Source organism: Oncorhynchus nerka, linkage group LG23, assembly GCF_034236695.1.
Source record: "Oncorhynchus nerka isolate Pitt River linkage group LG23, Oner_Uvic_2.0, whole genome shotgun sequence".
Classification (NCBI taxonomy): domain Eukaryota; kingdom Metazoa; phylum Chordata; class Actinopteri; order Salmoniformes; family Salmonidae; genus Oncorhynchus; species Oncorhynchus nerka.
The window spans coordinates 28,586,707-28,714,988 of NC_088418.1; the positions used below are offsets into that span (position 1 = coordinate 28,586,707).

General features: G+C 41.8%; 7 protein-coding genes and 1 long non-coding RNA gene across 11 annotated transcripts; 5 read left to right on the forward strand and 3 right to left on the reverse strand.

Annotated features, from left to right (window-relative positions):
- Positions 1–2,308: 2,308 nt before the first annotated feature.
- On the forward strand, positions 2,309–11,399 carry pus3 (pseudouridylate synthase 3). Its single transcript, XM_029628775.2, has 7 exons — positions 2,309–2,448; positions 4,490–4,932; positions 5,199–5,476; positions 5,804–5,996; positions 6,162–6,271; positions 6,549–6,721; positions 7,557–11,399. Exons 1-7 carry the CDS (start codon positions 2,409–2,411, stop codon positions 7,799–7,801), a joined length of 1,482 nt encoding a protein of 493 aa, XP_029484635.1. The 5' UTR covers positions 2,309–2,408; the 3' UTR covers positions 7,802–11,399.
- A 4,249-nt stretch (positions 11,400–15,648) lies between these two features.
- dcakd (dephospho-CoA kinase domain containing) lies at positions 15,649–33,380 on the forward strand. Its single transcript, XM_029629600.2, has 5 exons — positions 15,649–15,994; positions 16,668–16,780; positions 23,097–23,300; positions 23,609–23,696; positions 29,819–33,380. Exons 2-5 carry the CDS (start codon positions 16,669–16,671, stop codon positions 30,102–30,104), a joined length of 690 nt encoding a protein of 229 aa, XP_029485460.1. The 5' UTR covers positions 15,649–15,994; position 16,668; the 3' UTR covers positions 30,105–33,380.
- Positions 33,381–40,331: 6,951 nt separating this feature from the next.
- LOC115106659 (C1q-related factor-like) lies at positions 40,332–60,736 on the reverse strand. The gene is made up of 3 exons (XM_029629602.2): positions 59,863–60,736; positions 50,589–51,616; positions 40,332–44,579 (listed from the first exon to the last, which is right to left on the reverse strand). Exons 2-3 carry the CDS (start codon positions 51,207–51,209, stop codon positions 44,400–44,402), a joined length of 801 nt encoding a protein of 266 aa, XP_029485462.1. The 5' UTR covers positions 51,210–51,616; positions 59,863–60,736; the 3' UTR covers positions 40,332–44,399.
- A 4,054-nt stretch (positions 60,737–64,790) lies between these two features.
- On the reverse strand, positions 64,791–67,586 carry LOC115106660 (endonuclease domain-containing 1 protein-like). The gene is made up of 2 exons (XM_029629603.2): positions 67,025–67,586; positions 64,791–65,802 (listed from the first exon to the last, which is right to left on the reverse strand). Exons 1-2 carry the CDS (start codon positions 67,316–67,318, stop codon positions 65,176–65,178), a joined length of 921 nt encoding a protein of 306 aa, XP_029485463.1. The 5' UTR covers positions 67,319–67,586; the 3' UTR covers positions 64,791–65,175.
- Positions 67,587–74,925: 7,339 nt separating this feature from the next.
- On the forward strand, positions 74,926–78,530 carry LOC115106661 (UDP-glucuronosyltransferase 2A2-like). 4 transcript variants are annotated; one of them, XM_065008030.1, is made up of 2 exons: positions 74,926–75,117; positions 76,612–78,530. In XM_065008030.1, the coding sequence occupies exon 2, from the start codon at positions 76,616–76,618 to the stop codon at positions 78,221–78,223; it is 1,608 nt and encodes a 535-aa protein (XP_064864102.1). In that variant the 5' UTR covers positions 74,926–75,117; positions 76,612–76,615; the 3' UTR covers positions 78,224–78,530. The 4 variants fall into 4 exon arrangements, with proteins under 4 accessions (XP_064864102.1, XP_064864103.1, XP_064864104.1 ...); XM_065008031.1 differs by having other exon boundaries at positions 74,926–75,112; positions 76,607–78,530; XM_065008032.1 differs by having other exon boundaries at positions 74,926–75,112.
- A 12,941-nt stretch (positions 78,531–91,471) lies between these two features.
- Positions 91,472–102,675, forward strand: LOC115106663 (uncharacterized). Its single transcript, XR_003860065.2, has 2 exons — positions 91,472–91,894; positions 101,998–102,675. It is a non-coding gene; the product is annotated as an uncharacterized LOC115106663 (long non-coding RNA).
- A 1,041-nt stretch (positions 102,676–103,716) lies between these two features.
- LOC115106662 (receptor activity-modifying protein 1-like) lies at positions 103,717–106,465 on the reverse strand. The gene is made up of 4 exons (XM_029629605.2): positions 106,254–106,465; positions 105,721–105,774; positions 105,162–105,315; positions 103,717–104,256 (listed from the first exon to the last, which is right to left on the reverse strand). The coding sequence occupies exons 1-4, from the start codon at positions 106,288–106,290 to the stop codon at positions 104,010–104,012; spliced, it is 492 nt and encodes a 163-aa protein (XP_029485465.2). The 5' UTR covers positions 106,291–106,465; the 3' UTR covers positions 103,717–104,009.
- Positions 106,466–114,152: 7,687 nt separating this feature from the next.
- On the forward strand, positions 114,153–117,860 carry ccr10 (chemokine (C-C motif) receptor 10). Its single transcript, XM_029628776.2, has 2 exons — positions 114,153–114,274; positions 116,369–117,860. The coding sequence occupies exons 1-2, from the start codon at positions 114,178–114,180 to the stop codon at positions 117,640–117,642; spliced, it is 1,371 nt and encodes a 456-aa protein (XP_029484636.2). The 5' UTR covers positions 114,153–114,177; the 3' UTR covers positions 117,643–117,860.
- The last annotated feature ends 10,422 nt before the right edge of the window (positions 117,861–128,282 follow it).

A 128,282-nucleotide genomic window follows, 5' to 3' on the forward strand; every position in this document is an offset into this window, starting at 1 on the left:
CCAGAATTAAAGAAAGCTCTATGAGCTTGCAATACTCAGCAGCATACACACTGCATACCACTGCTGGCTTGCTTCTGAAGCTAAGCAGTGTTGGTCCTGGTCAGTTCCTGGATGGGAGACCAGATGCTGCTGGAAGTGGTGTTGGAGGGCCAGTAGGAGGCACTCTTTCCTCTGGTCTAAAATAATATCCCAATGCCCCAGGGCAGTGACACTGCCCTGTGTAGGGTGCTGTCTTTCGGATGGGTGTCCTGACTCTCTGAAGTCATTAAAGATCCCATGGCTGGAAAATAATAAACATATTATAAAAAATCAATTTAAAAAAGATCCCATGGCACTTATTGTAAGAGTAGGGGTGTTAACCCCGGTGTCCTGGCTAAATTCCCAATCTGGCCCTCAAACTATCATGGTCACCTAATAATCCCCAGTTTACAATTGGCTCATTCATCCCTCTCCCCTGTAACTATTCCCTAGGTCGTTGCTGCAAATGGGGAATGTGTTCTCAGTCAACTTACCTGGTAAAATAATGAATAAATAAATAAAATAATTTGCAATAACACATTTTCTTTGCTCTGCCATTTAATAATGCTGAGATCCTTGTCATGATCCTGACTATGGAGATTGTAGCAGGGATTTCCCTGTAATGTCCTTCAAAGTAAGGTGATATATGTCAATTGTGTGTTGCATTTTGCAAATGCTTTTCAGTATTGAAGATAAATATTTCACAATAAACAGCAGTGCTTCTCGAGTTCCCATGCATTTTGTTGAGCAGAAAGCTACGCCCCTCTGCCTAGCTCTGATGCCCCCTACTTCAAAGCCCACAATAGTTTCAATAGGAAAGGTTTGTGGTTGCTGCTGCAATTGTTACATCTAAAGCCTCTGTGCGGCGCCTTGGACGAAATAGTGGGGAACCGATGAGCTGTTTTGGTGAATGTGCTGTATAATTGCAAATGTAATTCATTATGTCCTATACTGCCCTCTGCAGGTGGATGAGACAATCAAAAAGAAAGCCCGCTCCGTGATCTCAGCGTGAAGAACAGACCTGTCATAGATGATGTTCAGGATGAGGTGACACAGTTACCACAGCTTTATTCAACCATTGGCCTTTCACTATTGACGAGAACAATGATCACCTGTTGTATCCGTCAGTAACTGCTGTGATGCATTATGAAAAAGGAAATCAATCCATTGGAAGTTGTATATTACACGCAACTGTAATATAGTGTAATATAGTCTGACATTGGTTGGACCTGTGTGTGTGTGTGTGTGTGTGTGTGTGTGTGTGTGTGTGTGTGTGTGTGTGTGTGTGTGTGTGTGTGTGTGTGTGTGTGTGTGTGTGTGTGTGTGTGTGTGTGTGCTTCATATGTTGCCCTGTATGTTGCTGTGTTGCAGTACCACTGCTGTGGTGCAGAGAACTACACCGACTGGTTCCGCAGTAAGGGCTGGGGCAACAGAAGCTCAGTCCCAGCCTCATGCTGCCTGGTAGAGTATGATTTCTGTGGCGTCATTAGTAAAACCACTGTATAACTGAAGGTCAGCAAATACACACACACACACACACACCCACACACACACACACACACACACAAATGCATGTCCCTTTACAAATAGACAGACAACACACACACACACACACACACACAGAACGAGAGAGCCATCATAGTGTCATCATATTGATTGATGATAGTGACTGTATGATCCTTAGGGTTGTGTCCAAACCATCAGACAATGCCCGGGGAAGAACCTGGAATGGGTGGCTGCTGCCTGTATTGGTCTGGGGGTTGTGGAGGTAAACAAATGTCAATCTGTCCATCATGTTCTATTTTGACAGCATAAGACATGCGTTATTGTGTCACATTCACACAAACAAGAGGCATATGTAGAACATGTGTGTCAACACATTCACAGCTAACTGACTAATTTGTTGTGTCCTCTAGGTCTTTGGAGCCTTACTCGGAATGTGTCTATTTCAAGACTTGAGACGAAGAAGCTACGAAAAAATGTACTTAAAAATGATACTATCATGACAAATTCCACACATCTGCTACTGTTAGTAAGATGCTGATATTGTGTTTGCTTGGCGTGCTTTCTGTCCACATATATTTTACCCTGTCATTGGAAACTTTTTTAGCTTGAAATGTATTCTTTGTTGGGAATAAAGTTTATTTGATGATGTCATGCTTTATATTTGTTTATTTATAGCCAACAACATAAACATAAAAATATAAGATATAGCTGCCTAAAATACCAATGAGTGTCAACAATGAACTGCAACTCCCAGAAACCCTTACAGGAAATAAGTCCGTCTAGAATTTGCGTCTGATTCAGAACGAACTGAAGCGTTAATTCCGAGGTAGAGGCACGAGTTGAAGCATGCATTGTCACGTTTTACCAAAGTATCTTGATAGGCAATGATAACCTTACTCATCAAAGCTACACGTCAAAGTAAAGGTAAAATATGTTGATATTATTGTGCTGTTGCAAGCTGAAACTATTTTCACTGGTGCCTCGTTCTCAGAATAAAGCTAGCTAGCTAACTAGCTACCACTCGAAAACACGTTTTATTCACGTGTAGCGCAGAAGGTTGGTGGCACCTTAATTGGGGAGACCGGGCTCGAGGTAATGGCTGATGCCATTCCATTTGCGACATTCCAGCCATTATTATGGGCCGTCCTCTCCTCAACAGTTTCCACTGAGAAGCTAGGGTTTTCAGCCGTTACATTCGCCTGCATTTGGCTCAACATAAACTACCATTCCGACGCTGTGTTTTTACGTTTAGAAAAGTAAACCTTCGCTTTCAAACCGGTTCTCGGTTTGAACATATGCTGTTATGGCCCATATCAGCGAGAGAATATTTCAAATAAAAATAGTTGTATCAGTTTTGAACAGATACTCAAGCCTTGTGTTCCTCCAGTTGACGGACTACATTACCTCCCCAGTTATGCTTACACACAGGTGTTCAGATCAGTTATATAACTAATTAGCATATGTGGCTGCCTATGTCTTCAGTAAACAAGCAATGTAACATGGAGATATGGCAGTGTGGGAACAGTAAACCTAACCAATATAAAGCTGTGTAGTGATTTAACCGTTTTTACATTTATTTTATCATTTCTTGCTGATATGAAAGATGCGTTCCTTATGTTTCCAAAAATGTGTGTCGTGGAAATTCTAATTCAATAATGAGAGAGGAGGTCAATCACCAATCGGGATATGACTTTATGCTCTCCTTATTAATACGTTTTGAATAGAGTAATTAATTGCTTCTATAATAACGAGGCTGGTCGTCTCAACACTCCCGTGTTGTGGCAATTAAATTTGACGTACAAAGAATACAAATATATTTTACAGCAAAGTTATGCCCTTTTAGTCTCAACGAAAAACAATAGATGTATGGAATGGATCACAGGGTGAAACTTGATATATAAGAAAGGAGTATCCCGGAGCCAGATAGTATTTGCTATGAAGGCTGTTCTTATTGTTCAGAGTTTGGCCCCTAAGACGAGGCTCTGATCTCATCCCTGTTACTTCATAACACAAACACCAACTCATTCTATGGCATACATACAATTGTGAACTCCAGACACTCCTATATCAAGTAAAACCCCTTCTTGACCACACGCCTGGACAAGCTCACTGAGGGGAGTGAGCATCTAGGTCATACATTATCCCAGGATAGGTGGAACATCCGAGATGACATACAAATGGTTCGAGACACTACCCCACACATCTTGTCTCAGACCTCATCTCCCCCAAGGCCAAAGGAGGGAGTGACTGGTGCACAGACATTGTGGAGACAAGTAATTGGTTCCCCATTAATCACACCATCCCTTCACGTGGTTTAAAAATAGTTAGACACATTCACATATGAAGACGATGTTCCCTCCTGTCCTTCTCTTTCTGATATTCTGCATAGCACCAGGGACATGTGATAGACAAGCTTGACTTCTCCCCTCTCTGGGCCCCAGGTGACTGAGCCCCAACTGAGGGAGGAAGTGCAACTGCCAACACCAGAGTCCAAAGGGAAACATTCTAATAATGAGTTCAACCGTTCAATTATATAAGCATATTATGCAGTTAAGACATCTTAATTATCTATGTTACCTAACTAATTCTGACTCTTCCGCCACATGTACTGCAAGTAATCCGTATTAATGTTTAGAGCAAGCATCAGGGCTCTTAATAAAACTCTGGTCAGAAGATACTATCGCCAATAGGCGCTAAAGCATTTACCATCAGTGAATGGGGTAGCTAGCTAGCTGACATGCTAACTACATCTGAATCACATACTAGACTAATTAAATGTATATATCTTTACACAGCTAGCAAGCTGACCTTCTGCAGCAGACAATTGTGTAGGTTAAGTTCGTATGTTAGATTTGTCACTGTCTGGTGACTTAACTAAATCAGAAATACTCTAAAAAGGAATGTCTTAGTTAATAGCTACATTCAAACACAGTCCAACTCTTTGTCATTCTAACTTACTTTCCAGATAAGTTATTTTGTCGTTTGCAAAGCAACATGTCTGAGGAATTACTACAGCGAGTGAGAGACCTGGAAGGAGAGGTGGGGAGACTGAAAGCACAGCTGAGAGAGAAGGTCAAGGAAGGAACTGAGGGTGAGTTGGCGGTGTCAACCAACTCTGATGGAAAGAAGGATACCAGCAAGCCTGATGCTGGTGGCAGGAAAAAGGGCAAAAGAGGGAGTCGGGACCGACCGTTTGATTTCTCTGCCCATCCTCGGCGCCATGTTGCGCTCCGCTTAGCCTACCTGGGCTGGGCCTATCAGGGCTTTGCTGTCCAGGAGAACACAGACAGCACTGTGGAAGCCCGGCTCTTCGAGGCTCTTCTGAAGACTCGACTGATCCAGGATCGGCAGAGTTCTAACTATCACCGTTGTGGCCGCACTGACAAAGGAGTCAGTGCCTTTTCCCAGGTCAGATAACTTGGCCTACTACACCTCCAACAATAATAGTTCTTGAAAACATTGGCACAATAGCGGGCAACCTCTCCCAACCCAACTATGTTACTTCAAATCATATGGACAAGTTTGTTATGCCTTAGATTAAGCTAGCAAGGCTATATGGTTGCTAGCTGTCCATGCATAGACATAAACATGTATATTGTAACAAATTCCCAACTCCCATTTGTTTTTTTGCCCTCATGTAGCCTTAACAGTATATATATGTTTTTTCTTGACAGGTCATGTCCATAGACTTGCGCTCCACTCAGTTTTGTGGAGGCCTAGGAGTGACTCTCCCGTCCAATGTCGACGCTGGTGTCAAGAACGAAGTGGACGTGGCGGAGCTACCTTATGTGAAGATGCTGAACAGAGTCCTGCCCCAGGACATCAGGATTCTCGACTGGTCACCTGCTCCGCAGGGCTTCAGTGCGCGCTTCGACTGTCAGTCTAGAACCTACCGGTACTACTTCCCACGCGGGGCTCTGGATGTAACGTTGATGGCAGAGGCTGCCAAACGGTGGGTGGTGCCAAATTATCCTGCATGTAATTTGAAGACGGGTCAAATAAACAATGAGCCCTATTGTCTTGTTTACCCTAGATTCTTTCTAGGGCAGGTTGCAAAGCTTAGGTCTTCTAAACAATATTTGCTATTGAATCTAAAAATGTCAAATGATGCTGACTGAAGCTAAATTATTTAGTCAGGTTGGCAGCAGTATGGGTAGGCTGGGACAACCCGCCCTGCTAGATTAAAAAGCAGGCGAAACGCCACCACAGTTTGAAACAATAGTCATTTTAGAAGCTGAACTGAAAGCCCTGCATCTTCTCCTTACTCATTGGTCTACAGCTACGAAGGCACTCACGACTTCCGCAACCTCTGCAAGATGGACGTGGGCAACGGAGTGCTGCAGTTCCAGAGGACCATCCTGTCTGCCACGGTCCAGCCTGTCCATCAAACTCCCCCTTCTGCGCCCACTACCGCAGACCCATACGACCTCTTCATATTTGAGATCAAAGGACTGGCCTTCCTCTATCACCAGGTCAGAGAATGCTCCCTGACTCATTGGACATACATGTTTTCATCTGTGGCTTATTGCATATGTTTTAGCACTTTGGGTTTTTGAACAGCTCGTTACAAATAAAATGTATTATTATATCACCCAGTACTAACTCCATGCTATGTTGTCTGTTGTTCTTTCCACCAGGTGCGGTGCATAATGGCAGTGCTGCTGCTGATTGGCCAGAAGCTGGAGCCCCCAGAGATAGTGGATCAACTCCTGGATGTGAAGACGAATCCCAGGAAACCCCAATACAGGTGAGTTGGTCTAGGCATTGCTATCCAGAGACTCTTCCAAACACTTATTAGAAAAGCAAATAACATCTATTTTGGACAACAAGACAAGTCATTAGAAAACATGTCCACCATAGTGCTTTGTCGTGTTCACCAAACGAAAGAAAACACTCAAACAGGGAGGTAATATCAGAACATGTCCAAAACTTGTCATTTATCCATTGTAAAATATTTTGACTTAGTGTGCCCTAATGAACACAACCCAGTACAAAAGCGAGTGGTCTTTCTATTTTTCATTCAGCATGGCGGTGGACTTTCCCCTGGTGCTGTTCGACTGCCATTTTGAGGGGTTGAGTTGGCGCAGGGAGGCTGAGGAGGTGGAACATGCCCTGGCCACGCTGCAGCACCACTGGACACAGACAGCAGTCAAGACCCAGGTCATTCACGGCATGATCCAAGGCCTAGACAGCACAGGTCTGTCAATCCTTCATTGAAATCAAATCCAACTTTATTTATCCCTATCCTATTGTCTAGCACTGCATAGGAGACTTTGGTCAAGAAGTATAAAGGCTACAGGTAACTGACAAAATAAAGGAAACGCCAACATAGTGTCTTTAATAGGGCGTTGGGCCACCACGAGCCAGAACGGCTTCAATGCATCTTGTCATAGATTCTACAAGTGTCTGGAACTCTATTGGAGGGATGCTTAACCATTCTTCAACGGGAAATTCCAGTGGCGGAGAACGCTGGCTCAGGCGCCGCTTCTAAATCCTCCGTAAGTCTTCAATTGGATTGAGATCTGGTGAACGAGACTCCCATGGCATATGGTTTGCATCGTTTTCATGCTCATCAAACCATTCCGGGACCATTCATGCCCTGTGGATGGAGGCATAGCCATGGTTTCGAAAATAATGGCCTGCCCAGCACAGTGGAGCCTCATAATAATGGCCGGAACGGAGCAAATGGAATGGCATCAAACCCCTGGAACACGTGTGTTCTGATGTATTTGATACCATTCCACTGATTCCGCTCCAGTCAATACCACGAGCCCGTTCTCCCCAATTAAGGTGCCACCAAACCTGTGCTTTTTATACATGACCCTAAGCATGAGGGAATGTTAATTAACTCAGGAACCATACCTGTGTGAAAGCGCCCGCTTTCAGTGTACTTTGTATCTCTCATTTACTCAAGACTTACCATTATTTTGGCAGTTGCCTGTATGAGCAAGTGCTAGTTGTCTTATACTCAGGTTACATTGGGATTTTGTATGGGGGTGTGTAATGGAACAACCCATTTTCTCCATCAACAGGTGGGACCTCCTCTCCCCATTGCTGGCTGATGGAAGGTACCAAACAGCGGACCTATCGGCCCTTGCTTGAGCGTCCACGCTGCGAGAGCCTGGAGTCCAGGATAGAACACTTTGTTAAAAGAGGCAGGCTTGAACGAGAAGAAGGGGAAAATGGTGGCGAAACGGTACACAAGGGCAAAAGGCCAAAGCACTCGCACAAAACCTCCATTTCGTCTGTCCTCCCCGACGTGTCGCCGTCCTTCTGACCCCAGGGACAATCAGAAACCATAAGATTGACACCTGCTAGAGAAATTGGACTTATCATATAATATTGTCTGAATTCTTAATGCTGTTATTTTACTTTTAGATGATTTTTTTATGTAATGGAGAAACAATTGTAGGTTTTTGTTATTCTCTGGAATAAATCAATTTGAGATTAATCCAAAAGGGTTTAATGTCTAATGGAGAACTTGGATAGGGGATTAAAATAACTTGACAAATCTTCAATGATGAAAGGTTATGTGGCCCACCCATAGAATTAGAATTAATTATAGTAATTTAATAGGATCTCTGTTCCCACCAAGGAAGCTCAAGTCGAAACATTTGTCACAATCAGGCAGAACCTTTCGTAGAATTCGAGTGAATACCGGGAGCTTATTATCGATGCACTGAGCTAAACTAGCTAGTAAGCTAAAGAAAGTTGACTAGCTAACTTAGATGTTTCTTACCTAACCACAGATGGAACAATGAACCAGATGTATAAATCTGAAGCATCCGGTAGGCATTTCCAATCACCACCAAATATGTTGATGAGAGGAAGCCCAGTGGCCGGCATTGGGAGAAGATGGCGCGAGATGGATTTTGGCCAACATTCTGCAAATGTTCTCATCTATTAAACACTTGATCGCAGTAGCTCTGCCTCCTTTCAACGTAGATGCGGAAGTGCGACATCGGCGGATGCAGTGGATTGAGAGGCACCCAGATATCTCTAGCTTAAACTGACAGATTTTGATGATGATTTTTTTCAAAATTATGTTATATAGATTGACATACTTGTAACATTCTCAGAACACCACCAATTGTGTGCTATTCTAGGTACCCAAGGCAGAGCATCTATCCTCTCAGAACAGAGATTGTCATTGTTGGCTTGCAAAAGAATCGGCACATCAACACAAAGTGATCCTCGAAAGGAGATTTTACAAGTTCAAGGTAAACATTAATTATGTTATCACTGAACCAATTTCCATTGCTTATTGTATCAATATTCTCAGCTGTGAATGAAGACAGTTTCCTCTGAGTTGGCTTAGTCGACTAACCTGTACCCCAGCACATTGACTCTGTATTTATTTTGATTTATCCTTTATTTAACCAGGTAGGGTAGTTGAGAACAAGTTCTCATTTACAACTGCGACCTGGCCAAGATAAAGCAAAGCAGTGCGACACAACAACACAGAGTTATACGTGGAATAAACAGCGTACAGTCAATAACACAATAGTAAAAATAAATTTTAAAAAGTCTATATACAGTGTTTACAAATGCCGTGAGGAGGTAAGGCAATAAATAGGCCATAGTAGCGAAGTAATTACAATTTAGCAAATTAACACTGGAGTGATAGATGAGCAGATGATGATGTGCAAGTATAAATACTGGTGTACAAAAGAGCAGAACATTTTTAAAAAACAATATGGGGATGAGGTAGGTAGATTGGATGGTCTATTTACAGATGAGCTATGTACAGCTGTAGCGATCGGTTAGCTGCCCTGATAGCTGATGTTTAAAGTTAGTGAGGGAAATATAAGTCTCCAGCTTCAGAGTTTAAAAAATAAAAATAATATTGCAATTCGTTCCAGTCATTGGAAGCAGAAAACTGGAAGGAAAGGCTTTGTGGATGACCAGTGAGATATACCTTCTGGAGCGTGTGCTACGGGTGGGTGGTGTTATCGTGACCAGTGAGCTGAGATAAGGCGGAGCTTTACCTAGCATAGACTTATAGATGACCTGGAGCCAGTGGGTTTGGCGACAAATATGTAGCGAGGGCCAGCCAACTACAGCATACAGGTCGCAGTGGTGGGTGGTATATGGGTATCTGTTCCCCCTGTATATAGCCTTGTTATTTTAATGTTACATTTTTTTTTAAATGTAGTAAATATTTCCTTAACTCTTGAACTGCATTGTGAGGTTAAGGGCTTGTAATTAAGCAATTCACGTTAAGGTAACCTGTTGTATTCGGCGCATGTGACTTGAATGCCTTTTATGTTAAAGAATCACATTCCTTGCAGTTGACAGTGCATAAGTGAATGACTTCTTTCAGACCAAAGTGGAGAACCTCCACTACTTATGTGGTCCCTTGTGGCTCAGTTTGTAGAGCATGGCATTTGCAATGCCAGGGTTGTGGGTTTGAATCCCATGGGGGACCAGTACAAAGGAAAATATGCACTCACTACTCTAAGTTGCTCTGGTTAAGAGCGTCTGCTACATTATTAAAATGTCAATTGCAGCTAGACAACGTGTCTTTGTGCAGCTATTTGTTGAGTGATTCAAATCTATAGCCCACTGATGACTCATGTCTCAGTACAGTTTACGTGCCAAAGATGGTTGTGACATGTATACAATTTCACAAATGGGTATTCGTCTGAAAATGTGACTACTGGACAAATTCTATGTATGTTTGATAAATATGCAAGGTAGAGGAAAGCTACTAGGTAATTTGATCCTAGCCATGTCCATTTTTACAAGCAAAGTCTGTGGGGCTTGGGTTACATGAAAGCTTGATCGTTGAGAGCCTTTTGAGTTCTTAGATATATTGCGCACACTTCTCTGTCGATTCGAACCAACAAGGTATTTCTTGCTGCAGAAATGTCCCTGGGTTCTATCAGTTTTGTAGTATGGCCATACACTGCCTGGGTATCACACTGACTGGAAATGTTTAGACTGTGAATTTAGAGAATATCATTTGAGGGTGGAATTTCCTGAACACTAATGTTCAACTATGTCCTTTACACCACTGTAATGCAGTTCTTGAACCGTGGGTTGTGAAAATGTCACTGAATTCAATGCTTCAAACTGGGAAATTAGACTTTTTGAAGTGAGGAGACTGTTTCCATTGGTTAGCTCTAAGTAATCTATTATGGCAGCCAGAGAGTTCTGATGCGGTATTGAGAAAGATGTAAATGGGTAACATTTTATCTACTGTGTGACTGGAAAGTATTCATACTGTGGAATTACAGAAATGATATCATTTTGAATCAAGTTTTGTTTGTGTCTGAGGCTCATTTAACTACTTCATAGAAATATAAACCCCCTTCTGTCCAATCCCTTCCCTAGTCGTGCCAACTGAAATGTGTAAGTCATTTGCCTGTATCTTAAGTGTTCAAATCTAGCTCTGACCAGAAATGCCCCCTTGTTGATTTTGTGCCTGAGTGAAATATTACAGAACTCAATCTGTACATCTGTTTCTTGTTGCCAACAACTGGGATTTCAATTGTACTGGATGGAAAAATGGGGTCTCTTAACTGTAACATTTTCTGCTACACGGGTACAACAAGAACAATTAGTATCTGGTGTGGTGGTCCACTACACTGTAAATTCTGATCATTGTTCATCCTTGTCTTTTTATTAAGACTGAACGATTTAGAATGTATAGCTGGAGGAATTTGAAAAGACCTTCAGAGATACTTTGGTTCTTTATTTTCCTTTTTCGCAGCTTTCCTCAGATTGGCAGCTTTGTGTTTTTTGGGATTGCGAAGTTTGATTTCCTCACGTCTCTCTGGCCAGCTTTATGCAGAGTATACAATTTGACATTACAATAGTCAAATCTATGTTTTGTTTCATCAAGAAATAAAAAAAGAAAAGACGTTACCTCACTAATTGCTGTACTTATTCTGTCTTGGGTTTGACGTGTATAAGGCTGAAAACATCTGTAAATCTTCTGCCAAAAAGGTCAGATCAAATTGGTATTACAAGGAGAATGTTTTTGAAAAGTGTGTCCAACATCCCTTAAAGGTTTTAATCTGTGCATTGGACACTACTACTATTGTCTTTGATGCTCAATGATGATTTTAGTTTCTTTCAGAACTTTGCCCAGCTGCTCAGATAATCTGCACCGCAGTTCATCCATTGCATTGTGTGGTTCACTTAAGTAACTTTCACTGGCTCGTATGATACAGGAGTCCAGATCTTTTGCCGTGACTTGTCCTGTGACTATTTTTCAGCAGCGCCGCAAGTACAGCAACATACTGTCACTATTGAACATTTTCATAGCTGTATTCAACAACACTTATGGACCTACCACCATTTGTACAGGTACCGTTTTACTGTCATGCACCAGCCTTTCTTTGTCCCTCATTGCATAAAAAAACTGCTCTATTACAATTTGTGTGTGATCCTCGCTTACCATAACTGCTACAGGGGCATAGTAGTTTGGTGCGGCAAGGCAAGCTACAACTATCAGAGCAAAATCCTTATTTTTATTGACTTTAGACTTGATCCCACCACCAGTGGTGTCCCAGAATACTGTACTGTGCTTCGTCATATCATACCCCCCCCCCCCCCCCCAGTAAAACAAATATAACCTTTTTAACAGGATATACTTGTAAAACATAAACCCCTTTATAGCTGTATTTTGGTCATCTTCAAGTTATTTCTTTCAGTAATTGCAGTGATTTGATTTCATCAGAATCCCAAAAGTTGTTTTTGTGCATTGTTCAGATGTTTGTCAACACTGATGTATCTAGTCCAATGCCACTTCTGTTCTGAGCGGCCAAACATCTGAAGTCGGCATTGGCTGTTAATATAGCCCCATATAAAGTTCACAGGAAATTATGTGATGACAATGCAAGTCGATCCCTCTCTGGAGCTCGGAATGGTCTTCATACCATCTTCATCTGAATGTGTGATATCGCCTGAACATAAAACAAGGACATCAAGTGCATTCAGTGTCCACAACACATTTAAGCTCACATGACAGAAAGGCCACAGTATCTGTTTATTTTTAAATGTTTTTTTTATATATCCTTATCTGAGCAACTGAAATTTGATATTGAAAATATACTACATAGTAAGGAGTTTAATATTTCCTGGAAATAGGCCTACCCATGATAACTTGAAGTTATTATAGTGTAACTATGAATAATTACAATTATTACAATACTTGTTACAAATGTTAATGATTCCGATAGCATCCCAATGCACCATAAACAGGTCAACATTCCCAAGGCTGCAGGGCCAGACGAATAACCAGGATGTGTACTCAGAGCATTCGCAGACCAACTGGCAAGTGTCTTCACTGACATTTTCAACCTGTCCCTGACCGAGTCTGTAATACCTGCATGTTTCAAGCAGACCAACATAGTCCCTGTGCCCAAGAACACCAAGGTAACCTGCCTGAATGACTACCGACCCTTCGCACTCATGTCTGCAGCCATGAAGTGCTTTAAGGCATCACGTCAAGATCTGCTCATCTGCACAACACGCTTGAAATAAAAATGACATCGAACGTGTAACACAGTGTTTTGGGTTTATTTGTTGTGTGACCTATTCTCAACATATTTATGTGTCACCTCATTTCTCCTTCCCATTCTGTTTGGTGTTTTTGTGCCAATTAGTGTACTGTCTTTAAACTATGTTGCACTGACTTGGGTTTTTATCTTCCATCTCCTTATATATGGGTGACAGGCTCAAAGGGTTGATGAACTTAATCTGATTAAGAAGACTTTGAATGTTACTTCTATTCTTGTTCCACAAAGGTTGTTCCTTTTGGCCATTGCAAAGATTTGGCAACTTTCTTCCAAAATTGGAAATCAAATATTTGATTATACTGCCATTGAAATGATAATCCAAACATTAATTTTTTCCCCTTTCTTGGGCAAGTCTTAACTTTCTGTTGCTCCTCAACATCACGACCACCCCATACAATGTATTTGTCAAATTTGGTTCAGCAGCGTTTATAATCTGTCAAATTATTCTGATCAATGGTCAAATGATCAGTACGGTCAACAACACAGTTAAGTCTATCACCACAGACAACAGCATCACTATCTGTACAGTCATCTCCTACCATAGGACTAGGTCCACCCTACTACTCCTTCCTGTGACTCAATTAATTCAAGCACTTGATTACACCAGTGTTTGGCCCAGACTCTTTACATAGTTATTGCCTCAGCACCTTACTCTGCTTAATCCTTCCTTTAGCTGCATAACACGAGTGCATGTATCACCATTCTCATCTTTCCACAGCCACTTAAGCTACCTGACACTAATCTTTTCTGTGTTTTTTTGTAGCAGTTGGCCATTGCAGAACTTCTTTCCAAAATGCATTATCAATGCTTTCATTGTGCTGCAGAACAGAATGAATTGCAAATGAAATAGCAGGATTATCCATAGGTCTCTGTCCTCTCTTTCAGTGTCTGAGCATGCACTGATCTGCTGCCTGCCCCCTTCTCCCCCTGACCACTCCCTGATCTTACCCTACTGCCTGCCCCCTTCTCCCCCTGACCACTCCTTGATCTTACCCTGCTGCCTGCCCCTTCTCCCCCTGACCACTCCCTGATCTTACCCTACTGCCTGCCCCCTTCTCCCCCTGACCACTCCCTGATCATACCCTGCTGCCTGCCCCTTCTCCCCCTGACCACTTCCTGACCTTACCCTACTGCCTGCCCCCTTCTCCCCCTGACCACTCCCTGACCTTACCCTGCTGCCTGCCCCTTCTCCCCCTGACCACTCCCTGATCTTACCCTACTGCCTGCCCCCTTCTCCCCCTGACCACTCCATGACCTTACCCTGCTGCCTGCCCCTTATCCCCCTGACCATTCCCTGGGTTGGGTCTCTCTCTCTAAGGTTCCTTTTGAACTCTGTAGGACTTTGTGAAGCACAGCATGTCCACCTTTGAGGGTCAGCATTTTTGCAATGGTTAGGTTTTGCAGTGATTATTATACTTTCTAAGACATGCACTTTAAAAGAAATGTGGATGAAATCTCAGCCAATAGCAACAGTAAATAACATACCCTATAGATGTCTTGAAAGTACTTATTTGCACGCCACTGTTGCACAAAAAAACATCTTGCATCCACATGGCTGAACTGATGGAGAAGCAACAGGAGTAGGAGCATGTGGGCCATCAGGTGAGGCTCTACGCAGGGGTCCTAATGGGTGTCCTCTAGAAGTGGGGGCCCTGGAGATCTGGACTACCTTGCCTCCACTCCATCGTGAAATCCTTAATTTTTATTTGATTGAACCTTTATTTAACTAGGCCAGTCAGTTAAGAACAAATTCTTATTTACAATGACGGTCTACCAAAAGGCAAAAGGCCTCCTGTGGGGACGGGGCCTGGGATTTAGATAAATAAATTCACATCACCACAGGACAAAACACACATCCCCACAACACTACATGAAGAGAGACCTAAGACGACAACATAGCAAGACAGCAACACATGACAACACATCATTGTAGCAACACAACATAACAACAACATGGTAGCAACACATGGTACAAACATTATTGGGCACAGTCAACAGCACAAAGGTCAAGAAGGTAGAGACAACAATGGGATCATTGTGTTGAATTTAAAAACGTAATTTGTGATCTAGATAGTGCTGAGAAAATAAGGAATCACTGTATTATTCAGAGGTCCTACTATAGGCCCTACTGCGTATTGCCTGCTAGAATGTTGGCTCTATAAGCCAATATGTATTCTATATACAGTGATTTGGATTGTGGCCAATGGAATGGGTGGAGTAAAAGGCCAGCAATACTACATATTATTCAGAGCCTCATGAAATGACACCATATACATCCTACTGAGTATTTCCTAAAATACTTTTACTGCGGCACCTAGAATAGTTTTTGCTCTATAAACCAATGTGTATTCCATATACAGTGATTTGCTTTGGGGGCATTTATTTGACCTTGGAACATGTTTAAAACCCCACATTTAATTCAAATGTCACTTAAATATGAAGAAATATGAATCATTGTTAATGTTTAGACAATTATTTTTCATATATCATGAATACATACAGGCTATTGACACTTTTCTACTATTACGTGGGGGACTTTTACTTTGAATATTTTCTCAATTCTGTGACCCGGACGTACTTTTTTTAGTGTTGCTGATGAGACAGCGATCTGGTGTGGTCTACGGTGGATTAGTTATAAAAATCGTTGACCTAACGTAACCGAACACTGTCAACTTTCGTCAAGCTGGGCTTGTAATTGCGCTGAAATCGTCGACAACGGTATGCGTAATGTCTGTGGCCGAAATGGCAGTGACTGTGCAGACTTATTGGAGCAAATAGGTATGGTTTTGAAAACGTGTTATCAAACAAGAACAAGACTTGTCAACAACTGACGTCAGCTAGCGAGCTAACGTTATAGCTGCAGTGCAGTCTCTTGGACCGGATTGCCCTAACGTTACCTCTGCAGACTTTTTAATTGAAAGAAAGGACTATTGAGGTCAAAAGTAAGTTCATAAAAAAGGTGTTTACTGATTTAATCAGGGTTATCACAAGTTGCCACAAAGCAATAAACCCCGCCTATTTCTACAATTGATCTGAAAGTGTGATTTTAAACCTAACCACACTGCAAACCCTAGGCCTAAATACTTGTATTTGTGAGAGTTGTTGACATGGTGAACGCACCGAGCTGTTTGTTTGAACTACTGCCACACAGCTCAGACACCCATGCATCCCCCACAAGACATGCCACCAGAGGTCTCTTCACAGTCCTCAAGTTCAGAACAGACTATGGGAGGTGTACAGTACTACATAGAGCCATGACTACATGGAACTCTATGCTGATCCAAGCAGTAGAATCATATTTATTTTTAACAGCTACAAAGGCACCTTCTAGAACAGCAGGGACTGTGAAGAGACACACACAGGCTCAGACACATGCATACATACGATAACATACATACCAAACAGACACGTACATATGGATTTTGTGTTGTAGATATGTGGTAGTAGAGTAGCGGCCTGACGGCACACAATGTGTCGCGAAATCTGTTTTGAATGTATTGTAAGGTTTTTAAAATTGTATAACTTTCCTCAACTTTACTGGACCCCAGGAAGAAGCTAATGTGGATCCATAATAAATACAAATACCTACTCTGACCTATCTTCGTGTTTCTGTAGGATGTTTTTGGTGGGGTTGACGGGAGGAATCGCCTCAGGGAAGAGCACTGTGTCCTCTCTGCTGCGAGAGCTTGGCTGCCCCATTATCGATGCCGATGTGGTGGCTAGAAAAGGTACAGGCTATGGGACTGAAAGGGATTTTTTCCCCCCTCTCTCTCGCACACACACACACGCACACAGTTGGGTCCATTTTGACATTCCACACTCCTGTATTTGCATTCATTTTAAAAACCATTGTGCAGTTTAAAGCCCTTGCAAAATTTACTTGAGCGTGCCCCAATTATTTGTATTGATCACTATGTCATGCAAAGGTTGGTGGGAGGAGATATGAGTATGAGCTCATTGTAAAGACTCGAATGGAATCGATAGAACAGTATCAAACATGGAAACCACATATTTGGCGCCATTCCATTAATTCCATTCCAGCCATTCTATCTATACAGTGGGTATGGAAAGTCATCACCCCCTTTCAAAATGTTCACCTTTTGTTGCCTTATAGCCTGAAATGAAAACACATATAAATCTGACTTTATTTACACACAGTAACCCCACAATATTCAAGTGAATTGTTTTAATACAAAAACATCTGAAAGGTAATACTTGGAACTGTTTGCTTGAATTACAGCCATGAGTCTCTTTGAATAAGTCTCTGCTAACTTTGTACATCTAGACTGTGCAATATTTGCCCGTTCTTCCTTGCAGAGTTGTTCAAGCTCAGTCAAATTGCACGGTGACCGCTCATGGACTGCACTCTTCAAGTCATTCCACAGGTTCTTGATGGGATTTAGGTCGGGGCTCTGACTAGGCCATCCTTGGACATTCACCTTCTTGTCCTTCAACCACTATACGGTTGCTTTGGCGGTGTGCTTTGGGTCATTGTCATGTTGAAACGTGAACCATTTTCAACTTCCTGGCAGAGGGCTGCAGGTTCTCAAGAATCTGTCAGTATTTTGCACTGTCCATTTTCCCTTCTTTCCTGACAAGTGCTCCTGTCTCTGCGGAAGAGAAACAACCCCACAACAGGATGCTGCCATGCCCATACTTTACTGTAGACATGGTGTTCTTTGGGTGGAAAGATGTATTGGGTTTTCGCCAGACCTTTTTACATTCAGCCCAAAAAGTTCAATTTTGGTTTCATCTGGCCGTAGCACCTTTTGCCACTTGGCCTCAATCTACAATGTGCTTTTTGGCAAAGCTCAAATGAGACTTGATGTGTTTTTTCTTCTTCTTGCCTCTCTGATCAGTCTCCTCCTTGCCCGGTCATCCAGTTCGGAGGGATGGCTTGATCTATGCATGGTCTGGGTGGTGCCATACGCCTTCCACTTCTTAATAATGGTCTTAACTGTGCTCCGAGGGATAGACAAAGCCTTTGAAATATTTTATATCCATCCCCTGACTTGTGCCTTTCCATAACTTTATCTCGTAGATCTTTTGAAAGTACCTTTCCGCCCATAGTGGATTCTTTGCTTTGAATTGCACTACTAAGCAGTGGAGTCCTCTATCAACAACTGCTTTTATTCTGAACTAATCAAAGTCACTACAATTGATCACAGATGGAAGCCAATTAGCTTGATTTGGGATCTGGAAGGTGGTTGGTTATACCTCAGCAAGTTTGCAATTGCAATTCTAAGGGGGGGGGTCAGTTATTACTGTTTTACTTTTAATTAGTTTCCAGAGTGTAAAAAATATGTTTTACTTGAATATTGTGGGTTACTGTGTGTAAATAAGGCTGGATGTTATGTTTTCATTTCAGGCTGTAAGGTAACAAAATGTGAATATTTTTGAAAGGGGTGGTGACTTTCTGTACCCAGTGTAGCTCCTCCCACCAGCCTTTTCTGATATGCCATCATGAATCCAGTCGTATTCAATCCAGACTCATTTTGAAAGAACTGTCCTGTTGACATATTTAAAGGGATTCCGTCTGTTTTGACAACACTAGGGTTGAATAGCGGGAACCGGGTTACCGAGAATTACTGAGATTTACGTCCCAAACCCACTCCCTTTTCCAAGGATAAGTAACTGAGAAACTGGTATATTACACTAAACAAACGCAACATATAAAGTGTTGATCCCATATTTCACGAGCTGAAATAAAATATCCCCAGAATTTTCCATATGCTCCAAAAGCTTATTTCTCTAAAATGTTGTCCACAAATTTGTTTACATTCCCGTTAGTTAGCATTTCTCCTTTGCCAAAATAATCCATCCATCTGACAGGTATCAGATTGCGCTAGGGACAATAAAAGGCCACTCTAAATGTGCAGTTTTGTCACACAATACAGTGCCACAGATATCCCATTGAATGTAATGTTCATTTCTCTACCATAAGCAGCCTCCAACGTTGTTTTAAAGAATTTGGCAGTATGTCCAACCGGCATCACAACATCAGACCATCTGTAACCATACCAGCCCAGGACCTCCACATCAGGGCTCTTCACCAGCGGAATCGTCTGAGACCTGCCACCTGGGCAGCTGATGAAACTGGGTTTGTACAACGGAACAATTTCTGCAGAAACAATCTCATGGAAGCTAACCTGCCTGCTCATTGACCTCACCAGGGTCTGGACCTGACTGTAGTTTGGCGTCGTAACTGACTTCATGGCCACTAGCACACTAGAGAAGTGTGCTCTTCATGGCTGAATCCCGGTTTCAACTGTACTGGACAGATGACGTTGTGTGTGCGAGTGGTTTGCTGACGTCAACATTGTGAACAGACTGGCCCGTGGTGGCGGTGGGGTTATGCTATAGGCAGGCATAAGCTACGGCCAATGAACACAATTGCATTTTAACAATGGCAATTTGAATGCACAGAGATACTGTGACGAGATCTTGAGGCCCATTGTTGTGCATTCATCTGCTGCCATCACCACATTTTTCAGCCTGATAATGCACGACCACATGTCACAAGGATATGTACAAAATTCCTGGAGGCTGAAAATGTCCCAGTTCTTTCATGGCCTGCATACACACCAGACATATCATGCATTGAGCATGTTTGGGATGCTCTGGATTGACGTGTACACAGAGTGTTCCAGTTCCCACCAATATCCAGCAACTTTGCACAGCCATTGAAGAAGCCACAATCAACAGCCTGATCAACTCTATGCAAAGGAGATGTCGCGCTGCATGAGGCAAATGGTGGTCACGCCAGATACTGACGGGTTTTCTGATTTACTGGTTTGTCTGTAGTTTATGCCTGCCATAGCATAACCCCACCTCCACCATAGGGCACTCTGTTCATAACGTTGACATAAGCAAACCGCTCACCCACACGAAGCCATACACGTGGTCTGTGGTTGTGAGGCCAGTTGGACGTACTGCCAAATTCTCTAAAAAGACTTTGGAGGCGGCTTAGGGTATAGAAATTAACATTAAATTCTCTGGCAACATTACTGGTGGACGTTCCCTGCAGTTAGCATTCAAATTGCACGCTCCCTCAACTTGAGACATCTGTGGTGTTGTGTGACAACTGTTCATTTTAGAGTGGCCTTTCAATGTCCACAGCACAAGGTGAACCTGTGTAATCATGCTGTTTAATCAGCTTCTTGATATACCACACCTGTCAGGTGGATGGATTATCTTGGCATCGGAGAAATGCTCACTAACTGGAATGTAAACAAATTTGTGCACCAAATTTGAGAGATAAGCATTTTGTGCATATTGAACATTTGTGGGATCTTATTTCAGCTCATGAAACATTGGACCAATACTTTACACTTGCGTTTATATTGTTGTTCAGTATATATAAAATCCTACCCTACCTCTTTCAGGTAATAAATTGAATGCAGTATTAGTGTTATTTATCTAATGAATGATGGGTGATGCATAAACTTCTAACTTATAGCCTCTGTCTCTTGCGCAATACGCACCTGCGCTACGCTGGCCTCTCTCCTTTAAACGCTTCTTCCCACTGGGCGCACACTGGTTGAACCAATGTGGAACAGACGTTGAATTGACATCTGTGCCAAGTGGGTTAGCTCTTGGAGTCCCAGGAAAAGCTAGACTAAAATCTCTTGCTGGACATTTTTGTTTCTTTTCCGTTTAATAATAGACTATTCGAAGTGGGATGCAAGCTCTTGTTTGCTGATTGTTAATTACAGCAGCCAATAGAACTCGCGGGGAGTTTTGAAAGAAGAGAGAACACACGCAATGGGGATAGGCTACAGAAGTTAGGCCTATTTATTCAGACCATAACCATTCAATCTTTGTGAAAATAATTGAAAGCTGTCTGCGTCTTATTCTAGTCCTATATTATTCATTATATGTCATTACAATTATGAAGATAAGTACAACATGTTTAATTTAGCTGTTGAAAGCGAGGAAGAAATGAAGCAACAATAGAGAGAGAAATGGGTAGGATTATTATGAAAGGTAGCCTACACAGTTGAAGTCGGAAGTTTAGTCATTAACTTGTTTTTCACTCCATAAATTTCTTGTTTACAAACTCTAGTTTTGGCAAGTCGGATAGGACATCTACTTTGTGGATGACACAAGTAATTTTTCCAAAAATGGTTTACAGACAGATTATTTCACTTACAATTCACTGTATCTCAATTCCAGTGGGTCAGAAGTTTACATACACTATGTTGACTGTGCCTTTAAACAGCTTTGAAAATTCCAGTAAATTCCATCATACAATAGTACGCAAGTATAAACACCATGGGATCACGCATCCGTCATACCGCTCAGGAAGGAGACGTGTTCTGTCTCCTAGAGATGAACGTACTTTGGTGCGAAAAGTGAAAATCAATCCCAGAACAACAGCAACGGACCTTGTGAAGATGCTGGAGGAAACGGGTACAAAAGTATCTATATCCACAGTCAAACGAGTCTTATATCGACATAACCTGAAAGGCCGCTCAGCAAGGAAGAAGCCACTGCTCCAAAACCGCCATTAAAAAAATCCAAACTACGGTTTGCAACTGCACATGGGGACAAAGATCGTACTTTTTGGAGAAATGTCCTCTGGTCTGATGAAACAAAAATAGAACTGTTTGGCCATAATGACCATCGTTATTTTTGGAGGAAAAAGGGGAGGCTTGCAAGCCGAAGATCACCATCCCAACCGTTAAGCACGGGGGTGGCAGCATCATGTTATGGGGGTGCTTTGCTGCAGGAGGGACTGGTGCACTTCACAAAATAGATAGAATCATGAGGACGGAAAATGATGTGGATGTATTGAAGCAACATCTCAAGACATCAGTCAGGAAGTTTAAGCTTGGTCGCAAATGGGTCTTCCAAATGCACCAGCTCTGTCAGGAGGAATGAGACAAAATTCACCCAACTTATTGTGGGACGCTTGTGGAAGGCTACATTTACATTTAAGTCATTTAGCAGACGCTCTTATCCAGAGCGACTTACAAATTGGTACCTGAAACATTTGACCCAAGTTAAACAATTTAAAGGCAATGCTACCAAATACAAATTGAGTGCATGTAAACTTCTGACCCACTGGGAATGTGATGAAAGAAATAAAAGCTGAAATAAATCATTCTCTCTACCATTATGCTGACATTTCACATTCTTAAAATAAAGTGGTGATCCTAACTGACCTAAGACAGGGAATTTTTACTAGGATTAAATGTCAGGAACTGTGAAAAGCTGAGTGTAAATGTATTTGGCTAAGGTGTATGTAAACTTCTGACTTCAACTGTATATGCTTAAAATAAGCTCTATTATATTTCACAATTTAAATCAAATTCGCTAAACTTTGTAGGCTGCATGTCCAGCACCAGCATCGCATGGTTTGAACGCGGTGTGTAATTCCAGTCCATGTAATGCAGCATAATACAGTCCACACTCAAAAAGATTAGCTTACTGGAGCTTGTTGCATTCATTTACCATTTAGCATAACTACATCTATGGGCTTTTATGTTCTTCTGTCGTGCATAATGTGTGGTAGTCTATCTATCATGTAAATCATTGGTTAATGGCAAAATCGTTTGGGAATTTTTAGACATGGGCTCATAAAATATCCTTAATGTAGGGTTCATCAGGCTCAGGTATCATCAGGCTTGAATTTTCAAGCCGTTAGAAGCTCTAATCAAATCCAGACATATTTATATGCTTTAGATTGAGACTACCTGTTTTGGCGGTTAAATACTGGGTTACCCGTTGAAAATTTGTTAAATCTTGGGATGGAACATTTTTGTAAAATACCGGGAAACTATTCAACCCTAGACAACACAGGCGTATTTATATTGGATGGCTGTGAGAAAGCCGTGGCAAGGGTTGTCGTATTCATTAGACACCAAATAGGGGGGAAAATGTGACTGAAACCGAGAGGTACTACATGGACTTGTCAATTAAGAAATGCTCATTTTTGTTTTCCGATGCAAATGTTTGAGAACACATTCTGTTGCGTGCCTTAATGAACATGACCCATGTCTTTAATCAGGTTAAGCTAACCGTGTCCTGTGTCTTTGCCAGTGGTGGAGCCCCACAGTCCGGCCTACTGCCGGATCGTGAAACACTTTGGCCCCGAGATCCTGCTGGAAAATGGAGAGATCGACCGGCAGAAGCTGGGTCAGCTCATCTTCGCCAGCGAGGACAAGCGGCGCCTGCTTAACTCCATCACCCACCCAGAGATCCACAAGGCCATGCTCAAACAGATCTTCTTTTTCTTCCTCCGAGGTTAGCTAACTAAGTGTAAAAAAGACAATTACAGCAGTACATTATAATTTTTTTTTTTTCCTGGGGTGGTCTTCCCGTCTACTGCAAATGTATCATATATTGTAAAGCCACTAAATTGCATATGTCATAACAATCATATGAAAATGTGTAAGGAATTCTTAATGGGACATATGGAGAATAAACCATGGAATACCTAACATTGTAACTTTCCATAGAGGGTGGATTGGTAGGAGCCACAGTACAGTACTGCAGTTCCACGGCTCTGGTGTGAGGGCTCTATTGTAGTGCTGCTGCTCTTTCCCCTCCAGGTTATCGCTACGTGGTGCTAGACGTGCCCCTGCTCTTCGAGACGAGGCGTCTCACCCGCTTCCTTAACCACACTGTGGTGGTGTACTGGTAAGACCAACTACGGCTCTCCGACCTTTCATTTCTAAAGGTTTGAACCTGCTTAAAGGTTTCAACATAAAATATGTGCTCTAGCTTGGAAAATAAATGTGACAATATCTGTTTGCTTCCTACCTTAGGACTGTTTTCCTCAAGAAATGTGTTCTGCTTCATGTTGACTTTCCTTCCCATGATACATTGAGTTTTGTGATACTGAGTATCATGACAACTATTGCAGCACGGCGCTTTGGGGTAGTGCGCTGCGCTCAGAATTCAGGTAAATTGAATGCTGACCTCGTGCTGCGCACGACCAAGCGGCACCTTTTTAGCTTTCCTAAACCTAGACCAGAGAGAAGTTCAACAAGGGCAAGTACTGTTTCCAAGAGACCATTTCCTTAATGTCAAACAGAACTTACCCAGAACGTGGTCACCATGACCTCAGAATATTCAATATTAATGTTCTAGACACGTTTCGTGAGAACGCTGCAAGAACATTTCTGTGTTCAGTTCTCAGAGGGTTATGGGAATATTCCTTCAAAGAATATTCCATGGATACAGTTCTTGCAGCGTTCCAATTAAACGTGTCTAGAACATTTAATATGGAATATTCTGAGGTCATGGTGACCACGTTCTGTTTAATATTTAGGGAATAATCTCCTAACTCTAATGCCAGAACCTGCTAAATAGGTTTCAGGAGGTTTTTGCTAACGTACATAGAATGTTCCCCTAACTAACTGAAAACTGGACACTCAAACATCTCAAATCAAATCAAATTTTATTTGTCACATACACATGGTTAGCAGATGTTAATGCGAGTGTAGCGAAATGCTTGTGCTTCTAGTTCCGACAATGCAGTGATAACCAACAAGTAATCTAACTAACAATTCTAAAACTACTGTCTTATACACAGTGTAAGGGGATAAAGAATATGTACATAAGGATATATGAGTGAGTGATGGTACAGAGCAGCATACAGTAGATGGTATCGAGTACAGTATATACATATGAGATGAGTATGTAGACAAAGTAAACAAAGTGGCATAGTTAAAGTGGCTAGTGATACATGTATTACATAAGGATGCAGTCGATGATGTAGAGTACAGTATATACGTATGCATATGAGATGAATAATGTAGGGTAAGTAACATTATATAAGGTAGCATTGTTTAAAGTGGCTAGTGATATATTTACATCATTTCCCATCAATTCCCATTATTAAAGTGGCTGGAGTTGGGTCAGTGTCAATGACAGTGTGTTGGCAGCAGCCACTCAATGGTGGCTGTTTAACAGTCTGATAGCCTTGAGATAGAAGCTGTTTTTCAGTCTCTCAGTCCCAGCTTTGATGCACCTGTACTGACCTCGCCTTCTGGATGATAGCGGGGTGAACAGGCAGTGGTTCGGGTGGTTGATGTCCTTGATGATCTTTATGGCCTAACATCGGGTGGTGTAGGTGTCCTGGAGGGCAGGTAGTTTGCCCCCGGTGATGCGTTGTGCAGACCTCACTACCCTCTGGAGAGCCTTACGGTTGAGGGCGGAGCAGTTGCCGTACCAGGCGGTGATACAGCCCGCCAGGATGCTCTCGATTGTGCATCTGTAGAAGTTTGTGAGTGCTTTTGGTGACAAGCCGAATTTCTTCAGCCTCCTGAGGTTGAAGAGGCGCTGCTGCGCCTTCTTCACGACGCTGTCAGTGTGAGTGGACCAATTCAGTTTGTCTGTGATGTGTATGCCGAGGAACTTAAAACTTGCTACCCTCTCCACTACTGTTCCATCGATGTGGATAGGGGGGGTGTTCCCTCTGCTGTTTCCTGAAGTCCACAATCATCTCCTTAGTTTTGTTGACGTTGAGTGTGAGGTTATTTTCCTGACACCACACTCCGAGGGCCCTCACCTCCTCCCTGTAGGCCGTCTCGTCGTTGTTGGTAATCAAGCCTACCACTGTTGTGTCGTCCACAAACTTGATGATTGAGTTGGAGGCGTGCGTGGCCACGCAGTCGTGGGTGAACAGGGAGTACAGGAGAGGGCTCAGAACGCACCCTTGTGGGGCCCCCGTGTTGAGGATCAGCGGGGAGGAGATGTTGTTGCCTACCCTCACCACCTGGGGGTGGCCCGTCAGGAAGTCCAGTACCCAGTTGCACAGGGCGGGGTCGAGACCCAGGGTCTCGAGCTTGATGACGAGCTTGGAGGGTACTATGGTGTTGAATGCCGAGCTGTAGTCGATGAACAGCATTCTCACATAGGTATTCCTCTTGTCCAGGTGGGTTAGGGCAGTGTGCAGTGTGGTTGAGATTGCATCGTCTGTGGACCTATTTGGGCGGTAAGCAAATTGGAGTGGGTCTAGGGTGTCAGGTAGGGTGGAGGTGATATGGTCCTTGACTAGTCTCTCAAAGCACTTCATGATGACGGAAGTGAGTGCTACGGGCGGTAGTCGTTTAGCTCAGTTACCTTAGCTTTCTTGGGAACAGGAACAATGGTGGCCCTCTTGAAGCATGTGGGAACAGCAGACTGGTATAGGGATTGATTGAATATGTCCGTAAACACACCGGCCAGCTGGTCTGCGCATGCTCTGAGGGCGCGGCTGGGGATGCCGTCTGGGCCTGCAGCCTTGCGAGGGTTAACACGTTTAAATGTCTTACTCACCTCGGCTGCAGTGAAGGAGAGACCGCATGTTTTCGTTGCAGGCCGTGTCAGTGGCACTGTATTGTCCTCAAAGCGGGCAAAAAAGTTATTTAGTCTGCCTGGGAGCAAGACATCCTGGTCCGTGACTGGGCTGGGTTTCTTCTTGTAGTCCGTGATTGACTGTAGACCCTGCCACATGCCTCTTGTGTCTGAGCCGTTGAATTGAGATTCTACTTTGTCTCTGTACTGACGCTTAGCTTGTTTAATAGCCTTGCAAAGGGAATAGCTGCACTGTTTGTATTCGGTCATGTTGCCAGACACCTTGCCCTGATTAAAAGCAGTGGTTCGCGCTTTCAGTTTCACGCGAATGCTGCCATCAATCCACGGTTTCTGGTTAGGGAATGTTTTTATCGTTGCTATGGGAACGACATCTTCAACGCACGTTCTAATGAACTCCCACACCGAATCAGCGTATTCGTCAATATTTTTATCTGACGCAATACGAAACATGTCCCAGTCCACGTGATGGAAGCAGTCTTGGAGTGTGGAGTCAGCTTGGTCTGACCAGCGTTGGACAGACCTCAGCGTGGGAGCCTCTTGTTTAAGTTTCTGCCTGTAGGCAGGGATCAACAAAATGGAGTCGTGGTCAGCTTTTCCGAAAGGGGGCGGGGCAGGGCCTTATATGCGTCGCGGAAGTTAGAGTAACAATGATCCAAGGTTTTACCACCCCCTGGTTGCGCAATCGATATGCTGATAAAATTTAGGGAGTCTTGTTTTCAGATTAGCTTTGTTAAAATCCCCAGCTACAATGAATGCAGCCTCCGGATAAATGGTTTCCAGTTTGCAAAGAGTTAAATAAAGTTCGTTCAGAGCCATCGATGTGTCTGCTTGGGGGGGATATATACGGCTGTGATTATAATCGAAGAGAATTCTTTTGGAAGATAATGCGGTCTACATTTGATTGTGAGGAATTCTAAATCAGGTGAACAGAAGGATTTGAGTTCCTGTATGTTTCCTTCATCACACCATGTCTCGTTAGTCATGAGGCATACGCCCCCGCCGCTCTTCTTACCAGAAAGATGTTTGTTTCTGTCGGCGCGATGCGTGGAGAAACCCGTTGGCTGCACCGCATCGGATAGCGTCTTCCCAGTAAGCCATGTTTCCGTGAAGCAGAGAACATTGCAGTCTCTGATGTCCCTCTGGAATGCTACCCTTGCTCGGATTTCATCAACCTTGTTGTCAAGAGACTGGACATTGGCAAGAAGAATGCTGGGGAGTGGTGCGCGATGTGCCCTTGTCCGGAGTCTGACCAGAAGACGTTTCCCTCTTTTTCGGAGTCGTTTTCTTGGGTCGCTGCATGCGATCCATTCCGTTGTCCTGTTTGTAAGGCAGAACACAGGATCCGCGTCGCGGAAAACATATTCTTGGTCGTACTGATGGTGAGTTGACGCTGATCTTATATTCAGTAGTTCTTCTCGACTGTATGTAATGAAACCTAAGATGACCTGGGGTACTAATGTAAGAAATAACACGTAAAAAAACAAAAAACTGCATAGTTTCCTAGGAACGCGAAGCGAGGCGGCCATCTCTGTCGGCGCCTCGCTTCGCCGACAGATGGGGAACATTATGGGTCAAATAAAATGTTATTTGTCACATCCGCCTAATACAACAGGTGTAGACCTTGAAATGCTTACTTACAAGCCCTTAACAAACAGTGCAGAGTGAGAAAGTATTTTCTAAATAAACTAAAGTAAAATAACAATAATGAGGCTATATACAGGGGGTACCAGTACCAAGTCAATGTACGGGTTACTGGGCCATACACACTACTCTTTGTAGCGCCTTGCGGTCGGATGCCGAGTAGTTTCCATACCAGGCGGTGATGCAGCATTAGAACTTTTTGAGGATCTGGGGACACTCTTTTCAGTCTCCTGAGGGGAATAGGCGTTCTCATGCCCTGTTCAAAACTGTCTTGGTGTGTTTGGACCATGATAGTTTTTGGTGATGTGGACACCAAGGAACTTGAAGCTTTGGCCCCGCTCCATTACAGACCTGTCAATTTGTGCTCGGCCCTCCTTTTCCTGTAATCCTCGATCAGCTCTTTGTCTTAATGTTGAGGGAGAGGTTGTTGTCCTGGTACCACACTGCCAGGTCTCTGACCTCCTCCCTATAGGCTGTCTCATCGTTGTCAGTGATCAGGCCTACCACCGTTGTGTCATCTGCAAACTTATTGATGGTGTTGGAGTCGTGCTTGGCCACACAGTCGTGGATGAACAGGGTGTACAGGAGGCGACTAAGCACAAACACTCCTGAGAAAGCCCCCTTGTTGAGGTTCAGCGTGTCAGATGTGATGTTACCTACCCTTACCACCTGTGGGCGGCCTTTCAGGAAGTCCAGGATCCTGTTGCAGAGGGAGGTGTTTAGTCCCAGGGTCCTGAGCTTAGTGATGAGCTTTCAGGGCACTATGGTGGGTAACATTACAAAAACGTTATCTCTGTCGCTAGAATTGTTAGTTGGGGAAACTAGAAATAATAATGTGGTGATACAACCCGACAGGATGCTCTCAATTGTGCATCTGTAAAAGTTTGAGGGTTTTAGCCAAATTTATTCAGCCTCCTAAAGTTGAAGAGGTACTGTTGCGCCTTCATCAACACACTGTCTGTGGGTGGATATTTTCAGATTGTCAGTGATATGTATGCCAAGAAACTTGAACCTCTCCTCCTTCTCCACTGCCGTCCCGTCTATGTGGATAGAGGCGTTCTCCCTCTACTGTCTCCTGTAGTCCATGATCAGCTCCTTGGTTTTGTTGACGTTGAGAGGGAGTTATTTTCCCTTTCACCACTCCGCCAGGGCCCTCACCACCTCCCTGTAGGCTGTCTCGTCATTGTTGATAATCAGGTCTACTACTGATGTGACATCTGCAACCTTGATGATTGAATTGGAGGCTTGCGTGGCCACGCAGTCATTGGTGAATAGGGAGTACAGGAGGGGTCTGAGCACACACCCTTGTGGGGCCCCTGTGTTGAAGATCAGCGAAGAGGAGGTGTTGTTTCCAACAACGGTCCATTATAAATCATATTCTAGGTCAGGTGGGCATACATATAAAGCTTGTTCTTTTTGCTAACATTACCAGCTAAATTATGAAATACTATATTAGTGTTAACCTTTCACAAGGCAATTCACAGAAGCACATCGTAATTTTGGTGGCCATAGAACAGAGTCATGAGTGCATTGTATGACATCAAATCAGTATTATATTCCTCAAGTCTCATTTTTGTCATTTACAGCATTTCCCTCACCCAGACAACAAAACAATTGCAAAAGTTGCCCAATTAGCTGGAGGGATGGCTGCGACTTATTCTCATGCAATGCTCAAGTTTAGAACGGCTGTCAGTCAAAACCCTCTGATGTCATGTATATCATGTTACTGTACAGCCACTGCATTCCAATTTAGGCGCTTATCATTGTCCAAATCTGCCAGTGTAAAGGGTTAAGCATGTTCTCTTTTCCTGATCCAGTGACCCGGCCACCCAGCTGTCACGCCTCATGAACCGGGACGGGCTGACCCAGGAGCAGGCGGAGCAGCGTGTGGCTGCCCAGATGCCCCTAAATGAGAAGCGGGGATTGGCCAGTCACGTGGTGGAAAACTCGGGCAGCCGCGAGGACACCCAGCGCCAGGTGCTGCGGCTACACACCAAGCTCGAGGACTCTATGGAGTTCCTGCTGGCCAGGGCCATCGCCATAGCGACCGCTGCCGGCCTGGGCGGACTACTTCTATACGCCGCCAAATTGCTGGCGTCTTAGCGAATGGAGTGAGAGTTATACGAGAGTCGCCCTCCTATGGCAATGCAGTGTTGAATTGTGATTGAGACTGTGGCACTTTGAACTTAAGCCATAGCACGTAACCGACCACTGGGCCCAGCACGTGTGGTGAGAGGTCCTATGGTCGGTTATGTGTTATGGCTTGAGTTGAAAGTTCGCAAGCAGTTTGTACTTAGAAAGTGGTCAAGTAACGTGAGATGTTTTCTTGTGTAAATTCCTTGTTGCTCTTTGAATGCTACAGGAAACAGTGAACACCTAGGTTTCCTTGGTTTGCATTTTAAAAGCCAAGAAGTTATTTGGGAAAATATTTTTGGAGTCACTAGACTGCTTTTTTTTAAAGCAAATATCTTTTCTGTATGAGATATCTGGACAGAATAGTTCAGCATGGGCTGAGAAGCAACGCTGGTGATGTAAGAATGTTTTTAGCTCATTGTGCCTATTTGTTTGACATTTTAAGGGGATAGTTCACTGAAATTGCATATTTACCTTTAGTGAGTGGTCTATGGACCTGGGAGAGTCAGCGACCGAAGATTTTGATTTCTTAAAATGAAATGTTATTGTTTGCGTACACAGTTTAACAAGTGCTATATAGTGGGTGCAGCGATATGCTTATGTTCCTATCGATCGGTGCAGTAAATTTCAACAAGCACACAATAATCGCAAATTTATTTTAAAAATGTTTTATGTAGTACAGCAATGGATGTATAAATAGTATGTCAATATTATTAAAGTGACCAGTGGTCATTGACTATGTAGTAGTCTCTAAGATGCAGGCTAGAGTACCTGGTGGTGGCCAGCTAGTGATAGTGACTGAGGGGCAGAGTAGGGTAGTGGGCAGATAACACAGTACTGGGTGGAGGCCATCTAGTGGTGGCTATTTAACACTCAGTCTCTCGGTCCCAGCTTTGATGTACTGTCTCTGTCTTCTAGATGGTAGCGGGGTGAACAGTCCGTGGCTCGGGTGGCTGAGGTCCTTGATGATGATCTTGGCCTTCCTGTGACACCGGGTGCTGTAGATATCCTGGAGGGCAGGCAGTGTGCCCCCGATGGTGCGTTGGGCTGACCGTACCACCCCTAGAGTGCCCTGCTGTTATCGACGGTACAATTGCCGTACCAGGCGGTTATACTGCCTGACAGGATGCTCTCAAGAGTGCATCTGTAGATGTTTGTGAGGACTTAGGGGTTGAAGAGGCATTGTTGCGCCTTCACCACATTGTTGGTGTGAAGGGATCATTTCAGGTCTCTGTCAATTTGGATGGGGGTGTGCTCTCTCTGCTGTCTCCTGTAGTTCACAATCAGCTCCTGTCCACGATCAGCTTTTGTTGACGTTGAGGAAGAGGTATGGTCAGATTTCCGAAGGGAGGTTAGGGCCTTGTAGCCATCCTGGAAGGGAGAGTAGCAATGAACAAGAATTTTCGCACCATGAGTAGCAAAGATGTTGATAGCATTTTGGTAGTGTTTTCCTCAGATTTCCTTTATTAAAGTCCCCAGTTACAATAAATATGCCTTCAGGTTATGCGGTTTCTTGAGTGCCGTCGCAGTGTCTGCTTGTGAGGAAATGTACATGGCAGTGACTATAACCGAAGACAATTGTCTTGGGAGGTAATGTGGTCGGCATTTGAAGGAGGTATTCCAGTTCGGGAGAACCAAAGGACTTGATTTCCTGTACGTTACCCAATAACACCATGAGTTGTTTGTCATGAAACATGCTCCTTACCTTTGTGTTTCCCAGATAGTTCTTTGTTCCTGACCACACAATGAACGTAGGACCACGCTGGTTCTCTGGACGGGGACAATGTGTCCAGAGAGGGCCACAATTCTGTAAAGCAGAATATGTCTCTGTCTGGATGATCCTTGCCCTGAGCTCATCTATTTGATTGTCCAGGGATTGACTGTTACAGAGTAATATACTCTGAAGCAGTGGGTGGTATGCCTGTTTCCTGAGTCTGACTAAGTCCCCACTTCTCCTCCTTCGGCAGTTGTTTTGGAGTGTCACCCGGGATGAATGGAGTTGCCTCAGCCAGTTTAAACAAAGGGTCCAGGAAGTTCAATTTATGGTGAGTGACCACCAATCTAATATCCAAAAGTGATTTTCGCCTGTAGGTAATAGAGAAAATAATGTAAGAAATAATACAAAAAAACTAAAATACTGCAAAGTTGTCTAGGAGCTAGAAGCAGGGCGACTATGTCTGTTGGCGCGATCTTTAAAGTTGTTTACTTCGTGTTAACGGTGTTGGATACTGTTAGATTCTGCGTTAAACTTGGAACATTGTTATATTCAAAAGTATAGTATCTAAGGAGTGAAAGAGACTGGTTTTTACATCAGAAGTGAATGGTTATCTATAGGAGCCAGATGGCTTTGGAATGTATTGGATGGACGGGAAGAAGTCACAGGAGTGCTACAGGGGATACGGATGGACTGTGGATTAGGCAAATGAGGGGTTGAGGTAAGGTCAGATCCCCTTAAGGCAGAAATTATGGTTTATTACCCTATTACTTAGTCTTCCTGTTGAACCATAGAATATGTAAGGATTTGAGAGAAGGAGGAGTGCCTAAATTGGAGTTTATATACTTGTGGTGGTGGAAACGTGTTTTGTCTGAATGCAGCTGTATTGACCCTCTGGGCTTTCATAATGTGTGTTTTTACTCTGAGAATTAGAACCTAACAACACAAAGCAATGGGAATGGTAGGGAATTGGAATGAAGTGACTGAGTTGATTTGGGAATGCTTCGATCATGCTACCATGGCTCCTATAAGTCTTATTATTTTGCACGCAACAATGCTAATGCTAATATGTGAGAAAGTAAACTCCCAGGTTCCATAGATGACTTCCTGTTTATCAATAAAATTAGGTACATTTGTGATTTAGGATAAATATAATTTTAAGGATGGGGTAACTATGTAATATGGATAAAGTAATCAGCTTTTAAAATATTCGATTGACTCTGTGATGACGCTAGAATGAAGACATAGGTGATGTATTCGACAATCCACTTTTCAAACTAAAGAGTTTTCTAAACGGTCGAAGGAATGAAGATGAAGACTTCCTTGATGCCACTGTCTTTTCTAACACTTGAAGCTACAGTATCTTCTGTACTTTTTCAGTCAACTCTAGTTTTTTTTTTTTTACATCCGCACACATGAGGAACTAAAAGATTTTATCTGTTTTATCAGCTGCTGTAAAAAAAAAGTAAAAGAAGAATGTCAATGATCTCTTATCCATGTCTGAAAATAAACAGAACTATATTACTACAATGTCCCATCCTACATTGTGCTTTTTGCATCCTTTCGTAATATTGCATTCTCATACTCTTAAGATACTTTTGTTTTATAGAGGCATACTACATTCTGTAATACTATAACAATAGTCCCATAAAGATAGTTATAATAAAGTTAATGTTGCAGTTATTGGGTGGGCCGAGTAAACACAAAATCTTTCTTTGACCGATTTACTTTCAAATGACTTTAAAAATTTAACGGCACCTCACAGACTTGAAGAACCTAATTATTTCATTTCGGGATGCAATGAGGATGACTAACTTGCCGACATTTATTGTTCACAGCCTTGAGAGGGGAGACCTCCATTGGTATGATCTTGCTTCCTGGCTGGGCCTTGTCTGTTTGTGTGTTGGCAGCAGTCAGGCTAGTGGGAGGGCGGCAGGGAATGACATCATCCACATGTGTCTGGTGCTGTGTGTCGTGGGTAATGTGTGTGGTGGGTACCAATTTTGTGTGTGTATACCAAGTACATGTGTGTGTAGTGCATAGCAATTGTGTGTCTGTGTGTCACCCTTGCACTGCACTGGGTCTCTCCTCTATCAGGGGACTTGGGGTGGCCTGAGTGTACTGGCTACTTGAATTCCTTCGTACATCGCTGCTGGCCGACGCTCCTCTTTTATCAAGTGACTGCAGATTAATGCAAAGTGAAGGGGCTAAAGGGCAGTGAGCCACCGGGGACCCACAGTCACACACAAACACACACACACAAAAACAAATTAAGTCAGACACGCACATATTTGCACGTGCAGATACACACACACACATGCAGACAAGCACACAGACACACTTGGTACTGACAATCAGACACACACTCACTCATACGCAGACACGCACGCACACACATACACACACAGGCTGTACCAGAAATCACCTCTGAGCTGTCCGGTCCATCGGCAACAGTAGAGGAATGAAGCACAGTCTATTTTGAATAGTGGTTTTCAGCTGTCAGTCCACAGGCCACTGTACTTACTGGTCTGGTCAGCCAGCTGTTTAGGGGAGATTCCAAGTGTCCCTTTGTCAGTCCTCTGAAAGACAGACAAGGACCTGATGTAGAACTGGTGGGGTTTTTGAGATGAGGTCTCTATATCGGGAATCTGGACGCCAAAGTATCAACTCCTCAGGCAGAGCAGGGTGGAATTGAGCTCCCTTTATAATTCAAATTCAGTAACTTTCCCACCAAGTGACAAGTTTATTTGACTAGAACCCATGCATAGTGCATATATGTGCAACTACACACAGTGCACACACACAAACAATGTATACATGTGCAGAACATGCACACGCACGCACACACAAATGCATGCATGTACACACACAATTCACACACACTTTTTTGTGTGATTTATAGAGGGGAAGATAGCAGATAATTGTTTCTTGGCAGGGGATAGAGAGTTTACGGTGTCTTGTTGTTTTCATTTAGAGATTAGCCTCAGGCTCCACCAAAGTGTGGCGACATTTTGGAATCTCTTGTCCGAGTGATTTCCTATCTGTCTCTGCCACCCACTGTTGTCAAAGAGAGAGAAATACAAACACTTTGAATGCAATATAGTACTTTGTTTTTTATTTGTTACAAATACGACCATCTCAAGCACCAACCATACTATGTTTCTTGTATTTCATATGGGGTATTTAGTATGCACTTATACGAACAAACTCAGAGTGTGGCGTCAGGAAAACAACCTCTCACTCAATGTCAACAAAACAAAGGAGATGATTGTGGACTTCAGGAAACAGCAGAGGGGGCACCCCCCTATCCACATCGACAGGACAGCAGTGGAGAAGGTGGAAAGTTTTAAGTTCCTCGGGCATAAACATCACAGACAATCTGAAATGGCCCACCCACCCAGACATTATGGTGAAGAAGGCGCACCAGTGCCTCTTCAACCTCAGGAGGCTGAAGAAATGTGTCTTGTCACCTAAAACCCTCACAAACTTTTACAGATGCACAATTGAGAGCATCCTGTCGGGTTGTATCACTGCCTGATCCAGCAACTGGACCACCCATAACCACAGGGCTTTCCAGAGGGTGGTGCGGGCTGTACAATGCATCACCGGGGACAAATTACCTGTCCTCCAGGACACCTACAGCACCCGATGTCACAGGAAGGCCAAAAAGATCATCAAGGACAACAACCACCCGAGCCACTGCCTGTCCACCCTGCTACCATCCAGGAGGCGAGGTCAGTACAGGTGCGTCAAAGCTGAGACCGAGAGTCAGAAGCTATTTTTCAGTCTCAAGGCCATCAGACTGTTAAACAGCCACCACTATCACAGTGAGGCTGCTGCCTTCATACAGACATGAAATTAATGGCCACTTTAATACATGGATCACTAGTCACTTTTAATAATGCCACTTTAATAATGTTTACAAATCTTGCATTACTCATCTCATATGTACAGTTGAAGTCGGAAGTTTACATACACCTTACACTCAGTTTTTCACAATTCCTGCCATTTAATCCTAGTAAAATTCCCTGTCTTAGGTCAGTTAGGATCACTACTTTATTTTAAGAATGTGAAATGTCAGAATAATAGTAGAGAGACGGATTTATTTCAGCTTTTATTTCTTTCATCACATTTCCAGTGGGTCAGAAGTTTAAGAAGTTCTGTCCTCATGATGCCATCTATTTTGTGAAGTGCACCAGTCCCTCCTGTAGAAAAGCACCCCCACAACATGATGCTGCCAAACCCGTGCTTCGGGGTTGGGATGGTGTTCTTCGGCTTGCAAGCGTCCTCCTTTTTCCTCCAAACATCATTATGGCCAAACAGTTCTATTTTTGTTTCATCAGACCAGAAGACATTTCTCCAAAAAGTACGATCTTTGTCCCCATGTGCAGTTGCAAACCTTAGTCTGGCTTTTTTTATGGCGGTTTTGGAGCAGTGGCTTCTTCCTTGCTGAGCAGCCTTTTAGGTTGATATAGGACTCGTTTGACTGTGGATATAGATACTTTTGTACCTGTTTCCTGCAGAATCTTCACAGGGTCCATTGCTGTGGTTCTGGGATTGATTTGCACTTTTCGCACCAAAGTACGTTCAACTCTAGGAGACAGAACGCGTCTCCTTCCTGAGCGGTATGATGACTGCGTGGTCCCATAGTGTTTATACTTGTGTACTATTGTTTTTACAGATGAACGTGGTACCTTCAGACGTTTGGAAATTGCTCCCAAGGATGAACCAGAATTGTGGAGGTCTACAATTTTTTTCTTGGCTTATTTCTTTTGATTTTCCCATGATTCCCAAGAAAAGAGGCACTGAGTTTGTAGGTAGGACTTAAAATATATCCACAGGTACACCTCCAAATGACTCAAATTATGTCAATTAGCCTATCAGAAGCTTCTAAAGCCATGACATAATTTTCTGGAATTTTCCAAGATGTTTAAAGGCACAGTTAACTTGGTGTATGTAAACTTCTGACCCACTGGAATTGTGATACAGTGAATTGTAAGTGAAATAATCTGTCTGTAAACAGTTGTTGGAAAAAATTACTTCTGTCATGCACGAAGTAGATTTCCTAACCGACTTGCCAAAACTATAGTTTGTTAACAAGAAATTTGTGGAGTGGTTGATGACTGCAACCTAAGTGTATGTAAACTTCTGACTTCAACTGTTTGTACACTCATTTTATACCATCTATTGCATCTTGCCTATGCCACTCGGTCATTACTCATCCATATATTTATATCTATATATGATTATTCCATTCTTTTACTTAGATTTGTGTGTATTAGGTAATTGTGTAATTGATAGATGACTTGTTAGATAGTTACAATGTCAGAACTAGCATTTAGCTACACTCACATTAACATCTGCTGAACATGTATATGTGACCAACACAATTTGATTTGATTTGATTTACTGTCTGATACCTAGAGGGTCACTTATAGGCGCTGATAATGGTCTGTTCATTGAACTATACCAACACATTCACTCCAAACCTCTTGAAATTCATAGAGATTTCAATTCCCAACCCATGCTCATTATACTACAATAATCCAGCGTACTAGTGTAAATAGTTTCTCTTTACTTCAGGTTTTTTTTGTACTCTTATTACAGATACTAAATTCACCATGGTAACAAATTAAACCCCATGTGCGTTCAAAAGTTCTAATGTCAGCCCGAGGACAGTGGGTTTGCAGGGGCGAAAGAATATTGCTCAGAAGTCCTTTGACAGCCCATAGACACAACACATGACTGTTGCGGGGGTGAGGAGACAGCCAACATGACAGCCTGTCCCACCCGATGACTCAAACTGTCCTTTGCTCATTAGCCCGGGATGGGTCAGGGCTGTGGGAAAAGCCTGTTAGGGTTGAGTCACTGACACACCGACCTCCCGGGGAAATCATGCATGTCGAAGGTATGTTATATTCACTGACTCAAAAACTAAATGAGCGCATTGATCAGGTGGAAAGACGGCTAGCGAGAGAGTGTGAGAGAAGAAAAAGGGATGGGGTATGCTGTATGTGTGTGTGACTAAGAGGGAGAGTGAGCATGTGATTTAAAAGTAAGAGACAGTCAAAACATGTAACCGTGATTTGTGATCTTTCTCTCTTGCCTGATGGGATGGATACGTTGCTGTATGCTGAAGATATGATGCTGCATGCTGAAGATAACATATAAAGGCGCCATTGACATAGCATCAGACCTTTGAGTAGAACAGCTCTCACTAAGCCTATACTGGGAAACTGAGCTCTACTTACACCTCACACACAGTGCTATCCTGATAAGACCCAAGCCTCACCAGTTGCCAAGCCTCAACATTTGGTAGCTGCAAATGTTAGCCCCATGCACTTCCACACACAGGCAAGGAGTGAGTGTGCAAATTATGATTTCCATTTATTTGCCTACAAGGGGATTTCCTATATTTAAATAGTTCAGGAGTTTGAGAATGGATCCCTTGAACATTTAGCCGAATATCTTCGTGCTGGGTAGGTTTAGCCACTGTCAAAACCCAGCTAAGAGGAAGCTGTTTTTCCCCTGTGCACTCAAACACAATCACCGGAGTCTGGAATTAAAGATGGTGCCCGACAAGAGAGATAACATTGTCTGCCTTTTCTTCATATGCCTCTAGACAACATTAGTCAGACTTGGGAAGGGGGGATGAACGTTCTAAGCCTAAGGCATGGTAGCGAGAAGATAGTAGTTAGCATTGCATTGCTAACTAGGGTTATTTGTGACCTTGCTAATGAGTTGGGATATACATTGCCACTGCAGTCTGATGGTTAAATGATTGACCATGGTGTGATCCTCGGGGGATATCGTTGTGCTATTGACTGCCTCCTAGTAAGCCACTGTACTGTATGGTCAGTATTTCAAGGAGTCCGGCTGTTGTCTATTAGCCATAGCAATAAAGCTATGTTCGCTGAGTCAATGTCTGCACAACATCATAAGGTAAAATGCGACATTGTACGAGCTTTGTTCTGCGGGCATTTTTACAGCGTAAAGACAACTCGATGTTAAATCTTGACAAGATTGGCTTCTAAGCCTAGCCGGACTTCCGACTTAGCTTCTTTCCAATCACGGCTCACAATTTAGCGCAGTGGAAGTTGTGAAAGTTAAAAGAGTTTTAGAAAGTACAGATGTTGCCACTTGCCGCTGATGTTCAGTTCAGCGTGTTTTTTTAGAACAGAAGCTAGTTCTCTCAGAAGACGGAGGGGCTTTTGCCTTTGACATGGTGACATGAAGTCACTAATTTGACGATGTGCTCACATGCCCTCGCCCCCCGGGATAAGTGACCTCTGCATTGGAAAAGGACCCTCAGTTCTAATTGTGTCCAGAGGATTTCTGCTGTCTCTGAGACTCTAAAGAGAAGCTGAAGCTTTGAACCTGGAGGCCTCGGAAGCTCTCGGAATTTCTGAGCGTACTGCAGTTGGGTAGACACAGAGAGAGCTGAAGCACGAGCATGGTATGCTAATAGGCCACCCGCTTTCCAAGAATAGTGAATAGTGATGTTGAATTTTAATGTAGATGTATGTGTGCTTTTCACAACAATTCTTGACCTTTCAAGAATAAAATTTTCAAGCCAACTATAATTTAATATTTATCACTTTCATGTCTATCATAAACCATGCTGCTTGAACAGTGTATTCAATTTTACATTTGAATTCTAAATCTTGATATAAAATTACAATTAGGTCAGTTATATTTAATTGACTGTCTTATGATTCATGCAGGATTAATGTTTTTCATTGTCGTGTTTTGGTAGCCACCAGCAAGATAATCATATTTCAAACATAAAAATATTACACCAAAGCAAACTCCTCACGCAAAGGATTTGTCCGGTTAACAGGTATGGTGTCTTAACAACATACAGTGTCGTCCTGTGTGGCTTAGTTGGTTGTACATGGCGCTTGCAACATCAGAGACCGGTTCGAATCCCGCTGGGGCCACGCAATGCGAAAATGTTTACACGCACTGCTGTAAGTCGTCTTTCATAAAAGCGTCCACTAAATGGCATATGAAAATAAGCCATTTGTATGCGCTTGGTTTTGTTATTGTGGAACCTAATTTCCCACTCCACCAGGCCTGATCTGATCTCTGCCGGGATTTTTGCTCAAACAACACCCGTCCCTCCCTCTTCTTCCCCACTGTGCCTCCCGGCAACTCAACACGTATCTTCCTCACCCATTAGGAAAGGAACGATAGCTTCCCTTTGATTGTGATAGGCAATTATGTCTTTAGTTGTTTGGCATTTAACACAGCTGTGAGCTCCCCTCGCTTTCTCTCTCACTTTATCTCTCTTTTGATCAGAGTCTCGCTGTGCTGTTTTGATATGACTCAATCTCATCCTTCACCTTCTAGAGTGTGAGAATGCCAACAGCCGAGGTCTGCATGGGTCCTTGGAAGTGCGAAGCTGATCGGACGGACCAATTTCTGATAGATAAAAAAGGAGGAGGAGCGTGAATAAAAGGAGTGACATTAACCAGGGGACGTGAGAGGAGAAGCAAAAAATCCCATTTATTACCAAAAGTCATGAACGATTAAAGCATGAAATAGAAAAAGCACACAAAAATCCCTTCCATTCCCTGCCATCAATTGCATCTTAGCTAACTTTCATTGGTTGAAACGGATAACATTGACTAGAAAACAAAATATGCATGCACTATCAGAATCAATGGCTTTTGGTAGATGGATGTGGTGAACATCAAAATGCAAGTACCACTCACTTGTGACATTTTACATCAATATCTTAAATGGCTGCATCATTTATTAGCCTGGGTACCAGTCTATTTGTACTATCATGCCTCTCCTTTTCACTCCTTTTCAACAAGGAGTTGGCATGATACCACAAACAGATCTGAGAACAGGTGAATCATGTAATAAGGATATTTATATACACTGAGTGTACAAAACATTACATTTCCATGACATAGACTAACCAGGTGAAAGCTATGTTCCCTTATTGATGTCACTTGTTAAATCTACTTCAATCATTGTAGATGAAGGGGAGGAGACAGTTTAAAGAATGATTTTTAAGCCTTGAGACAATTGAGAGATGGATTGTGTATGTATGCCATTCAGAGGATGAATGGGCAAGACAAAAGATTTAAGTGCCTATGGTAGTAGATGCCAGGTGCACCGCTTTGAGTGTGTCAAGAACTGCAACGCTGCTGGGTTTTTCACACTCAACAATTTGCTGTGTGTATCAAGAATGGTAGAATGTTCCACCACCCAAGGAACATCCAGCCAACTTGATACAACTGTGGGAAGCATTAGAGTCAACATGGGCCAGCATCCCTGTGGAACCCTTGACGCCATGTAAAGTCCACGCCCCGACAAATTGAAGCTGTTCTAAGAGGAAAGGGGGTTGTGACAAAATATTAGGAAGGTATTCCTAATGTTTTGAACACAGTGTATGTCAATTATAGTGGGGTCCATCGTTATTGACACCTTTGATAAAAATATGGGAAAGAACACAGGGTAAAGTGAATAATACAACTACTGAGCTATATTGTGTGCAAAAAAAGGACAATAATATTATTTCATACTAATACAATTGCTCAGAGATTTTGCTTAAAAATAGCTTTTTGGCCACGCACACAAGTGGTGGGTTTGGCGTCTACAAACAGAAGCATATGCAGAAAAGTACCTCATGCCTACAAAAAATAAAATATGGTGCTGGATCTTTGATTTTATGGGGATATTTAGCTGTTACTGTTCCTAAGGCCCTTGTTAAGGTCAAAGGCATCATGAACTTTACCAGAGAGGAAGAGGCGAAGGTCAATGCGAAGGTCAATTTCCTAAGTGAGGCTTATTTGAACAAGTAGAAATTAAGTAATGGTTAGGTTGTTTACGAATGCACAAAATATAAGTGGACGTGGCATTTCGGCAACTTACCCAAATACGACTTTAAAATCGAAGTTGTGCCTGTTGTCATATAGATAGATAGAGGACTCATCATGGATATAACCTGTTTTAGCATGAACATTGCCATTGAGGGCTTTCACCATTTTAAAGTAGTCAACTGGGTGGGGATTCCTATGAGTGAGCAAGCGGCCAATGAAGAAGAAAGCCTCTGCTGTCACAGATGCTATAATGGCACAGATACAAAGATGAGTCCTCTATCTATCTCAATGGCCTGGTATTCACACTCATATCTGCCCTGTCATTGGCTAGAATGGTCCCACCTGAGCACGCCTCCTACCGCCTGCCTTCCATCTTTGAGGACACGTATTTCCATTGTTTGAGTGGTCACTAGAATATTTTGTCAATGTAAAAGCAATCTTTGACTTTACCAAGTACCAGGACATTTTAGTCAAAACCCTGTTTGCATCTGCCAGGAGGCTGACACTAGGCCACAAGTGGATCATCCAGCAAGACAATAAACTGAAACACTAATCAAATTTCACAAATAAATCATTCAAATGTACACAAAATCAACATTTTACATTTGCCATCTCAGTCTCCAGACATTTCAGAAAAAGGCTCAGTGTCGTTATCCTCACAAGTCTATTGAGTTTTGAAGAGTATTGAAAACAGGGGAGTCAAAAAAATGTTACGCCTATCTTTTAGAGATTTTTTAAATATTACTTGTTAAACAAAGTCTCGTTCTCTGAGCAATTGTATAAAATAATATAATTGTCCACTTTTTTTGGCATACAATATAGCTCAGTATTTGTATGATTTATTTTAGTCTTTTTTGCTCATTTTTTTTATCAAGGGTGTCAATAATTATGGACCCCAGTGTATATTGCATACACTGAGTGTACAAACCATTAGGAACACCTTCCTAATATTGAGTTGCATCCCCTTTTGCCCTCAGAACAGCCTCAATTCGTTGGGGCAGTGGTGTCGAATGCATTCTACAGTGATGCTGGCCAATGTTGACTCCAATGCTTTCCACAGTTGTATCAAGTTGGCTGGATGTCCTTTGGGTGGTGGACCATTCTTGATACACATGAGAAACTGATGAGCGTGAAAAACCCAGCAGCGTTGCAGTTCTTGACACTCAAACCAGTGATTCTGGAAACTACTACCATACCCCGTTCAAAGGCACTTAAATATTTTGTCTTGCCCATTCACCCTCTGAATGGCACATATAGACAATCCATGTCTCAATGCTCTCGAGACGTAAACATCCTTCTTTAACCTGTCTCCTCTCTTTCATCTACATTGACTGAAGTGGATTTAACAGGTGACATCAATAAGGGATCAGAACTTTCACCTGGATTCGCCTGGTCAGTCTATGTACACTATAATTGTATTTATATACACACAGGGTTATAAGTGCAGTACAGGCACTGCTCCAATCAGTGTTGGAGTCAATTCGAATTGAAGGCACTCAATTCAGGAAGTGATTTGAATAAACAATTCTAAAACTTAACCACTTATGGAATAAATAGCTTCTACTTTTTAGTTTATTGAGAATTCAGTAAAAATAGAGGCCCTTTTTTCAATTATTGAATGGGAATTTCAGTTTAGTTTCTGTATTGAATGCCTTCAATTTGAATTGACCCGAACCCTGGCTCCAATGGTGTTTGCACATTGATATTTATTTACATAGAAATAAATGAATAATATTTAAAAATGTACTGGGTAATATTACAAGATCTCTTATTCATCAGACAACACTGGGTTAAAAAACTCGGTCGGTTTAATGACATGTGTCTTAATTCCAAAATCGCTCTAACATAAAGAGACCCAATGGACCTCAATTTTGACAACGTGAAAAAGCAATGCTAGTGTCAAAAAATACTATTTGTTTTTACCAATACTTGTAAGCTAGTAGCATAATTCAGCCAAAATATAAACGTGACTTCCTTACCCTGTAAACAGTCGTTGATTTGGGTATGAAGTGTAAAACATGCTAATTTGGCAGACATTGGAGTGACATTAATCTGAAATGGTTTTTGGACAAAAATACTAAAGGTAGCAATTGGTGACCGCAGCCTGGTAAACAAAACCAAAGCATGGATTGCTGTCTCCAAAGACTGCTTACAGGGAAAGGAAAAACATATCTATTTTGTAATTTGGTTGAACTATCCCTTTAATGTGGGTTTACCATGTAACAATACCAGACCAGGGGTTTAATTAATATTAGTATCTTTTGAAAAACTTTGAGCATTTGATTGAGACTGTCTTTAGTGACAGATGCACTTTTAAGATTCAATTCAAGATTCAATTCATTCCACTGTGCCAGGGGAGCTCAAGTTTTTGAAGGAAAACAGTACTATTTGAATCCAGGTCTGAACGATGGAGGTTATTGATACACAATACAGTCACGTAACCATTGAATTCCAGACGTACATTTGAAGTGATGCAGGTTTAGGTTGACAACAGCGCTGCTTTTCTGCACTGTCAAAATGTCACCCTTACATCAGCGTCATAACTGAAAGAACAACCATAAGTGAACCACTATTGTTGATAGACCTCCCTGCATCTTCACAATGATAATAGGCAACCCATTAAAAAAAATGGAGCTTAATATGGAGAATGAATGAGAACGAGGAGTGAAAGACAGGAAGTGAATGCCCTGTAAACCATGACCTACGACCCCCTAATCAGTCAGCATAGAGGATGAACCCTGAGAAGGTGCTGTATTTGTTGCTGTTGCCCCCGTGGGCCTTGCCCCCGTCCAGTTTGATGAAGACCGCATCCCCGGCATCCAAATGAAGGATGACACTGTTGCTGGCGTAGTCATAACTCTGGTCCTGGTCTTGGGCTATGGCACTGGCCCTGACCTGAAAAAGATACAGCACATGTGTAAGAGAGGGGGAAAGAAAGAGAGTGAGTGAAGGAAGGAGAGAGTAGGAGAGAGAGTGAGAGATTAGGAGAGAGAGAAAGCAAGATTTTAACAATGACATTAAAACAGATCACATTGAATTGCACAAAAGAAGTCCTGGGTGTATTTAGTTTTGCTGTACTTTACAGGAGTAAAAGGTATCCATTGCCAAAAACGAATAACAATGACGTGCATGTAATTCAAACACCATTTACCAACAACAAACAACTAATTAGAAACGGCAAAAACAATGGTGGCATTGGTTTTCCAGTGAAGCACATCCAGTGAAAAGTGGTTAACTGACTGAAGCACGTCGACCAACGCCACACCTATGAATGTCTTTCGCAAGGACTACTAGATAGTTTTGGGGAAGGGCTGGACTGATTGAATAAGAAGTCAAGTCATCAAGATGTCTGTGTAAAACCGTCCCCCACGGCAAATCCCTTGTTTTTATCCACCGCGAATAAGGCCTATGACTCAATTGGAAAAATGTGCCCTATTTTCTCTACTATTACCCCAGATTTACAGTCAGACCTCCGATATTTCAAGGTTGAACACAGAAAATCAGTGTCCGGTGCTTTCGAGAGAGTTTCAAAAGCAGCCTTGGAGATATTGCTCTTTGCTAAGAATATATTTTTTGGGGACCAATCACAAGGTACTTAATTGTTACCCAGAAATGACCTAATATTGAGATAGAAATGTCTGCATTGGACCTTTTAATTACAACTGCGCTAAATCTGGAGCAAAGTGTCTTGAACTGCTTTCACACATTCTGAGTCGACGTCGGAATAAAAGTGACACTTGTGTGACTTCAAGGCGCTTTTCCAACACTGAAGAACATACAAATAGTTTTAAAAAAACCTATTAGCTAAGAGTTGGTGTTGCCAGGTTGGAGTGCGCTAAGATCTGCCACACTGTAGCCTAGGCAAGCTAACTTCTCTGGACTGTTTTGCACTGTCTAATCTAACTAGCCCTCCGGGGGAGACTGTCTTGCTGCCTGTTTCAGAGCGAGGAACAAAACAAAAGCATGGGGTTGTAATTAGTGCTGGCTGAACGAGGATGTAAAAAGCAAAATATCATGAGCCCTGGAGGCTCCTGGGAGATGGCTTGGTCAGAGTGACAGGACGATGACGGATGTCAGTACATGGATGATTGGTGACATGACATGGCTGTACCCTTCCCTCCTTGTCATCAAGAATATAAACACTTGGCAAAATAATCTACTGCAAGGTTCCCCAACTGGCGGCCCACGAGCCGAATTTGTCCCGCGGGTGGTTTTATTTGGCCCCTCAAGTTTTCTGAGCAAACAATGATATATGGTTGGACATAAAATACTGTAAAAACACCAGGAAGTCAGCTCCAATTTCTTTTCATTTTGGAAATCTGTTCCCAGGTATTCACACACATAATAGAGACGTGAGGCTTGAAATGATTATAATTTAGTCAAATATTATATCTGTTTGGGCTTCTTGAGGTCAATTTGCAGTCTACAAATGATTTGTAATTATGCTCTGGCCCATCGACCACCGCTCAAGAAAAAATCAGCCCATGGCTGAATCTAGTTGATGAACCCTGTGATATATAGTACTGTATTACGATAAGGTTTGTGTAATATAAAAAACTCCTTAAAATATTTTCCAAAGGAAGTAAACCTATTGGAGTAGTGGTTAGCAAGTTTGCCTATGGGCTGGGAGACCAAGGTTTGTGATCTGCAAGGGGAATTGCACTGTCTCTGTCCACTACAATGTATTTATGTTCTTCACAATAATGAATAATAAGGACTCTGGCAACAGCAGTAACACATAATTATATAAATACACAATTAATGATACATTGTAAAAGTATGACAATTACATAAGAATTGGCCTAGCTATATTAAAAAATATAATAATAATATTGTAAATGGGCTCCAGAGTGGCGCAGCGGTCTAAGGCACTGCATCTCAGTGTAAGAGTACCTGGTTCGAATCCAGGCTGTATTACAGCCGGCTGTGATTGGGAGTCCCATAGGGCGGCGCACAATTGGCCCTGTGTCGTCTGGGCTTGGCTGGAGTAGGCCGTCATTGTAAATAAGAATTTGTTCTTAATTGACTTGCCTAGTTAAATAAAGGTTTAAATAAAAAAGTATGACAACTACATAAGAACTATTGGCCTAGCTATATATATGTGCCCTTGAGCAAGGCACTTAACCCTCATTTTCCCTGTAAATCGCTCTGGATATGAGCGTCCGCTAAATTACTCAAATGTAATGCTAATCTATAATATAAAGTGTGTCCTATAAAGCTTATGGTGGACTGCACCGTCAAGGTTTCCCTCTGTGTCAGTTACATTTACAATGTCTGTGATATGTCTGTGATATGTCTGCACTCAGAGCAATAAAACCAGAACATTATCGGGTAACTTATGCAAGCCGTAAAATCTGATTTTTAAAAAAAACTACACCATGTGGAACAGCGCGGACTGTGGAGAGACACACACACACACAGGCGCAGACACACACACACACAGGCGCAGACACACACATACACAAACACATGCTAACACGCGCACTACACACACGTACATATAGATTTTGCGTTGTAGATATGTTGCAATAGTGTGTAATAATGTGTTGTGAAGTGTAATATTTAATTGTATGCAAATTGCCTTAATATTGCTGAGCGCCAGGAAACGTCCATAATAAAATACAACTACAAAACACTAATCTAAAAGCCAATATTCAATATCTACTAGCCTACACATTGAACGGGTTGATATACAATTTAACAGTTATGCACACTGGCAATGTATCATTGATTATGGTCTGTTTTAATTGAACTATGTCCAGGGGCTGTATTAGAGTGTGTGTGTGTGTGTGTGTGTGTGTGTGTGTGTGTGTGTGTGTGTGTGTGTGTGTGTGTGTGTGTGTGTGTGTGTGTGTGTGTGTGTGTGTGTGTGTGTGTGTGTGTGTGTGTGTGTGTGGAACTGAGATATTTATATCCTGTTGACATGTCTCAGGAAGCATCATTCAACGATAATCATGTTCCTACAGCTCTGGGGTGAAGTTTAGGATCAGCTGATCTGGGATCAGCTTCCCCTCCCCTATCATTACTTTAACCATGAATGGGAGAAATGCAACTGACCCAGGATCAGCGTCTAGGGGCAACTTCACCCTCTAATCCATTTTTACAGTACATGAAGATACACACGCTCTCTTTCACAATTTCCCACCGCGATTTCCCACCGTCTTCTAGTGATTAACGGACCGTGCCACTGCCAGCCTATGATCACGACACTCATGTATCTCAATTCATCATATTAGGCACTGAGACCCCCATTAAATTGCAAGTAAATGCGAGGCCCATGTTCGGAATGTAATCTTATCATGGCTGTTCCGATAGGGATCATGAAAGGTGCGAGCAATTTTGTGAGCAATTTTGTAAGGCTACATTGTATCGTTGTTTCTTCTTCAGAGCTCACTGTTGAGCGAGTTGATAATATGGTATAATTTTCTCTTCACCTTGAGAACCACACGTTTTTAAGTTTAGCACTGTATCCACACATTGTTCGGGTGTTCCTACATTTTGTATGATACAATTGGAATCACCTTCACAATTATTTAAGAAATTAACTCGAGATTTGTATAAAACAAATGACGTGTAGGCTACATTAGATGTCATTGGAGCGTTATACATTTTTCTTACGTGAACTGTTTTGCATTTTCCTTCATCCCTTTGACCGTCATTATTCAAATACATTGATTCAAATACATTACATTCAATGCATCATCTTATTTTGGAAAGAACATGCTGATATTTTCTGCCATCTTTGGCGCAAGATTGCAATAACTATTTACCGATTGTGGACTAAACTGTTGGCATAAATTCTGCACAAGTTTGTTGCATATTGATGAGTGTGAATGGGCTAGTTGATATACAAGGCGCAGTGCACAGCTGGTGGTGCTGAAATAGCAAGGCTCCACTACGTTTTCTTTGCAATGACTCGCGTAACAGTTCGTGGTCCTGAAACTGTATGGGCTGGCACCGTTTTAAGGGTTACCACAGGTTAGTGAGAAGCATGAGCTGGCGCACACCCCAAAACGGTTAGTATCGGTGCTGGCTAACGGAGCGTAAACTGTACACTATACATTAATGGGCGCTTATATATGTTATAGATAGAGTGTAGGACTCGCTTTATTTTATATAGTATATGGTTACATCAGGCTAACATCAGTATTATGGGGCCTTCTACCTATTTTTTTTAGCTTACAATATGTCAAAGTTGAAGTGCATTGCGGTTGTATTCCCCATTATTGTAATCTTGCTGCTTCGGGAAACATTTGAGTGAGGAATAGCCCTATTATACAAGTTCAGCAAACCGAGAGTGACATTTTGACCAACTAACATGAACTTTAATTTGATCATGCTCTGTAGGTAATGTAACAGTTACATTCAAAATGTGTTTTGTGGATTTGGGCTAGCTAGCCTATGCGGCCTAACAATTGTCTTCTGGAAATGTGTATTTTAAACAATGTATGGCTACAGTGGCGTATGAACGCAATTATAACGGGTTATAGGCCTAGAGCAAACAAAGCCATCATCACAACATACAGTAGATTGTAATATGGCATTTTTCCTGGTTTGACTCCCCTAGTGATTTTACCCACGTACGCCACTGCCTTCAAAACGCAGGGCTCACGGTTATTCAAATGACATATTCACTGCAGTTTACAGACTAGAGTTTTGTACTCACTTGAAAACAAAAATACAATTCATCATTGCATTGTATTATTGGATAGGGCGAATACTTGGAGAGTCTGGAGAGCGCACAGAGTGCACCTGTCTTTTGATAATCAGATGTTGTTTTTTAAATTTGCGACTAGATTATCTGCAGTAGGCCTCGTCTACCGTATGTAGGCCCACTGTTTCTAAAAGATATAGCAAAATAGCCTATCTCAAATAACATGTAGCCTACCGGATCATGTGAAGACACAATGTGTGAAATTAACTGAAGAAGAAAGTCTGAAGTGATGATGAAGACGAACTTTAAGACAAAAATGATATGCCATCTGTCCTGTAGCCTATAAATAATGATCCGCCATTTATACATTTTTTTTAAAGCAGGTGGTTAAATGTTGACACTATTTGATTGCGATAGTATGCTCTGCCCTCGCACCTTTTTTTAAAACTTTTTTTTAAAAATATTTAATTTGTGGAACACTGAAGCAGAGTTTAAATAACGCGGGCATATTTTTAGGAGAAGGACTGATCATGTTTCCCACTGAATTTGGTCAGGCTGACCTGATTGCATTTACATGGAGCTGGAACACAATGCGAGCTAATCCCTCTCTGGAGGTGGTTAGGCAAATCTGTTTACATTTTGAACACGCGCATTGTGCGCATATAGACCTTGCATTAACATGTGTTTCTTGTTATGCGAATGCCAATGTGCATACAGCTCGCATTTTTTATGCAAGGTTTAAATGGGGTGTGAGTGTGCGCACACTTGTGATTATTTCATGTGCATGTCCACATGAATCATCATTTTAATCGTGCCTACTGTAACCAGCCCCTCGTGGAGTACAGCGAATGTCTAACACCCTCACACCTACCAGTCTGTTTGAGTTATACTTCCACTCCTTGTCACTCCTTGTCATGGTAAACACACATTGTCTACAGGGAATGGAATGTTACCAAAACAGGTTCTGGATTTCACACTACACCAGGGTTAGGGTCAATTTGAATAGAAGTCAGTCAATGAAGGAAGTTATTTGAATAAAACATTAAAAAGTGGAAAAACATATACTTAAATAAATAGCTTCCCCTTTTCAGTTTATTGAAAAGTCATTGAAAATGGATGCCCTTTTTAGCCTCTTTCATGGATGACTGACTTTCGTAATTGTTACAAGAATCATGTGTGCCACTGTATTTTCAGAGAGAAAAGAGGGAAAAGGCAAGTAGAAAGAGTTAAAGTGTGACAGTGTCACCCACCAGACCGTTCTTCATCAGGTCCGCCCACATGCTGGTGCCATCCCCTCCCCTCATCAGCACATTGTAGATGAAGAAGTAGGTGCCGGGGATCTTGCACGTGAACTTGCCAAGCGAGCTATCGTAGTTATCCCCCAGGTTGGTGACCACATCGTCAAACTTCAGGACCTCGTAACCCTCCTGGGGGTTCCGGAGTCCCGCAGAGAAAGCCACCCGTGGCGTGGTGCTGTAGGTGGCTGTGGCGATGGCTCCTTGGCCCCCCAGACCCAGTATCCCCGTCTTCAAAGCGTCTCCTCTGTCCCCTGGGGGTCCTTTGGGCCCAGGCGGACCGGGCTCTCCGGGTGGTCCTGGGGGTCCGGGTTTCCCAGGCCGTCCGGGCTTTCCCTGTGAACCATGGCCACCATAGGTGGGCATTGGCGGGCCGATGCTGTGGTCAATCAGCTCCTCAGCCTCTGCTTCCGCCTGGAGGCCCGTGGTGGAGGTAGCTTTCCCTGTGCCCCCTGAGTCCAGATAGGGATCGCACACCATGCGGCAGGTGCCTAGCATCTCAAAGTGGCTGGCGTCGTCTGTGCCCACTGAGCTGACCAGCACGGGGATGAGGACCACCAGCACCAGGACTAGCATGACCCCCACGGCGGCTGCCACCAGGGTCTTCCTCCCAATGCTGAGCCGCGGAAGGGGCTGCGCTGCCAGCGTGGAGCTCTCCGGGGCGGGAATGGTGGCTCCTGGGTAGTGGGCCGCTGTCCACCTGCGAGACCAGGGATGCGCTTAGGATTCCCGGTAGAGACGCAAGACAGCGCGTGAGTGAGGGAGCAGAGGGAGAAGAGGAAAAAATTTGTGGGAAGGGGTAGACAGAGATCAAAATCAGAGGGAGAAGAGAGAGAAGGATGGAGAAAGAGAGGCAGAGGAAGACAGATATAAAAAGAAGAGGAAGCAAGAGGAAGAGAAGGAGCAAAATGCACTCACACTCACCGCTGACTCAAATGTATATGACTCAGGGTTGGGGGAAAACAAGAGGTGGGGCCTCGTTCCTGGGAGAGAGAGAGAGAGAGAGAGATGAGAATCCTCTTTATGTTGCTGAACTGTCACTTTACTGAGAAGCTCTGCGGGTGAAAGACAGAGAGCGAGAGAGAGAGAGAATCTTATTTACTGAGCAGCTTTGGGGGCTTCCCTGAGGTGAGAGGATTGAAAAACACAGACACAAATTTTTCATCCAAACAAATAAAACACCTATTCGTCTGTACATATCTTGGGGTCACTGTGCTTCATTGAAATATAAACTATAACACACTATCACAGATTATTGTGAAATAGACACAAATTACTTATAAAATAATTTGTGACAGGCACACACACCTGTGTTACACGGTTTCTATCACAAAGCATTTCATGTGTATTAAACTATTTCCTTTCTTCATAACACATTTGTGTATATTACACAAATTCCAATTTGTTGTGGCTAACATTAGCTAGGCTAGCTAGGTGGCTAATACTAGGGTTAGGGGTTAAGGTTAGGGTTAGGTTTAGGGGTTAAGGTTGGGTAACATGCAAGTTAAGTAGTTAAAGGGTTGGGGTTAAGGTTATGCTAAAGAGTTAAGGTTAGGTTAGGGTTAAGAGAAGGGTTAGCTAACATGCGAAGTAGTTGCAAAGTAGTGAAAAGTAGTAAGTTGTTGCAAAGTTGCTAATTAGTTATAATGCTAAAGTTGTCCTTGATGAGATTGGAACACGCAACCTTTGGGTTACTAGACTTTCCGTTTTATGCCCACCCATCCTCTACGACCAACCACCATTCACCATTGTTTCTGTAACCTAATGTCTTTACCTGTGATTGAAATGCACTGTATACAAAATTGTGTACTGCACACAAGGAAATACACTTTTTTTGTGTGCCTGTCACGAATTTCCAAGAAGCAATTTGTGTCTATTTCACAATAACCTGTGATACTGGGTTGTAAAACTCATATAATCCGGGGCTGCAGGAAGTGCATCTGTGTAAATATTAAAGATGCACTATAAAGAAATCGCTCCACCATGTCTTGATCTGTGGTTAGGCTATTAGCTGGCCAAAATGAGGCTACATGAAAAGTGCAATACAATTAATAAAACCATGTGTTAGTGCAGGTTTTCAGTGAATTAATGTCAATCATGAAGCTCATTTGCATTTCCCTTCGGCGCAGGAAAAATTCTCAGCAACAACAGAGTGATCAAATTTAGATCAACATCTGTAGAACTTAACATAAGTTACTGTATCTTTAACTTTGACCTTAGTAGAGTATAGGGGTGCTATTGTGCCAAAAGGAGTAAATGGATAGAAATATTTTCCAGAAACAACTTTGTTGAACAGAAAGGGGTACACCTCCACACACACCCACGAGCAAAAGTATATTGTTTGACTAAAACAAAGGATTTGTGTGGTGTTCATTAAATAAGAAATTTAAAAAAGCCTAAATTGGATGTGAACAATTGACTTCCATACGGGATCTTAAAACAGCATGTCTAGCTTCTTGGCCATTTATTATTAACACTGTCCTTCATGTAAAATGTTTAGTCTAAAGTTTTTTTTAAACATGGGCATTTTTATTTAGTATTATCTTATTTCTCCCTATATAGGCTAATTAGACATTGAAGCAATTCCATCTGGAGGGTGTTTGAGATGTCAGACAGAGCAAAGCCAGCGGAGAGTTACTCAATAATGTTGTCATGGCCTCCGACGTATAGCCTCATAAATGTGGGGGCATAGGATTCCTGTTTTTCCTATTGGAACATGACATTATGACATGTTTGTAATGGTTGTAATGGTGTGTGTCTGTGAGTACGTGTGTGTGTGTGTGTGTTGTTATTAATGAATAAATTACAAAACATTTAGAGGAAACTGTGATGTGTTTTGTGTCGCAAAGATATTACATGTTCAAATGTATCTTATAAACAAAAGAGGTCAAGGAGGAAAAGGGCGGTGTTATGGCCTAGTTGACTAAATTCCTTTACAGTAACAATTTGGTTAAATTTATAGATGTTTAAATTCGGCAAAATGTGCTCTCAAACCAGTTGTTTATATTGCTACATTAGACAAGGACTCCCCCTAGTGGTCAAAAGTATACTAGATTAATGTGTGTTACTGCTTGGCTGGAGCAAAGGCCTGCACCCAAAGGGGCTCCCGTAAGGTGAAATGCCCAAACCTGACCTAGGTTCTTGGAAGAGAAACAAGCATCACTGCTCACAGACATGCATATAACTTAAGGACAAAAAGAGGACATCAATGTCTTAGGTTTGATATCTTGCCTCCTGATACGTTAGACCATTTATTTTGCCCCAAAATATTGGCATATCACCAAGCATATAAGGGCAAGGGGTCGATTTGGAATGGGCATTAGACAGAATTATTCCGTCTACCATTGGCAACATTGTCAGTTCTACTGTGATGAAATGTTTCTCACCCAACCACAGATGTATCTCATACGAGCACAGGGGATATGGAAATGTTTTTTTGTGGCTCAAGGAGCATTGTGTCATCAACCGGAGGGTGTTTGAGACACAACAGAGAGAGAGACAGTAAAGCCATGGGACGGTGACTCAATAATGCTGTCATGGCCCCCCGACAGTATAGCCTCAGAAATGTTGGGGAGTAGAGAGGAGGATTCTTCTTTCCCGTTGGCAAAGAACAACATAGTCCCTGAGCTAAGGACATCCCCTTAAAAGATGCCCTAGCTAAACATGATGAGCATGCAGTATAGCTTTGTCTATGGGACAAATTTAATGAGATGGTTTTTTTCCCTTCTTGCATAAAATGGTAACTGCTGGACTTATTCTGAGGCACCTTTTAGGTATGCAATTGATATTTTAATGGTAATAATGCATAATCATGTACAAAATTATGTATAATAATGTGATAACGCCTCAGACCTTGAATGGGCTCATTCTGTGTGGAAACAAAGCAAGCTGCTAATCCAGACTGAAGAGGTAAATAGAATTACTACGCACACATGAAATGTCTCCTTGTCAATCAATCTTTCCCCGGGTAAGAATGATATGTATTGCAAAATAAATAAAAATACTTCAGCCATTACTAAGAGTGCGAGGTAGGTGGATACCATAATGTGTCCCAAGAGATAATGCATGTCCAACACAGTTCATTTATGTGTCTTTTTTATAAATAAACAAATAAATACATGTCCTCTGTTTCACAGGCGCACAGAGTAGGCCTACAGGTTGACACCTGCGCAAGACAATGGATGCATTCTCCTTTCATAGGACCTGGTCCATGAAGTTGAATCCACCGACAGTGACTCAGGGTTAGAGGTCTAACAGCACAGCCCTAGAAGTACATGGTACTATCAACTCACACTTGCCAGATACCACATTCTAGTAAAGGTCCAATACGCAGAAATGGATACGCCATTTCCTGGTTGCTAAAATTCCAATAGCTTGTCTAATTTCAGTTTATGTGACAAAACAAGCAATGTATAGCGTAGAGAATCATTTTACATTCTAAACTGCTGTGAAATATCTTTTGAATAACCAAACATATTGTATTTGTAACTTTTTGAAGCTGGCATACAAAACCGAATGCAAAAGATTCAAAAATGAAACTTAGGAATGGGAGGCATGGAAATAGCACAACTAGAACAGCTCTACTGCTTCTTAGACTTTCTTTCAATGAGAATGATGGATCTATAACTCACATTTCTGTGTGAATTTAGTCAGGTTACCTAAAAAGTTACATAGTGCACCTTTAAACAACAGCCAGCGAAGTATGTGTTGCCTTTCTGGTTTCATACCTGGCAACCCAAAGCCACAGAACCTGTGCTATGCACAAACAGTACTGGTAGCCAAGTATGTCTGTAAAGGCTTTAGGTTTCTGACCAAACCTGGCAACCCTCAGCTACTGAACCTGCTTCATGCACTAACAGTGACTGGCTGTTTGGGATGTTTGTCTACTTACCTTAATTGTACTTTATGTACCCTGTGATGAACCTGACTTTTTGGCTGTAGAGTATTTTGCATTGTGGGTTTTCTGATACATAAAACAAGAGTAAAACAACATATACATTTAGAAATAGAAATGTAAAGGATTCTATCCAATCATTCTGAATAATTTTATTGATAAACAAGAGTTATTTAATACAGTTGTGTTATTTGAAGAATGTATTTCTATTTTACTATTAGTTCTGTGGTATATTATTTTTTAAATGTGTAGTAATGACAAAAAATCTAATTCACAATACAAATGTACCAATGTAAAAATTATTTTATGCAAAAAGCAGACTTTATCTGGAAAACACTAGTTCCCTCATTACTTCATTATTACTTCACTGCCTTGATTTACAACATTTGTGAGTGGAATTTGTGTGTTGAACTGGCAAAAAAATCCCTAGATTATAGCCAAAGTAATATAATTAAACAATAAGGCCAGAGGAGGTGTGGTATATGGCCAATATACCATGGGTAAGGAATATTCTTAAGCACGACGCAACGCAGAGTGCCTGGACACAGCCCTTAGCTGTGGTATATTGGCCATATATCACAAACTCAGAGGTGCCTTATTGCTATTATAAACTGGTTACAGTACCAACTGTAAAAATAAATGTTTTGTCATACCTGTGGTATATGGTCTGATATACCATGGCTGTCAGCCAATCAGCATTCAGTGCTCGAACCACCCAGTTTATAATAAAACTTAGAAAAATAAATATTAAAGAGCCAGTTGTAGACACACCCTATGTGCCATTTCCTCACCTGTACAGGTTGTCAGAGAACTTACTCCAGTCATCATTCACCATTCCGTTACTATTGGGAAAAACACAACCCAAACAAACTGGAAATGTATCCAATGAGTTTGTAGAGACACCCGCTTATGTAGTTATTGTGTGCTAGGAATATGGAACCAAATACTAAACTTTTGATTACTTGAATAAATTGTGGGCTAGAAACATTGTTGCTATTTTCACAACTGGGCACAGTAGCAGGCAGTGGTGCGAAAGGGCTGGGTTTTGTGTTGAGGCTTGACACCTCACTGGCCAATCAGAACGTGCTCCATGGCTAAACACGTGGAAGCTTCAATTTGTGTTTTTATGGTCTTTTATGTATTGCATTGTCATCAACTCCAAAATGAATGTTAGTTCTTTATAGCCTAATTCGTTAAATAGCCCGCCCCATATTTGCTAAATATGTTGAATATCTTTGCAGTACACATTGTTCTAGTTGCATTGCTTCAATATGGAAATACATTGTTAAACATAGGCTACAGCATTTGCACTGATATAGGGGCTATTGGCAGACTGTAAATTGCAGTCTGGACATGGACCTGCCAAACGTAGTCAATAAGCAATATTCAATTCACTAAGCTATTGATAAGGCCTAAAAAGACAGTGTATATTTCTAATCAAATTCTATTAAAAATGAAACAACTTGTTTTAAATAGGTTATGTCTAAATACAGTTACAGGCACCATAATTGCTCGGCATGGGCTTATAGCCTAACAAGTATAAGCCAACTTATTTTCACAGGAGCTGTACAAAAATCCAACATAAAGAGAAAGGGGGATTGTCCTCTCACCATTATACTGCTCCCAAATGTAATGTTTTATAAACATCACGGATCCATCTTACATATCGTATTAGCACTTCTCCAGAAATAGCAGACCACATTGCATTGCCTTCCAACCATGTACGTTCTCAACATAAACCCATGGATTGTGAATCTTTCTAATAAGTTTGGTTTTCTGAAATTAAACGAAAAACGAATCTGTTTTTTAAAACAACAACAATGTTTCTAAATTGGATTGAGTCAGAAGCATGGTATCATAAATAGCATCTTTCGTTCCATGAGCATGAGGCAATGTGTGCACACGTAGGCCTCTTCGGCAGGAGGCATTGCAACTCTCGCCTCTCACATCTCCAAAATAGTTTTTTAGAAGCATATACCCATGTGGGTGATTAAAAGATGAACTGAGGTCCACACTCCAGTCCAGTTGGTAGTGGTAATGCACTTTAAAGTTGGTTGCCAACCGTCATATAGAGTCCAAAGAAGAAGAAGAAGCCTGAAGGAGGAGAGATTACTAGAAACTAACTTGGGTTACCCTTTTATCTGTTGATTAATTATTGGAGAAGAGGAACTTGTGCATTTCAAGTAAAATAACAACCCAATGTTTATATCCCAGGACAAATTAGCTAGCAACAGCAAGCTAGCAAGCTAAATTGCCATAAATGTTTAATGCTTTTCATCCTGTCCCCAAATGAATAGAGTTGGTTCAGAGTTTGTTTTGATATTTCAACCTAGCTGTCCTTATCGCGTCTGGTGTGGATGGACAAAATCATCATACTCGCAATGGACGTGCGGTCTAGTCAGCATGTTAGGGCTTACATAAAGCTGTCCAAACAGCAGTCCCAACCCCTTACCACTGCTACACCTGGCTATCAGCTGAGCCTTGTCTGGCAGCGAAACAGTTCATTCAGCCGCATTTCTACATTTGAAAAAAACATAGCTGATATGGCTGACTTGCTTAAACAAATGTGGTTTCTACTGACAATTGAGATGTATAAACTATGGCATAAGAAGACGACAAGTGGATAAGAGGCAATCCATCATTTCGATTAAGACAATGAGCGAGCTAGGACAGACGTAGTCAATATAACTATTTGTCAGCCCTTTTGAAATGTACAGCGACAGAATTCAGGTCATGGGTCGTTCTTACAGTGTTCTCCCTGTACACCAAGTCAGAACCATAGGATAAATAAAGGGGGCATATAAGCAGACAATGAAAGCTCTTACAATATTTGATGATTACATTTCTCTAAAACAGGTTATAGGCTACATGTGCACCACCAAGTCAGAACAGTAGGCAAAATTAACAGGGGAAAATATACCAAATTATTAGGGTGAGACACATGGGCTACCATTTTTTTCATGAGCATGGCCTTATTTCTATTACAGCGTATTAGATGACTCTCATTCATATTCCATTCACCCAGTTCAATGTTACAGCGAAAGGTTTAGGCTACTACATGATACTCAAATTTTCCCTATACTCATCATGAGGTTGCTACAACCTAGCCTATTAATGAAAGTTTACAACATAGATGCACACAGGTCAAGAGACAAATTTGAGGTGACAGACAGTGACATTCAATACAGAGAGTTTCTATTGGACAAATTCAGGTATGTTTATCCCCGTTTTATTCTGTTTGCTTCCGTTTAAAACATGTTTTTCAACAGAGTCGGCAGAATGAATATACCCCTGATCACACGTTAACAGAGTTCACTCTCATAACAGCCAAGTTGTATTCCTTCTCTCTCCTTTGCTGGTGGACTTCAATGCACAACAAATCTGCTGCATATGAAGTTTGTGGAAAACACGCTCCATGCCAAACCTCTACAAACAGCCTACATCACTGTCATCATATTAGCTAAAGTAACGTCATAGTCAGCATAGCTAATAGAACTAGTAGACCCGCAACAGTCATGCAGTAACATTAGTGTACAGTCAGTTAACAGTTACACCGGCGGGTTCCGGTGGCAATAAATTAGTAATACCAAAACTTGACTTGACTTGGAAGAGTTCCAGTGTTGTGTTGGAAAGTCATAGTCAGCTAGCTAACATAGCATCCCTCTGTTTCAGCAGGGTGTTTCAGTAGGCTAAACTAGCTAGCTGCATTTGCTAGCTAAGTAAGTGACAGTGAAAAAAATTACAACCTCTCTCTCTATTTCTCTCTTGCTTCTCCTACATTTTGGAAAAAATGTATTTGTTCAAAACTGTTCAACTATTGTCTTTCTCTCTCTTTGAGAGACACCACTCACCACATTTTATGCACTGCAGTGCTAGCTATCTGTATCTTTGATTGGGTGGAGGATGTCCTGCGGAAGTTGTCATAATTACTGAGTAAGTCTATGGAAGGGGTGAGAACAATGAGCCTCCTAGGTTTTGTATTGAAGTCAGTGTACCCAGAGAAGGACGGAAGCTAGCTGTCCTCCGGCTACAGCATTGTGCTACCCTACAGAGTGCTGTTGAGGCTACTGTAGACCTTTGCCAAATAATATATTTTAATCAGTATAGTTTTATCTACAAAGGATAACTTTTTAAATGTTTTACAATTTATATTTTTATGAAATTCACTGAGGAGTATGGTCCTCCCTTTCTTTCTCTGAGGAGCCTCCACTGATGGGCTACTAACAGCTTACTACACAACATACACTTAGTATTACTTTTTTAGATATAGTAGACATATCTCCCTGGCATTTTACATAATTTATGCAGCAGCATACAAGACATTTTTGGACTCACCTTGTGCTGTGCTCACTTGAACAGGAAGGTGGTGCGGCGGTCCTTCGTGGGCAAATTTTGTTGTCAAACTTTGTAATCAAAGTCTGTCATTCTCTGGATTTATGGTGCTTTCAAGACAACTGGGAACTCTGAAAAAAAAACAAGGTTGAATCATGATGACGTCAGTGATCTTCAGGTTGTAGCTCTAGAAAGAGGCCCAAGTTCTCAATGTACAATTCAAATCAAGTCACATTTTATTTGTCACATACACATGGTTAGCAGATGTTAATGCGAGTATAGCGAAATGCTTGTGCTTCTAGTTCCGACAATGCAGTAATAACCAACGAGTAATCTAACCTAACATTTTCACAACAACTACCTTATACACACAAGTGTAAAGGGATGAAGAATATGTACATAAAAATATATGAATGAGTGATGGTACAGAACGGCATAGGCAAGATGCAGTAGATGGTATCGAGTACAGTATATGCATATGAGATGAGTAATGTAGGGTATGTAAACATATAAAAGTGGCACTGTTTAAAGTGGCTAGTGATACATCTATTACATAAAGATGGCAAGATGCAGTAGATGGTATAGAGTACAGTATATACATATAAGATGAGTAATGATCTCGCCATCACGGTTGACAACTCCACTGTGTCCTCCTCCCAGAGCGCTAAGAACCTTGGCGTGATCCTGGAAAACACCCTGTCGTTCTCAACTAACATCAAGGCGGTGGCCCGTTCCTGTAGGTTCATGCTCTACAACATCCGCAGAGTACGACCCTGCCTCACACAGGAAGCGGCGCAGGTCCTAATCTGGTGTTCAACCTTCCCAAGTTCTCTCACGTCACCCCGCTCCTCCGCTCTCTCCACTGGCTTCCAGTTGAAGCTCGCATCCGCTACAAGACCATGGTGCTTGCCTACGGAGCTGTGAGGGGAACGGCACCTCAGTACCTCCAGGCTCTGATCAGGCCCTACACCCAAACAAGGGCACTGCGTTCATCCACCTCTGGCCTGCTCGCCTCCCTACCACTGAGGAAGTACAGTTCCCGCTCAGCCCAGTCAAAACTGTTCGCTGCTCTGGCCCCCCAATGGTGGAACAAACTCCCTCACGACGCCAGGACAGCGGAGTCAATCACCACCTTCCGGAGACACCTGAAACCCCACCTCTTTAAGGAATACCTAGGATAGGATAAAGTAATCCTTCTCACCCCCCCCTTAAAAGATTTAGATGCACTATTGTAAAGTGGCTGCTCCACTGGATGTCATAAGGTGAATGCACCAATTTGTAAGTCGCTCTGGATAAGAGCGTCTGCTAAATGACTTAAATGTAAATGTAAGTAATGTAGGGTATGTAAACATGATATTAAGTGGCATTGTTTAAAGTGGCTAGTGATACATTTTTTACATACATTTTTCCATTATTAAAGTGGTTGGAGTTGAGTCAGTATGTTGGCAGCAGCCACTCAATGTTAGTGGTGGCTGTTTAACAGTCTGGTGGCCTTGAGATAGAAGCTGTTTTTCAGTCTCTCGGTCCCTGCTTTGATGCACCTGTACTGACCTCACCCAGTGGCTCGGGTGGTTGAATGACCATTCAAAACGTTTATTGCAATGCTTGCAGTTAGCCACTGATTCCTTTCAAACCACTCATTGTTAAATTTAGTGATTTACAACTTGTTGTGTAATGTTTATGTCCAATGGCAGATGAGCACCGATACGTTTTCTCTATAATTTCTCTTCATTATTTCTCTTCATATGACAAAGATTAAAAATGGATTTGCCAGTAGATTGTCGACTTGATTCATGATGATGACTGCTAGCTAAGCTTTTGAAAGTATGATGTTGACATGATCGGTACAATCAAAGCTACTGTAGATATAACGTGATTTATCTGTGGCCAATGACCTTGAGCCTTCTTGGATGGGCACTTCTATTGTAACTCAATGGCAGCACCCAAGCGGCTTGAATTTCCGAGCTCTACCCTTAGATTGGGTGGTGACATAGTGTCCCCATGATAGACAGAACATTGAGCCAATCACGGCGCAACTAGAGAACATTACCAACCCCTACATTCTGTATTTTCTGCTGGCTACCCCCACCACCACAGACAGCACTGAGCTAGGTTGAAACACTTGCACATTGGAGCTGCCTTACTCAAGAAAGCAGAAAAGAGACCATGTTTGTATGCGGCTTTTTAACTCAATGATTTGTATTCTATATTTGTTTTACATTGTTGACATCACTGATATGTGATGCATATTAAATGCCAAAATAACATGCAAAACAGGCAACCCACCCACAATTGTTTTTGCAAAGAATTTGGGACTCAAAACAGGTGGGGCCTTGCCTCACCTGACCTGAATGACAGGTCGCCACTGGTTATAATACAGTTAGCATACCATTGCCGTTGATATGGCCTGTTAGTGAATTTGCCACATGAAATGTAAACAAACGAACAGGCAAACAGCCTGGGCTACAAGCGCATTCAGCACCAAAGACAGTGATTGGAATTCCCGGAAAAACAATAACCAGTCTATTGTAATAATTTGATGTTCCTGAACAGACTTCCTACAGTCACTGACACCTTTCATTCAACGGGCATCGGACATATTGGCCTAATGAGTCCAAACCTTTCACAGAAACTGCATGGACAAAAAAATGCAATGTCTGTTGATTGTTATGCTGCTAATGATATTTTAATAAAACATTGGTTATAGGCTACTGATTAGGCTACACAAAAAAAATGAAGGTTCCTCGTGGGTTTTTGAAAGGTGATGGTTCTATGTGAAACCATTACTGACCCTTTCAACGGTTCTTTGCAGTTCAAAAAAAGGGTTCTTCCTCTTTTAGTGGTAATTAAACTGTAGGGGCAGCGGCTCATTCTTTATATTTTGGTGCTTGGTTTGTGCAACCTTAAGTGAGAGTGTCATTCCAGTTGATCTAATCTGTTGTATTATGCTATTACAGTATATATGACGATGGCCAATGATGGTGTCCTGTGAAAAAGTCATGTACGGCCTTGTGTCAAATTAAAAACGTTTGACTAAGTCTTTAGTTCTCAAATCTCTCCTCGGGGACCTCCAGCTGTTCCAGAGCTAGCACAGCTGATTCAACTTGTTAATAAACACAATAATAAAACCTATGGTATTTTAACAACATAGTATGGCTATTAAACCAGAATAAAAAAACAATGTATGTTTCTACAAAGAAACTTTTGAGATTGAGGAAGGTTCTTTAGAGAACCATTCTCCTATAAAAAATAAATAAAAGGGTTGTATATAGCCAGTAAAAGCATTGTAACCATAGCAGAATCCTTTGTTGGTGATATACATAATATATTTTCATGGTTCTTTATAGAACCATAGAAACGTTTTTTTTATAGCACCGTACCGGTTCCATTTAGAACCATATGAGCATGGTTCTTTAAAGAGGCTTCTAAAAAAGGTTCCATATACAGTGCATTCGGAAAGTATTCAGACCCTTTTTCTTTTTCCACGTTTTGCATCGTTACAACCTTATTCTAAAATTGATTAAATGTTTTTTCCCCCTCTTCAATCTACACACAATACTCCATAATGACAAAGCAAAAACAGGGTTGTATAATTTTTTGCAAATGTATAAAAGATAAAAACCACCTTTACATAAGTTTTCAGACCCTATACTCAGTACTTTGTTGAAGCACCTTTGGCACGATTACAGCCGCAAGTCTTCTTGAGTATGACGCTACAAGCTTGGCACATCTGTATTTGGGGAGTTTCTCCCATTATTCTCTGCAGATCCTCTCAAGCTCTGTCAGATTGGGTGGGGAGTGTCGTTGCATAGCTATTTTCAAGTCTCTCCAGAGATGTTTGATTGGGTAGAAGTCCGGGATTTGGCTGGGCCATTCAAAGACATTCGGAAAGTATTCAGACACCTTCACTTTTCCCACATTTTGTTACGTTACAGCCTTATTCTAAAATGTATTAAATTAAAAATGTTGCTCATCAATCTACACACAATACCTCATACTGATAAAGTTAAACCAGGTTTTTAGAATTGTTTGCACGTTTAACGGGTTAGCATAACTCTAGCCAAAAAAAACAACAACATTTTTCGAAATATTAGCTAGCTGGCTAGTATTTATGAGGCCAGCAAACACCTTCCTCACACTCTAGGAATGTATTTCCTCCAACTGTATAATGATAAGGTGCCTCTCAGTCCCAAAACACATGTTTTCTGGAGATTTGTGGAAGAAGTGCTGATGACGTCGCCCACTGTATATGCGCTTTCGGTAACCTGACTGAGAAGAAATCCGCACACAATACATCCCTGACCACCACTTGAAGTGTTCAGCCAGATCTGAACTCAATCAGACCACAATGCGACTTTTGTGCATCTAGACCCGTCTTTCCAATGCGATCTTCATATTCTGATCGCAGAAGTCGAATGTGCAGAACAGCATCTCGGAATGCACAACTTGTCTGTCGTTGTCACTGGATGGGCTATTGCATCAGATGACCACACCGGGTTCCACTCCTATCAGCTAAAATTAAGAAGAAGCGGCTCCAGTGGGCACGCAATCACCAACCCTGGACAATTGAGGTGTGGAAAAATATTGCCTGGTCCGACGAATCCCGGTTCTGGTTGCGTCATGCTCATGGCAGAGTTAGGATTTGGCGTAAGCAGCATGAGTCCATGGCCCCATCCTGCCTGGTGTCAACGGTACAGGCTTGTGACAGTGGTGTAATGGTGTGGGGAATGTTTTCCTGGCACACATAGTTCCTTGATACCAATTGAGCAATATTTGAACGCCACACCTTGTAGAATCCATGTCCTGAAGAGTTCAGGCTTTTCTGGAGGAAAATGGGCATCCAATCTGATACTAGATGGGTGTAACTAATTAACTGGCAAATGAGTGTATGTCATAACTGTTTCCAATGCTTCAAAATGAGACTCTTGTAGTTTGACATTCAGTGACATTTTATTATGACATTTGGGACACATTTCATGCGTATTTCATTATTTTGACACTGTTATATATACAGTTTTACCATATTTTTGATATCCGTGATTTACTTCTTACCTAGACTGTTGAGAAATCTAGACAATTTTAAGAGCACGTGTGCTAAAATTGAAGACATACTACTTGATATTAGTGCCAAATTAATTGAAAAAAATGTAATTTTGCTGTCTATGCACACATGATCCATTACATGAATTTGATAATCTATTAGATATGCATATGGATGATTTTGGATGATCCTTCCGCACGTTCACCTACGGAAACCTTGTTACGACTTTTACTTCCTCTAGATAGTCAAGTTTGATCGTCTTCTCTTTGATATGGTCATTTTACCCCAGAGCATTGTTCATAAAACACACTGATGACGGTCCCAAATCGCTCCTTCAGGTACATCTCCAACGTATCCAGAGGCATACGCCTTACATCGTAACCCCAGAAACATTTGTGACTGCTTTTGTCAATGGGCACAATCTCTTCTGTGCTGTTTGGGTCATTGCGTCCAATAGCAGCATACGTGGGGAAAACCTTGCTAAGATTAACCTTGTTAAGTAGACTCTTGTTGTACTTAGGGCAACAGTAGGCTGACCACATGTACTCCGGCACTGCCACTCGATGACCCTTGATCCAGTGCTTGTTGTCCAGGTAGGGAATAACCCCCGTCACAACGTAGGCCACACCGAGGCAGTAGGAGCCGAGAGTGTGGTTGACCTGGTTCTCCAGTGTCTCCCAGGGCCCGTTGTTGGAGCCAACCTTCTGAGGGACCACGTTGGTCAGGGTGAAGGTGGACAAGCGGTCCTCCTGGGTCCGGTGGTGAAGGCTGGGGTTGAGGTGCCCCCGAGTGTAGGAGGAGTTGGTATAGTCCAGCTGGACGGCCTGGCTGTTCACCACATTCGGATCCAGCTCACCTAGTGGGAAGGGGGTCATGTTGCCATCCGCTGTGGCGTTGGCTAACTGGAAAGGGAAAATGTTGAGGGTCAACAAAGCGTTAAGGGTTAGAAAATGGGAGTTTTTTAAGAAGCTATCTTGTGTTGAATGTTGCAGTAAGTGGGGGCTTTCCCAACAAGACAAACCATGGCACAGTACATTTTGGCTTCAGTGAACTGAGAAACATAATTGTCTGCAGATGATGAGGCTCTGTGCCAACCACAAATGTGTCTGTTCTCGTTTTTTAAAACGAGCATTTCCTCTTTTTAAATCTAGTACAGAACACTCCAGTCATGCGTGTTATTTCCAAATAGCATAACAATCTTCTTATTTTCAAAATTCAGTGTCATGCATAAACCAGTAGATTGTAATTTCTGTTTAATCACCCTCTGAATCCCAATTTCATTAAAGGGATATTACACTCTAAAATCTAATTTTGTCCGAAGTTTTTATAACTCCAAAGTAGTCTAATGTAAATATTTGAAAATCTGGAAATTATCTGGTGTTTACCTGTTCAATTAATTTTAGATTATAGAGTATAGCTGGATCTACAAAACAGATGGCTTGGGACATGGATTCATCTTGTCAATAGAATACTTTGTAGTCTGAAAACCCCTAACAAAGTTTGATTATGGAGTGTAATGTCCCTTCAAAGGGGAAGTTCAGAATTTTACAATTTAAAGGGATACTTGGGATTTTGGCAATCAGGCCATTTATGTACTTCGCTAGAGTCAGATGAACTTGTGGATACCATTTTATGTATCTGTGTCCATTATGAAGGAAGTTAGAGGTAGTTTTGTGAGCCAATATTAACTAGCGCAGTGACTGGAAGTCAGATATGGTAGCAGATGCCCATATACTTCCAGTCATTGCTCTAACGCTAGTTAGTATTGGCTCGCGAAACTATCTCTTAACTTTCTTCCTACTGGACACAGAGACATACAAATGGTATTCACGAGTTTATCTGACTCTGGGGAAATAAATAAAGGGCCTCATTGCCAAAATCCTGGAGTATCCCTTTAACTTTTAACAGTCACTACAAACATCAGCGAACTTTTGGCACTGCTAGCTAAAAATCATTAGGAGTGATAGGAGCAACCGTATTTTCCAAAATGCCATGGCCAAATCAAATGATATCTGCTCAATTATTTGGTTTTTACATACTTAACGGCGATAGACTACTTTCAGGGTAAGGAAACATCTAACATCAAGTTTTAAAATAAACATAAAATAAAAAGTAATTTGTTACCTGTGGCTCAAACATCCAGTTTGCTGGGGGCCTTTTCCCTTCTGGCGGGCTGAACATGTAGGCAGAGAACCTTGGCGAGCGTCGTGGGCGGCTGTACAGCGAGGCGAAGTGGTACTGGTTCCCATAGCGCTGACAGATGGGGGTCCCTGACAGACCCTTGGGGGGCCACGACCTGTAGAAGAAGTTCAGACATGGGGCGAAGTCCCCCACATCAGCAGCACAAAGGGACAACCAGCCTGCCAGAGCTAGAAGGGCCAAACCCACAGCATGAAGATATGCCATTCTGGTTAACATGCTGGAGCTGTTGCTGTAGTCTTCCAAAAATGTAAAAGATAGCAACACCCCAAAACAGGACTACAACTAGATTTATTCTTTCCAATTCATGGTGCCCTGTTATTCAAAGCTGATGCGTTTCAATACAAAGGTCTTTCTTACAGCTTCAGAGAAATGTGATCAGAAACTGTCCGCAAAGCCAAAGAAAAACAACTAGAGAGGAGACATACGTATCTGCTATAGGTTCTCAATGCGGCACCCCTGTCTCATGCTGTCACACACTCGTGATACTTGGGGATTGGGAGGTTAGGGGTGGATTCATGGTTGACTAAGCGTTTGACTATTAACACTTATGCAAGGAGAGCGAGGGGGTGTTACGAAAGCAGCTTCCTTATTAATGGCACATGAGTCTCACTGAAACAGGAAGGATACCTGGCCGCCTGGCCTCTTATGCACTATGTCTCTTACTAGAGAACGAGAAGAGCTGAGCCAGCAAAGAGGGAAAACATTGTTTGTATGCACTCACATCCCCAAAGTGAGTCTGCTAAATGGAATATATTATTCATATTTTGTCAAGTTCGATTATGTTGATTTCATCTAGGATTCAATCAAAGGAGTATTGTCGACAGTGGGTCTTTAAAGGGAATTTCCCTGTTGTTCTTGGAGCACATTCGTGGTAAACTCTACATGTGCCGGCTCAAACGCAAATGACCTTTAGAAATCAAGTACAATGTCGACAATGCTTCTTTAACTGAATCACAGGCCTTAGTTAACACAGGTGTTAATCATTGGACAAATGTTGACGTCATTGCAGAACTGCGTTGTTGTCGAAGGTAAATCCACAGTAGCATGTTATCTCATGGTTAAACATTGGCTTGCACTTTTGAGTTGGATTAAAGTCCAGTGCAGTCAAAAACCTGATTTTCTTGTGATTTATATACACTGGGTGTATAAACATTAAGAACACCTGCTCTTTCCATGACATAGACTGACCAGGTAAATCCAGGTGAAAGCTATGATCCCTTATTGACGTCCCTTGTTAAATCCACTTCAGTCGGTGTAGATGAAGGGGAGAAGACAGGTTGAATAAGGATTTTCAAGCCTTGAGATAATTGAGACATTGATTGTGCATGTGTGCAAATCAAAGGGTGAATGGGCAAGACAAAATATTTAAGTGCCTTTGAACAGTGTATGGTAGTAGGTGCCAGGTGCACCGGTTTGAGTGTGTCAAGAGCTGCTGGGATTTTGACGCTCAACAATTTCCTGTCTGTATAAAGAATGGTCCACCACCCAAAGGCCATCCAACCAACTTGACATAACTGAGTCAACATGGGCCAGCATCCCTGTGGAACGATTTCAACACCTTGTAGAGGCTGTTCTGAGGGTAAAAGGGGGTGCAACTCAATATTAGGAAGGTGTTCCTAATGTTTTGTACACTCAGTATATATCTTCACACTATGAGGTTGAAATAATACTGTGAAATTATGAAAAATGTTAATAATGCCCTTTTAGTGTAAGAGCTGATTAAAAATGCCACCTGAAATTACAGCCTATTTAGGTAGTATGGCGTTTTGGCCTGCCTGGTTACATCACTCGGCAGTAAATTAGTTAAAAGACCAATAAGAAAGAGTTCCAAACTTCTCTGACAATAACAGTTTTAATTTCCCCTTCCCACTGGGCACAATTGGGTAACATTTTAGTGAGGGCAATTGATTGATCTTGAGTGCTTTTTCAGTGACACACAACACAAGTATTTTTTATTTTTTCAACTCTGATTTAATTAACCAATATTACAGTGTTCACACACAATATTACATAATGAGACACTTAAGCATGCACGCACGTGAGTTAAAGGGCTTTCACACCAAATTGGCTTGGAGTGGTTTTTTCCCCTTAGTTTAGTTAGTTTGGACTGGTGTGAACACTATGGGCACTCGGGAGCGTACTAAACAACGCACCACGGTTCGCTCAAAAAGACTGGTCTTGGTTCGATTCCATGGTGCGGTTCAATGCAGGTGAGAACGCAGTCCAGACCAAACACAGGAAAGAACCAGAGGCGCGCAATATTATTATTTGTTTGACGGCGAGCATTTGATCAAATGCACACTTACCATAACTTTATATCTCTGATACATTATGTGAGTAGCAGCATATTTATGAGCGCATCCGAGATGTGGGAGATGTGGGCTATTCTGGGTATATAGAATAGCTTACTGAATATAGGCTATTCACGTTGCAGCTAGAGCGGATATTGATCTGTTTCCTCCCGCATGTTATTCGAAGACCAAAACCAAACAAAAATAAAGTTTGGGACACACAAGTGATGCTTCATGATAATCATAGATGGATTAAATGTGAACATTTTTTTTCCAGTAAACAAATTACTTGCATGGACATGTGGTTTTGTTTAGGCATTTTAGTTCGTGTGACATTGTGAAACCAAGCAGGCCAAATAAAACTAGAATACAACTCTGATTCTAACTATTGATGAGAACTACAGTGCATTCGGAAATGATTCAGTCCCCTTCCCCTTTTCCACATGTTCTTATGTTACAGCCTTATTCTAAAATTGATTAAATAATTTTTTCCCCTCATCAATCTACACACAATAGCCCATAGTTTCAAGGCGAAAACAGTTTTTAGAAATGTTGGTAAATGTATTAAATATAGAAAACAGAAATTCCTTGTTTACATAGGTATACAGACCCTTTGCTATGAGACTCGAAATTCAGCTCAGGTGCATCTTGTTTCCATTGATCATCCTTGAGATGTTTCTACAACTTGATTGGAGCCCATGTGGTAAATTCAATTGATTGGACAGGATTTGGAAAGGCATACACCTGTAGACATATAGGGTCGCACAGTTGACAGTGCATGTCAGAGCAAAAATCAAGCCATGGAGTCGAAGGAAATGTCCATAGAGCTCCGAGAAAGGATTGAGTAGAGGCACAGATCTGTGGAAGGGTACCAAAACATTTCTGCAGTAGTGAAGGTCCCAAAGAACACAGCGGCCTCCATCATTCTTAAATGGAAGAAGTTTGGAACCACGAAGACTCTTCCTAGAGCTGGCTGCCCGGCCAAACTGAGAAATCAGGGGAGAAGGGCCTTGGTCAGCGAGGTAACCAAGAACCCAATGATCACTCTGACAGAGCTCCAGAGTTCCTCTGTGGAGATGGGAGAACCTTCCAGATGGACAACCATCTCTGCAGCAATCCACCGATCAGGCCTTTATGTTAGAGTGGCCAGACGGAAGCAACTCCTCAGTAAAAGGCATGTGACAGCCTGCTTGGACTTTACCAAAAGGCACCTAAAGGACAAGATTCAAAACAAGATTCTCTGGTTTGATGAAACCAAGATTGAACTATTTGGCCTCAATGCCAAGCGTCACGTCTGGAGGAAACCTGACACCATCCCTACGGTGAAGCATGGTGGTGGCAGCTACATGTTGTGGGGATGTTTTTCAGCAGCTGGGACTGGGAGACTAGTCAGGATCGAGGGAAAGATGAACGGAGCAAAGTACAGAGAGATCTTTGATTTCAGTTGTTGTTTTTTATATCAATTTGCAAACATTTCTAAAAAACTATTTTTGCTTTGTCATTATTGGGTATTGTGTGTAGATTGATGAGGGAAAAAACAAATGTAATACATTTTAGAATAAGGCTGTAATGTAACAAAACTGGGAAAAAGTCAAGGTGTCTGAATACTTTCGAATGCACTGTATGTGTGAAAACACCCTTTAGTGGGGCCTATTGATTGATCTTGAGAGTTTTTTTTCAGTGACACACAAGTGTGTTAGTATTTTTCTGATCTCTGATCTGTGCATTTGTGTATCTGTGTATGTCGTTTGTGAAATGTTGTAGTCTTGGTTGATTCAATCAGATCAGAGTTGAGAAAAATACTAAACACTTGTTTTGTGTCACTGAAAAAGCACTCAAGATCAATCAATTGCCCTCACTAAAATTCTTAAAGGTTCAATGCAGCCCTTAACTCAATACCAAATCATTTCTGGGTAACACTTAAGTAACTTACTGTGATTGTTTTAATTTAAAATGGTAAAAAAGGAACAAGCAACAATTCTCAAGCAAGAATTTAGCTAGGACTGTCGAGAGTGCAAGCCAATCTTTAAAGGGATACTTTTATTGCGCTAGCGTTAGCACAATATAGACTTCCAGTCATTGCGCTAATGCTAGTTAGCATTGGCTCATGAAACTATCTCTAACTTCCTTCATAATGGACATAGTGTCACACCCTGACCTTAGAGAGCCGTTTTAGTTCTCTATTTGGTTAGGTCAGGGTGTGATGTGGGGTGGGCATTTCTGTTTTATTTTCTATGTTTCTTTATTTCTATGTTTTGGCCGGGTATGGTTCTCAATCAGGGACAGCTGTCTATTGTTGTCTCTGATTGCGAATCATACTTAGGTAGCCCTTTTTCCCTCCTTTCAGTGTGGGTACTTATCTTTGTTAGTGGCACTTAGCCCTGTAAGCTTCACGGCTGTTTCTTCGTTTGTTGTTTTGTTGGCGACATTTAACAAATAAAAGGAAAATGTACGCTCACCACGCTGCACTTTGGTCCACTTCTTACGACGGCCGTGACACACACATAAAATGGAATCCGTTCATCTGTCTCTGGGGAAGTAGAGTTGCCAAAATCCCTCAGTATCCATGAGATGATACGCTATTGTGGATTTACCGTCGACAAAAATGCAACTCTGCAATTTCAACATTTGTCCAATGATTAACTCCTGTGTTAACTAAGGCCGCGATTAAATGAAATAAGCATTTTTGACACTGTATGCCCACACAAACACAGACACACACCCAATGCACCAGCTTGTGTAAATAAAGATTCTTAGTACAAGGGTTATTCCTGATGTGTGTAAAATACAGTGGGGAGAACAAGTATTTACATTTACATTTACATTTAAGTCATTTAGCAGACGCTCTTATCCAGAGCGACTTACAAATTGGTGCGTTCACCTTAAGACATCCAGTGGAACAGCCACTTTACAATAGTGCATCTAAATCTTTTAAGGGGGTGAGAAGGATTACTTTATCCTATCCTAGGTATTCCTGAAAGAGGTGGGGTTTCAGGTGTCTCCGGAAGGTGGTGATTGACTCCGCTGTCCTGGCGTCGTGAGGGAGTTTGTTCCACCATTGGGGGGCCAGAGCAGCGAACAGTTTTGACTGGGCTGAGCGGGAACTGTACTTCCTCAGTGGTAGGGAGGCGAGCAGGCCAGAGGTGGATGAACGCAGTGCCCTTGTTTGGGTGTAGGGCCTGATCAGAGCCTGGAGGTACTGAGGTGCCGTTCCCCTCACAGCTCCGTAGGCAAGCACCATGGTCTTGTAGCGGATGCGAGCTTCAACTGGAAGCCAGTGGAGAGAGCGGAGGAGCGGGGTGACGTGAGAGAACTTGGGAAGGTTGAACACCAGACGGGCTGCGGCGTTCTGGATGAGTTGTAGGGGTTTAATGGCACAGGCAGGGAGCCCAGCCAACAGCGAGTTGCAGTAATCCAGACGGGAGATGACAAGTGCCTGGATTAGGACCTGCGCTGCTTCCTGTGTGAGACAGGGTCGTACTCTGCGGATGTTGTAGAGCATGAACCTACAAGAACGGGCCACCGCCTTGATGTTAGTTGAGAACGACAGGGTGTTGTCCAGGATCACGCCAAGGTTCTTAGCGCTCTGGGAGGAGGACACAATGGAGTTGTCAACCGTGATGGCGAGATCATGGAATGGGCAGTCCTTCCCCGGGAGGAAGAGCAGCTCCGTCTTGCCGAGGTTCAGCTTGAGGTGGTGATCCGTCATCCACACTGATATGTCTGCCAGACATGCAGAGATGCGATTCGCCACCTATTTGATACACTGACGATTTTGCAGGTTTTCCTACTTACAAAGCATGTAGAGGTCTGTAATTTTTATCATAGGTACACTTCAACTGTGAGAGATGGAATCGAAAACAAAAATCCAGAAAATCCCATTGTATGATTTTTAAGTAATTAATTTGCATTTTATTGCATGACATAAGTATTTGATACATCAGAAAAGCAGAACTTAATATTTGGTACAGAAACCTTTGTTTGCAATTACAGAGATCATACGTTTCCTGTACTTCTTGACCAGGTTTGCACACACTGCAGCAGGGATTTTGGCCCACTCCTCCATGCAGACCTTCTCCAGATCCTTCAGGTTTCGGGGCTGTCGCTGGGCAATACGGACTTTCAGCTCCCTACAAAGATTTTCTATTGGGTTCAGGTCTGTAGACTGGCTAGGCCACTCCAGGACCTTGAGATGCTTCTTACAGAGCCATTCCTTAGTTGCCCTGGCTGTGTGTTTTGGGTCGTTGTCATGCTGGAAGACCCAGCCACGTTCCATCTTCAATGCTCTTACTGAGGGAAGGAGGTTGTTGGCCAAGATCTTGCAATACATGGCCCCATCCATCCTCCCCTCAATACGGTGCAGTTGTCCTGTCCCCTTTGCAGAAAAGCATCCCCAAAGAATGATGTTTCCACCTCCATGCTTCACGGTTGGGATGGTGTTTTCGGGGTTGTACTCATCCTTCTTCTTCCTCCAAACACGGTGAGTGGAGTTTAGACCAAAAAGCTCTATTTTTGTCTCATCAGACCACATGACCTTTTCCCATTCCTCCTCTGGATCATCCATATGGTAATTGGCAAACTTCAGACGGGCCTGGACATGCCCTGGCTTCAGCAGGGGGACCTTGCGTGCGCTGCAGGATTTTTATCCATGACGGCGTAGTGTGTTACTAATGGCTGTGGTCCCAGCTCTCTTCAGGTCATTGACCACGTCCTGCCGTGTAGTTCTGGGCTGATCGCTCACCTTCCTCGTGATCATTGATGCCCCATGAGGTTAGATATTGCATGGAACCCCAGACCGAGGGTGATTGACCGTCATCTTGAACTTCTTCCATTTTCTAATAATTGCGCCAACAGTTGTTGCCTTCTCACCAAGCTGCTTGCCTTTTGTCCTGTAGCCCATCCCAGCCTTGTGCACGTCTACAATTTAACCCTGATGTCCTTACACAGCTCTCTAGTCTTGGCCATTGTGGAGAGGTTGGAGTCTGTTTGATTGAGTGTGTGGACAGGTGTCTTTTATACAGGTAACGAGTTCAAACAGGTGCAGTTAATACAGGTAATGAGTGGAGAACAGGATGGCTTCTTAAAGGAAAACTAACAGGTCTGTGAGAGCCGGAATTCTTACTGGTTGGTAGGTGATCAAATACTTATGTCATGCAATAAAATGCAAATTAATTACTTAAAAATCATACAATGTGATTTTTTGGATTTTTGTTTAAGATTCCGTCTCTCACAGTTGAAGTGTACCTATGATAAAAATGACAGACCTCTACATGCTTTGTAAGAAGGAAAACCTGCAAAATCGGCAGTGTATCAAATACTTGTTCTCCCCACTGTATGTCTCTTTATTATGTTTAGCAATTCTTTCTATTGCTTTGTTATAGAATGTTGTTTCCCTGAGAATGCCTGTTAGCAGTTTATGTTTTTTATATACCTTGAGTTGGGAAACATTGTTCAGTGCATGGAAGGAAATTGAGGGGGTGGAGTCAGGAAGGGATGGAAATGTTGTTACAGTGGGGAAGAGAGGCTGCCTAGTTGTCCCCCCCCCCCACTCTCTCTCTCGCTCTCTCACACACACACACAAAATCTGCTGTCCCTTGTGAATAGACATTCTTTTCTCCCCTCACTTTAACCTCTCCCACATTATACCACATACCAAGACTGCCAGCTCCAGTAAGGATCAGAAGGGGCTCAAAGTACGCTGCTGCTCAGAGCTTGTGAAGTAAGGTAGGCTACAATGTTCTCTTCCTTCTCTTATCTTGACAATAACTCAATATCTTTGCATACTATGTTTGACATAGCCACTGGAACACTTAGGTATTTTTAATTCCTATTTGTGGACTGTTGGATTGTCTCTTCTTTATACATTTACTGTATTATTTTAATGTGCTACAGGACCATTTGAATAGGTAGTGTTGTCTTTTAAATGCATAGTTCTCTGAGTTAAATGTTGAGGTTTACCCCTTTCCCCCCATGGGACTTTGGTGAAGAGGATATGTGCTCGACCATAGTGGTCACTTGGGGACCATGCTCTTGTATGCACATGCTGGTGTTAAGTCCCCCCTCTGCTGCAGTGTATGCCTAGATAATAGGGAATGTGTGGTTGTATAGGAGATTAGCCACAATATGCATTTCATCAGGACTTTAAACTCAGTTCATCTCTTGACAAAAGTACATAGCCTACTAAGGCTGAAATGTGTAATCCACAGTTCCAGTATTTTGCTTAGTTGCGTAAGACGAGAACATCACTAAGTGCAACATTCTCTGCCAGTTACCTTTTTTTCCCCCTTCTATTTCTTTTCTTTTTACAAGAAATAGTTTCCCCCCCAATCTGAGCATTGTAGCTTTACCATCAGCATTATAAGGATTACTTATGGACCATGACTGTGTCATGAAATCAAATGAAATAATAATATCTGCACTTAAAAGCCTGCTATATTAAATGAAGTGCCCTTTAATAAAGACCACATGTAAAATCCAATAAATCAGATTTTTAACATGAATAAAGACTTGCTAAAGTGCCAAAGTTCAACATTTTGGCATGTCCCTCTGTGCCCCCCTCCCCCCATGACTTTATACTTATTTTGTTGCTTTGACATAGTGATTGTTTTTAAGGTAAAAAAAACAAAAACCTGTCCCTCATTTGAAGGTCAACACTGTTATGTGAACTTAACTTTTTCGATAATATGGTGAAACTATTCCTTTTTAAATATTTTTTTTTTCAAAACAAACATTGCACATCCACTATGAAAATCTTAGAGTAAAAGCAGGTCAGCTGGTTCTACTCTTTTGTCAATTTTCTGGTGTTTTGTGGTGGAAACTGAGCGGGTCGAGCATATCACATCAACCTTGTTACCCAAAGATAGACAAGCTAGAAATGTTGAAAGATAATTATTTGGGTGAAGCTTGCATTCAATTGCCCCTCCTTGTTGCATACAACAATCTTCCATTCCTCTTGGCTGATTATGGCTGATTTAAAAGGACATCGTCAACCCTGTTACTTTCTTTGGAACTGAATAGGCACTTACTATAGTTTTATTTTTTAAGATGTGAAAAGTTTTTTTCATTAAGTTGAACATGTGCTCTTTCTGACAGAATGTTAAAATTATGTGAAATAAAAAGTATACTTTTTTCACAAAGTTGTACTACCCAAAAGGGACTAATTTCATGAAATTAACCTAATATATTCTGACATCATTCCCCTCATTCTTCCCAGAGTAGAACAATGAGTGGCCTGAACGGGGTGACCGGTTTCGTCCTTGCGGTTTCGGTGGCCTTCCTCGGTGGCCCTCCAGGGGCTCTTGGGGGCAACATCCTCATCTTCCCCTTGGATGGCAGCCACTGGGTCAACATGAACCTCCTGATCGAGGGACTTCACGCCCGGGGTCACCAGGTCACTGTGGTGCGCTCGGCCAGCAGTTGGTACATCAAGGAGTCGTCGCCCCACTACCGCTCTATCTCCATCACTGTGCCTGGGGGCATGGACATTGAAAAACAAGACTTCTTTGCGTCCTTCCTCGTCAAAATGCTGCAGATCCAAAGGGAAGGCGCATCGCCTTTGGCTTTTGTGTCCTTCTACTCGTACATGCTGTCGGCGTTGTCAGGAATGCACCAGCAGGCCAGTCAGTTTGTGGTGGAGATGTTTGAGAACAAGGCTTTGATGCAGAGCCTGAGGGATAGCCAGTACGACGTGGTACTCTTGGACCCGGGGCTGCCCGTCGGGGTCCTGGTCGCCCATAAGCTTGGGCTACCCACTGTCTTCAATGTTCGCTGGATCACCAGCGGAGAGGGACATTTCGTGGTGGCCCCCTCACCCATGTCCTATGTCCCCACCGCTGGTTCTGCCACTTCGGACAAAATGACCTTCGGCCAGAGAGTTGGGAATGTGTTCATCTACCTCCTCAACATGATCATTGATATGTTCGTGATCAGCCCACACTACGATAGGCTGGTGAATAATTACTTTGAGCCGGGTACAAACTTCTACCACCTTCTGCAGGGGACGGACCTCTGGCTCATGCGGGTGGACTTTGTGTTCGAGTTCCCCCGGCCCACCATGCCCAACATTGTCTACATTGGAGGCTTCCAATGTAAACCCTCTAAACCTCTACCGACAGAGCTGGAGGAGTTTGTCCAGAGCTCGGGAGAACACGGGGTTATCTTGATGTCACTGGGAACTCTTGTCAAAGGCTTGCCCGTGGAGATCACCTCGGAGATCGCCGCCGCTTTTGCCCAACTTCCCCAGAAGGTCATCTGGAGGCACATGGGCAAGCAACCCATCGGCCTGGGCAACAACACCCTGCTGGTCAATTGGATGCCCCAGAACGACCTCCTGGGCCACCCCAAGGTCAAGGCCTTTGTGGCCCACGGTGGCACCAATGGCCTTTACGAAGCCATGTACCACGGGGTGCCGGTGGTGGGGCTTCCGCTGCTCTTCGACCAGTTCGAGAACGTCTTACGCCTGGAGGTGCGTGGAGCGGCCAAGGTGCTTGAAGTCACCAAGATCTCCAGCCAGAGCTTCTTGGAGGCTGTACAGGAAGTCCTCCACAATCCGTCCTACAGGACCAGTATGGAGCGGCTCTCAAGCCTGCACCGGGACAAGCCCATGCATCCTCTGGACACCGCCCTCTTCTGGATTGAATTTGTCATGAGACACAAAGGGGCTGCCCACCTGCGAACAGAGTCTTACAAGATGCCCTGGTACTCCTATCATTCACTGGATGTGATTGGATTCCTACTGTCTGTTTTGTTTGTGCTGGTAGCCATTACTGTGGGTTCAATCTACTTCCTGTGCCTCAGACTATGCAGGAAGCGTAAACCCAAACAGGAGTAACGATTGGCTCTTGAATACAACAGGAAGTGACCTCACTTCTTACCATATGACTGTGAACAAATAAGTTCCCCTTTTTCCTCTCAAACAAGATAACAACAGGATATCTTCATAAAGTACCAGTGTTTTCTTTTCTATTACACTGTATAGGTTTACATGTATAAAGAGAGCTCACTTTGATTTTTAGCATATATTTTGCATTACCATTGTGCTTTAGCCTTATAACTTTTAAACTCCTATGGTGACTGGGATGACTATGAGCACTAGAGTTTGATTCTTTATGATGAAATAAAATGGTTATAAATAACGATATCTGTCACCTTTATTGTGGTCTACCATTTGCTAGGAGATTTTAAGTCACTGGTGTCTTAGACCTAGGATAGAACCAATCCTAACCTGAGATAAACACATATGATATCAATGCATGATTTATGAAAAGTTTTCAAGTTCAAGAATCCAGCCCATTTGGAATAGCAGTAAAAAAATATGTAAATACATACACATGGATGCAAAACAAAGGCTAGACTAATGGCTGTGTCAAAATAGTTGAAAATATTGGTGGGATATTTACATTAGGATGAAATTGGAGACTGTATAAAAGTTTGTGGGATTTTAAAAAAAATAGTCACATGATCCATCCTGCCAGGAGTTAAGCTCTCTCTCTCTCTAAATCATTCAATATGGTTACTGGGCTATAATCTGACACTTATAGCCAGAAAGCTGTCTAAGAGCAGGTTTAACCTCTCTACTGTTAGAAAGCCGGATCAACTCAGAATACCTAAGAGTGAATTAAACTATTTTGAAAAAGCAATTAAGGGAATAAACTGGAATGATCTCTTGTCCTATACAGACGTGGAAGCTGATAGTCAGGTTTTTCTATCCACAATCCAGACTACAATAAATGGCTTCCTAAAGAAAATCAAATCCAAACCTGGCCAAAAGAGCACTCTTCCTTGGCTAAATGGAGAAATCTGGAAATTGATGAAAGAACGAGATTATGCTCTAAAAATAGCCCTAAAATCTAAATTAGAGCATGACAGACGTAGGTTTACCATGTTGAGAAATAAGGTGATGAAAGACATCAGACAGGCCAAGGCAAACTTTTTTATTAACATAATTGGTGAAGCAAAGGGAAATTCTAAATTGATATGGGAGAATCTAAAAAAGTTAACAGGGAAAGACCATAGTAACACTGCAAAAAGACTAGAAATCATGGTGAATAACAATCTAACACAGGATGCAGTCGAAATAGCAATAGCCTTCAATTCCTACTTTATTGACTCTGTCAGGGTACTGACACAGAACCCCTCCACTGGTTTCTTGGGCTCAGTGCTAGTGAATGACACTCAACCTGTCTTCATCATAAGGGAGGTTTCTGAGTCAAAGGTGAACAAGGTGATTAGCTCACTAAAGAATTCTAAAGCCAAAGATATGTTTGGGATGGACTCTACCTTTCTTAAAAACTACAAAGAGTCACTCATTGGCCCCATTACTAAGGTCACCAACACATCTATTGGTCTCGGTGTGTTTCCAAGGGTATGGAAGTCGGCCATAATAACGGCCATCTTTAAATCAGGCGACCCTGCTGACGTGAGTAACTACAGGCCCATTAGTATACTACCTGTGGTGTCAAAGGTTGTTGAAAAGTGTGTAGCAGAACAACTGATTGCCCACCTCAACAACAGCCCCTTCACATTACACTCCATGCAGTTTGGCTTCAGAGCGAAACACTCCACAGAAACGGCCAACTGCTTTCTTCTGGAAAATGTGAAGTCCAAGATGGACAAAGGGGGTGCTGTTGGGGCTGTGTTTCTGGACCTAAGGAAGGCTTTTGATACTGTTAACCATGAGATTCTCATCACAAAATTGTCCAAGTTCAACTTTTCCCCTGATGCCTTGAGATGGATGAAATCATACCTTGAAGGCAGAACTCAGTGTGTCAGAGTGAGCAATGAGCTGTCGCCCACTCGTAGCTATGATGTGGGCGTGCCCCAAGGGTCAATACTGGGGCCCCTCCTGTTCAGCCTGTACATTAATGATCTGCCTTCTGTCTGTACTGGGTCTGAAGTTCAAATGTATGCAGATGATACAGTGATATATGTGCATGCAAAGAGCAAACAACAAGCTGCACAAGAACTCACTACTGTAATGGTCCAGGTTACAAAGTGGCTCAGTGACTTATGTTTGCATCTCAATGTGAAAAAAACTGTTTGCATGTTCTTCACAAAGAGGGCAACAGATGCTACTGAGCCAGATGTCTATGTGTCAGGGGAGAAGCTCCAGGTGGTATCCGATTTTAAGTACCTTGGCATCATACTTGATTCCAACCTCTCTTTTAAAAAGCATGTGAAAAAGGTAATTCAAATAACCAAATTCAACCTAGCTAATTTTCAATTTATACGAAATTGTTTGACTACAGAGGTAGCAAAACTGTACTTCAAATCTATGATACTCCCCCACTTAACATACTGCTTGACTAGTTGGGCCCAAGCTTGCTGTACAACATTAAAACCTATTCAGTCTGTCTACAAACAGGCTCTCAAAGTGCTTGATAGGAAGCCCAATAGCCATCATCATTGTCACATCCTTAGAAAGCATGAGCTCTTGAGTTGGGAAAATCTTGTGCAATACACCGACGCATGTCTTGTATTCAAGATCCTTAATGGCCTGGCTCCCCCTCCACTCAATATTTTTGTTAAACAGAAAACCCAGACATATGGCAGCAGATCCACAAGGTCTGCCATGAGATGTGACTGTATAGTTCCCCTAAGGAAAAGCACCTTTAGTAAATCTGCATTCTCTGTGAGAGCTTCCCATGTCTGGAATACACTGCCATCAGACACACATAACTGCACCACATATCACACTTTCACAAAATGCTTGAAGACATGGCTAAAGGTCAATCAGATTTGTGAACATGGTCCCTAGCTGTGTGTTGCCGCTTTCCATGTTGTCTGTTGTCTGTAGCTTGTGAGGTGTGGAAACACTTTGTTGCTTTTATGAATTTTGTCTTGCTGCTTTTTGTTTTATGTTGCTCTGTCTGTATGCTACGTCTTGCTTGTCCTATGTTGCTCTGTCTGTATGCTATGTCTTGCTTGTTCTATGTTGCTATTGTCTATATTGTAATTGTTTTTAATAACGTGCCCAGGGACTGCGGTTGAAAATTAGCCGGCTGGCTAAAACCGGCACTTTTAATGAAACGTTGATTAATGTGCACTGTCCCTGTAAAAATAAAAAATAAACTCAAACTCAAACTCTCTATGGTGTCAATGTGTCCACAATCCTCCCCAAAAGGGTTGTCTAACTTCCAGTAATCTGGCTCTTTTCCTCCCCCAGGTCTGTTCAACCAGTACCTATAGGAGTTGATGATACAATTCAGTTATTTGGTAACACTTTATAGTGACTCTCATAAATAAGCTTTAACCGTAGGATGTATTGTAAACATGGCGCCCCAAGAATTCTTATGCCGGGTCAAAATGACCCGATAATGTAATATCTGTGTTTTATTTATATGGGTCTAAAATATTATCCATTTTGTGGAACATAATTATTTTGAGTGATGATTCGCACCTTTCAATAATTATTTTATTGTTTGACATTTTTTTGTCACTCTTCAACAGTTTGATATACATTTCAATGATAACATATTATGAAAATTCATAACAACTATTTAAAATATTAGCATATTTTTCTTCAACCTTTTCGTAAGTTTCACATTCAACCTTTTAGTGTGAAGAACAAAAGAAAAGCATTTATTATATTTCCAAAAATGTATTTGAAAATCCAGTTCATCATCAATATAAACGACAACATTAACAATTGTGAATTTAGAAAACATGAACACTAAAAGGAACAAAGTGTGCGTGTGTGTGTGATGCTTACTTATGCTGTGTTGTTGTAGCATTTGCTGTCATTAAATGTGAAGGACTGTATGTTATCAAATCAATTCTCTATTTGTAATTGAATTATGCGATTCAACTAATCATGTAACTTTAATTAACTAGGAAGTTGGAGCACCACGGGAAAATGTTTAAAGAGTCTCTATTTCCCAAATTCACTCTTCAGATATTTTCATATCTTATCGATTACAGTCACTTATGAATGTATTATTACCTCATCAGTCATATTCTGAATGTCGCAAACCCTTGGATATCTGCACGAACCCCAGCATAGATCATGAATCAGCGATATACAAATTGGCTTAATTATTTATTTACTAACTTAATCAATCTCAGAATTACATAAACACACAATAGGTCATACATTGGTTACTATGTTATACAAATAAAAAAGTCCCTAGTGGACGAAACCGATATGATGGCTTGGTAGACAAGGGAAAGGGGTGGGGACAGCTCAAGAGCGGGAAACTCAGAGCTGGTAACTACACTCATAGAAATTGCTAATACTTTGAACATGAACAACCACTCATTCGAAAATAAATTGCAATTGACATGTTTACGAGTGTATGCCTTTGCTGTCCCTCTCTGCGATCGCCGGTTCGTCTGCTGGATAGTCAGTCGACAGAAAGCCTCTGGTTTGTCCATCAGAGATCAAAGTCTGTTGTAGGTTGTTATAATGGATACTTCAGAGTACCATTCGGAAATGTTCTTAGGACGGATGCGTTTACCAGACTAAAGTATTTAACAGCTGTAGCCTGAATAATTGGTCTTTAGTTTGTAGATTTCTTCACTATTTCAGAATGGGGATGACCTCCACATTCTCTGATCTTGTCCTTTGGTTTGTTGGGAGTCCTTTATAAGCACTCGCCTTGGAATGCGGTTCCATGACGTTTGGGTATAATGTCTGTTCTCACGGAGACGTGGCCACTGGCTAGTTAAAACGTTATATGGTAACCCTCTCATTTAGAAGGCTAACATCACATTTGATCTTTTCAAAAGTATTTCTATACTCAATCATTTATTTTATACAACATTCAGATGCAAACACCATAATTGAGAAGTGTATACAAACAAAGAAACAGTAAAGGGTGTCTCCTGTCATTCACGAGGTCACCAAATGAAACAAACTGGACATGACTGTCCCTTAACCACGGACCATTTCAACTGCTTGGAATACAGAAATACTGTTCAATTATTCAACCTTTTAATGTCAAAGTGTCTCTCTGTGTTCCACCGTTATATTCCAATCTCGAACACTACAGAGCATAGAGGCAGCGTATTTTACGACGGCCATAAAGTGCAACCACTGCAACCTGATCCTTCAGATCTTCACAAGAGAGTCTTAGTCTTAGTCCAAGCATGTGACGGTGCTCTTTGCAGAAGGGTGTGTTGCACTGAGAACACGAGGAGCTCAAATCAAATCAAATTCTATTGGTCACATACAGTACACATGGTGCAACAAAATGCTTGTGCTTCTAATTCCGACAGTGCAGTAATATCTAACAAGTAATCTAACAATTACACAAAAACTACCTAATACACCCAATCTAAGTAAAAGGATGGAATAAGAATGTATACATATAAATACATGGATGAGCGATGACTGAGCGGCATAGGCTAAGATGCGATAGATGGTATAAAATACAGTATATACATATGAGATGAGTAATGCAAGATATGTAAACATTATTGAAGTGGCATTATGAAAGTGACTAGTGATCCATTTTTTAAAGTGGCCAATGATTTCAAGTCTATATGTAGGCAGCAGTCTCTCTGTGTTAGTGATGGCTGTTTAACAGTGTGATGTGCTTTTACACCTGCATTGTTTGCTGTTTGGGGTTTTAGGCTGGGTTTCTGTACAGCACTTTGAGATATCAGCTGATGTACGAAGGGCTATATAAATAAATTTGATTTGATTTGATTTGATGGCCTTGAGATAGAAGCTGTTTTTAAGTCTCTCGGTCCCAGCTTTGATGCACCTGTACTGACTTCGCCTTCTGGATGGTAGCGGGGTGAACAGGGAGTGGCTCGGGTGGTTGTTGTTCTTGATTATCTTTTTGGCCTTTCTGTGACATCGGGTGCTGTAGGTGACCTGGAGGGCAGGTTGTTTGCCCCCGGTGATGCATTGTGCAGACCGCACCACCCTCTGGAGAGCCTTGCGGTTGTGGGCGGTGCAGTTTCCGTACCAGGATGCTCTCAATTGTGCATCTGTAAAAGTTTGTGAGGGTTTTAGGTGACAAGCCATATTTCTTCAGGCTCCTGAGGTTGAAGAGGCGCTGTTGCGCCTTCTTCACCACACTGTCTGTGTGGGTTGTCACGCTGGTATAAGGGATTTGGAGATAGGAGCAGGAATACACAACAGGGGTTTTAAAATACACCCAAAACAAACACGTATACAAAACACTGGGCTGTACCCAAACAAAAGAGCGAGGGTAAACCTCGTTGAACGACACGGGACGATACCCGTAATACACAGTGTATAAAGCACGTATAATAGCTGCACCAGCGCCTAGGTACTCACACGACAAATGGACATGGGAACAATAACCGACAAGGACAGAGGGGACAGAGGGCACTTACAGTTGTAGTTGACGTTTGCATACACCTTAGCCAAATACGTTTAATCCTAGTAAAACGTCACTGTTTTAGGTCAGTTAGGATCACCACTTTATTTTAAGAATGTTAAACATCAGAATAATGGTAGAGAGGATAATTTATTTCAGCTTTTATTTCTTTCATCACATTCCCAGGGGGTCAGAAGTTAACATACACTCAATTAGTATTTGGTAGCATTGCCTTTAAATTGTTTATCTTGGGTCAAATGTTTCGGGTAGCCTTCCACAAGCTTCCCACAAGTTGGGTGAATTTTGGCCCATTCCTCCTGACAGAGCTGGTGTAACTGAGTCAGGTTTGTAGGCCTCCTTGCTCGCACACACTTTTTCAGCATAGAATTGAGGTCAGGGCATTGTGATGGCCACTCCAATACTTTACTTTGTCCTTAAGCCATTTGGCCACAACTTTGGAAGTATGCTTGGGGTCATTGTCCATTTGGAAGACCCAAGCTTTAACTTCCTGACTGATATCTTTTAGATGTTGCTTCAACATATCCACATAAATGTCCTTTCCTCATGATGCCATCTATTTTGTGAAGTGCACCAGACCCTCCTGCAGCAAAGCACCCCACAACATGATGCTGCCACCCCCATGCTTCACGGTTGGGATGGTGTTCTTCGACTTGCAAGCATCCCCCTTTTTCCTCTGAACATAATAATGGTCATTATGACCAAACAGTTCTATTTTTGTTTTATCAGACTAGAGGACATTTCTCCAAAAAGTACAATCTTTGTCCCCATGTGAAGTTATCTGTCTTTTTTATGGCAGTTTTGGAGCAGTGGCTTCTTCCTTGCTGAGTGGCCTTTCAGGTTATTTCGATATAAGACTAGTTTTACTGAAGATATTTTGCTGTTGTTCTGGGATTTATTTGCCGTTTTCGCACAAAGTTATGTTCATCTCTAGGAGAACGCGTCTCTTTCCTGAGCGGTATGACGGCTGTGTGGTCCCATGGTGTTTATACTTGAGTACTATAGTTTGTACAGATGAACGTGGTACCTTCAGGCACTTGGAAATTGCTCCCAAGGATGAACCAGACTTGTGGAGGTCTACAATTTTGTTTCTGAGGTCTTGGCTGATTTCTTTTGATATTCCCATGATGTCACACAAAGAGGCACTGAGTTTGAAGGTAGGCCTTGAAATACATCCACAGGTACACCGCAAATTGAGTCAAATTATGTCAATTAGCCTATCAGAAGCTTCTAAAGCCATGATATAATTTTCTGGAATTTTCCAAGCTGTTATAAAGGCATAGTCAATTTAGTGTATGTAAACTTCTGACCCACTGGAATTGTGAATTTTAAGTGAAATAATCTGTCTGTAAACAATTGTTGGAAAAATTACTTGTGTCATGCACGAAGTAGATGTCCTAACCGACTTGCCAAAATTATAGTTTGTTAACAAGAAATGTGTGGAGTGGTTGAAAACGGGTTTTAATGACTCCAACCTAAGTGTATGTAAACTTCCCAGGCAGAGGAAGGAGGCGACAAGCTTTGGAAAACCGGTCCACAACGACGAGAATGGTGGTGTTCCTCTGGGAGGGGGGAAGGTCAGGGGCAAAGTCCACCGAGAGGTGAGTCCAGGGTCATTGTGGAACCGGCAGGGGAAGGAGCTATCCATAAGCGAGGGGTCTGGGTATCTTAGACTGGGCACAGATGGAACCCGGACGTCCCTAGCACAGATGGAACCCGGACGTCCCTAGCCAAGGTGGGCCACCAGTACTTCTCCGTTAGGCAGGCGATGGTACGGCCTATCCCAGGATGACTCGACAGAGGCACCGTGTGCGCCCAGGAAAGGAGGTGGTCCCGCACACCTGTGGGCACATTGTCACGGTTCTCCGGGCACTGTGTAGGTGCACGTTCTGTACACAGGGCCTGCCTTATGTCGGCGTCCACATCCCATACCTCTATCGCGATGACGCAGAACGGAGGGATGATGGGGGTCTCCTCTCCCTGACTCTCCTCTGCGAGACAGGGTGTCCGCCTTCACATTATTCAAGCCTGGCCTATAGAAAATCGTGAATTGGAACCTGGCGAAGAATAGAGCTCACTTGGCCTGTCTCGGGTTTAGCCTCTTCGCTTCCCTGATGTACTCCAGGTTGCGTTGGTCCGTCCACACCAGGAAAGGGTGTTTGGACCCCTCAAGTCAGTGCCTCCACGCCTTCAGAGCCTTCTTGACCGCCAAGAGTTCCCAGTCCACTACGTCGTAGTTCCTTTGGGCGGGGCTCAGCTGCTTATAGAAAGCAGAGCCGCAGCTAGAAAGAGCAGAGCCACAGCTTTAGAGGGGTTCCGGTACGCTGGGACAGCACTGCCCTGACCCCTACTTCGGAGGCATCCATCTTGACGATGAAGGGGAGTGAGGGGTAAGGATGTGCCAACACGGTAGCTGTGGTGAAACGTGCCTTCAGCGTCTCGAATGCCCTCTCCGCCTCCGCTGTTCAACAAAGTCACTGGGGACCTCCTCTCAGCAGGGAGGTAAGAAGCGCGACCACTCCTTGATGTCTCTCTGGAAAGCAACCCTTTCCATAATTTAGTCTACCTTGTTATCTAGAGACTGGACATTGGCGAGTAATATACTAGGAAGCAGTGGGTGGTGTGCACGCCTCCTAAGTCTGAACAGGAGGCCGCTTCGTTTACCTCTTCTGCAGTGACGTTGTTTTGGGTCTGCCTCTGGAATCAGATCATATGGCCTGGGTGGTGGTGCGAACAAAGGATCCGCTTCGGGCAGAGCTTGCATCTCTTCCTCTTCTGGCCCTGGCTGCTCTGAGTGGTGGTGGTATGGCTCTCTTTCATCACCCCACATCTTTTCATTGACTTAGTTCTTCTATGGAGTTGGGATCTCTGCAGTACTCCAACAATCAAGCCTTTATGGTACAGGCAGATGGAAGCCACTCCTCAGTAAAAGGCACATGACAGCCCGCTTGAAGTTTGCCAAAAGGCACCTAAAGGACTCTCGGACTATGACTCTCGGACTATGAAACAAGATTCTCTGTTCTGATGAAACCAAGATTGAACGGATGGAATGCCAAGTGTCATGTCTAGAGGAAAGCTGCTCATCCACTGTGACGAAGTCGTTGGGGATGAACCTTCCTCTACAGTTTGCTAGGAAAATGTCCCACACATACCGGAAGGCTGCCAGGTGGTCCGTTGCTTATTTGAACACTCTTGTACTCTTGTCATCAAGCCTCAGGTAGTGTCGGATATCCTCATATCTTCTGACCGAGATGGTGGCCTTATACTTTGGATTCTGCAGTGGACCCAAAACTAGCTCCCGTGTGGAGACATCCTAACTTTGCTCCATGCCGGTGAGGAGGGTTAAACTAATAAAGGCCTTTAGTTGCTCTTTGTTGACCTCTCTCCACTCTGTCCCTTTTGCTGTCGCTTTTCCCCGTCCTTCTAAATTTGTACACTTTAGGACCTCCTCAATGATGTTGTCACTAATGAACAGCTCGCAGGCAACTTTTAGTGACACAACTGTTGACCCTGGCACAGGCCATGGGCAGCTCCTCAGGATGTCATGGCTTCTGGTCCTGCCTTTAGTGTGGGGGGGGTGTTCACTCCAGTAAGACCCCTTTTTACTCAGCTGGACTACCAGGTGCATCCACAACTCCAACTTGACCCACAGGCACGCAGTCTGTGTCATCTGAATTGGACACCTCATATTCTGAGTCAGAGGCACCAATGACTTCCTCATCCAGCATCTGTAAAACCATTTTGGTTGTATATCTGGCAACATTCTTATGAGCCTCCTTATGAAACTCCTTATACTCAATGAGTTAAAAAGGACAAATGAAAACAGTGATTAATGAACATTTAAAAACAAGATATTTAATACATATTTTATGAAGTACTTTGATTTTATTGTTGTAGCAATAGAAAGGTGAGTTTGACGAGTGCAACGCAGTGAATTCCATAGGAAATACATACGGGTCATATTTTGCCCACATATGAAAACTTGGGGTAGTGATACAGCAACAAAAAATGTTTTAAGTGAGACTCTGCGATATGACGTTGCCACGGGTAGCACCGCAGATATTCAGAACATGCGCTTTTAAACCCACCCTTACCATAAACTGCCCTCTTATGATTTCCATGTGGCATATGTTTCAACTGTGCTGTGATGTTTCACATACATTCTGAACCTTTCTAATCGCATAGTATCTACATTGTAAGTTAAAGATTAATATTTGTACTAAAAGCACTATTATATTGTTGATTGATTGACTTTCCAAATCTCCCTAGGGTTCATTTTAGGTAAATGTTGTGATATTTCAGCGATTCCTGAACCTGTGACCAGAAATAAGCTTCATATGGTTAATACCAGAATAAGTGATATAATGATTCTGTCTCTTTATAGCAGAATCTGCAAAGCTGAGATGGTGGTATGCCCCATATACATAACATTCTGTTGGTGGCCAAATGTTTGTATAATAATTTAAATTGAAAAACTCAAAGTTTGAATCAAGCATTGTTTTGTCTATCAGTTCATAAACCATGTGGCACATTGAAAGTCTCTTCCCAACTATTTTGCAACTTGCATGGCGCAGCTTTCAACATTTTGGTCCTCCCACTTGCCTCCTCCATTTTTGCGGTGATGCTGCAATGAGTTGGTTGTAAATTTGGATAGAGCAAACATTTACATGTCTTTGTAAATGTTTTGTTAGCTGCACATGTGACATAACTCGGCCTGTCCTATTCATAATATCATTAACAAAGATAATTCCTTAAAAATCCAGAAAGGACGAATGTTTTTTATGAAATTAGTATTTTTGACATTAACCATATTATCTGTTGTAAGATTTGTTCTATTTTTTTTCTGGAAGATGAAACTGGAATTGCAACTAGCTTTGTATGGCTTGTTTCGAAAATACTTAAAATTAACTGAAAGTGAGTGGTCGCTTCAACTGAGCTGATTGTTGCAAAAATTGGCCCAATTTCACTGTTACCTTCAGGCATTGTTATATTTATTTAATTTAACTGAGAACACATTTTCATTTACAGCAACAATCTGGGGAATAGTTACAGTGGAGAGGAATGAGACAATTGGAAACTGGGGATGATTCAGTGGCCATGATGGTATTAGGGCCAGATTGGGAATTTAGCCAGGAGGACACCAGGGTCAACACCCCAACTATTACAATAAGTGCCATAGGATCTTTAGGGATCAGAGAGAGTCAGGACACCTGTTTAACATCCCTTCTGAAAGACAGCACCCTATACAGTGTAATGTCCCCAATCACTGCCCTGGGGAATGAGGAAATAATTTGGTTTTAGACCAGAGGAAAGAGTGCCCCCCACTGGCCCTTCAACACAACTTCCAGCAGCATCTGGTCTCCCACTGAGGGACTGACCAGGACCAACCCTGCTTAGCTTCAGAGGCCAGCCTGCAGTGGGATGCAGGGTGGTATGCTGCATCATTAACTCTACCTTTAATACATATGTGACCCGATTCAAGAAACTAAGGATATGTCGCAAGTCACAACTTCATAGGACAGCTGTTTGAATGTAAAAAATATTTTTTTATCAAAGTGCTTTTTTTGGTCAGAAATGCCTTCTCGAACATGTGAACTTTCATGTGCCTTAATATCAAACTTGTATGCCATCTGTAAATACAAATAAAACTGTTAAATTATGAGCCTAGTTGGTTTAGCCACAGAAAAAGAGGGCAACCTTCCCGCTAGCCATGATTGGCTGAGATTATGAGTGGGCTGGACATGCCGAGAGATGAGTTTGGATTGGTCTGCCATGTAGCATGCGTCTCTCTATTTGAGCTGGTCTAGGTAATCCTGTCAAACGCAGGTTTTTTTTAAATAAAAATGTATCATGTAGTAAAACGGCATAAACCTAATGTCAAAGTTAAAGTGTACTGTTTGGTGGTTAACATTAGCTGGCTGGCTCACTAGCTAACATTATGTGTATGCTCTCCACTTTCTGGAGGACCGAGTTTTGAAATCAGTGGAATTTGAGTATGATAGCTAAGGAGAAAACACCAGTCTGGATTACATAGTCAAACTAAGGGCAACCATGCATGGCATCAGACAGGAGACGCGTCCAACCGCGACGTATACTGGTAAGATAGTCTAGCTAGCTACATTTTCAGATATTACATGCTTCTAATTTTGACAGAAAGTGGTTTCATTTCAAGTGTACTGTTAGCTAGCTAACCTTAGTTAGCTGGGTCACTAGCTAACGTTATGTGCATGATCTTATTTTTCGTATCACAGACACATTTGCCTGACTAGTTATAGCCATAGAACCTGGTTGGTTAGCTACCTACAGATTCATGCAGGGTAGTAACATCATGAGTTGTGATTATGGTCCATTGTTTAGCTAGCTAGCTATGTGTCTTAACAAAAGACTCCACTCTACTTTTGACAAAGTATTTTTATTTCAAGTTAAAGCGCACTGTCAGCGAGCCAGCCAGCTAATTTTAGCTGGCTGACTCGCTAACTATCATTACGTCATGCATTGGGATTCATTGTTTACCTAGCTAGCTATCTAGCTACATTTCAAAATACTCTCATCTTAGTGTGCCAGAGCGCAGAATAACTGATGCATTTTTGAACGCTCAACACCCGTTGAATATGTCTGGTGTCAGTAAACGTTGACAACAAAGTGTCATTCAATTGTTGCCAGCAGCAGAGTTAGTCACCAATCCTCTGGATAACATGAAAAAAGCCTAACCAGCTCTGCTAGGGGGAGTAAAATGGTCAGAGTGGGGTGTTCTCTCATTATGTGTCAGGAAGTAGCTAGCCAATGTTTTTTTAAAAATGTTTTAACTAGGAAAGTCAGTTAAAAACAAATTCTTATCTACAATGACGGCCTAGAAACAGTGGGATAATTGACTTGTTCAGGGGCAGAATGAAAGATTTTTACCTTGTCAGCTTGAAGATTCGATTTAGCAACCTTTCGGTTACTTGCCCAACGCTCTAACCACTAGGCTTCCTGCCGCCCCAGTTAGCTTGGGTGCTTGACTGTCGTTGTGAGGTCAGGGTTTTCGGGAACAACCCTACTTATTGGCCAGAGTGTCCAGTGTGTGCTCTGAATGCGAAACACTCTGAATTTACAAAAGGACAATCTGACAGCACAGTTGCAGTCACCAACGCTCTGGATAACATACTGTAACAGCCTAACAGCCTATTGGTGAAATAATGCCTATTGCTAGGGTGAGTAATGTTCAGTGAGCTGTTCTCTCTCTCTTAGATGTCTGGAAGTAGCTGGCAAGTTAGTACAGAATGGTCAGATCAACCCTTAAAGAGATGGGTGGGGCTTAAGGCTTAAGAGGGTGTGAACAATGCTGAATGAGTGTAGACAAAGTAGTATGTTGTCAATTTCACTTTTGCTTTTGATGTCTTATTTTTGTTTACAATTCTATACATTTTGCTTTCAATTGTATGTTTTGATTTCAACATCCATTATTTCACCCGCCCTCGAAAATATCATGTTTACATTCTCAACTTTATTTTTCATGTTCACGATTTATTTTATTTTGAATTCAATACATATGGCGTGAAATTGACCCCTAAAAGAAGGGCTCTCCAATAGTAGTACCAAAACATTGAAAGACGGTTTTCTCAAAAGTGAGTTTACAAGTTGATCAACTTTCAAAGCAGAATTACTTTCCCATTGCAGTGTACATGTATGATATACCATTTTGTAGCTCTTTCCCTTTGTTTCCTCAAATGCAGTGTACATGTATGATATACCATTTTGTAGCTCTTTCCCATTGTTTCCTCAAATGCAGTGTACATGTATGATATACCATTTTGTAGCTCTTTCCCATTGTTTCCTCAAATGCAGTGTACATGTATGATATACCATTTTGTAGCTCTTTCCCATTGTTTCCTCAAATGCAGTGTACATGTATGATATACCATTTTGTAGCTCTTTCCCATTGTTTCCTCAAATGCAGTGTACATGTATGAAATACCATTTTGTAGCTCTTTCCCATTGTTTCCTCAAATGCAGTGTACATGTATGATATACCATTTTGTAGCTCTTTCCCATTGTTTCCTCAAATGCAGTGTACATGTATGATATACCATTTTGTAGCTCTTTCCCATTGTTTCCTCAAATGCAGTGTACATGTATGATATACCATTTTGTAGCTCTTTCCCTTTGTTTCCTCAAATGCAGTGTACATGTATGATATACCATTTTGTAGCTCTGAGTCTCTACTTTTCTCCAATGTAAAAAACAGAAATTCAAATGTTGCTGCATAAGACCGACTGCAGGTGGTGAGTCACATATTTGTATAACATTTATAAACATGTATAAGCAATAATTTCTAAAGACTTTTCATGAACGTTATTAAAAAGTGTTAGTTATTTTAATTTGTACCAATTTTAAGTTATAACAGTTTATTCATTTATGAAGAATCTATAAATATTCGATCAACAGTCGTTGTATAAGCCCTTTTTAAACCCTTTATAAAATAAGCCTTATTGCAAAGCGTTATCCACTTGTAAAACACATTGTTACAGTGCATGTCACTACCGCCCAGACCAAAACCTCATATCATGCCAATGACAAGTGCTTTCTTATCAAATTCATTCAATACATAATCGGTCTCATATACCAGTTAGCGGGAAACACCTCATTTTCAAAATGGCAAATCTCGAGTTCAAGTTTGAGGACCAAATAACTAAATATATTCAGGAAAAAGAATTGGCAACGTCACAAATTCATGACATTGAGAAAGTACAAAAGTATTGAGCAAAAGGGCAAGTTGTATTTTTTTTAACTAGTAGCTAACTTTTGATTCTCTCATCTAAAACTAGCTAGCTCGCATAAGTGATTCCATTCCAAGCACAGAGGAGTTATTCTATTTGATAGAGCAATGTTAGATTCCCTACAAGCCTTTTATTCAAATAGTAATATACAGTGCCTTGCAAAACTATTCACCCCCTTGGCATTTTTTCTATTTTGTTGCATTACAACCTTTAATTTAATATGTATTTTTTATTTGGATTTCATGTAATGGACATACACAAAACAGTCCAAATTGGTAAAGCGAAATGAAAAAAATTACAAAATGTAAGTGTCACATGATCTGTCACATGATCTCAGTATTATATACACCTGTTCTGAAAGGCCCCAGAGTCTGCAACACCACCAAGCAAGGGGCACCACCAAGCAAGTGGCATTATGAAGACCAAGGAGCTCTCCAAACAGGTCAGGGACAACGTTGTGGAGAAGTACAGATCAGGGTTGGGTTATAAAAAATATCTAAAACTTTGAACATCCCACGGAGCACCATTAAATCCATTATTAAGAAATTGAAAGAATATGGCACCACAACAAACCTGCCAAAAGAGGGCCGCCCACTAAAACTCACGGACCAGGCAAAGAGGGCATTAATCAGAGAGGCAAGAAAGAGATCAAAGATAACCCTGAAGGAGCTGCAAAGCTCCACAGCGGAGATTGGAGTATCTGTCCATAGGACCACTTTAAACCGTACACTCCACAGAGCTGGGCTTTACGGAAGAATGGCCAGAAAAAAATAAGCAAACACATTCGCCAAATGTGGGAGACTCCCCAAACATATGGAAGACGGCACTCTGGTCAGATGAGACTAAAATTGAGATTTTTGGCCATCAAGGAAAACGCTATGTCTGGCGCAAACCCAACACCTCTCATCACCCTGAGAATACCATCCCCACAGTGAAGCATGGTGGTGGCAGCATCATGCTGTGGGGATGTTATTCATCGGCAGGGACTGGGAAACAGAATTGAAGGAATGATGGATGGCACTAAATATAGGGAAATACTTGAGGGTAACCTGTTCCAGTCTTCCAGAGATTTGAGACTGGGACGGAGGTTCACCTTCCAACAGGACAATGGCCCCAAGCATACTGCTAAAGCAACAGTTGAGTGGTTTAAGGGGAAACTGTGACAATACAGAGGCGGATGCAAGATGCAAGCAACGATGGTTTAATGAATACAGGTTACAGCAGCAACAGGACAGACAGACTGTACTCAGACGGAATCCGACCCAGGGACTAGGGCGCATCCTCCTATGTGAGCGTGCTGAGAAACCCAGGGGAGAGTGTCCGGATGGGTAGGAAGGAGCACAGCAGATAATCCACACAAGGGCGGCGAGAGATGAGTACGGACACACGACACAACCTCAGGGAAGTAACAACGATCTGACAACAAGAAACACTGGTTACAGAACATATAAAGGGAAGATAAGTGATTCCAGCTGGCGCAGACAATCAGGCCGAGATTGGGAACCACGCCCACACAAACACGAGAGAGAGAGAGAGAGAGAAAAGGAAAAGGAGGCAGTGGATTCATGAACCGTGACAGAAACATTTAAATGCATTGGAATGGCCTAGTCAAAGCCCAGACCTCAATCCAATTGAGAATCTGTGGTATGACTTAAAGATTGCTGTACACCAGCAGAACCCATCCAACTTGAAAGGAGCTAGAGCAGTTATGCCTTGAAGAATGGGCAAAAATCCCAGTGGCTAGATGTGCCAAGCTTATACAGACATACCCCAAGAGACTTGCAGTTGTAAATGCTGCTAAAGGTGGCTCTACAAAGTATTGACGTTGAGGGGGTGAATAGTTATGCACACTCAAGTTCAGTTTTTTGTCTTATTTCTTGTTTGTTTCACAATAAAAAGTATTTTGCATCTTCAAAGTGGTAGGCATGTTGTATAAATCAAATGATACAAACCCTCAAAAAAATACATTTTAAGGCAACGAAATACTTTCGCAAGCCATTGTATTATATTCTTGACCTTCAAATATTTCTGTATTTAATTTGTAATATATTTGGAAAAACTTCTAAAAACATATTTTCACTTTGTCATAATGGGATATTGTGTGTTGATGGGTGGAAAAAAGTATGTGGACACTTGCTTGTCGAGCATCTCAATACAAAATTATGGGCATTAACCTTTTCACGTGTGAGTTCCAAATATCTGTAACCGTTGCCCCTCCATGAGTTTTCTTCATGCGTGTTATGTCAGAATGCTCTCACTGTTCCAAAAAGTGATTGTTACGCAACAGGACAGTTACCCGCGCTGCCCTCAAACCAAGGCACACTGCCTGCTAATTATTGATAGGATATATCAAGTCAATTACAAATTATTTTATAACAAGTTTAATTTTCTAACAACAGTTTGAGTTGAGGTGTGTTCCACCTCCGTGTTAATTTACATAAGAAGTAGCACATTTCACTGTTGCGAACAATTTATATTTGAGGCTTTACTGAGAGCCCAAGCACTTCCCCAGTGTTTCCCCAGATCAAGTATGAAGACATTGTGCATCTCACGTCAGAACAGGCCTTGCACAAACGTTTTCTGACAGCACATTTTCTGGCTGGCGCCCGCATTGCCTTCATGGTTGTTTTCCTTACAAATTGGACTTTGGACATGTGTGCGTTTCTATCAAATTAAGTGGCTTATTTTCTGTATATCGTGTTGTCGTTTCTGCACACCACATGTATGTATGGATCTTAATGTATTTTCTGTTTTATTCACTTTTTCAAGTACTGGTGACAAATCATGCATTCCAATTCTTGCATAGATAGCAATGGACACATATGATGTGTGTAAAATACGTTTTTTGAATGTTGTACTGATTATGATGAGCTAATGCTAAGCTATTTGTTGGCTACATGTGGCGCAATTTTTGTTGACATTATGCAATGCATTCTGGTTGTCATGTAAGCTTCTGTCAGATCAAAGATGTTATAACACGGGATAGTTCACTCGACTGACTTATGGTGCTTTGACTTTGTTTATTTGCATCTTATAGTGAATGGAATTCTGGGATTAGGTTTTCGCCAAGTCAAACATAAGCAAACATGGCTGCCATCATAAAGAATTGATCTGCTGTTAGCTTAGCGGACACTCATTTCATGGCAGCAAGCTTTACACCACTCCAGCCGACGGTTGGCATTGCGCATAGTGAGCTTGGCTTGTGTGTGGCTGCTCCACCATGGAAACCCACTTCATGAAGCTCCAGACGAACAGTTCTTGTGCTGAAGTTGTTTCCAGAGGCAGTTTGGAACTCGGGAGTGAGTTTTGCAACCAAGGACAGACGATTTTTACAAGCTATGTGCTTCGGCACTCGGTGGTTCTGTGGCCTACCACTTTTCGCTGAGTTGTTTCCACTTAAAAATAACAGGACTTACAGTTGACCTGGGCAGCTCTAGCAGGGCAGAAATTTGACAAACTGACTGATTGGAAAGGTGCTATCCTATGACTATGCCAAGTTGAAAGTCCCTGAGCTCTTCAGTAATGCGATTCTACTGCCAATGTTTGTCTATCGAGATTGTATGGCGGTGTGTTCAATTCTATACACCTGTCAGCAACAAGTGTGGCCGAAATAGCCGAGTTCACTAATTTGAAGTGGTGTCCACTTACTTTTGTATATATAGTGTACATTCTGAATTCAGGCTGTAACACAACAAAATGTGGAATAAGTCGAGGGGTAGGAACACTTTCTGAAGGCACTGTATTTTTTTAAATGACAACTTTACATGTCTGAAATATGCTTACCTTTCTAATATCTCTGGAGTGACCTGAAAATAGCTGTGCAGCAACACTCCCCATCCAACCTAACAGAGTTGGAGAGGATCTGTAGAGAAGAATGGGAGAAACTCCCAACTACAGGTGTGCCAAGCTTATAGCGTCATAACCAAGAAGACTCGAGGCTGTAGTCGCTGCCAAAGGTGCTTCAACAAAGTACTGAGTAAATGGTCTGAATACTTATGTAACTGTCATATTTCAGTTCTAAGGCTGTAACGTAACAAAATGTGGAAAAAGTCAAGGGGTCTGAATACTTTCCGAAGGCACTGTATATACATCTGAGACAACAATCATATTTGAAAAAATACTATTTTTGTTCATAGCCAAAACCACTGAACTCAAGGCCTATTTTTAAAAAATGGTTTCTTTTATCTCAGACAAGTATTGCTGACAGAAAATGTCTGGTGCATCAAATGTCTACAGATTTGACCTTAGTGATGTTTCACTCTGTTCTATAGTAGTTGTAAGCACTGCATTGTATTCTATGTATGATATATACAGTTGAAGTCAGAAGTTTACATACACTTAGGTTGGAGACATTAAAACTTGTTTTTCAACCACTCCACAAATGTTTTGTTAACAAACTATAGTTTTGGCAAGTCGGTTAGGACATCTACTTTGTGCATGACACAAGTCATTTTTCCAACAATTGTTCACAGACAGATTATTTCAGATATAATTCACTGTATCACAATTCCAGTAGGTCAGAAGTTTACATACACTAAGATGACCGTGCCTTTAAAAAGCTTGGAAAATTCCAGAAAATGATGTCATGGCTTTAGAAGCTTCTGATAGGCTAATTGACATCATTTGAGTCAATTGGAGGTGTACCTGTGGATGTATTTCAAGGCCTACTTTCAAACTCAGTGCCTCTTTGCGTGACATCATGGGAAAATCAAAAGAAATCAGCCAAGTCTGGTTCATCCTTGGGAGCAATTTCCAAACGCCTGAAGGTAATACGTTCATCTGTACAAACAATAGTGTGCAAGTATAAACACCATGGGACCACGCAGCCGTCATACCGCTCGGGAAGGAGACGCGTTCTGTCTCCTAGAGATTAACGTACTTTGGAGCAAAAAGTACAAATCCATCCCAGAACAACAGCATAGGACCTTGTGAAGATGCTGGAGGAAACAGGTACAAAAGTATCTATATCCACAGTCAAATGAGTCCTATATCGACATAACCTGAAAGGCCGCTCAGCAAGTAAGAAGCCACTGCTCCAAAACTGCCATAAAAAAGCCAGACTACGGTTTGCAACTGCACATGGGGACAAAGATCGTACTTTTTGGAAAAATATCCTCTGGTCTGATGAAACAAAAATAGAACTGTTTGGCCATAATGACCATCGTTATGTTTGGAGGAAAAAAGGGGAGGCTTGCAAGCCGAAGAACACCATCCCATCCGTGAAGCACGGGCCTGGCAGCATCATGTTGTCGGGGTGCTTTGCTGCAGGAGGGACTGGTGCACTTCACAAAATAGATGGCATCATGAGGTAGGAAAATTATGTGGATATATTGAAGCAACATCTCAAGACATCAGTCAGGAAGTTAAAGCTTGGTCACAAATGGGTTTTCCAAATGGACAATGACCCCATGCATACCTCCAAAGTTGTGGCGAAATGGCTTAAGGACAACAAAGTCAAGGTATTGGATTGGCCATCACAACGCCCTGACCTCAATCCCATAGAAAATGTGTGGGCAGAACAGTACAAATGTGTGCGAGCAAGGAGGCCTACAAACCTGACTCAGTTACACCAGCTCTGTCAGGAGGAATGGGCCAAAATTCACCCAACTCATTGTGGGAAGCTTGTGGAAGACTTCCCAAAACGTTTGACCCAAGTTAAACATTTTAAAGGCAATGCTACCAAATACTAATTGAGTGTATGTAAACTTCTGACCCACTGGGAATGTGATGAAAGAAATAAAAGCTGAAATAAATGATTCTCTCTACTATTATTCTGACATTTCACATTCTTAAAATAAAATGAGGATCCTAACTGACCTAAAACAGGGCATTTTTACTAGGATTAAATGTCAATAATTGTGAAAAACTGAGTTTAAATGTATTTGGCTAAGGTGTATGTAAACCATCAGGCTTCAATTGTATATTAATTGCAGATACAGGAGAAGTATCAGGAACAGTCATGTTAACAGTAGCCTATACTTCAGCATGTACAGTGGGGCAAAAAAGTATTTAGTCAGCCACCAATTGTGCAAGTTCTCCCACTTAAAAAGATGAGAGAGGCCTGTAATTTTCATCATAGGTACACTTCAACTATGACAGACAAAATGAGAAAAAAAATCCAGAAAATCACATTGTAGGATTTTTAATGAATTTATTTGCAAATTATGGTGGAAAATAAGTATTTGGTCACCTACAAACAAGCAAGATTTCTGGCTCTCACAGACCTGTAACTTCTTCTTTAAGAGGCTCTTCTGTCCTCCACTCGTTACCTGTATTAATGGCACCTGTTTGAACTTGTTATCAGTATAAAAGACACCTGTCCACAACCTCAAACAGTGACACTCCAAACTCCACTATGGCAAAGACCAAAGAGCTGTCAAAGGACACCAGAAACAAAATTGTAGACCTGCACCAGGCTGGGAAGACTGAATCTGCAATAGGTAAGCAGCTTGGTTTGAAGAAATCAACTGTGGGAGCAATTATTTGGAAATGGAAGACATACAAGACCACTGATAATCTCCCTCGATCTGGGGCTCCACGCAAGATGTCACCCCGTGGGGTCAAAATGATCACAAGAACAGTGAGCAAAAATCCCAGAACCACACGGGGGGACCTAGTGAATGACCTGCAGAGAGCTGAGACCAAAGTAACAAAGCCTACCTACACACTACGCCGCCAGGGACTCAAATCCTGCAGTGCCAGACGTGTCCCCCTGCTTAAGCCAGTACATGTCCAGGCCCGTCTGAAGTTTGCTAGAGAGCATTTGGATGATCCAGAAGAAGATTGGGAGAATGTCATATGGTCAGATGAAACCAAAATATAATTTTTTGGTAAAAACTCAACTCGTCGTGTTTGGAGGACAAAGAATGCTGAGTTGCATCCAAAGAACACCATACCTACTGTGAAGCATGGGGGTGGAAACATCATGCTTTGGGGCTGTTTTTCTGCAAAGGGACCAGGACGACTGATCCGTGTAAAGGAAAGAATGAATGGGGCCATGTATCTTGGGATTTTGAGTGAAAACCTCCTTCCATCAGCAAGGGCATTGAAGATGAAACTTGGCTGGGTCTTTCAGCATGACAATGATCCCAAACACACCGCCCGGGCAATGAAGGAGTGGCTTCGTAAGAAGCATTTCAAGGTCCTGGATTGGCCTAGCCAGTCTCCAGATCTCAACCCCATGGAAAATCTTTGGAGGGAGTTGAAAGTCCGTATTGCCCAGCAACAGCCCCAAAACATCACTGCTCTAGAGGAGATCTGCATGGAGGAATGGGCCAAAATACCAGCAACAGTGTGTGAAAACCTTGTGAAGACTTGCAGAAAACGTTTGACCTCTATCATTGCCAACAAAGGGTATATAACAAAGTATTGAGATAAACTTTTGTTATTGACCAAATACTTATTTTCCACCATAATTTGCAAATAAATTCATAAAAAATCCTACAATGTGATTTTCTGGATTTTTTCCCCTCATTTTGTCTTTCATAGTTGAAGTGTACCTATGATGAAAATTACAGGCCTCTCTCATCTTTTTAAGTGGGAGAACTTGCACAATTGGTGGCTGACTAAATACTTTTTTGCCCCACTGTAGGTCTATCTTGTAGTGCTTGCAGGCCCACAAGAAAACACATCTCTTACCGTGTGTTCGTGGTTCTTTGGTTCTGTCTTCATGTTTTGTTGAAGGGATAGATATTCAGTACATATGGAGAAATATTCAATAAATATAGAGGGATCTGAGAATAAACATCCACAAACTGGAGGGGAAACACAGAAGATCCTTGTAGACAGTTAAAGGTACCTCAGACTAATGTTACAGTGAATGGTCCAGTTTGGAGGTGTGAGACATTTATAATGGTGTTTATTACCCCCCATGGCTCTCCTTTAAACAGGACGGGGAGACTTGTTTATGGACTGGTATTTGGTTTCTCTGTTATTTTTATGTTTTACACTGACATCCTCATTTACACTCCATGTTATACATGTAGGATATCATAGTTTGGGTTTAATATATTTAGTACGTCAGTTATACTTATGTAAGATATGGAGATTTCATCCATGGTGGGCATAACCAAAGGTATCTACATTCAAAGATACTTTTATCTTATTTGACATGTTTCCTTTTCTTGCATTTTCATCATTATAATACATTAAAATTGAGAAAAATATATGTTAATACAGTAGACCCAAAACTTACTCCAACAATGACAAACTATTTGTATTTGTAGTTGAAACTTGGTAGAATGAAATATGTACAGATAACTGCCAAAATAATGGAAAGTCTGAGGGATACAAAGTATATTGACAGCAGGGGCTTTCACACAGGTGTGGTTCCTGAGTTAATTACGCAATTAACATCCCATCAATATTTTGGCCATTTTGGCTACCATGGCTGTGCCCCAATAGGATGACAATGCCCCCAACCACAAGGCACGAGTGAACACTGAATGGTTTGATGAGCATGAAAATGAAAAAAATTGTCATATAAAAAATTTAAAAAAGTAATAATAATGAATAATAATATGCCATGTTCGTCTCAGTCACCAGATCCCAACCCAATTGAAGACTTATGGGAGATTCTGGAGCGGAGCCTGGTACAGCGTTTTCCATCATCGTCAACAAAACACCGATTTATGGAATTTCTCATGGAAGAAGTGTCACAGCCCTCCAATAGAGTTCCAGACACTTGTAGACTATATGCCATTGTGCATTGAAGCTGTTCTGTCTCGTGGTGGATGGCCCAATGCCCCAAGACACTTTATGTTGGTGTTTCCTTTATTTTGGCAGTTACCTGTATGTGTATACTGCATACACGGTTGACTGGAGTCGTCTTTACAGCTTTGAGACAGTAGGTGGTGCTATGCCATCTCGACATAGCCTCACCGTACAGCTGTGAAATGTCAAACGGCCGATTGTCAGCAGTGCATCTAACCACAACAGTGGGTGAAACTGTGAGTTTAGATAAGAGAGAGAATGCTCTTTCTCTAAGGTTTAATCACCAAAAGGAATTTGCCCTGTTCCAAGCAGTCCGTATTTCCCCACTGAACTAATAAGTATGTGAAAGTTAACAAGGCTATCGTTATTTAAACAACCACTTAATCTTTCTCTCTCTCGACAATGCAACTGGATTGGCCCATGATGAGCCCCTGTATTCATTCAGAAAAACGGTGAGAACTAGCTTCTTGATTATTCAAATAATAAGTTACCCCTCTCTGTAACTCGAGTTACTTGATATACGCGCCTCTTCACAACCACACCAGCACAGGAAACATCATACAATGGTAGTCTTAGCATTGAAAGTAAAGGTACATTTGCTATTGTACTAAATTATAGTGTAAGAAAAGGCTAGTTTGTGCAGGTACCACAGCACTAGAAGTCCCGATCCAGGACTGGACTACTGCCTAAAGATCTTGGGTTTCAACAACTGGCTGTATGACATGAATGAGTTGGATGCACTTCATTGATTCCCAGTGTTAGGCAGTGCTCCAACAGAGATATTTAGCAGCACACAATGAACACTTCAACAGACCAATAGCAGGTTTGGTTGGCTGAGCACAGTATGTTATATTATTCACTGACTATATGACAGTCACCCAGGGAGGTTCAGTAGGAAATTGGGCTGGCTGAAGCTGAACTCTGACCTAATTACCGGACCTGGGTCAAATACTTTCATTTGATTAATCTTGGGGTTTGCTCTTTTGGGACTATTCCATTGGTCCCATTGTAAACTCAATCAAGTGCATCTCAAGTATTTGAAAGTATTTGACTCATATGTATGACCCAGGTCTGGTGATACTACAATGTATCTGCCACGCATTCACTCTCATGCATAAGGTAAACAGTGTTCTGAAAGATTGATTCAGTGTTAATGGCTGCTATATACCTTATCTGAATCATTCCCTAGAAACTCCCAGCAGGAGACCAAGGGAAGACAATGTATAGGTATAGCACGAGCTATAGTGACACTGGGATTAGGGGAGGGTCAAAAAAGGGGCCAGAAAACACGATGTCCCTGTAGTTGCGGTTGATATCCGGCCCCCTTTTCACTTTTATACTAAGAGACTGTCGTGGATATTATTTCTGTCCATTTGTTTTGTGGTTTAGTTTTATTTCAGTGTGCATGACAGCTAAATGTGTGTGTGTGGGGGGGGGGGCTTTTGAAGAGCAACCCCAGTGGCTTAAATGACATATAGTATAAAGTAAATATGTTAATAGAATATGTTAAACGTAAATATAAATATGACTACAGACCATCTACAGTAAATTAATTGTAGGTACTTATTGCCCTTATACTGTATTACAATATAAATATATTGACATGGGGTTGTTTCAGAATAGATACAATTATAATACTTTTTTTGTGAAAGAAATAAGTAAATGTATTTTGCAACATTACAAATATACAAATAGAAACAATCTTAATATACATACAATAATCATATTTTAAAAATAAACACATTATAAGAAAATACTTAGAGGACATTTTTGATAGGGGTTGTTTCAGGAAGGGACCTAAGACACATTCAAACAGCACATATTCAACATTTCCAACTTAGTCGCAGATCTTGCTCTTCCAGACCACTAGGAAAACCAAGACGGGGATGAGACTGACTGGAATGAGGGTAAGGGTAAGCACAACACCGGAGGGGGCGTCGGGAAATAACTGCTCCTCCTCCGGACATGCCTGGAAGAAGCTGGAATGGATCTGGATGAAGAAGTCTTGCACCACTTGGTTCGGGAAGTAACATCCTAAGTTGGTGGTCAAGCTCTCGATACATCTGGTCAGCTCATTGTATGGTCTGCCGTGGAGAGATCAAGTCAGGTTTTTACAGTAAATGCAAAGTAACTCTGTTAATACATTTTAGTTAATACATTTTACAGTAATTATAGTTTTTTTTTTACTCAATGAAGACTATTGGAGACTTGAGTTATTCTTCATTTTTTTGAGGACAAGATTAAATTGGTTATGTATTATCAGATATTTATACTATCGTGGTAATTGTCGTAATATTTGAGAGTTGAAGAATGAGAGAGTGTGCATGCACACCTGCCTGTGTGCCTGCCTGTGTGCGAGCCCGTGTGTGTTGCAGAGTGTGTACAGCCTCTATACACCCTCTATCGCATGCTCTCCACTGTCAACTAATGATCTCATGCCGACAACGTGTGACTGAATGCGTTTCCTCTGCCCATGCTTTAGAGGTACTTGCTTCAACTATTCTATTTCAAGTAACTCCATGTGCTGTTACTGTTTACGTTGAAAGTGGAAGAGGTCTAACGAGAGAGGTCCAAGTATAGAGATAAAACGATTTGTTCTATGAGTCCAAGTATGAAACTAATTCAGCACCAATGGAACCGAAGAGAGCGATGTAAGTAGTAAAGTCTGTGCAGGTTGTTTTAACCAGTTATAACTAATGTAAGGAGATTGAACCAATAATCTAACAGTTTGATGTGATTCAACCAATACTGGTGATGTAGATTACATCTAAAACAGGAAGTCAAACAATGAATTTGCGATGGAACTATATATGTAATGTAAAAATGAACCAGATCTGATCACATTTCGTGTTAAGATGCATTTAAGTTATTTGGTTCTGTTTTCTGGATGTAGATCACATTTTAATACTAAGTGTAAATAGGGTCAAAGAGTAGTAAGCATATAATGTTTGAAAGCAACATTTAGTCAGAAAGCAACATTTAGGTATACCTGATGACTTGGTCCCATTCACACCAGAGTTCATTGTTGATGTCTGTCATTTCAGAGTGAAACTGATTCCAGCATATAATGTAGCTGAAGTGTTCTAGGAGGCTCTCATTGCAGTGGCGAAAAACAGCGGAATACTCCTGATCCTGAAAACTTTCTAGGGGTACAACCAGAGAGAATATATATCTTACATCATCATGACACATTTTACCCCATTTATAATCCACCCATCCAATTTATTGCCTATGCATAGATGAAATCAGGTATCTATACAGTATTGTTGCAATGTTGGGCTGACACTATCTGGCCAGGGTAAAAGGATAGAAGTGTGTCACATTATTACACCTAGTACCTTGTCAAATAATCTATTTAAAAATATATATAAATATATATATAAATATATATATGTATATTTATTTGAAATGTTGATTTGGGGAAAAAATCCAACCACAAGGTACAATATAATACAAATTGATTAGGAAGATACATCATGCATTTGAATTAGGTACTATTATTTTGCCAAAGGTAAGTAAAATGCATTAAAGATCATTTGAGCACTTACCGTTATCTTCAAATGTTACATTGGATGAGACATTGCTTTGTAATTGAATTTCACCTGGAAATTAAGAGGTGTTTAACATTATTGTGTTGAAAGAATGTGGTAGTGCATTGTCACGTGTGGTCAAATATGCCTTCAAATATGTCTTCTTACTCCCACTAACATACAGAGTTTGGCTTAGTTACACCTTTGATTACACCACCGTGACAAGGCAGCTACGCAACAAGAAGGAGCAGCAACAAGGAACCACCAATACCATTGTATCAGAAGTCTTGTCTTATCACTCACACACCGCCCAGACAGCAGACACTTAATAGCAAAAGGATAAAAACATTATAATACATCAATGATGTATTGTAAGACTTGTCATAAGCATGCTTGACCCCTTTATATTGTCTTATGATCTTCTTATAATGATTTTGATTAAATAACAGCTCCCCATGCAGTATATTAGCCACATAGAAATACATCACACATTATAAGGTTCTTGAACATGCCTGTTAACTTTCAGTAAAGTGTTACCATAGGATACATACCTAAGACGAGGACAGGGAAAAGCAGTAGGAAGATCATGGTGGAGAGAGGACACTGGAGAGCCCCGGAGCCAAATGAAACTCAAGGACCAGTGAGTAGCAGCCAAGAGTGTCAATACACTGTTCTCCTCCGAAGTGAACAGGAGTGGGTTAAAGAGCGAGACCTAAGCCCACCCATGTTTTTCCAGCCATTGTTCACAGAAAAGTGCTGACGAAACATCCTACTGTTCTGTTGATGTTGATTTCATGGCTCGATGGACACCGACTTTGGGGTGGCATTTCCCCTAGGTACAGATCCATGATAAGCTTCCCCTTCCTCAATCCCAACCTTAACCATTAGCAGGGGAAATGCAAAGCTGACCCAAGACCAGCGTCTAGGGGCAACTTCAACCTACACCAAGAAGTTTGCCCAAACAGTTTGCCCACCCCTGCTCTAAAGTCACGTAGCAATCTCTGTCTTTAACCCTTCCCACATCCACTCCCCTCTGACTCCTTACTGGCAGCTTCATTAAATAGTACCCTCAAAACCCCAGTCTCAACGTCAACAGTGAAGAGGCAACTCCGGGATGCTGGCCTTCTAGGCAAAATTCCTCTGTCCATTGTCTGTGTTCTTTTGCCCATCTTAATCTTTTCTTTTTATTTCCAATCTGAGATATTGCTTTTTCTTTGCAACTCTGCCTAGAAGGCCAACATCCCGGAGTCGCCTCTTCACTGTTGACGTTGAGACTGTGGTTTTGTGGGTACTATTTAATTAAACTGCAAGTTGAGGACTTGTGAGGCGTCTGTTTCTCAAACTAGACATTCTAATGTACTTGTCCTCTTGCTCAGTTGTGCACCGGGGCCTCCCACTCCTCTTTCTATTCTGGTTAGAGCCAGTTTGCGCTGTTCTGTGAAGGGAGTAGTACACCGCATTGTACGAGATCTTCTGTTTCTTGGCAATTTCTCACATGGAATAGCCTTCATTTCTCAGAACAAGAATAGACTGATGAGTTTCAGAAAAGTTATTTGTTTCTAGCCATTTTGAGCCTGTAATCGAACCCACAAATGCTGATGCTCTAGATACTCAATTATTCTAAAGAAGGCATGTTTTATTGCTTTATTTCTTTAATCAGAACAACAGTTTTCAGCTGTGCTAACATAATTTCAAAAGGGTTTTCTCATGATCAATTAGCCTTTTAACATGATAAACTTGGATTAGCTAACACAACGTGCCTTTGGAACACAGGAGTGATGGTTGCTGATAATGGGCCTCTGTACGCCTATGTAGATATTCCATAACGAATCTGCCGTTTCCAGCTACAATAGTAATTTACAACATTAACAATGTCACTGTATTTCTGATCAATTTGAGGTTATTTTAATGGACAAAAAATGTGCTTTTCTTTCAGAAACAAGGGCATTGCTAAGTGACTCCAAACTTTTGAAGGGTAGTGTATATTATTATAATATTTTTAAATTTAATGTCTCGTGATCCGGATTGATGGCCCGGTGGGCCGGATACTGCCCACGGCCCATACTTTGCTCCCCTTGCTTTAGAGAGACAGGCCTCTCTTGAATCAGATAATCCACAGGGAATTAACGATTTGTATACCCTTGTGGGAACAAATATAGCAATTTTGCAAGCTGTTACTCTACGGTGCTCTATACTCTGTCAAAAAATGTATCGGAGTCACAGTACAAAGTAAGTTTTAGGGATATAATTTCAAAAGGCAAAAATGTGTGTGTGTCTGTGTGTGTGTGTCAGCCTTTGCGAGTGCGGGAGTGAGTGTGTGTGTGTGTCCACATGTGCGTGCGTGGGTGTGCGTGTCTGCATCATTCTGCTAGTGCACCAGTATGTGTGTGTCCTCATGTTTCTGCAAGTATACAAGTGAGTGTGTGTGACGAGAGTCAGGGGTCCATTTGGGCGTAGGGTCCATTTGGGCGTAGGAGCCACTCGGGCTAGTTTCCTGCCGTCTGATTGCCAGGGCTCTTGAGAGATTTCCCCTACGCTCAGCGGCTCAGAAGACGACTCGCCCAATGGAAACAGGAAGTTGGATGGACATGAAAGATAGCTGTGCTTGTTAAAACAAACACAAATAAAACATACAAGAACCACACAACTGGGGCAAACATGCATGCAATGCTGGGGCGTACACTCACTCACATGCATATAGTTGCACGTATAGTATGCTTGCACATGCACACACACACAAAAAGAATTTGCTTAACAAGTCACATAATAAGTTGCATTGACTCACTCTGTGTGCAATAATAGTGTTTACATATTTTTCAGGACTACCTCATCTCTGTACCCCACACATACAGTACAATTACCTGTAAGGTCCCCCTCAGGCGAGCAGTGAATTTCAAACACAGATTTAACCACAAAGACCAGGGAGGTTTTCCAATGCCTCGCAAAGTGGGGCACCTATTGGTAGATGGGTAAAAAGGAGACATTGAATATCCCTTTGATCATGATGAACTTATTAGTTACACTTTAGATGGTGCATCAATACACCCAGTCATTACAATGATACAGGCGTCCTTCCTAACTCAGTTGCCGGATAAGAAGGGCGCTGTTCAGGGATTTCACAACGAGGCCAATGGTGACTTTAAAACAGCTACAGAGTTGAATGGCTGTGATAGGAGAAAACTGAGGATGGATCAACAACATTGTAGTTACTCCACAATACTAACCTAATTTACAGAGTGAAAAGAAGGAAGTCTGTACAGAATAAAAAATATTCCAAAACATGCATTCTGTTTGCAACAAGGCACTAGAGTAATACTGCAAAAGATTTGGGCAAGCAATTTACTTTTTGTCCTCAATACAAAGTGTATGTTTGGGCCAAATCCAATACAATACATTACTGACTATTTTCTCTATATTTTCATGCTATGCCTATACTGGTAATCATGGGCAGAAACTTTGGTTTTAGAAGTGTGGGGGACATTTATATATACAGTATATATATTATATTTTTGAAATCCAGTCAAATTAACACTCCAAACAGTCTACCCGGACACTCGGAGGTGTCCGCATGGTCCTAAAGCACACCGCTGCCTCGTTTTGTATCACATTCCAATGATAAAACTGGGGGGAGACAAAAATCCATGTCCCCGTCCCCGTCCCCGTCCCCGTCCCCAGTGAAAGTTGCTCCCCTGCTGGTAATCGTTAAGGACTGGGGAGTTTTTCAGGATTAACAATTAGGAATGGAGCTAAGCACAGGCAAAATCCTAGAAGAAAACCTGGTCAGTCTGCTTTCCACTAGACACTGGGAGATTAATTCACCTTTCAGCAGGACAATAACATAAAACATAAGGGCAAATCTACACTGGAGTTGCTTTTAGCAAGACAGTGAATGTTCCTGAGTGGCCGAGTTACAGTTTTGACTAAAATCTATGGCAAGCCTTGAAAATGATTGTCTAATAATGATTAGCAACCAATTCGACAGAGGTTGAAGAATTTTGAAATTAATAATGGACAAATATTGTACAATCCAGGTGTGAAAAACTCTTAGAGACGTACCCAGAAAGACTCAGGGCTGTAATCACTGCCAAAGATGATTCTACCATGTATTTACTCAGTGGTGTGAATAGTTATGTAAATTAGATATTTTTGTATTTCATTTTCAATAAACTGCAAACATTAAAAAAAAAACATGTTTTCACTTTGTCATTATGGGGACTGTGTGTAGAATAAGTCAAGGGGTTTGAATACTTTCTGAAGGCACTGTAAGTTACTGTGAATATTCACAGTAACTTACTTTCCACACTATAACAAGTAACTGCCTAAGGCATTAAAGAAATTGAGTAGTGGCTACCCAGACATCTCCAATGGGCAGTTGAACTCAAATCATAAAAGTGGTACTAACTCATATCAATAAGATTTCTTATCACTTAATATTTTTGAGTACTGTTAACAAATATTAAATTATTGAGTAAATATAACTTTGTGGTGTGCTAATCTAAAGGTATTGAGTTTTTACAGTTTATGATAATTATATATTTTAAAGTCAATATAACTATTATTAAATAAGCTGTTCTTACTTACTTCTTACTTGTTTTAAGTATTTACCTAAAATAATAAAGTAGTAGTCAGACACATTGATATTTGAGTAAAAAACACTTTATTTATCTGTATTGTGCTGATAATTATTACATTTGTGCAAGTTATAAATTCCTAATAGCGCCACCTGGCTCTGTTTTTAGAGGATTGTGTGTAATTCAACATTTTCAGATTTGTATTATACTTTTGCACAATGTTGTATGCTAGTTTGAAGAGAGAAAAGTATGTTTCTAAAATAGTACTAAGCAGTTTGATGTGCTATGAGGTGCAATTGATCATGATGAACGGATATCAAAATAATGCGACAAGCTATTCCCACCATCAACAAGGTCATGTGCACCACTCTGAAAGACAGAGGCTAATGCAGCATCATGTAATAATTACAGCTCTACCCCCAGTTACTGCAAGAGAATGAGCACTGTGCTCAACAATGCCTGCTAAGGTGGGCTAAAATTACAAATTGTTTAATACATAAAACAATGTTAAACATTAATACACAACCACTGAAAATTAATAAGCAGAACGACTTAGTAGTTACACCTGAAAAACGTGGAAGGAAGGTAAATACTTTAAGCAGAAGCGACCCTACATTTTTTGTTCGAAACTAACATATGGACTTTTTTTAAGCTAGTCATAACCAAAGATTATTTTGCAATTTGATTATGAATTTTAAGATCCCTTAAGTTTTCATTTATCTTTTAAATTTTTTTTTATGTATTGGATGAAACATGGAATTTTCCATTACTGCTATTAGCCAATAGAAACACATTAAATAACAGATTCACTACATGGACAACAGATAGACCCACAAAGAATCAAAGGAAGTTCGCATTTACATTTTACATTTAAGTCATTTAGCAGACGCTCTTATCCAGAGCGACTTACAAATTGGTGCGTTCACCTTAAGACATCCAGTAGAACAGCCACTTTACAATAGTGCATCTAAATCTTTCAAGGGGGGGGGGGGGTGAGAAGGATTACTTTATCCTATCCTAGGTATTCCTGAAAGAGGTGGGGTTTCAGGTGTCTCCGGAAGGTGGTGATTGACTCCGCTGTCCTGGCGTCGTGAGGGAGTTTGTTCCACCATTGGGGGGCCAGAGCAGCGAACAGTTTTGACTGGGCTGCGCGGGAACTGTACTTCCTCAGTGGTAGGGAGGCGAGCAGGCCAGAGGTGGATGAACGCAGTGCCCTTGTTTGTTCTGAAGTGTCTGTCCTATAGCTGAGTGATATTATCTTAGGTCCCCGGTACCAGTTAAACATTTAATGGATGTATATATGGAGATAGTTTAGTGCCTAAAATAAGGGAATAAATACATGTAGAATTTTTACATGTATTTATTCCCTTATTTTAGGCACTAAACTATCTCCATATATACATCCATTAAATGTTTAACTGGTACCGGGGACCTAAGACGAGTCTTGTGAGGCTTGTTGGCATCCTAGAGCAAAACGGAGAACATTGTGTTCGTGAGTCTCATCTTTCAGTAGGGTGGTCATGATAGTTTGGGTGGTCATGATAGCCAAACGGTTCAGACGCTACATCAGTTTATGTGAGAAGACCGATTTTTGTGATGTCTCATGGTCTGACAAACACTACTCTATCTCTGGCACCTTTCACCGCAGATGAGGGAGGGCGAATGTTGGCGCATGAGGTGGATTGAGACGCAGCCCGTGCAAAAAAACAGATATCTCTAGCTTAAACAGACAAATTATTATGTTAACTAGATTTCTGCGAGACGCAGAAATTGTAGGCCAAGGGACCTTAACTTGCAGGATGTCAGGAGACTTCAGTGTGGGCACAGTCTACACCTTTGTCTGCATTCGCAGGAAACACAACAGCACTCTGGCACTCAGGAGCAAGTTGTGGCAGTCAACGTTGAAAGACATTGTTTAGGAACCCCTCTCGAAAAGGAGGGCCTGGAATGTTAAGGGTGCATAGCAAGTGGCGTCATTGTGTCTACTTCCTGCATAGGAGAACTCATAAGGGTGTGACGACTGATGTGGTATGTTGCTCTACATTGAGGTAGTTAACATCGAACATAGTGTATCGCGGTGTAATAAATTCTAGGTTTGAGTGCGACCAATGGGTAAGTTTGACCATCTCCCCATCAAGAGTTTAAGAATGCAGGTGCAATACTCCTGAGACCCTAAATAAATAGTAAATTCATAGCAGTAAAGTTTCCAAAACAGAGCACTTTTAGTACAAACCAAAAAGTGTGATGATGATGCAAAAAGCATCACAAATTTAGATTTTGAATGAAAGTGCTCTATCTTGAAACCTTACTGCTGACATGCACCATGTTTTGGGACTATAACAACATTGCACTGATTAACAAAATACTCAACAATGTTTTTGAAAAAAAATATCCCTTTAAGTCATTCAGAGACATTGACATTTGGAGTAAACAATACATGTAGGTAAGATTGGCATTCAAAACAGCTTGTAGACCAAATGAAGGTCGTTTGTTGGTTCCCATCAACTAGACAACCACAGAGTACAGAAAAAAAACAAGGGAGGTAGAGAAAACAAATCAGTGGGGCCAGAGCCTAACGAGAAACCACATCTCACACCTCGGTGAACTTGAAAAACATTTCCCATTTGCAAAAAAAAAAAAAAAAAAAGAGACAGAAACACAACACTTTGGTGTCTAACCCTATCAGCAAATGGCAAGCTGCAGTAGTGAAACATTAGCTTGCTGTTCTATGCCTCCGCAGTAAAGTAGCGGGCATGGTAATGATGTATTTCAGTGCAGTGGTGAATTTGATGCACAGCTCCCGTGGGAAATTTGGAGGTACACAAATCATCTTCTATCCATTTTATAGGGCAAAAACATCAGATAACATTTTCTGCTGTTGACATTTGAATAAGCTGTCAAAAGAAACTTTAATTAATCTTGAAATAAAACAAGCGTTGAAACCCTGTTGTTGATTTGTGGTTAAAACAGGGTTAAAATGCGACAAAAACAGTACAAACTGATTAACTAAGTTCTGCATGTTTTTTTTCAACAGGGAACTGACCATTGGGGACAGATCAAAGTTATAAAATGAAAGTTCAGATAAAGGTAATTAAGGTAAAGCGTAAATCAAGACAGTTTATTTGTGGGTTTAATACCTTACTAAAAAAATGGCTGCAAACCAGGCAAATATTTAGTCAATCTGGCCCGATGTTGACTCAACCAATTTCTGCCCATAGAGTTGCTTACTGTATATTCTATCACTTGCATAGTTCAGTGTAAGATTTGCCCTTAGGGTGCTCCCTTAGGGGAACACTGTTCATGGGGGTCAGGCAGATTAGTGAAAGGTTGTGAACTGTCATGATCACAGCTACCAGGTAACACCCATGTCCTAAACCTCCCATGCACTCTAAACCCTCAGCCACAGTGCACCAAGTTAAACCAGTATGACCTAAACATGACCTTGAACACCATACAACAAACAATAAAAACATATGTTGTTGTGAGCCACTTACCTTATACATGCATTATAACACATATTTCTACAGGCACTTATAAGGAACCAATTAGCATTAATGAATGTTTACAGAATCTTTGACATTTCTGCTGGATATAAAAATGATAAACATGATAGAGTTTCTGAATTGAGTTAACAATAGTACTATTTTGTGAAATTAGGTCTAAAATAGATGGTAAAATCATAAAGATTAATCTCCGTATTACATTATGTGACTATATGAAACGTTTACATAGGTTGCTACTGTAGGAAATAACCTTTGCCAAGCAACTTTTGACCCCCCCCAAAAACAAATGTGAACGACAAACATCCTTTTTGTTGACACTGTGGTGCATGTCTTCAGTGTCATGAAAAGTTTGAGGGGCATGGGGTCAGCAACATCTTCTTTGATAGGCTATAGACAAACATATGGTAAAGGTGTGTGTCCTAGAGATTGACATCTCCCAAACAAGTCACTGCTACAGAGGAGGGCTTCAGGACATGTCTGTCACTGTTGACAGCAGAAGTAAGTTTTGAAATTAATGGAAACTAAGAAATGGCTATTACATTGTTCAAATATAGTTGATTATCTTTATGGGTAATGAAATCTTTAAATACATGTATCGTTCTGCAGAAATGAGTAAGTATATTAGGAAAAAGTTACGTGATGTAATAAGATAAATGTGCCAAGTGTTCCGTGGGATATTTGTGTGACAAAATAATATCACATTACTCTTACTTTGAAAAGCACTTCTTATTAGTATTATCATTAATATCGTAAATATACTTGTTGATGGTCCTTGCTGCTATTCGAGTGCATGCAAAAGTAGTGATGATTATGGTCACACCTTCACAACTATGAAAGAAGGTAGTGTGGTTGATTCTCCAGTGCGCTTCATTGTCTGACTAATCCATAGACTTTTCGGAGGGTTTATTATTTTAGTACCAAATTCACTCAGCTGCCAACGTAATAGCTATGAATTGTTAAAGTTAGAATGAATTTGATTTGATTTGATTTGATATTTGAATTCTTCTTTTTAAGTCGGACTTTTCACAACAATTTTAAACTGTACTATCTAAATTGATATTATAACAGTTAGTAGAGTAGTATAACGTTGCATCTGTTGCAAAATAGGTGGACATAATATCGACACATTGCGTAATACATAGGCTAAATTGAAGTAGGCTATTTCTTAATTGAAGTTCAATCATGCACACTTGGGGGAGATTCGGAAAAATCTTCTACTTAAATCGAGTTTTCCCTTAGCCATGCATTGACGTGAATGTGGGACTCCCGTACATGAGAGTTTCACCAAAGAGGAAGTTAGGATTCGCCCCTTAGGCCCTTGACTCAGAGTTTATTTGACAGCAGTGAAAATCTAGCATAATGTAATAATAATAATAATAATAATAATAATACATCTTCTTCATCTGTTTAATAACACACTTTGTAAGCATCCTAATTTTAAGTTTAAAAAAAGTTAAGTATCTATCAGGTGGAGCAAATGCATGTTTATTGATTTAATGTTAGGATATAGATAATCTCATCCTCTTGATTCCATCTCAATGTCTCATAAAATAATTCACAAACAAAACAATTCTACAACAACAAACCAGCCCTTAGTTTTTCAACAAAAAAGTTGATTATTCTTAATTCATAATTTCCTCTCAGTTTCCTCTTACCTTTCTTTGAAGTCGACTATACCTGTTTCCATCTGAAGCTAAAGTCACGAATGCAATAAATAAGAAATATTATCTACAACTAAAACACAGCTAATTATCAGTTATCAGGTACATGTGGCAGAGGTGTCATGGAACATGGTGGTGGCAGAAAGCAAATTTAAAGGCTTGTATCACGCGACAGTGACTGATTTCTATACATTTAGTCAACCCACGGTTTCCCTTTCACCAACGAACTGCAGCTGGTGGCACGCAACCTATTCTCTTATGACTGAAATATAAGGCTGCTTACTCAAACCACACAAAATTATCAGGGTGTTCGTGACAATGTTTCAGCTCTAGGTTATTGAAATAGGAATATTTACACTATATTTGTGGGGCTGTGTACACAATACGGTGTCCCTATGGCGTTGTGTCGCTGCGGCCTATGGACAAGTGTGTGAGAATGGTAACTTACCTAAGTTGTCAATGGATAGAAAACAGCACTCACACTTTGGGACAAATTTGTATTGGTATATGTGCATAATGACTCATTTGTTTATTTGCTTCATTTGATTATGCAAACACACATTTGTAAGATGTAGAATAAATATGTACTCGAAAGGACTTGTAGTTGGAATAAGTTGTCACATCTTTAAATGGGTTACACAGCATAAGCCATTTGAAGATGAATCCTAACTTTTTTTTTTTTTATGTGTGGAAGTTAGACCTGAATACCAAGGTGTAAATCCTATCTCTCACAAGCCTCAACTTGACATTATCTTACAAATATCAATAGCCTACGAAGCTTGTGGATAGGCTAACTGCTTGTGGATAGGCTAACTGCTTGTGGATAGGCTAACTGCTTGTGGATAGGCTAACTGCTTGTGGATAGGCTAACTGCTTGTGGATAGGCTAACTCTCTGTGCTGCTGTGACTGATTTGTCATTATGTTACCCAGATATGGATCTCACAAGCTTTTTTGGCATGGATTACGAAAACAGCCTGGTGACAGGGGACTACAACGACTACAACGACACTTCCACCGGAGGCTACGAGCTCATTGAGCTTTGCGAAGCCAGCGAGCAACAGCTGACCATCAAGGTCTTCCAGACCTGTGTCTTCCTCCTGGTTTTTCTCCTGGGCCTGCTCGGCAACTCCCTGGTCATCGCCACCTTTGTTCTCTACCGCCGCCTGCGTCTCCGCTCCATGACTGACATCTTCCTCTTCCAGCTGGCCTTAGCCGACCTCCTCCTACTCCTTACCCTGCCCATCCAGGCTGGGGACACCCTCCTGGGCCACTGGGCCTTCGGCAATGCCCTGTGCAAGGCAACGCATGCTAGCTACGCTGTCAACACCTACAGCGGGCTGCTGCTGTTGGCCTGCATTAGTGTAGACCGCTACGTGGTGGTGGCTCGGACCCAGGAGGTGCTGAGGCTACGTAGCCGCATGCTGACGGGTGGCAAGCTGGCCTCGCTGGGCGTCTGGCTAACCGCCCTGCTACTTAGCCTGCCCCAGATCCTCTTCTCCGGGGTGGAAAGAGAACAGGGGGGGGCGCACTGCGGCATGAACGTGTGGGTGGAGGAGAGCTGGCGGGTCAAGACGGCCACCCGCTGCACCCAGATTGCCGGCTTCTGCCTGCCCTTCCTTGTCATGGTAGCCTGCTACTCGCTGATTGGCCGAGTGCTGTGTGAGGGGCGGGGGGGCTGGAGGCGCCAGCGGACCCTGAGGCTGATGGTGGTGCTGGTGGCCGTCTTCCTGCTCTTCCAGCTTCCCTACACCGTGGTGCTCTCCCTCAAGGTGGCAGGGCCAGGGGCTGCCAAGCAGACTTGCAATCAGTGGGCTGCCACACTGCTGAGGGAGTATGTGACTTGCACCCTGGCATATACCCGCTGCTGTCTCAACCCCCTCCTCTATGCCCTGGTGGGTGTCCGCTTCAGGGGCGACGTTCTGAAGCTGCTCCACGGCGTTGGCTGCCTGTGCTGGGCCGTGTCTGGGCCTCACCTGGAGAGCTGTACCTCGGGGTCACCCTCCTCCCTGGGCTTAACCACGCTCTCCCCCCTGCCGCCCACCTCACCTCTGCTCCTACCCCCCGACACCCTGGCACACAGCATCAAATATCAGCCTCCAACAGCAAGCCATCCCTCTGGCCCGACCAAGGTGTTTCTCTTCCCTAGTAGGCCTACCCTGCCCTCAGATGGCCTGCTTCAGTCCTCCAAAACCAAACCGGTCTAAACCAATCTTTGTATAGCTTGTGTGATCCTTATCAGGACTCACTTTTATATTTCATGTTAAGATTTGCATTAATCGATAATTAATTCTATTCAATTGTATTTCACTTTAGTGTCCACTTTTATAATATATCTTATGCGCATTAATTGTGTATTACTGTAATCAAGCAGTGCTTGTGGGACTGTGACTGTATGTTTCCACTTGTGACAGCTCTACCTGAAATTATGCTATAAAAAAAATTAAAATATGAATATGCTTCATGTGATATTTTGGCCTGAATTTCTATTTAATATTAATATATTAAATAGAAATATATAAATATAATATTTGCCTCACTTATCTTTGTAACAGAAACATATCTTTTTGAAAATAGTACATACACTAATACTAGAAATACTAAATATAGTATGCATGTATGTACTACAATTTTACAACATAAGGTTGTAAATAATAATTATTAATGCCAATGTAATATTCAATGGTTGATGGAACATGTCTGAAATAATTATTATGTGAAGATATGTTCAAACAAGTGCAATATAGACTGTCCTCATATATTATAGAATCATGTAGTTATGGTGTGTCTTTAAGGCCAACTGTTTAAACAAAATGTGTAGCATGGCATTGTTGAATACTGGTTTCTGATTGGCTTCAAGGGCATTCTATTTCGCTATAACACAGCACGGTAGAATTCAATGGCTATAGTTGATTCTTACATGTTCTATGTTTGAGCTGCTTTTGAAAGCAACATTAGAGTTGAAAACATTATTGGCATTGTTGAATTCAATTTTCATAACAGCAATCTAGGACTGATTGGTTTTGTTTGATGAACCAGCAAGTCTGTTTGTTTAGTTACCAAGGCAACTACTGTAAACGTGCTAGCTGCTTCATTACGGAACACCGTTTAGGTCTTTGCGTGTCAAAAAATATACACGTCAAATAACATTATTTGACCCGTAAAATTACACTATTTGACACGTCAAATAACACAGTTTAATTGTAGAATGTTGTGTTGGACCGCAACTTCTGAGGTAGCTAGCTAGCACCACTACAACCTGCCTGTCATCATCTAAAATAACCCGAATTTATAAGACAGTTCTTATTTGATTAATGTTCGGACCCATCGATGTGAAGCTAGCCACAATAAGGATTAGCCACAATAGTGGACTTTGCCTTCAAAATAAAAGTATGTAATTGACGGCGATGCAAATGAATACAAATAGTAGAATTATGCCATAATTGAATAGATCAATGCTAAACGAGGATGGAATGTTATATAAAATCAACAAAAGACAATCATTTGTTAATTCGACAAAAATCTGTTGAAATCACACTGTATGACTTTAGAATTGCATTGGAGGCCTGCTACGCTTTATGTGCCAGGTCGCAGTTGCAAATGAGAACTTAGCCTACCTGGTTAAATAAAGGTGAAATAAAAAATAAAATAAATAAATGCTTATTTCACTGTACAGCCTTACCTATGGATTGTGGATCAATGACATGGGTTATTAGACTACTCAGTGACACCCAGAGAACATTAGCGTCATAACTCTTATTGTGGGACTCTGAAACAACTGTGAATTGAGCCAAATGTATTGTCAACGTATGTGTATTGAACACTATTCCAGAGGAAAAACAATACAACCTGGATGTTTTGGAGTCTGATAACTCTGAGAAGGACATTGGGAAAAAAATATCTTGGGTATTGACTAGACTGATACTCCATGTCATTGAGCCCGAATCCTTAGGTAAAGCATGTACAGTGCAATATGAATGTCAATGCACACAATAGGCTGACTGGGAAGGTGATTTCACACAGTCACAGTCCGGCGATGAGCTACAACGCTAATGTTTGCGTAAACTCTTCACAGTTGTGTTTTGTGGGTTTCACCTAGTAGACTGATACCCCATTTCATTGCTTCACATTATCTAGTCAAAATATGGCATGATTCCACCAATTGTAACCTTCTGTATTACAAAGGGGTGCTTTTATTTGGAAGGCAAACCGCAAATTTAAAAAAAATATTGTGCCTAATCCTTATTGTGGCTAGCTTCACAACACATAACCTTTGTCCGGGCTAGCCTCATGAAGGTAGCTGACTGCTTATAACGTTAGCTTTTCGTTACACGGTTTAGTAGCTGGCTAGCTATTTATTTTCATGAACTGAAGTTCAATTTCAATAGGCGAACAACAAGTGGCTACCTAGCTAATACTTACTGACAAGGATTCCTAAAACATTCCTAAGAATTATGAACATGACTGCAGCTTCTACAGGTCATTGTTTTCAGGCTGGTTGTATTGGTGCTAGCTAGGTACCCCAGATGTTTCGGTCCAACACAACATTCTACAATTAAACTGTGTTATTTGACATGTCAAATTAAAAGCTTATTTGACAAAGTATTAGTATGGAAGTCCAAGAGTTTCAAATCGTTTTACCCGGAACAAGTCTTAACACTTGCAATTATTTTTCACTTGCTTGTTTCAAGTGTCACTTGATTTTGTACACGTGATTTATTAACCTGTTCAGTGTGTGTTGACAGGTGATTTGTTATGGGCATTTTTACACGCGTTCATTACACCTGTTCAGCCTATTGGGAAAGGAATGGCGTTTTTGTAGTTGTTTTTGGATAATTTGCCAAAAACAACTTATTTGGTAGCTAACGTCACATTTTGAGATTTTTCAAGCATTTATGTATTGAAAAAAAGTCCATTAAAGGCTTCAAAATTCAGAAAGGTATTTTTTCTTTTCAATTAGCTATCCATAATTTTTCTTTGAAGTATCAAGCTAAGTATCAAGTATATATATATATATATATATATATATATATAAATGACTCTTTCCATCCACCAAATCTAATTTTATTAGTCACACGCGCCGAATACATATATATAGACCTTACAGAGAAATGCTTACTTACGAGCCCCTAACCAACAATGCAGTTTAAAAAAAAATACAGATAAGAATAAGAGAAAAGTAACAAGAAATTAAAGAACAGCAGTAAAATAACAATAGCGAGACTATATACAGGGGGGTACCAATACAGAGTCGATGTGCGGGGGCACCGGTTAGTTGAGGTAGTATGTACATGTAGGTGCATAGATGACAACAGAGAGTAGCAGTGGTGTAAAGAGGGGGTGAGAGGGGCACTGCAAATAGACTGGGTAGCCATTTGACTAGATGTTCAGGAGTGTTATGGCTTGGGGGTAGAAGCTGTCTTGGACCTAGACTTGGCGCTCCGGTACCGCTTGCCGTGTGGTAGCAGAGAGAACAGTCTATGACTAGGGTGGCTGGAGTCTTTGACAATTTTTAGGGCTTCCCTCTGACACCGCCTGGTATAGAGGTCCTAGATGGCAGGAAGCTTGGCCCCAGTGATGTACTGGGCTGTTCGCACTGCCCTCTGTAGTGCCTTGCGGTCAGAGGCCGAGCAGTTGCCATACCAGGCAGTGATGCAACCAGTCAGCATGCTCTCGATGGTGCAGCTGTAGAACTTTTTGAGGATCCATACCAAATCTTTTCAGTCTCATGAGGGGGAATAGGTTTTGTCGTGCCCTCTTCACGACTGTCTTGGTGTGCTTGAACCATGTTAGTTTGTTGGTGATGTGGACACCAAGGAACTTGAAGCTCTCAACCTGCTCCACTGCAGCCCCTTCGATGAGAATGGGGGTGTGCTCGGTTCTCTTTTTCCTGTAGTCCACAATCATCTCCTTTGTCTTGAAAAAAATACCATTTGTTTGATGAATAAATTAAAGCAATAGTAGTCACTATACTTACCAAACCACAAAGGCTGAATTAAAATGTTTTCTAAAGAGGAATTTATAAACTGTTACAGAGGCAGCGGGGGAAGGACCAGGGTGCACAACATTTTAGATAAATAAGCTTATTGTGCGTATGGAAAATGTCTGGGATCTTTTATTTATAAACATGAGACCAACACTTTGCATGTTGCATTTTTATTTTTTTTCAGTGTATATACGTCCATCTGAAAATGTGCAAACTGAGACATCACCGCTTAAGTTGGTAATCCAATGTTTTGAAAATAGCTGGCTAGCAGTCTGTCTAGTACGTAACATGCACATACCTAATGTTATCTTAAGGCTACCTCTGCACTGTTTCTTTTGTCATTGATAGGTTGTACATTTACCTACTTATTCCCATTGTCCATAGTTCTGATTTCTCATTAATTCTCCGTTCCTTCTCCAATGTATTCCATAATGCCCACTTCCTCAACAGACAGTAGCAAGAAACTATTAAAAACGGTGCTAATTTCATTCATCAACAACATTTACCCTATCATATTCTAGCTCAAAACTAATGAGACTGTTTCAGCAAACTTGCATCCTGTAGCTACAACTCCAAAAAGTTCTGGGACACTGTGAAGTCCATGGAGAACAAGAGCACCTCCTCCCAGCTGCCCACTGCACTGAGGCTAGGTAACACGGTCACCACCGATAAATATCGAAAACTTCAACAAGCATTTCTCAACGGCTGGCCATGCCTTCCGCCTGGCTACTCCAACCTCGGCCAACAGCTCCGCCCCCCCGCAGCTACTCGCCCAAGCCTCTCCAGGTTCTCCTTTACCCAAATCCAGATAGCAGATGTTCTGAAAGAGCTGCAAAACCTGGACCCGTACAAATCAGCTGGGCTTGACAATCTGGACCCTCTATTTCTGAAACTATCCGCCGCCATTGTCGCAACCCCTATTACCAGCCTGTTCAACCTCTCTTTCATATCGTCTGAGATCCCCAAGGATTGGAAAGCTGCCGCAGTCATCCCCCTCTTCAAAGGGGGAGACACCCTGGACCCAAACTGTTGCAGACCTATATCCATCCTGCCCTGCCTATCTAAGGTCTTCGAAAGCCAAGTCAACAAACAGGTCACTGACTATCTCGAATCCCACCGTACCTTCTCCGCTGTGCAATCTGGTTTCCGAGCCGGTCATGGGTGCACCTCAGCCACGCTCAAGGTACTAAACGATATCATAACCGCCATCGATAAAAGACAGTACTGTGCAGCCGTCTTCATCGACCTTGCCAAGGCTTTCGACTCGGTCAATCACCATATTCTTATCGGCAGTCTCAGTAGCCTCGGTTTTTCGGATGACTGCCTTGCCTGGTTCACCAACTACTTCGCAGACAGAGTTCAGTGTGTCAAATCGGAGGGCATGCTGTCTGGTCCTCTGGCAGTCTCTATGGGGGTGCCACAGGGCTCAATCCTCGGGCCGACTCTTTTCTCTGTATATATCAATGATGTTGCTCTTGCTGCGGGCGATTCCCTGATCCACCACTACGCAGACGACACCATTCTATATACTTCCGGCCCGTCCTTGGACACTGTGCTATCTAACCTCCAAACGAGCTTCAATGCCATACAACACTCCTTCCGTGGCCTCCAACTGCTCTTAAACGCTAGTAAAACCAAATGCATGCTTTTCAACCGTTCGCTGCCTGCACCCGCACGCCTGACCAGCATCACGACCCTGGATGGTTCCGACCTTGAATATGTGGACATCTATAAGTACCTAGGTGTCTGGCTAGACTGTAAACTCTCCTTCTAGACACATATCAAACATCTCCAATCGAAAATCAAATCTAGAGTCGGCTTTCTATTCCGCAACAAAGCCTCCTTCACTCACGCCGCCAAACTTACCCTAGTTAAACTGACTATCCTACCGATCCTCGACTTCGGCGATGTTTGAGTTTGAGTTTATTTTTTTTATTTTTACAGGGACAGTGCACATTAATCAACGTTTCAGTAAAAGTGCCGGTTTTAGCCAGCCGGCTAATTTTCAACCACAGTCCCTGGGCAGGTTATTAAAAACTATTACAATATAGACAATAGCAACATAGAACAAGCAAGATATAGCAACATAGGACAAGCAAGACATAGCATACAGACAGAGCAACATAGGACAAGCAAGACGTAGCATACAGACAGCGCAACATAGAACAAAAAGCAGCAAGACAAAATTCATAAAAGCAACAAAGTGTTTCCACACCTCACAAGCAACAGACAACAGACAACATGGAAAGCGGCAACACACAGCTAGGGACCATGTTCACAAATCTGATTGACCTTTAGCCATGTCTTCAAGCATTTTGTGAAAGTGTGATATGTGGTGCAGTTATGTGTGTCTGATGGCAGTGTATTCCAGACATGGGAAGCTCTCACAGAGAATGCAGATTTACTAAAGGTGCTTTTCCTTAGGGGAACTATACAGTCACCTCTCATGGCAGACCTTGTGGATCTGCTGCCATATGTCTGGGTTTTCTGTTTAACAAAAATATTGAGTGGAGGGGGAGCCAGGCCATTAAGGATCTTGAATACAAGACATGCGTCGGTGTATTGCACAAGATTTTCCCAACTCAAGAGCTCATGCTTTCTAAGGATGTGACAATGATGATGGCTATTGGGCTTCCTATCAAGCACTTTGAGAGCCTGTTTGTAGACAGACTGAATAGGTTTTAATGTTGTACAGCAAGCTTGGGCCCAACTAGTCAAGCAGTATGTTAAGTGGGGGAGTATCATAGATTTGAAGTACAGTTTTGCTACCTCTGTAGTCAAACAATTTCGTATAAATCGGAAATTAGCTAGGTTGAATTTGGTTATTTGAATTACCTTTTTCACATGCTTTTTAAAAGAGAGGTTGGAATCAAGTATGATGCCAAGGTACTTAAAATCGGATACCACCTGGAGCTTCTCCCCTGACACATAGACATCTGGCTCAGTAGCATCTGTTGCACTCTTTGTGAAGAACATGCAAACAGTTTTTTTCACATTGAGATGCAAACACGAGTCACTGAGCCACTTTGTAACCTGGACCATTACAGTAGTGAGTTCTTGTGCAGCTTGTTGTTTGCTCTTTGTATGCACATATATCACTGTATCATCTGCATACATTTGAACTTCAGACCCAGTACAGACAGAAGGCAGATCATTAATGTACAGGCTGAACAGGAGGGGCCCCAGTATTGACCCTTGGGGCACGCCCACATCATAGCTACGAGTGGGCGACAGCTCATTGCTCACTCTGACACACTGAGTTCTGCCTTCAAGGTATGATTTCATCCATCTCAAGGCATCAGGGGAAAAGTTGAACTTGGACAATTTTGTGATGAGAATCTCATGGTTAACAGTATCAAAAGCCTTCCTTAGGTCCAGAAACACAGCCCCAACAGCACCCCCTTTGTCCATCTTGGACTTCACATTTTCCAGAAGAAAGCAGTTGGCCGTTTCTGTGGAGTGTTTCGCTCTGAAGCCAAACTGCATGGAGTGTAATGTGAAGGGGCTGTTGTTGAGGTGGGCAATCAGTTGTTCTGCTACACACTTTTCAACAAAATTTGACACCACAGGTAGTATACTAATGGGCCTGTAGTTACTCACGTCAGCAGGGTCGCCTGATTTAAAGATGGCCGTTATTATGGCCGACTTCCATACCCTTGGAAACACACCGAGACCAATAGATGTGTTGGTGACCTTAGTAATGGGGCCAATGAGTGACTCTTTGTAGTTTTTAAGAAAGGTAGAGTCCATCCCAAACACATCTTTGGCTTTAGAGTTCTTTAGTGAGCCTTATGATGAAGACAGGTTGAGTGTCATTCACTAGCACTGAGCCCGAGAAACCAGTGGAGGGGTTCTGTGTCAGTACCCTGACAGAGTCAATAAAGTAGGAATTGAAGGCTATTGCTATTTCGACTGCATCCTGTGTTAGATTGTTATTCACCATGATTTCTAGTCTTTTTGCAGTGTTACTATGGTCTTTCCCTGTTAACTTTTTTAGATTCTCCCATATCAATTTAGAATTTCCCTTTGCTTCACCAATTATGTTAATAAAAAAGTTTGCCTTGGCCTGTCTGATTTCTTTCATCACCTTATTTCTCAACATGGTAAACCTACATCTGTCATGCTCTAATTTAGATTTTAGGGCTATTTTTAGAGCATAATCTCGTTCTTTCATCAATTTCCAGATTTCTCCATTTAGCCAAGGAAGAGTGCTCTTTTGGCCAGGTTTGGATTTGATTTTCTTTAGGAAGCCATTTATTGTAGTCTGGATTGTGGATAGAAAAACCTGACTATCAGCTTCCACGTCTGTATAGGACAAGAGATCATTCCAGTTTATTCCCTTAATTGCTTTTTCAAAATAGTTTAATTCACTCTTAGGTATTCTGAGTTGATCCGGCTTTCTAACAGTAGTGAGGTTAAACCTGCTTTTAGACAGCTTTCTGGCTATAAGTGTCAGATTATGATCAGACAACCCAGTAACCATATTGAATGATTTAGTCACTCTCTCTGGTTTATTACTGAACACCAAATCAATCTGTGTTTTAGAGCAACAAGTCACCCTGGTTGGCCCTTTAACTAGCTGTGTAAGGTCAAAGGTATTAGTGATCCGTTTGAGGGTTTTCCTACAACACTTGTCTTCATAATTAATGTTAAAATCTCCCATTAAGATGACCTCTTTCCCAAAATCACATTCCCTAAGCATGGTATTAAACTGATCAAAAAACACACTTTTGGTGGAAGGTGGCCTATACATTCCAATGAGGGTAAAAGACATTTGGGGAGACAGTGTAACGTTCAGGCCGATACATTCTAGTTCATTATCACATGACCATTCAATTTGTTTACATCGGATATGTTCTTTAATGTAAATCATGACACCCCCTCCTCTTCCTTCAATCCTGTCTCTCCTGAAAACATTGTAGCCAGGCACAATCAAAGCAGCATATGGAGAGTGTTTATGGAGCCATGTCTCTGAGAGGCAGAGAAAGTCAAGGTTGGAGTCTGTGAGTAGATGTTGAATTTGATCACTTTTTGGAATGACACTACGAATGTTCAAGTGCCCCCCTAGTAGTCCCTTGGGCTTAGCTCGTGGGTCCCAGATGACTCGAGAGTGATTGACACATTGAAAAAAGTTAAATTTTCTGTGTTTTCTGACGGCTGGGTTTAGGCCGTTTAGTTTCGTTTTGATTAGGGGCAGTTCGGTAGCGCAATTAACAATCCCTGCCGCCTGCACTGGATGCGGGGAACTAATTAAAATAGCTTGCGTACCAGAAGCAGAGTCAGGGATCGCATATAGCGACTCTGGTATGTTTGAAGAGTCAAAATCTATCCTGGAGCCGGGTGAGTCGAGAGAAACCATAGGACCATAGCACTCACCCACCTCCACAGCGGCGACGACCAGTGGACGAAGCCATCCACCGCTCTCCACTCCGGTGCGTATCACTGGCTCGGTGATATTGGGCCCAGGATTGAGTTGTACATCCCCGGAGAGCAGGAGGGTAGTGAACAGGTAGTTTAACAGTCTACAAAATTGCTTCCAAAACTCTACTCAGCAAACTGGATGCAGTTTATCACAGTGCCATCCGTGTTGTCACTAAAGCACCTTATACCACCCACCACTGCGACCTGTATGCTCTAGTCGGCTGGCCCTCGCTACATATTCGTCACCAGACCCACTGGCTCCAGGTCATCTACAAGTCCATGCTAGGTAAAGCTCCGCCTTATCTCAGTTCACTGGTCACGATGGCAACACCCATCCGTAGCACGCGCTCCAGCAGGTGTATCTCACTGATCATCCCTAAAGCCAACACCTCATTTGGCCGCCTTTCGTTCCAGTTCTCTGCTGCCTGTGACTGGAACGAATTACAAAAATCGCTGAAGTTGGAGACTTTTATCTCCCTCACCAACTTCAAACATCTGCTATCTGAGCAGCTAACCGATCGCTGCAGCTGTACATAGTCTATCGGTAAATAGCCCACCCATTTTTACCTACCTCATCCCCATACTGTTTTTATTTATTTACTTTTCTGCTCTTTTGCACACCAATATCTCTACCTGTACATGACCATCTGATCATTTATCACTCGTGTTAATCTGCAAAATTTTAATTATTCTCATGCCTTTTGCACACAATGTATATAGACTCCCCTTTTTTTCTACTGTGTTATTGACTTGTTAATTGTTTACTCCATGTGTAACTCTGTGTTGTCTGTTCACACTGCTATGCTTTATCTTGGCCAGGTCGCAGTTGCAAATGAGAACTTGTTCTCAAATAGCCTACCTGGTTAAATAAAGGTTAAATAAAAAAATAAAAAATGTAAAACGTAACAGTACAAAATAAGCGAGTTTTGACTGAATGGATATTTAATAAACATTTCAAAACAATACATTATACTATAAATCTGCTAAATTACTCACATCCAGCATAAAAAGCATTAGAAACAGAATAAACTAAAAATAATTCTGTATTTATTTCAGATATAACAATTGTTCATGAAGCAAACAACGTATGACTTTGTGAAGGTGTGGTAGAAAGAAGCTGTCTGTTTTCCTCCCCCATCCGTGATGCTCATTCAACATATGTGAACATCAACAGTCATAAACATGTCATTCTGAACAGCAACATCTTCCTAACAAGAATTTAGACCCGTTGACAATTCAACGGAATTCAGTATTGTTCATATTGATGATCGGTACAACAGACAGATTGCAAGCCATGGTATATATCAGACCGTATATCCCGGGTATGAGTCAATATTACTGGTTTACTGTTGTAATTACATTGGCAACCCGTTTTTAATAGCAAGAAGGCACCTCGGGGGTTTGTGGTATATTGTCAATATACCACGCTTATTCTACGTT

What these genes read in the sequence shown, in the direction of transcription:
- pus3 (XM_029628775.2), top strand. Translation starts at nt 2,409, where the DNA reads ATGATAACCTTACTCATCAAAGCTACACGTCAAAGTAAAG. An exon ending in AGCTACACGTCAAAGTAAAG is followed by an intron (nt 2,449 to 4,489) that starts GTAAAATATGTT and finishes CTTACTTTCCAG; the next exon opens with ATAAGTTATTTTGTCGTTTG. An exon ending in CCCAGGAAACCCCAATACAG is followed by an intron (nt 6,272 to 6,548) that starts GTGAGTTGGTCT and finishes TTTTTCATTCAG; the next exon opens with CATGGCGGTGGACTTTCCCC.
- dcakd (XM_029629600.2), top strand. Translation starts at nt 16,669, where the DNA reads ATGTTTTTGGTGGGGTTGACGGGAGGAATCGCCTCAGGGAAGAGCACT. An exon ending in CGATGTGGTGGCTAGAAAAG is followed by an intron (nt 16,781 to 23,096) that starts GTACAGGCTATG and finishes TGTCTTTGCCAG; the next exon opens with TGGTGGAGCCCCACAGTCCG. An exon ending in CACACTGTGGTGGTGTACTG is followed by an intron (nt 23,697 to 29,818) that starts GTAAGACCAACT and finishes TTCCTGATCCAG; the next exon opens with TGACCCGGCCACCCAGCTGT.
- LOC115106659 (XM_029629602.2), bottom strand. Translation starts at nt 51,209, where the DNA reads ATGCTAGTCCTGGTGCTGGTGGTCCTCATCCCCGTGCTGGTCAGCTCA. An exon ending in ACCTGATGAAGAACGGTCTG is followed by an intron (nt 44,580 to 50,588) that starts GTGGGTGACACT and finishes TATCTTTTTCAG; the next exon opens with GTCAGGGCCAGTGCCATAGC.
- LOC115106660 (XM_029629603.2), bottom strand. Translation starts at nt 67,318, where the DNA reads ATGTTAACCAGAATGGCATATCTTCATGCTGTGGGTTTGGCCCTTCTA. An exon ending in ACTGGATGTTTGAGCCACAG is followed by an intron (nt 65,803 to 67,024) that starts GTAACAAATTAC and finishes TTCCCTTTCCAG; the next exon opens with TTAGCCAACGCCACAGCGGA.
- LOC115106661 (XM_065008030.1), top strand. Translation starts at nt 76,616, where the DNA reads ATGAGTGGCCTGAACGGGGTGACCGGTTTCGTCCTTGCGGTTTCGGTG.
- LOC115106662 (XM_029629605.2), bottom strand. Translation starts at nt 106,290, where the DNA reads ATGATCTTCCTACTGCTTTTCCCTGTCCTCGTCTTAG. An exon ending in TTTCCCTGTCCTCGTCTTAG is followed by an intron (nt 105,775 to 106,253) that starts GTATGTATCCTA and finishes CTTAATTTCCAG; the next exon opens with GTGAAATTCAATTACAAAGC. An exon ending in TGTAACATTTGAAGATAACG is followed by an intron (nt 105,316 to 105,720) that starts GTAAGTGCTCAA and finishes TTGTACCCCTAG; the next exon opens with AAAGTTTTCAGGATCAGGAG.
- ccr10 (XM_029628776.2), top strand. Translation starts at nt 114,178, where the DNA reads ATGGTAAAGGTGTGTGTCCTAGAGATTGACATCTCCCAAACAAGTCAC. An exon ending in TGTCACTGTTGACAGCAGAA is followed by an intron (nt 114,275 to 116,368) that starts GTAAGTTTTGAA and finishes TATGTTACCCAG; the next exon opens with ATATGGATCTCACAAGCTTT.